Source organism: Dipodomys merriami, unplaced genomic scaffold, assembly GCF_024711535.1.
Source record: "Dipodomys merriami isolate MVZ:Mamm:240054 unplaced genomic scaffold, mDipMer1.0.p SCAF_35, whole genome shotgun sequence".
NCBI lineage: Eukaryota > Metazoa > Chordata > Mammalia > Rodentia > Heteromyidae > Dipodomys > Dipodomys merriami.
Window position 1 is genome coordinate 4,888,836 of NW_027205048.1, and position 144,179 is coordinate 5,033,014.

The 144,179-nt window shown below is 42.9% G+C and overlaps 1 protein-coding gene across 5 annotated transcripts; it reads right to left on the reverse strand.

Annotated features, from left to right (window-relative positions):
• Positions 1 to 47,696: 47,696 nt before the first annotated feature.
• Gpam (glycerol-3-phosphate acyltransferase, mitochondrial) lies at positions 47,697 to 117,581 on the reverse strand. 5 transcript variants are annotated; one of them, XM_069987983.1, is made up of 22 exons: positions 117,275 to 117,580; positions 112,132 to 112,284; positions 87,817 to 87,947; positions 86,101 to 86,223; positions 82,960 to 83,033; positions 79,674 to 79,787; positions 76,363 to 76,509; positions 75,548 to 75,644; positions 74,529 to 74,665; positions 70,426 to 70,525; positions 69,887 to 70,099; positions 67,931 to 68,044; positions 65,538 to 65,623; positions 64,055 to 64,170; positions 61,296 to 61,366; positions 59,252 to 59,516; positions 58,627 to 58,769; positions 57,142 to 57,219; positions 56,154 to 56,294; positions 53,661 to 53,850; positions 52,410 to 52,468; positions 47,697 to 51,671 (listed from the first exon to the last, which is right to left on the reverse strand). In XM_069987983.1, exons 3-22 carry the CDS (start codon positions 87,916 to 87,918, stop codon positions 51,555 to 51,557), a joined length of 2,487 nt encoding a protein of 828 aa, XP_069844084.1. In that variant the 5' UTR covers positions 87,919 to 87,947; positions 112,132 to 112,284; positions 117,275 to 117,580; the 3' UTR covers positions 47,697 to 51,554. The 5 variants fall into 5 exon arrangements, with proteins under 5 accessions (XP_069844084.1, XP_069844083.1, XP_069844086.1 ...); XM_069987982.1 differs by lacking the exon at positions 112,132 to 112,284; XM_069987985.1 differs by lacking the exons at positions 112,132 to 112,284; positions 117,275 to 117,580 and adding an exon at positions 95,420 to 95,554.
• Between the last annotated feature and the right edge of the window lie 26,598 nt (positions 117,582 to 144,179).

The following is a 144,179-nucleotide window of genomic DNA, read 5'->3' on the forward strand; positions in this document are numbered from 1 at the left end:
TCTCCGTTTTGTGTTTGTTGCATTGGAATTAAATCAGCTTGCTCCTTTCGTTCGACTGAATGAGCCATACATATTCTCTCGTCTCTCTCCCAATTTATATTTATATTTGGTTAATGTAAAAACATTCTACATCTCCATACCACCTCCTTCTGCTTTCCTCTCCTATGTTCTCTGTCTTTCTTTTAACAGCTGTATTGCTCAAACCCATTTATATGATTCTACACCTATTTTGACATTCCATGATTTCTCATGGTCCTCAGAGATACTGGTTCAACTTCCAAACATGTTTCTTTATCAATCAAATAGATCAAAAGATAGTTGTTCTCTGTGGGAACAATTTTATACATACACACATACAATCTCTCACAAAATTTTCATTTTGCTTTCACCACCAGTCATTATGAAAATAATAGCCAGACTTGACTGGGAGCTTCCAGCTTCATATTATATTACCTCCTTTCTATGCAGCATCTCATTTAAATCCTCACATCTTTTTAACACCATTTCACTGATGACGAGCTTGAACATGGAGAGGTAAAGTAACACAGCCAGCAGGGGGAAATTACATTGAATATGACTATCTCCCCTTCTGAAAGCATTTGCTAAGAAGATCAAGTCAGGAAATTGAGATCTATGATGGAACATGCACTTAGCCTAAGTTCTATCCACAGCACCAAAAATAAAAGTACAAAGGAATATTTTATTTGTGGTAATGGTGGCAATGGTTCCATAAATGCTTTAAAAGTGACTTACAAAGTGTATATATGGCCTGAAGGATGTTCCCTGTGCTCTCTGGACCCAATAAAGAGGGAATGAAAGAGTAGGAAGGTCCTCTTAAGCATAGCAGACCAAACACTATTACTACTTGTGCTTTCTATAAAAAAAAAAAATGGAAATGGAGAGTTTTAAGATCTAACAAGACAACTAGAAGGGACAGAAAATAACAATAAAAGTTAGAAATCAAGAAGAAATTGGGAGGAGGGAGAAACTAAAGCCAAGATGGAAAAGCCGGAAGGAAGCACTCTTATTCTGTGACATATCAGAAAGGCTCAGTGACTTGAAGTACGAAGTGCCTCTGAACATGAGGACACACACAGATGGAGCTGAAGATATAGAAGGTGAGGGGTGATTAGACTCCCAGGTTTCCAACCTGCCCTAGACCACACTGGCAAGAAGCACCTCTGTGCTACTCCAGCAGACCACTGAAGGCCTCTGAACTCAGCGACTCTAGCGCCCTCTCTGCTTGAGTGTTGCATTGAACATAGGAAGCTTAGAAGGGAAACCCTGAATGTCTGACGCCCCTTCTCACTCCCATTCAGAAATTCCCCATCAAATGTATGCTCTCAAATCTGGAAAGTATATCTATTTTCTCTGGGGAAGATAAAAAGTCCAAGAAAAAATGAACTCCTGATAGTAAAACAGCTAAAGTTTCCCATCACATCAGCCTCCTCCAGGCCTCCAAAGCAAAGCCCATGCTGCAAAGTCGGCCTGTCACTTTTGTAGACATCAACTCAAGAAAAGCTGAGAAGAAAGCCAAGGGCCCTCACAAAGTTGAGAAATGTGTCTAACATGAAAGATAGAATTCAAAACAACAAACAGAAAATGAAGCTGGAAGAAAATAGAATATGAGGGAGAAGAAAAAAATCCAAAGAAAGCTGTAATTAATGTCCTCCAAGTGATAACAAATGACAAGGAAATCAGGATACAAGAACATGATGTTATTTTTTCAAAAAGGAACATGAAACTATCTTAAAAACTTAAGTTAATATTGAAAGCAGAAATGAAAATGCCAATGAAGAAAGGAGAGATGAGGAAATTCTTTATGAAATAAAGCCAACAGAAAAACGAATGGGAAATGTAGGCATATAAAAAAGTTAGTATCAGACCCGGCAGGCAAAGCTATAGGAGCTGATCAATATAGGAACAATGAAAGGAAGGAAATCGTCAAAAATGTACTTAAAGAAAAGTTCCAAGCCGGGTGCTGGTGGCTCACATCTGTATTCGGGAGGCTGAGTTCTGAGGATCGTGGCTTGAAGCCAGCCAGAGGATAGTCTATGAGCCTCTTATCTCCAGTTAACCACCAGAAAACCAGAAGTAGAGCTGTGGTTCAAAGTGGTAGATCACAAGCCTTGAGCAAAAGAGCTCAGGGACAGTGCCCAGGCCCTGAGTTCCAGCCCCATGGCTGGCATTTAAAAAAAAAAAAAAAAGTTCCAGAGTTAGAGAAATTAAGTTCCAGGTTTGAAAAGCTCACAAAGTACAGTTAAACATAAAAGACTCAAACCCATTGCAATGGTTTTTAAAATACTGGGAATGAGGTGTGGAAACTAACCACTTCCAGAGAGGAAAAGTAGCTTAACAACAGGAGGGAGAACTCTTCATATTACTCTGTAGTGGCACGGAGATACTCCGGAGGGAAGTAGAAAGTGACTTTAAAACCCTAATGGATACTCAGGAGGCTGAGGTCTGAGCATCAGGTTCAAAACCAGCTCAGGAACACAAATCTGCAAGACTCTTATCTCCAATTAGCCCACAAAAAATGGGAAGTTGAGGTATGGCTCAAGTGTAGAGCATCTGCTGTAAGTGGAAACAGATGAGCAAGAGAGCAAGGCCCTGAGTTCAAGCCACAGTACTGGCTTTAAACTCTTAAGGGAAAATTATTTTCTGCCTACAATTTATACATGTGAGACTATTGACCAAAAGTGAAGGAAGAGTCATACATCTTTGTCATCTTGTCAAGGAGCTTGGCCTGGCGGCATGCGGCCTAGAAACCTTAAATACACCAGGACATCTGCCCCTTCAGGGACCATCCCAATAGTGAGCAAGGCAGCCACTGTTGTAGTAGTCAGGTTAACTACTTATCCAGGAGCCTGAATGAGCTTTGTCATTAGCTTCCTGCACTATCTCCTACCTTCCCCTCCCCACCTAAACTTGCCTACAAATACTCTGTACAAACCTATAGTTGTCACTCTGACTTTTGGATGTTGGAGGGAAATCCTCTGGGCCCACCGGCATAAAACTAACTTGAGTTACTCCAACCTCTCCGAGTGTTTTGCTTGCTCTGTAGTCTACTCATATTTCTATAACAATAAGTTTCCAACAGTGTATGTACCATGCAGCCTTTCCCAGCAAGCTACAGGAAGACAATCTGGACTCAAGAAAACAAAGAGTAATTTGGGAGTGGATTCTATGGGATTCTTTAAATACAAGATCATGTCATCTGCAAAGAGGGAGAGTTTTACTTCTTCTTTCCCTATTTGGATCCCTTTTATGTCTGCATCTTGTCTTATTGCTGTAGCTAGGCATTCTAATACTAGATTGAAGAGAAGTGGAGAGAGTGGACATCCTTGTTTTGTTCCTGAGTTAAGAGGAAATGGCTTTAGTTTTTCACCATTAACTATAATGCTGGCTGTAGGTTTGTCATATACAGCCTTTATTGCATTGAGGAATGTTCCATGGATTCCTAATTTTTTCCAAAACCTTCATCATTAAGGGGTGTTGGGTCTTGTCGAATGCTTTTTCTGCATCTATTGAGATAACCATGTGGTTCTTATCCTTGCTCCTGTTGATGTGATGAATAATATTAATTGATTTGCATATATTGAACCAGCTTTGCATCCCTGAAATGAATCCTGTTTGATCATGGTGTATGATTTTTTGGATGAATTGTTGAAGTCGATTGGCCAAAATTTTGTTGAGAAGTTTTACATCAATGTTCATCAAAGAAATGGGTCTATAGCTCTCTTTCTTTGATGAGTCCCTGCTTGGTTTTGGGATGAGGGTTATGATGGCTTCAGAAAGGTTGGACAAATGGGATTGCATGAAGTTGCAGAGCTTCTGCATGGCAAAGGACATAGCTAGCAATATCAATAGAAAGCCTATGGATTGGGAGAAGATCTTCACTAGCCATACAACGGACAAGGGTCTCATATCTAAAATATACTTGGAACTCAAAAAATTAAATCCCCCAACAACAAATCCTCAAAGAAACAACTGCCCAATAAATAAGTGGGCTAAAGACTTAAAGAGAAACTTCTCTGAAGAAGAAAGAAGGATGGCCAATAGACACATGAAGAAATGCTCAACCTCCCTAGCCATAAAAGAAATGCAAATCAAAACAACATTGAGATACCATCTCATTCCAGTTAGAATGGCTAAAATCAAGAACTCTAATAACAACAGATGCTGGAGGGGATGTGGACAGAAGGGAACCTTAGTGCATTGTTGGTGGGAGTGTAAACTTGTTCAACCACTTTGGAAAGTAGTATGGAGGTTTCTCAAAAGACTCCACATAGGCCGGGCGCTGGTGGCTCACGCCTGTAATCCTAGCTACTCAGGAGGCTGAGATCTGAGGATCGCGGTTCAAAGCCAGCCCTGGCAAGAGATACCTTGAGACTCCTATCTCCAATAAACCACCAGAAAACTGGAAGTGGTGCTGTAGCTCAAGTGGTAGAGTGTTCACTTTGAGCTGAAGAGCTGAGGGACAGCACCCAGGCCCAGAGTTCAAGCCCCATGACCGACAAAAAAAAAAAAAAAAAAAAGACTCCACATAGAGCTCCCCTATGACCCAGCAATCCCATTTTTGGGCATTTACCCAAATGTTTACAAACAAGACCACACTAAAGCTACCAGCACAACTATGTTTATTGCAGCATTATTTACCATAGCTAAGATCGGGAACCAACCCAGATGCCCCTCAGAAGATGAATGGATCAAGAAAATGTGGTATATATACACAATGGAATTCTATGCCTCCATCAGAAAGAATGCCCCATTTGTTAGGAAATCGAAAGACCTGGAAAAAATTATATTAAGTGAAGTAAGCCAGGCCCAAAGAAACATAGGTCCCATTGTTTCCCTTATTTGCAATATCTAGTATATGTATGAGTCAAGCAGAAAAGGTCAGATAAGGTGATGTTAGGAAAATGAACCCTAAGATATGTATTTAAATGTTTTTTTCTTTCATGCATTTGTTTCGAACGCATTTATAAAATTATTTCTTTGTTGCTTTGTATGTCCGTCCCCCACAGTATAACCCCTGCTTTCACTGTATTTGATGTCGGTATAATTTGTGGAGGGGAAGGGGAAAAACAAGTCGTTTAAATAAGGATACAGGTGGACCTGTTGCAACAATGAGAAGTACAAGTTGTCATGTCGAAAACAAACTTTACAACTTTGGTGGGGGAGGATTGGGTGGGGGGTGGGGGAAGGCTGGGAAGGGATGGGAAGGGGAAACAAAGGAGAAGGCTACAATGCTTGATAAGAAATGTACTCACTATCTTGCCCATGTAATTGTAACCCCTCTAAACAGTATTTTCACAATAAAAAATAAAAAATAAAAATAAATAAAGAAAACAAAGAAACAAACAGGAAGACTTGCAAACTAGGGAAAGGGGGTCCAAGAGAGGAAACAGATGAGCACCATGATGAAGTTTTAACAACAGACCCTCTTACAGACAGACACCACATGTGTGTGTAAACAGACATACATACATACATACATGTAAGTTCTCAGTTGTCACTCTGTATTCATGGAGATGTTTAATTTTAAATATTTAATGACTGAGCCAGGCACCAGTGGCTCACACCTGCAATACTGACTATTTAGAATGCTGAGATCTGAGGACTGAGGTTCAACACCAGCCTGGGCAGAAAAGTCTGAGACTTATCTCCATTTAACCAGAAAAACAGCTAGAAGTAGAGGAATGACTCAAATGGTAGAGCACCAGCATGGAGATAAAAGCCAAGCAAGAGCATGAAGCCACCATATAAGAAGATGCTTATCCAAATGAACTCCAGGAAATTGAAACAAGAGGTTGTTTTTCATTGTTGTTTGTTTTATTTTTAGTGTACTGTTTGCAGTTATTTTTTTCTCCTTTGGTTTGTTCTATGTCGTCACTGTTTTTTTGTTTTTTTTTTCTGTACCCTTTTGTCTTGTATGTAAGTTTATCTGATTTGGGGAATGGAAAGGGAATACAGAAACAATGGAACAAAGGGTGAACCAATGTAACTGATTCTCACTAGACACTATATTGGAAATGAACTTTACAACTTAAGAGACGGGGAGTGGGGGCGGGAGTGGGAGAAAATGAAGGAGTGGGTAACACTGTTCAAAGAGAAATGTACTCATTACCTTACTTGTGCTGCTGTAACCTCTCTGTACATCACCTTTACAATAAATATTTTTTGGGTCCGTCCTGGGTCTTGAACTCTGGTCCTGGGCGCTGTCCCTGAGCATTTCAGCTCAAGGCTAGCACTCTACCACTTGAGCCAGAGCACCACTTCTGGTTTTCTGAGTGGTTTACTGGAGATAATAGTTTCTCAGATTTCCTGCCTGGGCTGGCTTTTGAACTGCAATCCTCAGATCTCAGCCTTGAGTATTATAGGATTATAGGCGTGAGCACCCGGCGCCTGGCTTACAATACTTTTTTTTTAAGAGCATGAAGCCTTGAGTCCAAGCTCTAGTACTGGTACTAGAACTGGCACACACACACACACACACACACACACACACACACACACACACATATATATACACATGCACACACACAAATTAACTACTGAGAGATGTCATAGAAAGGAAATGGCTAGGGAAGGTAAGAAAGCTTGATTGCTATCTTCTATAGCTAGAAGATAAAATAATTCTATCGCTAGAAGATAAAATAAAATAGCTCAAACATAAAAATATGTATGTATAGAATTTTCCAACATGCAAATGAATGGCAGAGAAACCAATGAAGAACTAAACATCTTAATTACTTTTGAGAATGAATATCAGAAGTGAAAGGTGGTAACCAATTGCCCCCTTTTCTTATAAATCTTAGAAGATTAAACTAGTTTATCTGTGGTAATTGGAGTTTTAGGACATCTATTTTATAATATGAGTTCATTCTGAGTCCCAAATGTCTTACAGAAATCCTTCTTGCTAGAATAGGACCTGACTCCTCTCCTGCTTACTGTAAAACACCTCACCCTTGTTCCCATTCACCCCAGGGCAGGATGTCTCCTCCCCAATATTTCTGGATCCCAACCTGGCTCCTACACAATGGGACTCCTATTTGAGAGAGGCATGGACTAGGGTTGTGTCCTGACAGTAAGTAAAGCCAGTTAGCTACGGAGATTAGCAAAGAAAATCCACAATTAAGAACATTAATTAAGTTACTAATTTAAAAATTGAAATCAAAACCTCTTTCTTCATCTCACTCAGCCCTCCATGCTGAAACCTTGCAGAAATGCTTTGACCACCAGTAACGAGGAAGCATTTGCAGCACCACAATAGGTCATGTCCTGGGTAATCTTATTTTAAATGGAAATTTGTCTGTGGTACATTGTTTGATGATAGAAAACAGACACAATCCCCACTTGAAGTTTCCTGCCTTTGTTAGGTTTTTAACATTCTCTCTCTCTCTCTCTCTCTCTCTCTCTCTCTCTCTCTCACACACACACACACACACACACACACACACACACACACACACACACATAAAGATACATACATGCAAAGAAATAGATAGGCAGGCATGCAGACAGACAGACAGATAGATGGACAGACTAGATAGATAGATAGATAGATAGATAGATAGATAGATAGATAGATAGATAGATAGATAGATAGATAGATAGATAGATAGATAGATAGATAGATAGATAGATGAGTCCATTAATTAGCTTGATAAAATATTCCTTTGTACCCCCTGGATATTACTTATCAATTAAGAACCTGAATTGCCTTCTGTGGTCACAACCTGAGTCCCTATCACCCTAAAGCTCTCCCTCTCCCTCTGACGGCCCTCAGTGCAGGTTTGCTGACCTCCAGATAAAGTGCTCCATTACTCTACACATCTGAGCTGGCTCCACTTCACTTAGCAAAGTCAACCTTGGATAGCGCCAACATGGAAAGCAAAACCAGAGCTTCTCCTCTCCACTACAAATCCCCTCCTTCCCCTGATGGGCAGGTTGCTTGCTGTGGCTGTGTGGCTGGCTTTGCGGGGGGGGGGGGGGGGGCCTGCGGGAAAGGAGGAGGAGTGGGAGGGGTAGGTATGTGTGTTCTCACAGAGCACGCAGCATCCACCACTGTAATGAAGACACAGTAGACAGGGAAATGTCTGCCTTGATTATATTCTCTTTTGCAGCTACAGGATGTGTTTGATTGCCAGGCTCAAAGTACAGAGACTTAGAATAACAGGCACCATGGATTGTCCTCCTCAGGGAGCCCCCAGCACAGCCCCAGAGACCATGATACCCTAGACATTCCCACTCCTTTTGAGACAGCAGAAACAAGGGACGCTGTACTGTGACCTTTAAGAAAATGGAGTCTCTGGTTCCAGCAATCTCTTGATCTAACTTCAAGTCAAATGTAGCTTCTTGTAGTATAATTCCCAACTTAGAAAAAAAGGTACTGCATGGCACACACCTTGAACATGATCCCTATGTTCTAATGCCTATCATACGATTGTGTGAGCATCTAGCATTTTAGTACAAATCGTTTCTCACCCTCCACTCCACTCCCCCTAGCCAGCTGCCTTTCCCAAGATAAATTACAGGGCCTCAGAACACATTTCATTAGTCTGTAAAGGCTAATTAAATCACCCAATGTTTCCGAGGTTCGATGGACTTCAAAACCGTTATTGACCTGTACTAAATGAGCCAAAATATTAGCATTCTTTGAAGAATTTATTCCAACCACGCAAGGCTTACTAAGCAGAGTCCCATGGAAGATTCACTCAATATGGGGCTGGGGTGTTTTAACAGGGACAGGCTTAGGATCCACACAGCCAGGGAATGCTTCTCAGAGGTGTTCCCTGGCTGAGTGCACTGTGGTTAACACTCAGAAGGTTCCAAGATGGCAGGCCTAAGACTTCTCTGCTTTGAAGGAAACCCCCTGTGCTCCACAAAGAAAGAAAACTCCAACCCAAAGAAAAATGCAACTGAAGTCACCCAGAATGGCACAGAGCTCTCAGCATGACAAGAAGAGAACAGTTCATCCCGATTGAAGGAATCTGTCACATAGATACCACCATGAAGAAGAGCTTAGAGAATGATTGATTACACACTGCTCCCCAAGGCTCAGATGTGAAGAGAGTGAGACAGGCCAGGATTTGGAGGTAGCAAAGGCTCAGGGACACCAGTGGGCTTGACCAGCAGTGGGTGGCTCGGGGCATGTCCAGAATGAGGTCAGGAAGAGACAGTCTGCTCTGTCTGTCTGTCTGTCTGTCTGTCTGTCTGTCTGTCTGTCTGTCTGTCTGTCTGTCTGTCTGTCTCTCTCTCTCTCTCTCTCTCTCTCTCTCTCTCTCTCTCTCTCTCTCTCTCTCTCTCTCTCTCTCTCTCTCTTTCTCTCTCTCAGGCTCAGATTTCCATGGGAGTAAAGTAGCTAGGCTAAAAGCACTGTCTCTGTGGTTTTATAATGAGGGAAAGCATAGTCGAACACAAGAGATCCTTTAATACTAAGATAAGAATTCTGTGTTTCTGAAGTTGATAGACAGCCTCCACAGCTTTGCCAGTTGAGTGGTGGCCTGGCCTGGCTTGTTTAGTTGTAGGAAGCAGTCCTGTAAAAGATGCACCAGACAAAGGCCAGGAAGTAGCAGCAGAAGCCCAGAAAACAAGGTTAGAGCCCTTGATTCTGGCCCTGATGCAAAGTCAAGCAAACTACCCTTCCTTTCTCTAACTACGGCAAGTGACTAGGTTTCTTGCTCTCTCTCGAATGGATAATGATGAGTCTATCTCTTCTGTTGTTTGGGGGTTTCTTAATTTTTTTAATTATGGTTAAATAGTTGTACAAAGGAGGTATCATTGAACAAAGTAGTTTATGAACATAATGTTTCTTGATCAGTGTCATCCCTTTCAACAGCCTCATCCACCTTCCACCCACCCTTGCCCTGACTTTTCTTAATTTTGTGGTGTATACAATGAATTTGTTCTCTCCTATTTCCTCTGCTTCGTTCTTCTACCCCTCCCCACTTGGTCCCATTGAATGCACCCATTTTCTGGCTCTTATTTTCTTGAGCTTTGATCTATTCTTTCTAAAAGGTTATACTATTTGAGCTCTCCATAAAGTCTATTATACTTCAGTTAGTTCACTTGTAACCACTTGCCTACTGCCCAGCACGTTCACTTACAGATTTATAGGTACATTCTATCTACCATAAATGAAGGAAAGCACACAACCTTTGTTTCTCTAAGCCTGGCTTACTTCATTTATATAGCTTTTTCCAAGTCTTCCCACTTCCTTAGGAAGAGTACAGTATCATTCATTCCCACGGATAAGTAAAATTCCTTTGTGTATTTATACCACATTTTTTTGATCCATTCATCCACTTAGGGACATTTTGGATGATTCCGTATCTTGGCTATGATGAATACTGCTGCTACAATGAACATGCTGGTGGCTGTACTGTACCCTTGCTTGTGTTCTATTGGATAAATGCTCAGGAATAGAACTACTGGTCATAGGGTAGCTCTTATGTTTAGTTTTTTTGAGGAACCTCCACACTACTTTTCAGAGCCGTTGAACAAGCTTACATTCCCACCAACAGTGTATTAGGGTTCCCTTTTTGTTTTATTCTCACCAGTATTTGTTGTTTGTTTTCTTGTTAGTAGACATTCTAACTGGGGTGAGGCAGTATTTCAATGTTGTCCTGATTCACATTTACTCTTTACAAATTAAAGTGTAAGTCATCTAACTTGCCATTAGATGAGTAGGCTGAGGGCTCTGGATGTCCCATTTATTCATATGCACTTATTTATTCATTCATTCATTCATTCATTTATATTTTGGGATCCTCAAATTTCTAGTTCTCTGACTTATTTTTCTATCCTGAGATTCCCAATCAACATGCTGTGTTCATTGGCAATTTCAACTGTAAATCATAGCTGATCAAGTAAATCATAGCTGATCAAGTGTGGGAGAATTTGCCAAGTGCCAGTGGTTTCTGCTTGTAATTCCTAGCTTCTCAAAAGGCTGAGATCCAGAGGATCATGATTCAAAGCCAGCTCAAGCCGACAAGTCTGCTATAGTCCAATTCCAATTAACCAGCAAAAAGCAGGGCTTCAGACTTGGCTCAAATTGTACAGTGCCAGCCAAGCAAGCAAGCCAAATAGATGTGAGGCTCTGAGTTCAAACTCTAGACTGCCAAATTAAAAAAAACTCATGGAAAGATTTATTAGCACTCATGGAAGCAATACAACTCATAAATTGAAGTTAACAGTTTCAACAGAAGAAAAAACTCAATACTACTGGAACATTCTAGGTATGTGTGAGTTTTCTTGACCCTGCTCACCTATCTCTGCATTGCCTGGTATACCAGTTGTATCTTTTCACTTCTAGCAACCTATTTCTTCTATTTTGTTTTGTTTTGTATTGTTTGAGTCAGAGGTACACTATATAACCCAGACTGGCTTTGAACTCAGATCCACTTGCTTAAGCCTCCTGAATGATAGAATTACAGGTGCACGCCATGACAATGGCACTGGTGGTCTATTCAGAAAACATAGCTAGCTGTCAGGAAACCCAGCTTAGCAAAGCCAATGTGAGGAGAGAGAAGTTTCTTCCCTGTGTTCTTTCAGTCTCAAGGAAAGACTCCAAGTGGGATTACCAAGTTTCCCTGACCATTTCCTACAAAGATCACTAATGATTGTCACTAACCAAGCCTGGCTCTTAGCACAGCCCCTGTGGACCAAAAGCAAGGTCTGTTTCCAGAAGAAGGCATCTGAGAAAACCTTTATATAAATAAAATAGAGTAGCTGCCATCGTCTATTAAACCCACCTGTGTGGGGAAATCCTCAGGAAATCACTATCATCCACTCTTCCAGTTCAGAGCACCATCTTTCCCCATAGGACAAGGTTGAAAATGTGTGTTGGCCACTAAATCTGGTATGTTCTCTCATGAGTTGCTGAAGGATATGCAGGCAATGGCATAGTTCTCACTCCATGTTTCCTACTAACACTTTAATGTAGCTCATCTGAGCCATGCTCTGATGAGAGAAATGCATATTATGTTCCATTCTCATGCGTGGATATGGAGCTCCAGCCAGGAGGGTTGTGTAAGCCTTATCCAAATCATTTGATACATATTGGAACACACTGTGTGCAGGCCTGTTTCCTTGTGTAGGCATTTTGCATGGGCCATATTGTTTACATCCAAATGCCTTTAGGGGAAAAAATGGTTCCCTACTCATGTGCATAGAGGTTTGCTGTCTGTGTGTCAGGTCTTGGTGATATAAAACCTTTATAGAAAACCTTTCCTCAGAGCTGATGTATACAAGGCCCAGTCTACAAGTTCAGACTTACCTGGGAAACAAGCTTGATTCCAGGTGAGATGAACTTAGGCAACTCTGGCATCCTACCACCCACTTTCCAGGTGCTCTGGCTCCCCCTTTGAGTCCCTGCTGAAGGAATGGTGGCTCTACCTCTCGTTCCAAAGACCAGATTCCTCCATCAAAAAAGCTAGCCAAGCTCTCCCACCTCAACCTCTGCCTTGGCCCTCAATCCTAAAGGACAAAGCTCTTACCCACTCCCAATAGCCCTCTCCCAGAGTTCCAGCAGTTGTTAATTCCTGTGGCAGAGACCCGCTGACCTCCACTAGGGCCATCTTCCTTGGTCTCCAAATCTTACCTTCTCAACTCTCTATCACCCCACTCCATCCTAACACACCAGCGTTTATTTGCAGACTTTCACCCACAAAACACCTTGGTGCTGCTTCTACTCAGGTACAGGTCCTGCCGGACACCAACCTGACTCAGCCTGCTATGCTAAGCAATGCGCACCATGACAGTTATGACACTAAGTCAACGTCTCAAAACCCAGTGTAGCACGCCAAGGGATGAAGGCTGAAGAAACAGGAAATACCTTTGGCAAAATGACAATCAGCCTGGACACTATAGCTACTTCATGCATTCCCATCTAGGCAGGGTGAGACAAACTAAGGTGACCACAATGAATGGAAATAAATTATGTAGGAAAATAATTATAACAATCATCTTGTTGTTCCACATAACACAAGCAATGAAAACATGATGACTAATCCAGCCATTTGTGACTACTACAGAGTTGTTTGTGGAGCTAGGACTAGCTAGAAAACAGACTAATGATTTGACCTATCTTCAAAATTTGTCCAGGTACAATGGAAGGAAATACCCAACTCCCATAGGCATAGAATTTAGGCCTAAACTCATCGCAATGGTTGTAACAGTGGCTCTCAAAGTACAGTCTTTGGAATAGTACCAACAGCCTCAGATAGAAACTTGCTAGAAATATAGATTCTCAGATATTCCTCCTCCCTGAAGAATTGGAAGCCATATGTTTTAAGAAGCCTTACGGAGATCACTAATTCCCATAAAGGTGACTGCATTGGAAGTGTTAAAAAAAAATCCAGATGCTCATATCCCATTTCTGAGATTCTGATTGTGTCTGGTCTAGATAGGGATGGTATTTAAGCAATTGCCAAGGGGATGCTGATAGCTACTGTTGAGAAGCACTGCTTAGGATGTTCAGAATTTTGCAGTTTACTGTATTCACTTTCTCTCCCATTCTGTCCTGGTTCCCTGCACATAAGAACCTTCATCAGTTCTTGATCTCCATGTTTCAGTCCCTGCAGAATGAGCTGGCCAATCCTGGCAAAGGTACCACCTCATTTTGAAAGGCTCCATAAATTATCAAGCTTCTCATTATTCACGTCACTTTCTGTTAGTTATAGTTGTTGGTGTCATCATCAAATCAGATTGAGAGATTTTTGCAGGCTTGCTGTGAAATGTTATCTAGATATCTGCAGTTTTTGCCAAGATCCGAGTTAGGCAATGTCACATCTGCTATCTGGAAGGACTGTAGTCAGCAAGTTGAGCAAATCCCAGAGCTACAAGAGGGGTGAGAGGAATCGAAGGAGCCTGAGATTGAAAGTTGGCTCAAGTTACCTACCATGTTCCTGTTCTTCATGGAGGACCACCTGAAAACTACATGTTGTCCAAAGCTGTGTCTGGAAAAGGAGTGGACCGGGGGTATTATACAGGCAGTAGGCTGTGCCTTACAAACCCCTGTAAAATAGTGCTCTGCAACCTTCAAGAACTGAGGATGCATTTAATGCAAAAATACTGCCCAGAGCACCATCCGACAGCAATGATTCTTTTTGTGATGTTGGATTGAGAAAATCTACACAAAGATAACTATGTTGAATTCACTGCACTTAGAAATGTATTCGAGCTGGAGGAATGGTTCAGCAGTATAAATGTCTGCCTAACAAGCATGAAGCCCAGAGTCAAAACACCAATCTCACCACAAAGGAAAAAAGAAAAGAAATGAATATATATTTCCCTTATCACTTTATGTATAAATGTAAACATATTTGTATATTTACAAAATATTTATATATTTACCTAAATAATGTCCTCTATTATTTGATGTGCTGATTTGCTGCATTTCCAACATAAAAAGGCTCACTGCAGCATGACTTAAGATAATTTAATCCATGGATGCTCTTTCATCCAGGAAGTCCTCTTTGACTTCTTGAGGCTGGGGGGAGTTGATCTTCCCACAGGGTCTCTCAAAGGCCAATCACAGTACCTCCCCTGTGACATCACTGCAATTGATACTGCTCTTTCTCCCCACCAGATTGCAAGGTTCAGGAAAGCAGTGACCACTTCTAATTCACTACTGGGCAAAGGGCTCTATGTACATCCCCTCCTGTTCAGAAACCTTGGGCATCTCTACATGATGTTCCAAAAACTGCTTGTTCTGAAAGCTAGGGGACAGGTTCCTCCATGACTCAAGACAAACCTGTGTTGTTATTTGAACAACCACTTCCTCTGTGTGGAAATATTCATTTCTTTATCCAAGCATGTACTGATTGCTATGAGACCAGAGGATCAATTCCTTTACAACTCAGGGTACATTAGGGAGTTATGGGCTCTAAGTAAAAGTCAAAAGTACTCTGATATGAGGAAACTTAATGCAAGAGTTTTCTTATGCCTTCCATCTTCTCAAAAGGCCTTTTGTTGTTTGCTTCCTGTTGTCTTTTAAGTGCATTTTCATGGTTGGTGTTGCCAGATTCATGACCTTCTCCTAAGAGACACAACATGGTTTAAAAAGTAGTTAGTGGTTTCTGGACATCTGTAAACTAGTACTTGGTGATGCTATCTCAGAGGAGCGATGCAGAATGCAGATAAGTGCCTAGAAAAGAGCATGAGATAGGCAACCCACCCATTTCCTCAAACAGTGGACTTATTTTTTTGTCGGTCATGGGGCCTGAACTCTGAGCCTGGGCACTGTCCCTCAGCTCTTCAGCTCAAGGCTAGTGTTCTACTACTAGAGCCACAACACCACTTGGTTTTTTTCTGTTTATGTGGTCCTAAGGAATCAAACCCAGGGCCTCATGCATGCAAGGAAAGCACTCTACCACTGTGCCACCTTCCCAACCCCTCAAACAGTGGACTTTATTTCTACATTACCAGAAGAGACAAAACAGCCCACATGTTTGCCATCAAATTGGATTTACAGAGCTCTTATTGTAAACCCAAGACTATATGAGGTACTATAACTTTACTCTAAGAGGGTTTATATAATCTTTTAATGACAAGATGTATAGACCCAAACCTCTAGATCCCCCAAATTCAATTCTCAGCCCTACAGATGAGCAAACATATTACAATCATCAACAAACCTAACCCACCTTTGGAACCGATGACTCAGAGTACTGGCTCATCTACAAACAATTGAAGTATTGGGCTTGTGGTGGGGGTACCAAATTGTTTTGACAAAAGGGTTTAGGGGTGCTGAGCCCCAGTACAAGGAAGCTAAGAAGGGCTGCAGGCCTGATTCCCAAAGTACCATCACTTATAGCCACATCCGGATGCAGACACACAGCAGAACAATGATCAGTTTTTGCATCTAGGGGCATCAAACAGCAAGATAATAACACCAGATATTTACATATTTCCTGCTCCTGGACTGTCAGAGGCTCTTGACATTTTTTTAAGTTTATGGACAAAAATCTGCCTAATGCATTAGGGCACATAACCACTGGTCTCGCCATCCTTGTAGTAGAGACAATGGAGTTCCAACAAAAGCCAGATATGAAACTAGCTCTCGTGTTTTTACCCAGCACCATATTCTTCCCTGTCTTTGCCTCTATTTCTTAGTTAGTTGTTTGATGTGGTGAATGTTCCAGTCATTGTCACAGTGCCCATTGGAGGTAGGCTGAGCTTGGTTGAGCAATGTCGTTGTCAATGGACACCGACAGAAGTAAACTGTACCACTTTACCCGAGGTGGCTAAAGTCATTGCCTACACCACTACTATGTTAACCTAGGTAGCCATGGGATGACGAACATTCATGGCTGATGAAATGCAGGAACATGGAATCACAAATCCAAATCCCTGGATGAATGACAGACCCCACCTTTTCTGCATCAGACTCTGCAAGTGTGGAGCAAACTTGTGTTGGGCTAAACCACTGGGGTGCGGGGGCTTGTCACCTCGGCATCACTCGTCTTATCTGATCAGATGTCATCGATCAGCCATCCCCAGCCCATCCTGCCTTGCTGGCAATGGCCCAGTATTGTTCCTGGTTTACCTTCTGTTTGTTTATCTGCTCAGAGCAAATCCTTCTCCAACCCAAAGAACATGAGTCATGCATCCATGTTGGCCAGCCATAATCCTTGCCACAGATGGGTGTAGGCCAATTTATAGAAGTCTAGACTTGGCATGATAAAAAAAATCTGAAGAACTTCAGGAAATGTTTCTTAAAGATAATCCTGAGCTTGACCCATTGTAACAGTGAGATGTACAAGACACTATGTTGAAACCAAACTTTACAACTTTGGGAGGTGGGGAGGGAAGGGATGGTAGGGGATAAACAAAGGAAGGGGTAACAATGCTTAATAGGAAATGGCTTCATTACCTTGCTCATGTAACTGTAATCCCTCTGTACAGTACCTTTACAATAAAAATATATCATTAATAAAAAAGATAATCCTGAGCTGTCAGGGGAGCATAAGGCCAAAGATGACAACCAAAATAGTGAACATGGCAAGGGAAGAAATACAGAAAGAATGTGAGTTCTAGAAATCATTGAGCCGTCGATTAACCAGCTCTAGCACCACTCTCTCCCTTTTAAATTATCATTATCACTATGTGTTAGTTGTGGAGCTTGAACTTGGGGCCTGGACATGGTCCCTGCGCTCTTTTGCTCAAGGCTAATGATCTCCTACTTTGAGCCACAGCACCACTTTTAGTCTTCAGGTGATTTATTGAAGATAAAAGTATCACGGACTTTCCTACCTGGGCTGGCTTCAAACTATGATTCTCGGATGTCAGCCTCCTGAATAGCTAGGATTGTAGGCATGAGCCACCAGTGCTTAGCTCTTTTTAATTATTTGACATGTGAGAAGTACCTGCCATTTAGTAGGCAATTTTCAACACCAGATGCACAATCTGGGGAACATTTGAAATATACCAGTGCCTCAGTTTAACTCTAGAGAATGCTGGTTTAATCTCTCTCCTGTGGAGCCTTGATATTATTTCTTTTAATCTCTCAAGCAATTCTAACATACAGTCAAGAGAACTGACTGCTGAGGGAGTACACTATTCCTTTCTGGTACCCAATGTCCCTGCAAATACCAAACAGAATTCAGAGTACAAATACATTCTCCCGTAATTGGCAAACACTAACTCTATAAAGCAGAGAGCAGGGGCTCCAATATATCTCTAGAGGTACATATTTACTCATGAAGTAAACACTGAGTTGTGAATGGGAAAAAGGTCTTGTGGAACAACCACCATCATCAGCCCTTCTCCCCGATTCCAGTGTGCCTTTGGATCTCAGGGTGGCAGTCTTCCACCACGTGTATCCTGGCCCTTCTCTGCAACTTCAGTGCTCAGCCCTTCAGCCCATTCCAGGCCCTGGGAGGATCTAAGGGCAGAGTCTGGACTTAAACTTTTCTGTATCTGGTAGAGAGAAGTTCTCCAATATTGCTATTATCTTACACTGCTTGAACATCAATCTGCTCTTCCTTTACCGAGAAGCCATCAATTCCATAAAACAAAATTATTACTTTGTTTTATGCTGAAGGCTCAGATTCTGTACAGCAAGTGAAAGCAGAGCCCATGCTACAGAGCGTCAGCAGCCCCAAGGCAGAATACCTGCCTCCACCTTGGCCATTGCTCAAGGGCCCTCTGCTTCAAGGAACAGACAACCTCACCGAACACTACATGTCTCTTGCCCTCTTCTTTGTACCCTGGAACGCAGAGAAAAGCCCCAGCTCTGAACACCTTCCACCATCTTCCCCCTATTCCCTTTCCCTCAGAAAGCACAGTCATCAGCCCATTGCTGCTGCCCTCCAGTTAGCTCCACACTACAAACTAAGCCGGGCCTGAGCCTCTTGTGACTCTGTTTTGAAGCAATGAATGGTGCTATCGATCTATTCCCACCTTCTCTGCACAGGCACTGGGCCAAAGCTCCACAAGCCAGGCTCTGGGATAATGTGATCCTGCCCAGAACACAGTCCAGGGAACGGACAGTAGAAGGCTGAGCAAGTCCTGCATGAGCAAATTGCTGATGGAGCAACGGAGACTGCTGAGTGTACAGAACTACTCAGAATTTCTTAAAAGTTTAAGCTAAGTTCAGCTGGGTACTTTATCTAGTCTTGTCTGGTTTTATGGTTGGGGTATTAAATGTCCCTAACAATGTCCATATGTTCCAAGTCTTAGTCTCCAACCTATTGTGACATTGGGAGATGATGGGACCTTTAGGAGCTGGGGCCTGGTAGGAGGAAGTTAGGTCATTGGCAGGGGGGGGGGAACATCCTTGAATGAGTATTGAGACCTTCCTCCTTTGGCTGCCATGAGGTGAGCAGCCGTTTTCACCATGTTTCCTAACCAGGATGAAATAACGAAGCCAAGCTATCATGGGCCAAAAACTCTGAAACTGTGCACTGAAATAAAACCTCCCTCTTAAAAGTTGATTTTCTGAGGAATGTTGTCACTGTGACAAAGCTGTTTTCCATCAACTGTAGGTTGTCAAAGCCTCTGTCTCTGGATGTTGACTCCTGTTGGCTAAGTGGCCTCCATGGGTGTCCGTGAAGCCTCTCATACTCCATCAGTCTAGCTCTGGCTCCTTCATGGGGCAGAAGCAGTGTTCCAAGAGAAAGGGCAAGTACACAAAAACCTTGAGGTCTAACTTTGGAACTGACATACAATCACTTTCTCTACATCCTATTGAGTACAGCAGGTCCAAAGGCTAACCAGATCCGCAAGGACAAAAGTAGAACGCAACCCCTTAATGTGAGAACCAAAAATACATCACAAAGGTCATAGGATCTGTGGAAGCTCTTACTCCACCAAATCTAACAAGTGATACAACTAAATTGGAATCCAGATAGCATTGGTTTGGGTCCTAGATTTTATCCACTGCACATCCAGGTAACTACTCACACACCCAGCTTCCCAGGGCTCATCGTTCTTAATTTTTCCCAAGTGCTTTCCTTCCAAGTGAAAATTCCTGCCTACTGTGCAAACATATGTTCAATGCAGACAATAAGTAATGCCTGAATCAGCCATTCCAAAAACTGGAGCAAACAGAAGAGAGAAATTTCAAAACTGTATATAATCTTACATCAATAACAATATACCCCAACTAAATATCATTTGTGCTAGAACCTCAAGCACCAACACCATTAACACAATCCACAGGTTTCTGTGCTATGGTATACTAAGGTGGCAAAATAGATGTCATTACACAAAACTGCAAGAAGAAATCGTTGAGGAGTGAAGTATTTTCTGAACAGCTACTTTCCCCCTTAGAGAGCTGAGCATGCACCCAGCTGACAGCTCAAAACTCAAGACTGTCATTTCCAAGAGCATTTCACCCCCCAAATTCCATCTTACAAAGACTGTTTCTGTCCTTGAACTCCCAAGACCAGCACACTTCATTTTTCTTCAAATTACCTCCAAACAATTACATTTGTATTACACTCGTGTCCAGCAATACAAATCCCATTTCACCAAATTGTCTGCAATATGAAACATGACTAACTCCATCCCGGTGAGAATTTTTTTTTCTGATGTGTGTAGTGACATCTTTTAAACAGATTCTCACAAATTGAACTTATTACACCGTATGTAAGTACTACTTGGGATGTGCAAAGAAATCCTTAGTGAATATACCCAAGAGGTCTCCAACAGCATGAGTCCCCACTTTATTCTGCATCTCCCCTCTTTGGAGGATGTTAGGGTCCCTGATTTAAGTAAGACACACCCAAGGCAACTGTATGCACATCTGCCCCAATATTTGTGCCCCAAGTGGTCCAAACACCAGTGGGATCCAATGGGATGAGTGTATCTTAGACTTTTCAGTGTTTCAAAGTAAAGGGAAATTCTTCAAGTATTATTTTAAGTAGTTGTACAAAAGAGTTGCCATTCAACAGAGCAGTTTGTGGAATACAGTGCTCTGTGATCAATATAACCTCTTTCAACATTCTTACCCACACCTCCCAACCCACCCCTTCCCTCACTTGCCTTGATTTTTAGGTCATGTGTTAAATTTTGGCCATTTAACAAAGCAATTTATTTTTTATTGTAAAAATACTGTACAGAGGGGTTAAAATTACATGGGCAAGATAATGAGTACATTTCTTATCAAGAATTGTAGTGTCCTCCTTTGTTGCCTCTTTCCATCCCATCCTCCCTTCCTCGCCCCTCCAACCCTCCCCCCCCCACCAAAGTTGAAAAGATCGTTTTTGACATAAGGACTTGTACATCTCATTGTTGCAATGGGTCCGCCTGTATCCCTATTTAAATGGTTTGTTTTTTCCTTTCCCCTCCACAAATTATATCGACATCAAATACAGTGAAAGCAGGGGTTATACCATGGGGGAGGGACATACAAAGCAACAAAGAAATAATCTTATAAATGTGTTAGAAACAATCACACAAAAGAAAAAAATTTGAATACATATCTTAGGGTTCATTTCCCTAACATCAACTTATCTGACCTTTTCTGCTTGACTCAGACATATACTAGATATTGCAAATGAGGGAAACCATGGGACCTATGTTTCTTTGGGCCTGGCTTACTTCACTTAATATAATTTTTTCCAAGTCTTTCCATTTCCTAACAAATGAGGCAATGTCATTCTTTCTGATGGAGGCATAGAATTCCATTGTGTATATATACCACATTTTCTTGATCCATTCATCTACTGAGGGGCCTCTGGGTTGGTTCCATATCTTAGCTATGGTAAATAATGCTGCAATAAACATAGTCGTGCTGGTAGCTTTAGTGTGGTCTTGTTTGTGATCATTTGGGTAAATGCCCAAAAAGTGGGATTGCTGGGTCATAGGGGAGCTCTATGTGGAGTCTTTTGAGGAACCTCCATACTGCTTTCCAAAGTGGTTGAACAAGTTTACACTCCTACCAACAATGCAATAAGGTTCCCTTCTATCCACATCCCCTCCAGCATCTGTTGTTATTAGAGTTCTTTATTTTTTGTTTTTGGGTCCGGTCATGGGGCCTGAACTCTGGGCCTGGGCACCGTCCCTCAGCTCTTCAGCTCAAGGCTAGCACTCTACCACTTGAGCCACAGCGTCACTTCTGGCTTTTTTCTTTTGCTTATGTGGTGCTGAGAAATCGAACCCAGGGCCTCAGGCATGCAAGGCAAGCACTCTGCCACTGAGCCACCTTCCCAGCCCTAGAGTTCTTGATTATAGCCATTCTAACTGGGGTGAGGTGGTATCTCAATGTTGTTTTGATTTGCATTTCTTTTATGGGTAGGGAGGTTGAGCATTTCTTCATGTATCTATTGGCCATTCTTCTTTCCTCTTCAGAGAAGTTACTCTGTAAGTCTTTAGCCCATTTATGTATTGGGCAGTTGTTTCTTTGAAGATTTGTTGTTGGAGGCTTTAATTTTTTTGAGTTCCAGGTATATTTTAGATATGAAACCCTTGTCTGTTGTATGGCTAGTGAAGATCTTCTACCAATCCGTGGGCTTTCTATTGATTTTGCTAGCTATGTCCTTTGCCATGCAGAAGCTCTGCAGTTTCATGCAATCCCATTTGTCCAAACCTTCTTTGATTTGTTGTTTCTGGGTCTCTATTAAGAAAATTTCTGCCTGAGCCAAGGAGACCTAGGGTTTCTCCTATTCCACCCTGTAATATTTTCAGAGTATCTTCTTTGACTCTGAGGTCTTTGATCCATTTGGAGTTTATTCAAGTACAGGGTGATATATAAGGATCTAGCTTTAGTTTTCTACAAGTAGTTAACCAATTTTGCCAGCACCATTTACTGAAGAGGCTGTCTTTCTTCCATTCTATTTTTTTAACTCCCTTATTGAAGATTAGATGGCTATAGGTCTGTAGGTTCATTTCTGGGTTTTCAATTCTATTCCATTGGTCCTGAGGTCTGTTCTTGTGCCAGTACCAAGCTGTTTTGATTACTATGGCTTTATAGTAGAGTTTGAAATTTGGTATTGATATTCCTCCAGCAGTGTTCTTTCTGTTGAGGATTATTTGTGCTATTCTGGGTCTTTTATTGTTCCATATGAATTTTTGGATTACCTCTTCTATTTCCTTGAAGAATGAGGTTGGAATATTGATAGGTATCGCATTGAATTTGTAGCTAGCCTTGGGAAGTACTGCCATTTCCAATCCAGAAGCATGGGAGTTTTTGCCACTTTCTAAGTTCTGTTTTGATTTCCTTTTTCAAGTTTTTAAAGTTTTCGTCATAGAGGTCTTTCACTTCTTTGGTTAAGTTAATTCCTAGGTTTTTTATTTTTTGTGGGGCTATTACAAATGGAGTTGCTTTCCTGATTTCAGCCACACTTTTCTCATTGTTGGCCTACAGAAAAGCCATTGATTTTTGAGGGTTAATTTTATACCCTGCTACTTTGCCAAAGTTTTGAATCAGCTTGAGTAATTTGGGAGTGGAGTCTATGGGATTCTTTAAATACACGATCATGTCATCTGCAAAGAGGGAGAGTTTTTACTTCTTCTTTCCCTATTGGGATCCCCTTTATGTTTGCATATTGTCTTATTGTTGTAGCTAGGCATTCTAATACTAGATTGAAGAAAAGTGGAGAGAGTAGACATCCTTGTCTCATTCCTGAGTTAAGAGGAAATGGCTTTAGTTTTTCACCATTAACTATAATGCTGGCTGTAGGTTTGTCATATACAGCCTTTATTGTATTGAATGTTCCATGGATTCCCAATTTTTCCAGAACCTTCATCATAAAGGGGTGTTGGATCTTGACAAATGTTCGCTCTTTCTGCATCTATTGAGATAACCGTGTGGTTCTTATCCTTGCTCCTGTTATTGTTATGAATTATGTTAATTGATTTGTGTATATTGAACCAGATTTGCATCCCTGAAATGAATCCTGTTTGATCGTGGTATAAGATTTTTTGGATGAATTGTTGAAGTCAATTGGCCAGAATTTTGTTGAGAAGTTTTGCATCAATATTCATCAAAGAAATGGGTCTATAGTTCTCTTTCTTTGATGAGTCCCTGCCTGGTTTTGGGATGAGGGTTATGATGGCTTCATAGTGAACTTTCTCTTTCAATTTCATTGAAGAGTTGGAGGAATATTGATGTGAGCGCTGCTTTGTAGGCCTTGTAAAATTCCGCTGTAAAACCATCTGGTCCTGGGTTTTTCTTAGATGGGAGGTCTCTTATTGTTGTTTCTATTTCAATTCTTGATATGGGCCTGTTAAGATGGTTTAACTCATCTTGGTTTAGTTTCTGCATGTCGATATTTGCTAGGAAAAGGTCCATTTCTGCCAACTTCTCAAACTTATTAGCATAGAGTTTTGAGAAGTATTCCCTTATAATGTTCTGAATTTTGGTTGTTTCTGTGGTAATGTTTCCATTCTCATCTCTGAGTCTATTTATTTGGGTGTGTTCTCTTCTTTTTTTGATAAGATTTGCTAAGGGTCTGTCAATTTTGTTCATTTTTTTTGAAGAACCAACTCTTTGTTTTGTTGATTCTTTCTATGTTTTTTTTTTTTGGATTCTAATTCATTTAATTCTGATTTAATTTTAATTATTTCTTTCCATCTACGGGATTGGGGTTTATCTTGCTGCTGTTTTTCAAGGAGGCTCAGATGTCTCAAATTGTTGGTTTCAGATCTCTCCAATTTGTTGGTGTAGGAACTCAGAGCTATAAACTTGCCCCTGAGTACTGCCTTTGCTGTGTCCCAGAGGAGCTGGTAATTTGTGTGCTCATTTTTGTTGAATATCATGAACATTTGAATTTTGTTTCTAATCTCTTCCATAAACCACTCGTGATTCAGCAGTGTGTTGTTCAGCCTCCTTGTGTTACAGGATTTTCTTTGGTGGCTTTTGGTGTTGAGTTCTAATTTTAGTCCCTTGTGGTCTGAGAGAATGTAAGGTATAACTTCAATGTTTCTGAATTTGGACAAGTTTGCTTTGTGGCCTAAAATGTGGTCTATTTTTAAAATGTTCCATGTGCTGGTGAGAAAAACATGGGTGAAATATTCGGTAGATGTCTGTTAAATCGAGTTGATCTATGCAGTTGTTTAGATCTGCGGTTTCTCTGTTGAGTTTTTGCCAAGTTGATATATCTAGTGGGGAAAGTGGTGTGTTAAAGTTCCCAACAATTAATGTCTTTGGATCTATATGGGATTTGTGGGAAAGTAGCGTTTTTTGGATAAATTTGGGTGCTCCATTGTGGTGAATTGATATTTAGAATTGTAATATCCTCCTGAAGGAGAGATCCTTTAATTAGTATATAGCGACCTTCTTTATCTCTTCTCACTAATTTTAATTTGAAGTCTATTTTATCGGATATTAGGATCGCAACTCCCAACTGTTTATGGGGGGCATTTGCTTGGTAGATTTTGTTCCAGCCTTTCACTTTCAAAATGTGTTTGTTTTTGTGGGCAAGGTGTGACTCCTGAAGGCAGCAGATAGAAGGATCTTGCTTTTTGATCCAACTAGACAGTCTATGTAGCTTAATTGGAGAGTTAAGTCTGTTAAAGTTGAGAGATAGGACTGAGAGGTATTTGGGAGTTCCTGCCATTTTATCCACCTTCTTGGGGGCTGCGGCAACTGGGTTCTTCCTATGTTTCTTGGATTCTCAGTTTGGGTGCGGTTTCTTGGCCTTTATTGTGGTCTTGTTGGTTTTCTATGTGTAGGACATCTTTAGGAATCTTTTTTAGGGCTGGTTTGGTGGAGATACATTGTTTCAATTTTTCTTTGCTATGGAAGGTTTTTATTTGACCTTCAGTTATGAAGGAGAGTTTAGCTGGGTACAGAATTCTTGGTTGATAGTTGTTTGTCTTAGGGCATGGCATACATCATTCCAGGTTCTTCTTGCTTTGATTGTCTCCGCTGAGAAATCTGAGGTGATTCTAATTGGTTTCTCTTTATAGGTGATTGATCTTTTCTCCTTAACAGCTTTAAGGATCTTTTCCTTAGTCTGAATTGTGATCCTGTGTGGATTATAATGTGACAGTGGGATGTCCAATTCTGGTCTGGTCTATTTGGAGTTCTAAAAGCTTCTTGTATCTGAATAGGCCTATCTTTTTGCATGTTTGGGAAGTTCTCTGCTAGAATCCTGTTAAACAAATTTCCTAGACCATTAACTTCTGTCTCTAGGTGCTCCTCGACACCCATTATCCTCAGATTAGGCCTTCTCATGGTGTCTTCCAAGTGTTGAATAGATCTATCGTATTTCTTGGATTTGTCTTGGATGGTTGTATGTTCTTTCTCCATTATTCTAGGCTGTCTTCAATCCCTGAAATTCGATCTTCTGCATGGTCTAACCTACTATCAAGACTTTCTATTTGTTTTTTATTTCTTTTCCTTCTAGTTGGTCAGCTTTGATGGCTTCAAATTCTTTGTTGGAGCTTAACAAAGCAATTTATGAATAAAATGCATCTTGATCTGTGTCATCCCTTGAACATGTTCATCCCCCTTTGAGCCATCCCTTCTCTTAGTTTTCTCAGTTGTGTGTCATATACAATGCGTTCTTGCCTGCATTCTACACATTTCCCCCGTTCATTCTTCTAACCCTCTCTCCTTGGCCCTTCTTTGCAAGTATCCATTTCCAGGTACTTATTTTGTTGGGCTTTGACTCACTTTCTAAAGAATTATACTATTTGTACTCTCCGTAGCCTCTATTATGTTTCTGTAATTAGGGAAGTTTTAACTACAGCAGAACACTTCCCTTAAAGTTTTGTACATCACCCTCTTTGTCCCAAATATAAATTTAAGAAAATATTGCAAGTATTATTGCACTGAGATGAAAGGAAGAGCAAAAAGTTTGGGGCCCATGAGTCAAACCTGTAATCCTAGCTCCAGAAATCAGGGGGATTGTGGTTCAAAGCCTGCCCAGGCACAGAAGTATGTGAAATGTCATCTCAGCCAGTGGAGTAGCTGGGAAACAGAGGTATGCATGTTATCCCAGCTATACAGAGAGAAGAAATAAAAGGATCACAGTCCAAATTAGCCTAGTCAAAAATAAAGGGTTAGTGGTGTGATTCAAATTGTCAAGCAACTGCCCAATAATTACAAGATACTGAGTTCAAACCCTAGTACCAACAAAAGAAGGGAAAGAGAAACAGAAAAAAAATGGAAGGTAACAAAACAAAAGGGAGATTGAAAATGAAAATCCCACATGGCAGACAACATGTCCAGTGGATTGGGATTTCTGTTCTATGAATACTCTCCTCCTTTCTTCCCTGCATTAGAGAGGCCAACTGCTCTCACCCACAAAGCACTGCTTGCTTCTTCCCCACAATTCCCTTGTACAGTGTTCTGGTAACCTCAATTTAGCCCCTTACCATACACACAAAACTCTTCAGCGTATAGCTAAATGCCTAGTCTCTTTTGTTATTATTTTACTTTCAGTTGACATTAATTATGTATATTTATGAGGTCCAATGTGATGTCTGAATTTGTTCTACAATGAGCAATGATGAAACCAGGCTGATTAACAAACCTATCGCCTTTTTGTCAAGAGCATATTTAAAATTTTCTTTAATACATTCTAAATATAGAACAGGTTTTTATTGTAACATTCATTCTATGCAACGAATCACCTAAACTTATTCCCCCTGAAACATTGAACACTTTTGGTCAACATCTCTTTCCCCCATTCACACCCACACCCCTGGTCCCCTGGTCCTGGATTAATAGCTTAGAGATTGACTAGGGTGTCTGTCAGCAAGCCTGCAGCTGGAGCCAGTGACTTCATAGAGAACCACAAACATCACATAGGGAGCCCTACAGTTCCAATTCATGTCCTGACCCATCAGAACCTCTGCAGAAGTCAGCTGAACACCTCCACCTGCTAAGGCTCTCCTTATCATTTGGATGATTAGTCACATTTGGCAATCAGTAGGAAAGTTTAAGAAACCAATCATTGCTCAAAGTAAAATTGGAACCAGAGGCTCTGAGGTGGGAGGGCTCTGGAAGCCACAGAAAAACACTCTCACATAACCTACCACACAGTCTACAGATTTCATTCAGAGGACTCTGGTGGCCCATAAAACCAAGTCATTTTCAACTGCTACTAACCCTATGCCTTTTGTGTGTGTGTGTGTGTGTGTGTGTGTGTGTGTGTGTGTGTGTGTGTGTGTGTGTGTGTGTGTGTGAAAATACCATACAGAGGGTTATAATTACATGGGCAAGATAATGAGTACATTTCTTATCAAGCATTGTGGCTTCCTCTTTTGTTTCCCCTTCCCATCCCTCCCCATATCCCCCTGTTCCCCCTACCCAATCCTCCTCCCCCAACCCAATCCTCCTCCCCCACCAAAGTTGTAAAGTTCGTTTTTCGACATAACGACTTGTACATCTCATTGTTGCAATGGGTCCATCTGTATCCCTATTTAAATGATTTGGTTTTTTCCCTTCCCCTCCACAAATTATAACATCAAATACAGTGAAAGCAGGGGTTATACCATGGGGGAGGGACATACAAAGCAACAAAGAAATATCTTATAAATATGTTAGAAACAATTGCATGAAAGCAAAACATTTGAATACTTATCTTGGGGTTCATTTCCCTAACATCAACTTATCTGACCTTTTCTGCTTGACTCAGACATACACTAGTTATTGCAAATGAGGGAAACCATGGGACCTATGCCTTTTTCGTTTTCCTAATCCTAAATCTGGAATTGCAGTAGGCCCATAGAAGAAAGCCTTCCAGAGAGAACACAACACAATATATTTTGAAAAAAATATCAAGAATTCAACTGTGATCAGCAAGGGTGGTCCATGTCCCCAGCAGTTCCACAGAGGGGAAATGTTTTTGCTATGTGCTCCCATACCACAGTCCCAGTCACTGCAAGCACTCTTAACTTCATGCTAGGTCTCTCCCTACTACCTTATCTATAACAACTAAGACTGATTTGACCCAAAAAAAACTTTGGCAAAGCCAATGAAAATCTCTGCTGCAGCTGGGTGAGGAAGTTCCGCTGGTATCATCAGGTTAGGTCAGTGATGCTGTTCAGCACTGTCTATCACTCATGACTGCTCCTTCTGCGACCAAGAATTACTTACCCCACAGTGTGAGTAGTGCAATGTTGAGAGGCCCTGGCTTAAATCAATGTGCTGCATGGCATTTAATTTACAATTAATGGGTTTGATTTAGTTCCAATCAACAAATAATCCTTTTCCAATAGTAGAGCAGTCTAGGTGACAGAGAAAACTTACTCATTCACTCAACCACTGTCTAAAATGCTAACTATAGAAGGGCATTCTGCTGATAAAAGGGCTTTCAACAAAAAAAGGCATGATCTCCACCCTTGTGAAGCTTATAGCCTTGGAGATAAGCCTTAGAGGGAAAAGCGTCACCTAAATCAGGGTAAAAAGACAACCATAAGATCTCTAAGGGAGTGGATTTTCACTGAGACAGGGATCAAAGAAAGCTTCCCAGAGGAAATGTTGGTTGGCTTACATTCTGAAGGATGAATAGGAGTTCAGTAGCAGAGGAGAGGAGAAAAGAGCATCCAAGCAAAAGAAACAACACATCTATAGGCCATGGAAGGAAGAAGCATGGTACATACAAGGGGCCACGGCTAAGCAAAGAACATGTGAGTGGCGCATGAAGAGGCTTTGACTTAGAAGAGGATGGGTTATTATCTTAATAGCAATAGAATCATCCGAGCCCTTTAAACTGGATGTTTGTGAAGTCTTTAAACAGGATCCACTGACTCACAACCCTGGTTGTGCATAAGAATTATCTAGAGAGTTTTATACACACACACACACACACACACACACACACACACACACACACACACACACACATGTTCAGCCCCTGGTGGAGAAGAAATGAATTGGAATCTTTAAAGCTATTATCCAAATATCTTCTATAGTTTTGGGTTTTATTGGTGGTGGTGGTGGTGATGATGATTTTGGTGCTGGTCCTGGGGCTTGAACTCAGGACCTAGGTGCTGTCTCTGAGCCTCCTTTGCTCAAGGCTAGAACTTTACCACTTGAGCCACAGCTCCACTTCTAGATTTTTTTTCAGTTGTTTATTGGAGATAAGAGTCTCACAGAGTTTCCTGTCCAGGCTGGCTTCAAACTGTAATCCTCAAATTTCCGTTAAGATCACAGGGATGAGCCACTAACACCAAGCTTCTCCTGTATTTTCAAAACACATGTCCTAAACCATCCCAAACCTACAATACACATATACCTCCCTGACTTGGTCAAATATAAACATGCCTGAAGATGAGACAAGAGTTAGAAAGCAGTCACCCAGATTGCACCTGGCACTTTCTGCTGGAGAAATGACTGTAGCTAAAGATTGAGTGAGCTGGGTACCTTTGGTTAACAGTTGCCAGATGTGGATAATAGATCAAACTTGAATTCTTGGCCTTGCAAATAACATTCAGGCCTCTAGAAAACTGTCAATCCCATGCATTTGGAAACCTATAAAACCAACGATCTACTCTATTTGGAAGCTGGAAATGCCGAGGCAGACATCAAAATTGCGTGCTGGAGCCAAACAATGATAAAAGCGAGGAAAAGAAAAATGGAACCAAACTCTATCTGGGCATGCAGAGAGATGTTAGGTTGTTAAGTAGTTTCGAAGGGAATAGGAACGGAATTAGTTGCTGAAGTTTGGAGTTCAGTATTGCCTGGGATTGCAAATAATTTACAAAGGTAGAGGAGGTACCTTAACATAGTCCTCTCAAGCTAAAGGACTTTGTCTTCTGCTGACTTAGCCCATTATGATATAGAATAGGCGATTAAACCAAAATGAATATGACAGAGAAATGATTGCATATCATATTAAAACCTATTCTGAGTACCAACACCAATAATAAAAAAAATTCAAACTAATAGAGAGAGGCGCAGAAGTGGGAAGCATTTCAACAGAAGTTATTATGCCAAACAGTGAGGATAACTCAATAAAACAAAACTAGCTCCATGCCGTTGGCTTTCTATCAGCTGAGAATTCATTTGCTTGCTGTATTCACCTCCTACCACAGAGCACTGATGCTTCCAGACAACTGAGAAATGCAGTATGTCCCCATGGAAGTCATAACTGGGGCTTCTGGTCAAGGCTCACTGGCAAAATTGACGAACAGATGATGGTTAAGTCCTGGGGAGTTAGGAGGTAGGGGAGAGTCAAAGGGCAAAAAAAGCACATTTGGCTTCTTTGGCCAAAGGCAGTTAGTTAAGTCTCCTGTTTCGTTGTTATTGTTGTTATTTGTAACTGAATGTTTTTTTTTTCTGTCTTCTTTTTTGGTAGTGGGAATTGAACCCAGGATGTTGCACTTGATAGACAAGCACTGTGCCACTGAGCTACATCCCAGACCCAAGCCTCTAACTTTAAAGAGAACAGAGCAGACGATAAATCTTTCTGGAAGCTTCTATTTGGAAAGGATCTCAAAGTTCTATACTGAACTAATAGTCTATGATTCTACCACTTCAAGTAGCTTAGATGAAGGAAAATATCTGGGGATGGAGCATATAAAGAGGATACTAAGAAATAGGGACTAGGGGTTGGGAAGGTGGCTCAGTGGTAGAGCACTTGCCTTGCATGCATGAGGCCCTGGGTTCGATTCCCCAGCACCACATAAGCAAAAAGAAAAAAAGCCAGAAGTGGCGCTGTGGTTCAAGTGGTAGAACGCTAGCCTTGAGCTGAAGAGCTGAGGGTCAGCACCCAGGCCCAGAGTTCAGGCCCCACGAACGGACCCAAAAAAACAAAAAACAAAAAAAAAAAAAAAGAAAGAAATAGGGACTATTTTGATTAGAAGAGATTGATTTGTTATTTTTTTTAATTCTAACTCCTTGTAAAATTAAAATAGCAGGAACTCTATTAATTTACTGTTCCATACTTATTCATAAGTCAATGTATTCCAGAGAAATAAATTCTATCCAAATGCCATTCATCTGAGCCTTAGGAAAGATAATATCCTATTAAAGTGATAGCTTATGATACCAGAAGCTAAATCAGAAAGTCTCTTGCAGGCAAGGGGAAAACATAGTGAATATTTCATGAAGTTTGTTTATTATTGTTCTTACCAATCAATCACTTGATTAATAGTGGCTGCTGTACAAGACATTATGAATCTCTTACGTTGACCTACAACATGAATGAGGAAAAAGCCTTGTAATTATAGCTTTCTGCAAGATGAGCATTTGCACCAGAGGCCTAACCTTTACTACATGGTCCTGCATGGTCCTGCAAGCTCACAGATAGATGCACTGACATCTACAGAGAAATATACTACAGTTTCCAGACAATGAAGTATTTCTGTCTTTATCTGATTAAATTTACAACTCCATTTGAAAAATGCATAGCTGGTGGAATCCTTCTGTTTATGTTCTATTTACAGCAAGGGGAAGCAGGTGAGTGGCAGTGAGGGTTCATTTCAAGTCCAACCGAGAAATCTCTATTATCATTCCAGTCAGGAATGACAATGTTTCCCCCAATGCATAGCAAATTAAAGGATGACTTTTCCTTTCCTTTTTTTTTTTAGCTCTAAGACCAGGACTCGAACTCTATACTTGACACTTTTGTTCATTGGCTCGCACTCTACCAACCGAGCCATATCTCCAACCCAAATTGATGACTTTTTAAATAAATGACAGGAATGTAAATCTAGTTTTGTTAAGGGGGGGCGGTAACATTGGAAGAGAAAACATGAAACAGAGTGGGTTGAAGGACTTTATGTACATGTATGAAATTAGAACAATGAATGAAACTTGTTGATATTGTTTCACATGGTGGGGGTGGGGATAAAGAGAGGAAGAGTGAAACTGGATGGAGTACATTATATACATATATAGAAACATCACAACAAAAGCCCCTTGTACAACTAATAATACTAATAAAAATAATGGCGATCTTTTTTGGGGGGGGGCCCAGTCGTGGGGCCTGAACTCTGGGCCTGGGCGCTGTCCCTCAGCTCTTCAGCTCGAGGCTAGCGCTCTACCACTTGAGCCACAGCACCACTTCTGGCATTTTTATTTTTGCTTATGTGGTGCCGAGGAATCGAACCCAGAGCCTCATGCATGCAAGGCAAGCACTTTACCACTGAGCCAGCCCCTGGCTATCATTTTTTATTGAGACAGTTTCAATGTCTAGACGAGAATTCAAGATCTTCCTGCCTTAGCTTCCTGGGTACTGGGATTACAGGCAAGTGATTACAAAACAAGAGCCTATCTTCTTGGTACTACCTGTTTCTTGAACAACCACTTCCATTTTAAAATGTGTAGGCTTTTTGAAATATGTAATTTCATTAGCTGAGATTGCTTTTCCGTATGTCAAGAAACTCAGGACTACTTCCCGCTGGTCTTCCTGAAGAACTGAGATCACAAAAGGACACAACATGACTCTACTTTTGTCACCTTTGGTCCTGAGGCCAAGACAGCCTCCTGGAGCGGCTGCTGTTAGCACCCTATCCATGGGCTGCAGCTTTACTGATTTCCTGAGATTCAAGGAGACCCAGCAGAAAGCTGTGAAATGATCAAGGGCCCACTATTTCTCCAGCTCTCTTCTAGGAACTGAGGTTAAAGAATATCAACCATTGCACTAATATTAATAAGGAGGTGTTATTCCCAAGGGTGGAAATTGCTGGGTATGTTGAGGGTTCCAATCAGAGTGAGCAATGGCGGCTTACATGAATGATTCCATGAACCAGGCACTCTAACTCTTACACGTCAAAGAGAGAAACTGAGGCTTAGAGGGGTTCTATGGGTACTTTGCATCACACAGAGCCTGAAAACTTATGCCAGTATGTGGATTGGGGTTGTCTGCCCTTCAGACTCTTCAGCTACACCACCTAACTCACTTCATCTTGGATGAAACCATAAGTCCATTCTCAGGAGTTCCCACTGGACCTATCATAACTGGAGGAAGTCCCTAACAGGCCTGCGGTGGATCCATTAACACCGGTAGGTGGCTGTTTTTGCTTGATCTGATGATAGGATGGCAGATTCATGACAGGGACATGAGACAGAAGGATGCTAAGAAGACTAGGCATGAAATAATTGCAGTTGATATAGTATAAGAAGCTCTATTTTCACAGTACCTAGAATGGAAAAATCAGGGCAAATCCAATAATACAGAGATAACTGTAACTCCTCTGCACCTTTACAATAATTTAAAAAATAACAGCCAGGCAACGGTAGCTCACACCTGTAATCCTAGCTACGTAGGAGGCTGAGATCTGAGGATCACAGTTCAAAGCCAGCCTGGACAAGGAAAGTGAATGAGACTCTTATTTCCAATAAACCACCAGAAAACAGGAAGTGGCACTGTGGCTCAAGGCGTAGAGTGCTTGCCTTGAGCTGAAGAGCTGAGGGACAGTCCCAAGACCCAGAGTTCAAGCCCCATGACTGACAAAATATTATTATTATTATTAATAATAATAATACAGAGTGTTGAAGAACAGGATTATATCCCTTAGCCCTGGAAAGAGGGAGTGAAGGCATGGAAGGCACCAGACTTCCTTCTGGGAGATGGAATGATGCTATGTACTAGGTCAGAAGGGACAGAAGAGCAGAACTGGAGGGTGGGAGAGGGGAGGTAAGATGTGAAACACCATGTTTCTGTGAAGTATGGGGGTGGGGGGGGAACGCGGGCGGATATAGCCAGTTGGATATAGCAACAAACACACAAAAATCCTTATATCAAAACCCATGAAGATTAAAAAGCCACAGAAAATGACCCCCTTGGTTTCCTGATCTACCAATGTGTACACTGTGAGCCCTAGAAACTCAGTAGCATTTTGAGCCCCAAACACAAAGGAACTTGCAGTCTCCAGTTTCACCACAGGGAGCAGCACTGAGCCCCCTTCTCCTAGACATCCATTGTTCTACTTCCCCAACGCATTAAGCCTCTAATTAGTGGCAGAGGATAATGTTGTTCTACTTGCAAAATAGTCCCAGGAGAGGCCTTGTCCGTTTGCCTTTTACTCTTTTAACAAAGAGGCAGAGTAGGATAAGCAGTTTTCCCTTTGGTAAATTAGTCTTGAACATCTGAGCTCAGACAACACTAAGGAGATCTAAGTCTCTTCTCACCTATCCCTTAATAGAGACCTAAGTATACCAGAGGCAAATGCTACAGGGGTTTCATGCAGACAATCAGTGACCAGCGTTTCCACCTGCCCCTTTCAATTTCTCTTAACATATATGTTGTAGGTTGTAGTCGTATTAATTATAACCATAGGTGATTATTTGCATAGCATCTCTGGAAGGGCCTGGCTCCACTTCCATCAGCTGCAACTGTGCAAAGTTCATTGCATTCTGTAGCTGATGCTTTAATATTCAAGGAAAATAATATTCAATACCTACTATGTGTCCTAGGGATGTGGAGTAGGCTGGGACTGGGTCCCTAACATCAAATTCCTTCTTCAGATATTATCCTCATGGTTAGCTAAAGACATTAATTCCAATTCTGTTTAAATGAAACTCCTGTCTCCCTGCACCAGCCTCTGTAGGGCCCAAGAGAGCTCAGGGAGCAGGAAGCTCCCATAAATCATCACACTAGGCAAAACCTTGGATTCATACAGCACTTGGAGTTGCTCTTACAAATTATATCATGTTCAGGTCTTAAGCAAGAGCCTACCCGATGTCTTCTTGCAGGTCCTCTCCCCTACTGCTCCTCATTCCTCCCTGACAATCCAAAACTTTTAACAAAAAGCAGAGCTGCATCCTCTCTCTGGGTTGGATTTTCTCCCCTTGCTGCTCCCCACAGCAAAGTGCCATCCAGGTTGATGAGCCTAAGGTCCCAGTTAGGTCCCAGCTAGGGAACCCATCAGCCAAGCACCCGGGGCTCAGGCTTCTAATCCTAGCTATTTGGGGGTCTGAAAACAAGAAGACCACAGTTCAAGGCCAGCCTAAGCAGAAATGTGTGCCAAGAATTCACCTCAATAACAGAAGCTGGGCGTGGTAGCGCATACCTGTCATCCCATCTATGGTGGGAAGGCTAAAATAGGCATATCATAGTCCCAGTACATGCTTAGGCAAGAAGTGATACCCTATCTCTAAAATAATAAGAACATAAAGAAGGCTGGAGCTGTGGCTAAGTGGTAGAGTGTTGGTTTAGCAAAAAAAGCATCCTTCTGTTTTTGGCCATAGTGGGTTTTTTTTCCACTTGAAATCATATCTCCCTGTCATTTGGGGAAGAATGAGGTATACTTTTTAGGATCTAGGAATGGTAACTATATATGCATGTCTCATCGTGGTTTAAAAAAGTAGCCTCTGGAGTCAAGTTGCTCAAGTTTAAATCTCAGGTCAACCAGTTGGAAACATTCACTATTTTTCATTTGTTTAATGAGGATAATCAGGACAACCAACACAAAATTAGTAAGAAGAACCAAAAGTGATCATGGATGCAAGACCCTCAACACGGTGCTGGTGGAAAGCAAGACCTCAATGCATACCTATCACCACGAGAGCTCCCTGTCCACGCCACCAAGAACTCACCATGTCCAAATGGCCTCTTGGAATTGGAGAAAGTTGGGACACCTCCCTGCCTTGTGAGGGGGGAAGCTGAGGAGGGCCCTGAGATGTCCAGGAGAGAGATTGCGCCAAGAATGCCACACAGCTGCTGGGAGAAGCATAGGACTCTGCACCTGGGTTGCTGTGCTCAGCACCGCCTGGCTTCCCCTGGAAAGAGCCATCTACTCAGCCCTGACTGCAGCCCCCACTTCTGCCCAGTGTTGACAGCAGCCCCCTGCTTCTGTCCAGCACTGACAGCAGCCCCCTGCTTCTGTCCAGCACTGACAGCAGACCCCCCTGCTTCTGTCCAGCACTGACAGCAGACCCCCCTGCTTCTGTCCAGTGCTGACAGCAGCCCTCCCACTTCTGTCCAGCGCTGACAACAGCCCCTACTTCAGTACAGTGCTGACTGTAGCCCCCACTTCTGCTCAGTGCTGACAACAGACCCCCACTTCTATTCATCACTGACAGCAGCCCCCCACTTCTGCTCAGTACTGACAGCAGCCCCCACTTCTGTTCAGTGCTAGAAGGAGCCATCCCCCACTTCTAGCAACTTATGCTGGTCAATACATAGGACTACTGGGTTCTACTACTGGCCGTGGTTCTCAACGGGGAGGAACTGAAGGTGTCTGGGGGCGTGCTGGGGGCACTAACTTGGGGCTCGTTAGCACTCTCCACCATTACTACATGGCAGAGAGTGGCTCCATTTCCATCAGCTGTGAAGCCACTGAGAGTCTATTTTCCCCGCATGCTCTTCCCCAGCACTGAGGAAGAAGTCCACAGCCCGGCAAGGTTGTGGCATCAGCACCAAGGGTCCAAGGAGAGGACTCACCTGAGGAGAGAGAAGCCCCCCCCCTTTGCACACATCTCCCTCGGGCCCAGCTGCTCAGAGGGGTCACCCATGCCAGGTTCCAGGGCTCCCCACCAAATGCAGAGCAGACAGGCTTAGATGTCAACCACAATCAAGTAGGAGAAAAGACGAGGTATTCAATGTCACTACCTACCCCCGATGGCCTGGCTGCTGCAGACCCTGCAGGCTTCCGCCCAGCCACGCTGGATACCACACCACCACCTCCAGGACCTTCCCACATGCGTGGGACTCAGTCCCGCCACGTCCTGTTCCCTTGTCCCAGCCCAGGACTGCTTAGGAAGATCAGGTCACACCCACTCCAGGGAGCTTTTGAAGTGATAGGAGGTCCTGGCTCCACACCCTCCTTCTTAAAGGGGCCCAAAGGCTTGTCAGGTGCAGATGGTTCAACCCCGCAAAAGGAACTTTCACAAACCCAACTGCAGCCATGGCCTGAGCATTAGCAGCTCTGAGCTAAGTGGACTTCAGATCTCTGCTAGAAAACGCTTCATTTTTCTTCCCCCTACATGCATTCAAGTCCAATAAGACCGTAAAAAGTTCCCCGGAGGTCACAGGGGTCTAAGTCTCCTTTTACAGACTAGGAAACTAAGTCACAGAGAATACCCACACATTAAAACAACAACAACAACAAAAGACCTGACTCTTACCTGTGGGCCACGTGTCAACGCTGGGTGGAGAAACGATGCTGGGGAAATGTGGTCAAGAGTTCATCACCAAACCGTGTGCTATGAATAACGATGTTAGGAGCTTCTACGCCGGCCCAGCAGGGCCCGGGGCTCCCTCCTTTCAGTGGCTCTCCTCTAATTACGGGTAGGTACAGTAATTGGAAACAGGCTATCTCTGATGGGCAGGGTTTCAGGAAATGGAAACCGCTAATAAGATTCTGCCTGGGAAGACTCAGCTTCACCAGGGCATGCAGCTGGGACTCTCTCCCGAGGCCTGCCCCGGAGGAGAAGGAAGACAATTCCAGGAGTAGGAATAGCAGGCTTGGAAGAGGACATGGAGCCAGACACCTCTGGCTCACACCTGTAATCTTAGCTACTCGGGAGGCTGAGATCTGAGGAGCACAGTTCAAAGCAAGCATGGTCAGGAAGGTCCATGAGACTCATCTCCAACTAATCACCAACAAAGTGGTTGAACAAAGAAAAGCTCAGGAACTGTGCTCAGACCCTGAGTTCAAGCCCTAGGACCAACACAGGAAGGAAGAGAAGGAGGAAAGGAGGGAAGAACGGAAGGAGGGAGGAAGGAAGGAAAGAAAGAAGGAAGGAAGGAAGGAAGGAAGGAAGGAAGGAAGGAAGGAAGGAAGGAAGGAAGGAAGGAAGGAAGGAAGGAAATGAAGGAAAGAAGGAAATGAAGGAAAGAAGGGAGGGAGAAGGAGAGGGAAGTAGAGAGAGATTTCCTGTTTGAGATCTAGGTCCTCCATGCTAGGCCAGTGCTAGGGGTTGATGAAACAAGAGGTATATAAACAAAACCCACTAGCAAATGATTAGGTGTAGTTTGAAAGTGATCTTCAATAAATGGAACTAGATACCAGTGACTCTTCTTTCTATTATCCCATGCACTCTTCAAAGCCATTCTCTAAATTAGATACCTCCATTTGGCAGAGGAGGAGACTGAGGTGTAAAATCATTTGAGCTACTTGTCCATATTCGCCCAGGTAGGTGTGGAGAGGATTGGACCCACCCATCTCCAGCCCAGAGGCCTAGCATTCTCTACTCGATGCTATGCCATCTTTGCCTTCCTATTGCAACAGCCTCTGTTCCTAATCGGGACCAGCCTCATTCCGCCAGGCAGGGTAGGCAGATTCACCAGGCTCTATCAAAGCAAAGTGGACCTGGGAAAGAAGACAGAGGTGCCCAGTGGAGACCAATGCCCCCTCTCTGTGGCTTGAGGACAACCAGCCGGGGGCGCTCATCCCAGGAACAACAAGCTGAGGCCGACGTCACAATGCGCATTCTCCGCACAGGGACCCAGGATCCTCATCACTATCGGTACCACCTGGCCCTCTGGGTATCAACAGTGCTACCATTTGCGGCTGAGCTTGAGCTGAAAAGCATCCAGTGAATACCAGTGAGCAAGTTCATAGCTCAGTGGTTCCCCAGATAGATTAGCCAAAGCCTCATGCTCTGCTGCCAGATTTTCCACAAAACCAGCTGCATGTGGCTTCCTAAGGTTGCCTTGTTTAACAGGCCTTGATTTGTAGATCAGCACTTTCCCATCTGGTGCCCACCAGCTGGGCTGAGAGGGAGGGGATGTCTCTCTCCTCCTTATCTTCCTCCTCCTCCTCCTCCCCTTCCTCTTCCTCCTCTTCTTTATCCTCCCTGACTCCTCTTTTTTCTTCCTCCCTCTCTTTTCCTTCTTCTCCTTTTCCTCCTCGTCCTCTTCCTCCTTCTTCTTTCTCTTCTCTACTTCTACATGTTCATTCCCAGCAGTTCAAAACCCCATACCCTCTTTGCCCTCATTTTAAAGCCCAATCTCTCCTGTCCTACATAAACCTACATCACCAAAAGGGAGCTCTGTTCTGCCGGATCCAGCGGGTACAATTCCGTTGGCTGGTTTAGGTCCACCCCTCTTGCCCTGTAAGGTTCCCCAGTGAGTTGGGGAAGATCGGGGCAAGGTTGTGCTTTGCTGTTGTTATGGGTCATGTGCCCTGAGGGACCTTGAGGGCCCACGATCCCTGGAATCATCCCACCCACCTGCCATTCCAGTCTGTGGAGGCGCAAGGCTGTCTGGGGCTTTCTCACCAAGACTCCTCAGGAAGTCGATTCTGGTCCAAGGCTCTGCTTCCTCACTGGAAGGCAAAGGTGGATCCTCTGACCTCAGCCCAGGTCCCAGGAAGCCAGCCCCACCCTGTCTGCAACCTCAGCCTCCCTACCCTGGGCCCTGAGAATCTTCCTCTGATTAGGGTCTTGTCCGAATACCTCCTGTTCCTTATGTAATAATCTGAGTCTGAGTCATCTCTGCCCCTGTAAGATCTAGGCTATTGAAATTCACAAACCAGCAAAATGGTGCCTCAGCTCCTGTCTGCCATCAGCTGGGTTGGCAGGAGACGGGATTTCACTGATAAAAGGAAGGGAAAGGAGCGAAAACAAATGACAGTAATCAGCTAACTCCCTCCTTCCCTCCCTCCCTCCCTCCTTCCCTCCCTCCCTCCCTCCCTCCCTTCCTTCCTTCCTTCCTTCATTCCCTCCCTCCCTCCTTCCTTCCTTCCTTCCTTCCTTCCCTCCCTCCCTCTTTCCTTCCTTCCTTCCCTCCCTCCCTCCTTCCTTCCTTCCTTCCCTCCTTCCTCTCTTTCCTCTCACTTCCTTCCTTTTCTTCCTTTCTTTCTTTTTCTTTTTTGGTAACAGTACTGGGGTTTGAGCTGAGTCCTTGTGCTGTCCCTTAGCTTTTTTACTCAAGTCTGGCACTCTACCACTTGAGTCATGGCTACACTCTGCCTTTTTGGTGGTTAATTAGAGATGAGATGTCAGGGGCTTTTCTACCTGGACTAGCTTCAAACTGTGGTGATCCTCACATCGCAGCCTCCTGAGTAACGGGATTACAGGAGTGAGCCACTGGCACCCCACCAGCTAATATGTGTTAACTATGATCTTGTTACAAGTTAGAGACCAAGGCTCAGAGCTGTGACCTGTGACACATTCTGCTCAAACACTCAGAGCCAAGGTTTGCGGAAGAATTTGATTGAACTGGACCTAAGTGCCAGGGATAGGAGGTGCGAGAGAGGGAGACTTTAGTCAGTGAATTGCCTGTGATTCAGAACTGCTGAGCCTCACCCAGGGAGATGGGACCTGAACCAACTCCCCCAGAAAGTGCAGAAGCGGCAGTCCATCTGCAGACAGGGAAGCAAAGATACGGGAGGACAGGCTTGTGCATTAACTAGCTATGCTTTCAGGTCTGTGACTCCTAAGACTCGCGAGCCTCTTGACATGGCAAGGACCAGGTTCTGGGTTTCTTATTTCAGGAAACAACCCGTGGTCCTGCGCCCCACTAGTCAAGGGGAAATCATATATTTTTTTAATCATTAGCAATGTGTTCATGCAGCAAATCTTATCCAGGAGGCCCACGTGGCTGGGAAGGAAGTAGAGGAGCCTGAGGCCCAGGGGCTGCTGTGACCTGTCCGGTCCAGTGTCTGTGTCTGTGTGTGTAAAGCAAGTAAGCCATGCAGAGAGACCTCCAAATACCAACCCGACCAGGCACACCTCTGCTACTCCCGGGAGAGCACTGGGTGGTATTATCCATTTGCTGGGGTTTTCGTTTCTTCTATTTTTGTGTTAGCAAATGATGGATGGAGTGCCACCCCCTGCGGGGACTGAGGGACGTCACCCTCCAGGACTGGCGTGTATAGTAAAAGACACATGAAGAAAATGGCGCCCTGGCTCTCTCCCGCCTGCCCAGTGTTTACTCACCCTTGATGAGGCCCTCCCCCGCAAAGTGTGCCCAGCACAAGGCTGGGTTTGGAGGCCCCTGACGGTGACATGGACAGCTCCAGGGGAAACAGGGAACGGTTAACCGGGTCACATGCCTCCTCTCTGCCCCCCTCAATCCATCCACATCAGACACCTCTGATGTCCCCAGGACCGACCACAGAGGACTGAAAGACAGCAGATGAGGAAGCAGAGGCCGCAGCACAGGGAGCTCCCAGCACTGACTGCTGAAGCACTTTCAAATGAGAAGGAATTGTCACCCACTGTGATCTTCAGTAAGCGCTGGGCCAGCTCTCTTCAATGCCAGCCTGGGAGAGCATGGATGGGGGAGGGGGAATGGGGAGAAAAGGGGAGGGGCCGGGGAGGGGGCGGGTTAGCTTGGCTCTTGCTGTTTCTCTAGGTAAGATCAGCCCAGGCAGACTTGGGCTTATTAAGCCTGCAGTGCCTCAGTCAGGTGTTGTGGTTGCTGATCACCAAGTCACCTGCCCTCCATGCCTCAGTGGACCCCTCTGGAGCCCCACGCTCCCCACGGCCCTCCTCACCTGCCCATGGAAGTATCCTGTCTGCACCATGCCTTTGCACTGTTGCGTTGTGTCATTCGCCACGGCATGGCACCCAGACTCTGGTGGATGCTGCTCACTGAGGGGCATAAATCACAGCCGAAAGGTCTTTCCTGCCCAGGCCCAGGGCCTTTCCTGGGTCAGTATGGCCATGTTCTGTGCACAGAGCCCGTGGAGACCAGAGTTCGGCTCCTCCAAGCTCAGGACCAAGCACAGAGCTGGCAATGCCCTTCCGCTGAGCCTGCGTGCTGGCTCTGCAGACGGCCGCCCCACCACACACCATCCCCCGCCCTGCACAGCCTGTTAACCTCCGGCCCTCCGCACTGCCTGCACCTGTGCGGTATTGTCACTTGTGTAGACGTGGGGTTCATCTATTCAGCAAGTTTGATAAACACCTATTGTGCGCTAGACACAATATGAAGAGCAGTAACCACAGAACAAATAAGATTGATGCCTGTGCCTGCAGAGAGCTCGTGAGCAGGAAGGAAACAGGCTCGCAGTTTAGTTAAAATCGTATTTAATAAATTACAATTTATACTCAGGAATGGTGGCATCATCCGTAAAGGCAGCAATCGGGAGTTTGAAACCAGCCCAAGGAAAAAGTTAGTGAGACCCCGGCCCCCCGCCCCCACCCCACACCAACAAACAAGCCAGGTGTGGTGGCTTGTGTCCATAATCCTAACTATGCAGGAGGTCATGGGTAGGAGGATCACAGTCCCAGGGTGACCCCAGGCAAGAAGCCAGAGAAGTGGTCTAGGGCAGGGACTTCTATAGTTAGTTTCTTGAGAGAACTCCAGACTGATATCCACGGTGTTTGCACCAGTTTACACTCCCTGCCCTGTGTTATGGGTTCCTTTCCCCGCACCCCACCGGCTTTCCCCTCAGCTTGCTTTCTTGACGGTTGCTGTTCTGACTGGGTTGGATGAAACCTCTGTTTCTCTCTGTGGTTAGGGACATTAGCACGCTTCTTTATGTGTTTATGGGCCATTTGTACTACAGTACTTCTGAGAACTGTTTATTTGCCCACTTAATAATTGGTTTATCTGTCCCTTTGGCATTTAGTGCTTTTGAGTTCTTCCTATATTCTGGATAGTAATCCTCTGTCTCCTGAAAAACAGGCCAAGATTTTTTTTTCCTCCCATTCCTTTGAGGAACGGAAGCCTCCCTAATTTGTGGCAATCCAACAGGGATCATTTCCACTGACTCCTTGTCTGCTCTTGACAAGTAGCCTGAGGGAGAAGCAGGATGACTGCAAGACTGCAGGGCTGGAGAAGCTTCCAGAAGAGGCCAAGAGAGAGCAGAACAGCCAGCAGGCACAGACATGTGCACACAACCCCACACACACGTGTGCACGGCCTTCCCCACAGGCTGTCTTCTGGTTTGCGCTTTCAGAAAGCCAGCACCACCAACACCCCAACCTGAGCGGGATTGGAGCTCATGGTTCACAGGCAAGGCTGCAGGAAACACAGGTGGTGGAGGAACATTCTAGACAGCACCCACAGGAGAGAAACAGGAAGTCACCAGCTTGGAGTTGCTGAAGAGACCGCATGGTTCCTTCAACGAGTCTACTGCCAGGGGGCAGAGGGTGAGGAGACACCAAGCGTGAACACACACTCGTGTGAACACCCTCGGCTGCACGCCATGCTGGGATCCCACTGGCGGCTCAAGTTCACTGAACACCGACCCCTGTCTGGGATTCCTGGGGGTGTTTTGAGGTGGAGCCATGGCAGGGGGATTGGCTGTTGTAAGAGTCGTTACCCTTCGGGACCGCTGCTGCTGCTGAGACGTGGACGGATGAACTTGCTTTGAAAACAATCCAGGAACGGGAAAAGGAGGAAAAGAGCGGGAAGGAAATGCTGGCCCTGGGACGGGAACAGCCATGTTCAGCATGGAAAGGTGGGGCTTGGCTTCAAGGCCTCGCCTCTTCTGCTTCTTTGGAATTTTCCACCATGAACAGGAGTGTGTGTGTGTGTGTGTGTGTGTGTGTGTGTGTGTGCATGCATGTGTGTTAAAGAAAGTAAAACAAAAGATCTGTGTCCAGGAGACACCCAGCTCTGTCCCTGAGCAGCGCCTCCCCCTCTACCCATCCGGAGCATCCTAGACTCTCCTCAGAGGCTGAGACCCACGGTTTGTGAGGTGTAGTTGTTCATTTGTGGTTACTTGGTACTGAACCTGCCTCCCGTGGCCTCTTGTGGGTCACCCTGACAGTCTGGACTTCACCATCCTGCCTGGACATCACCAAGAAAACTCCAGCTGCGCTCAGTGTCCACCCTGCCCTAAAGCCCTGTCAGCACCGTCCACCGAATGAAAGATTGCACTGTAGATTCTCAATTTCAGTGACCCATTGGCAGAAAGAACTCAAACCGTTAGGAAACATAGCTGTGCCTTCTGAGTCTTGCTCCATCTCTGCTTTGCTGGGCAGCTCTAGGAAAGAATCTTAACCTCTCTGAGCCTCTTCTCCTTTATGAGCCACATTCATTGCACACTGAATGATACAGACAGGATGGAAACTTGGTCTGGTTTCACACCCAGCCCCTTGCCCATCCTCATCCTGCAGGAGTGATTATTGCATTCATAGGAACGGCTCCCACGCCTCCTGCCCGCCTTCCCCTTCGGAGGCCCTGCCCGGTCCATCCCCAGCCTCACCTTCTCCATTAGACTCCCTAGAACCTCTGCACAGGCTCTGGACAGCTTTTATCACAAAGCCTCTTGTTGTGAGGAAAACGATTCACCAGTGTCACGTAAAGGCAAATATATTAACATCGTGGACAAGCTCGCTAGGCAGCCAACCCTGTGAGGGATTATTCCGGGCAGGAGACATGGCCACTGGAGTCCAGCAAGTGAAACGTGTGTTCTGGCTGCAGGAATAGAAACTGTATCCGCCAGGAGAGAAAAACACAGTCTGGGCAGTGTGGTTCCATAGAGGGAGTCCAGCAGGTGTATGGCTCATGGTAGTAAGGCCGGGGACACACACACACACACAGATTCTGGTGCAGCCCTGAGCCCAGGTTAGCCATGTTCCAAGAGGAGGTGTTGGAAGCCAAAGTCAAACCCTGCCACAATCTCTGCTGCACCCATCACTCGGCATCCCTGGGTCCCAGGCTGTCTCAGGAAAGGCCAGCATCTGAAGAGGGTCACAGAGGAGGGGTGTGCAGTGGGGGCCCCTGGCTCCTCTTAGCTTAGCGGGGCTGCGGAGTGCGGCAGCTCCAGCCTCATGGGTGCTGGTGTTCTGGCCAGCCAGGCCTGGGGGCCTGGGTGATTTCTCAGTGGACACTGGATGAATCCTCCCCAGTCCCCCCCGCCCCCTCCCGGCCCCAGGCCAGAGGCCTCTCCCCAGGGCTCACCCACCTCACAGCTCTCTGGGCAGGGAGACTGAGGGGCGAGGGTTCCCGCGGATTGCAGGCCGGTGGTGTTTCTGAGTTGCTCTCTGCACCTCTCACTCTCCGAAGCCTGGCCTGGCCCGAGGACTCAGTGCCCCAGAGAAGGCTGCTGGCGCCCCCTGGTGGATGCCGTGGTCATCACAGGCCGCGGGGAGTCGGACTGAGGCTCTTTCTCTTCCTTTTGGAAGGTCCCAGACCAGACCCAGAGCAAAACCACCCAAATGCGGGACCCTCACCCCCATCCGGGTCCGCCTGCCCCCCCCGCACCGCCCCTCCTCGGCGTACCCCCTCTTCTTCCCGTAGATGCCAGGCAAGAAGCTGCATCCTTAGCAAGGCCTTTCCCAGTGTGCTGTGTCGGCTTCATCTTACAGAATGAGTTCAACTTTGCACAGATCTGTCTGGGTGCGATTAAAGGGCAGCCTGGTCTGGGGGAAGTCAGCGTAGGGCCTGGGGGTGCCCGTGGCGAGTGGACCCCAAAGACACATGTCCGGGTGAGGCGGGAGGCGCTCTCTCCCTCCCCGGGGAAGGAAGAAGAACTCTGAAATCATCAACACCCCACTTCGCACAGGCGAAAGGCTATCTGGGGACCCTGGCCCCGTAGGCCCCGAACCCCCCTCTCCCCCTCCCCACCCCCACGCCGTGGCTGCTAGCAGCCTTCCCAGGAGAGGCAACAGCAGGTCCTGTGGCGGAGCTGAGCTGCCCTTTGTGCCGCAGCCCTCTTCCCCATTTCTGGACCGTTCCTTCCCCGAAGGAACCGTCTGTCCGGAGGTGAGAAGCCACGCTGCCAGGGGGCATCCCTGGAAGCCTCCACCCCAGGACCAAGGCCATCCCTTTCCCCGCCCAGGTCTGATCCAGAGCCCTTTGATGAAGCCCCGGCGCCACCTCGTGGACAGATCGGGAAAGCGCGCGTGGCCACGCCCTGCACCGCTGGACTGGGCAGAGCCGGACCCCCGGGCAGCGGTAAGGTTCGTAAAGCAGTCATCATGTGCCGGCTGGGGCCAAAGGCGTCCTGCGTTGCTCATTCCTTCTGGGTGTCCCTATTATATTCCAGATTAGAGATCTCTGTAATATCTCAGTACAGTGGTGGTTCTTTCTGGAACTAGCAAAGCAGCCAGGGCAGCGTTCATATCTCATTCCCAGTCATTAGAAATACTAGAAGATTCTCTCGCCCCTCCTCTCTCGCTTCTCTCCCCTCTGTCTTCGTCTCTCTGTGTTGCTGTCCCAGGGCTACAGGTTTAGTAGAGGTTCACTTGGGGCCTTGGAGAGGAAGGGTATCTCCTGACTGCACAGACATTAACATGTCAGACCACAGTGTGGGAGGAAGAAAGGAGCAGCCAAGGCCTCTTCCATCTGCAGCAAGACACAAGGATGTTTTCCAACCCGGAGGACACAGGGAGACCAACAAAGGAGCCCAGCGGAAGCCTGGGTCCGGCCCTCCAGCGCCCAATGAAGTTGCCATCTCCCGCCTCCCTTCCAACGCACCTGTCTCCCCTTCCAGACATGGACGCAGGTGCTGAAGGTCTTTCCTGAGTCTTTGAAACAATCTGTGCTGAAGATCAAGGTGGAAACCGGCCACACCAACTGAGTAATTTGCTGACACTGTTTTCTAGCGATTCAGCTGGTGCCTGGCACACAGGACAATAAAACATGATCCTGCTGATCATTTCTTGAGTCAGCACTGGTTGGTAGCACATGCACACTCAATGGTAACATGTTGCAGACATTTGGCAGCTTTGACTCTCTCCTCCCGCTCAGCCCTCCCAAAGCTCAGCGCTAGTGAGCCATGGCAAAGCCCCACAGTTCCATCCTCCCTGCGTCCTAAGGCAAAACGCTGCCTGCGACTCCGCCTCTTTCACCATGCATTGGCCAATATCTTTATAAACTTAAATACAGTCTTTATAAACTTAAATATATAAATCCATGACAGAGAAGCTTGGCTGGAGGCATGGTTCAAGTGGTAGAGCGCCAACCTAGCAAGTATAAGGCCCTCAATTCAATCTCCAGTGCCATCAAAAACAAAACAAAACAAAAAGCCAGACACCGGTGGCTCACAGCTGTAATCCTACCTACTGAGGAGGCTGAGATCTGAGGATAGTGGTTCAAAGCCAGCATAGGTGGAGAAGTCTGTGGTCTCCAATTAATCAGTAAAGAACCAGAAGTAGAGCTGTGGTTCAAGTGGTAGAGCACCAGTCCTGAGTAAAAAGAGGCAAGCAAGAGTTCAAGACCCTGTGTTCAAGCACCAGTAGCAGCACAAATAATAAAACTATGACAGAGAAGCACCAGGCTTAGAGGAATCTTCAGAAATGCAAAGAACATTTCCTTTGTAAATACTAAGTAAACAGTAAGCACTAAGTAAATACTAAGTAAAAGGAGGAATTTCTATCTCCAAATGCTTCAGCAAACTTGAAAGATATGAACCAACAAAATAAACTGTACACACCTGTTTGTATCAGGTTATTTTTATACATAGTCATAAGATGCTATGTAAAAATCAAACAAGAACTGTATAATAAATTATGTAGGGTACTTTTAACAACACATCCAAGACATCAAGAATAGTTTCATTTTTTGGTTTATTAAAACAAAACTACATGTCTGTGCTTCTCACAATACATTATCAGGCATAAAAATCAACATTTCCAAGGAAAATTCATTCACAAAAATCACATAGTGTTATTTCACAATACTTTATAATAATTCTTTTTACAACAATCTAACATTTCTCTTTACAACATGCGAATACTTCAACACCTCCCATCAAGACATTTAGCCCTTTTGCTGTTTAGAAATAAGGTCAAGAGTCTCTTTCGAAGTGATCATTAGTCTATTAAACTGAAATGCCAGATGGCAACTCTCAACTATCTTAAAAAAAAAAAAAAAAAAAAAAAAAGGTTGACATCCCACAGTAAGTCTTATAAATTTCAAAGACAGGTCCTATCATTTCAAAATTCTAGATCTACCTACGGATAAAAATCTGCATTCAATTGTGCAACGTTTTCTACTAGATGGGAATAAAAATCTCTATTATTTAACTCCAATTAATTCTGCTTTGGGTAAACATGTTTTTAAAAGCCAGGCTGATGGGTGGCCAGTCTTTCCATCAAAGGAAGGGATTCCTGCCACCTGCACCACCTGTACTACACCTTCAGTGCCTCTCCTTCCCACGGAAGAAACGTGCGGTCCATCCAGTGAGCCATCTGATGGGTCAAACACACACACACACACAAATCCTACCACAGTGCCGTCTACTCATTACTGTTTTGACTAAAGAACCACCTAAGGAAGAATTTCCCAAAATGTTTCCATGAGATACTAAGTGAGTAGGTTCAGAGGTGTCCCAGAGAGGGAAAAGTTCCTGAGGTCAATAGTTTGGGAAACGCTAGGTTAACCGGGCTTTGCAGAGCCCTTACTTCACTGAGGTGGACTTTGCTTCCAGGCGTTTCTGAGTAGAGCTTTCTCTGAAAGTCTGGTACATGTGAGGAAATGCCCTCCCCGCCAGGGCACAGGAAGCCCCAGCCTGAGCTTCTACTCATAGCCATCTGGGTGTTTTCTCTTCCCATTCCCTTGACTGGATATGATATAACACCTTTATGAAAAAAGACATTGTGCTCTCTCTGTTCTCGTTTTTTATTTTACTTTTTCTTAACATTTTAAAGAGTAAAAATTCCTTCTTCCTTTCTGAATTACTTAGGACATTCTCACTTGAAAAAGCAAAGTGAGATTTCATATTGCTTATTACTAGGTTTTTAATTTTTTTATTGTTTTTCACTTTGCTCACAGTCTTCCCCTGAAGGACATGCATTTCCCTTTTGCAGAAATGCAGGAGAGTAAACTGTAACAAAGTATTTACAAGCACCTAGTTGGGTTAACCTTATGAAGAAGCTACCTGCTGTTAAAAAACAACCAGGATGCATCTATTAGCAAAACAGTGCTACCTAGAAGCTTTATTGTGATGACTTAGTATTCAGTAATGAGGCACTGAAGGATGAGTTGTGCAAAACTTAACTCAAGGATCCGCTTATCTAGATGAACACAACTTTGGTTGAAATTTATTTTCTTCCTTAAAAAAGGTTTTCAAAGCACCAGTTAATTACCGAAAAAAAAAAAGCATGCATATTTATCCTCACAGTGAGTCAAGTGGCAAAAGAGCAAGCAGAGTGCATTCCCCAAAGCGTCAGATTGAACTTCTCAAAAACAGAGGAACCAAAAGGGAAAACAAAGCTTGGGCTGGCAAGACAGCTGCGATCTGCACGCAGTGAGACCCAGGGGGAGTCAGTCTCAGCGCTGAACTTCCAGCCAATTAACAGAGTGATTCTTAGTTTACAACTTGGAGTATGGGAAGAGAGAGAGAGAGAGACAGACAGACAGACAAACACAGACAGAGAGAGACTGCGAGAGAGAGACTGCAAGAGAGAGAGAGAGAGAGAGAAGGGGGAGTGGAGTGTCTGATTGCCCAGATAAGGAATGCAGGCAGGGGCAGAGCAGATGCCCGGATGTGCCCAGGAGCAGTGCAGAGGCGTGAGGTACGCTACCCCAGTTAGTGAAAAGGAAGGTTTAGTGGTGACTCTGCCACTCCACACCAGAGCCACTGCCTCTGACAGTGGCGCCTGGGACCAGAGCTCCAACAACAGTCTAGAAAACATGCATTTCCCAAGCCGACTTGGAGAAGCCCAGGGAAGCATGGCGGCAGGGCTCCCACAGGGCACCTCCGATGGCGAAAGGCCAATCCCCAGCTCCAGATGCTCACCCCTCTGGCATGGCGCATGGCGCATGTTTAAAATCCAAGCCCAGGACAGTACTAATTCTATCCTCAACACTTTGATACTAAATTCGAAGAATCTATGCAACATGGACCAGGAAAAAAAAATGCCTTCTGGTTCCACACTATTGGGTAGATAGGACAATAAATTGTTAGAAAAAAATGTAACATTACATGAAGATTAAGAAATCACCATAATCACAAGGAACAAACGATTAGACTCCCTGCTCACACACACAAAAAGTACCTACTCATAAACAGACAAATTTTCACAATTACTTGCTTCTGTGTCATTGGGGTGGGCATATAACACATAGATTTCTGAAGAGATAAAAAGGCTACTTTTCTTTTCCTCAAAGCTAAAAATCTATAAATGTCTCCAACCATTTACCACTCAGCAGCATCAGCACATACACTGCAGAACTCCTGTGAGCAGCAGGCACCCGGACCGGGATGCAGCATACAGTGTGTGCAGTACATGAGTCAGTCAGTGGTCTGCAGCTAGACCACAATAACAGTCTGTCCAGCTGAGCTAATCGACTGAGTACAGTCACTGCCTAGAAAACAGCTGTACCCATGGGAGGCGGATCCTTTCCAACTGAGAGGTGGGAAAAAGTCCAGCTATAAAACAGGAGTCATGTCTAAACACTTGCTGGTCATTGAACTCAATGGCACTTTATCATATGAGCAAAATCATTTGGTACCAATTTTCTGGTGTGTGCACCTTGAATTCTACCAGGCAGAATTCCTTGTCTAAGCACAACATCTCAACTCCTTAACCTAAATGAATACTATCTTTTTTTTGTCAACAACTGAAACACTTTCTGCGTCTGGCCACAAGAGGCAGCACAGCAATACCTGGGTAATGCCTGGGTATGTTGTATTTCAGCTCATTTGCTGAGGGGATGAAGGGGGCTCCCAAGGTACAATCCAGCTACCATGGACGAAGCTAGAACTAAAAAGAAGTGGAGGGGCTGGGCACCCCGTAGCTCACGCCTGTAATCCTAGCTACTCAGGAGGCTGAGATCTGAGGAGCACGGTTCAAAGCCAGCCCCAGCAGGAAAGTCCGTGAAACTCTTATCTCCAATTAACCACCAGAAAACCAGAAGTGGTGCTGTGGCTCACGTGGTAGAGCACTAGCCTTGAGCTGAAGAGCTGAGGGACAGCGCCCAGGCCCAGAGTTCAAACCCTATGACTGACAAAAAAAAAAAAAAAAAAAAGGAAGTGGAGGAATGGCCCAATGTTCTTCAAGGAAGCATTAATTATGAATCAGAAAACAGCATGATGTGTAATTCACAAGAGTCAGATCTCCAAGACAACTATGCATTGGTGTCCATCACAGTAATTAGTCCTTAAAAGTTGTACTTAAAAGGTGAATCTTTAATCAACTCCAAAATAATTTATTGAGGCTTCATCTAGCAATCTACTGATTACGAGCTGCGAAGGGGGGGCTGAGGCCCTGAAGGTCATGTGCAGGCCACTGCGTTGGAGTTGGGAAGAGCACAGGTCCCGAGGGCAGAAGGCACTTTTCTTCCAGGAGGCCCCTCGGGCGGGGCGGGCCTGCCGTGGCCGTGGCACTGCCACTCTCAGACTGCGCCGGAGCCTAAGCGGCACTCATCTCCAGCCCTTCATCCGTAAGAGGTGCCACAAATTACCTACAGCACCACAAAACTCAGAATATATTCTAGAAGTTTTTGCCGGTTGCACTGAGGTAGGAAAGTGCTGCTCAGTTCTAAAACAGATACTTTCTTTTGCTTGGTTTCTTTGAACACCTGAAGAGAAAGTTTAAAGTAAATTAAAGCAGAAAAAACGGGGGGGGGGGACTTTATTTTGTCATCAACCCTTGACGTACAAGGCAGTGAAGGCATACCCAAGTGCAAGCGTGGACGGGGAGGCAAGTGAGCGTGAAGTGGGGGTTGTAGGGGAGGTGGTCTTGACTGAAATCCCTTCATTAACTTCAGAATTGATGTTAGAACAAAGCGCCTCCCACCCCAGTCCCTTTCCAAAGGTCACTGGAGGAAGTGCAGGTATGGCTCAAGTGCCAGCCTTGAGCAAAAAAAGCCAAGAGAGCTGAAGGCCCTGAGTTCAAGGCCCAGTATCAGCCCCCAAATCAAAGGTCACAGTAGCTCTGTAGAGCACATGGCCTGCATGACAGGTGAGGGCAAAGGATCCCTGAAGACAATACTAGCAAAAACACAAGACAAGGGCAAGAAATCTCTGGAATACCATGTGCAGAGGTATTCTGAGATCCATGGATATCTGCCACACAGACACAGCTGGGGTAGGAATGAGAACCAGTGCTCAGGCTATTGAAATAAATCTGCACTGATTGGCCTCATCCCCCACAAACCCCACCCCGACCTTCATTCCTAGACACACTCTCCCACTTAACCCAGGAAAAGCACTTCCCTGGGTTCTTCCCCACAGCAATCAATGGCAGCACAAGTAGACTGGATCTAAAGAGAACAAAACTAGCGCTTACTTGTGTGTCATAAGTACTGGATACCTACCCCAATATCCTTAAACATTTTCACAGCATTCTTCACAAGACAATATGTGGCGCTCTCGGCTGCAGAGAAACAAGGCCTTGTTAATGCCGAGGCCCAGGCCACAAGTCTGGGTGAGGTGTAAGCAAGATGGTGGCATGCTCCACTTCTGTGGCTGACTACTGGGTAACTCTCTCTCAAATGTTGTGTTGCCTTGTCATTTACTAAGGGAAAACAGGGAGAATGGGGGGGGGGGGAGGAAGGGGAGATGGAGGGAGAAGAGGAAGGGAAAGAGCAATACCCAAAGCATTCACCCTGCAAGGGTTGTGAGACTCAAACAAGGAAATATGTTAAACTTCCTTTAAACTCCCTGGGGATGCTCAGGGATTCTCACACCTGTGACCCAGGTCTAGAAGGCAGCAAATAAGACTGTGAACCTGTGAGTGGCTCACATCTGTAATCCTAGCTAGAGTCCGCTTGTGAGTCAAAGACCTGAGGACTAGGGTTTGAAACAAGGTTCAAAAATCTCTAATTAATCAATCACTAAAAAGGCTGGAAATGAAGCTGGGGCTCAAGTGGTAGAGCACCAGCCTTGAGTAAAAACACTAAGGGACAGTGCCAAGGCCCTCCATTCAAGCCCCAATATTGTCTCACACACACACACATACACACACAAACACACATACACACACACACACAAAACAAAACAAAACAAAAAGTAGTATGGCTCAAGTGGTAGAGCACTAGCCTTGAGTGCCAAAGCTAAGTGAGAGCACAAGGCCCTGAGGTCAAGCCCCAGTACTGGCACAAAATGAAAAAGAATTGTAAACCTGAGTCTGTGCACTGACTAGCCAGGACTGGACAGTTTTCTCATGTGTAAAGTAAACAATGGGGTGGATATCTCCAGATCCCTGCTGATTCTGATCCTGATTCTCCTCAGGAATGATATCTACATGAGCACGGGTGTCCAAGCACACACACACAAAAGTGTGGAGTCATACCTTGCAGTGTCCTAAACTGCAACAACCCAAGCAGCCACCACCAGCAGAAGGAATAAAATGTGCAACACTACACAGCAACAGAAAAAAATGAAAGTGCACACAACATGTATGAATCTCACAGACAGTGCGAGGTAAAGAAGGCCAGACATAGAGTGTGTAAGTGTATCATTTAATTCATGTAGCATACCAAGGCAGAGGTCAGGATAAGTTTGCATTTCCTCCAATTTTCTACAAATACCAGTGGATTTATAAAAGAAACACTGATTTGACATACCATACACAGCGATATTCCGTTCTGTCCTGGTTATGAGGAACTTGTGCAGTTTCTGCAGGTACTCGGGCTCGGCGACAGGACCGCTGAAGTTGTGGATGAAGGTGGCGGCAGAGCTGTAGGCCTCCAGCAGGGGCCCAAGAAGCCTCTGCAGGAAGGCGATGAACTGCTGGTGCTCCTTGGACTGACTCACCTGTAAGCACAAGCCCAGGGGGAAGAGTCACAGGAAAGGCTCAGGAGAAGCGAGGGCCAGCGAAAATGACCACATGCACTCTGTGTGCTGACAATCTCTTTAGGAGACAAAGGCCAATGCGGATGTGGGCTCTTAATTTCCATTGTTCCTTTTTATAGTGTTTGAGGCTAATGTGCACAGAACATCGGCTGTCTGACGTAATTATGACACTGTTATCATTGAAAACAACTGGGTTTGTGCCCTCCAGGTTTTGAGTCCTTGACTCAACAGCCAGTCAGTAAGAAGAATAAGCCACTCAAGTGGGCCTAAGGCATGACCACCACCACACCATCAGCTCAGCCCTCACTTGCAACCACATTCTACCTCCCCTACATGTCCGGCACCATGGAGAAGGACAGCCACAGTGAAGACGCTTTGTAGTAGGAGAGGGGGACTCAGTGTGACCCCAAAACACAAAGAAAGGTTCACTGGTGCCTCTGGAGTATGGAAGCAAGACCACTGCCCAATGGTGAAAGCCACACTATCCTGCTAGGGAAGGAGTGGATACCCAAGTGTTGTTTGGAAATAAAACCACTGTCTTGGTGCTTGCTGGACAGATTTCTGGCTGAGGACCCATTCTTCTGCAGAAGTCACTTTTGCTGAGACAATTCTTTATTTTCATGTTTATTGTGACTCCAGTGGTTCTTGGAGTGCATAGTTATAACAATTTGGTGGCTCATCTGGGGTCTTTCCATCTGTGAAAGAAGCCTGGAAGCCCTTTTCCCAAGGGAGATGCGTCCCTCTGCCTTGTTGCAGAGGCCCTGGGGTATTGGGCCATTGGTGTTCTTGGATTGGAAATCCATCAGAGGCCTGAATTCTCTCAGCAACATGGAGAAAGGGAGCTTCAGCGAGTATCACAGCAACATAGCAATTTCATGTACAAACTCAGACAAGAAATGCCACCACCATTGATGGCACAGTATTTCTTGGTGACAGGGAGATTGAGCATCTAGGTTGTGAGACATCTCCAGGGACCAGCTGTACAAGAAACCTCCCCTGTGGAGGGGGATAAGTACAACAGGGGTGCACAGGAAATCTCCAATAAGGGGGCTAAGTGCACAGGAAAGCCTAGGCATGGAAACATGCCTAAAATGGGAATAGAATTCTAGGCCTAGGGAAACAAAAGTGGGGCTAAGGAGGTTCCTTTGGGTATTTCCCTGGGTGTCTATTGGGAAATGTTAAATTCAGCATGCTAATGTATGGTTGAGTTCTCTATCATTGTCTTTCTTAACAGCCTGTCCTTAGTAGAGGTTCTAAATGTTGTTGGCATCTTCCTCAGGTGTATCTACCTATTCATGGCTGAAATATGGGTGCTACTCTACCATGGCATGTTTTTTCTTAGTGTTTATTGTTGCAAATTTCTAAGAGGTTTGTGTTCTCTGTTCTGGGTCTTTGTGTGGTGTGTTATGTGGTTTCTATAGTCAATTCAGAAGTCCTGTGGCTATGGAACTAAGAGGGAACTTCAGGAATTTCTAAGACTGCTTGAGTGAGTCCAATCCTATGACTTTAGGAAACACTACTATTTCAAAGGAAGAGTCTAACCCTTTAAGTTGGACATTAAGGAAATTCCAGACAATAGAGGACTTAGGGCAGTCCTTAGTTACAGCTCCTGCATTTTCTTATCCTCTTTGGAGAAGTTTCATTTCTTTTCCAAAGTGGACAAAGAAACTGCCCTTGAAGTTCTTCCTACAATGAACAATAGCTGGCAGATTAAGGCCAGAGTCTCAGGACAGAGTTAAGGTATTTGTGGATGGTTCCTCCAGGATGACACAGGGAAAAGACATGATGGGTGTTCAGTGGTGGCTGCATTTAAATTAAGGATTATTAACTTGGGGAGATTGCCTAGCAACCGATCAAACGTGTGAGCTGTTTGCACTCAGACTTGAAAGGGGGGAACAATGTATATTGATTATGAATATACATTCGGTATGATATATATCTTTGAGAAATATGGGCTGAGAGGGGATTAATTAAAAGAAACAAATCTTTAAAAAAAATACTGTCTCATGGGGAGGGAAGAGCTCTGTGCCTATGTGCTTCCTGGGAGGGTGGTGAAGGTGCCAGTAGCCTTCCTCTGGGACGGTGCAGCGCTGGCTTGTCTTTCCACTGAGCTCAAATGCTTTGACCGTCATGACTAGGCATAAGCACTCGGGCTTGTCAGTGGTGCTTTAGCTATGAATGAGTCACAAGAAGCCTAGTTTATCGAACTGCAACAAGACCTCACCTCATCACTGTAATGTACCCAGAACTCTTCACCAACGCACCTTCAGGTAGCAATCCCGCTGCTCCTCCCCAAAGTCGCTGTCTTCGTCTTCTTCACCGCTTCTCCAGTTCAAAGGCTGAGGGAGCTTCTTGTCCCACTGCTGCTCTGCAAGACCAGGACTGATATCTTCCTGGTCATCTTGCTATGCCAAGGAGGCGGCCAACAGTAAATACATATGCACGGGCCCACAAACATCACCCAGGGAGACCCCAAAGCGGCCCTCCCCTCTGGCTCTTCTCAACCTTCTCTGAGGGTCATTCCACACACCAATCCAGGTGCTCTCCAAACCCATACCTCAGGAGAAAACAAGGGAGAAACGGGACAGGGAGAGGAGCTACCAGACAAATAAATGTCTTTTCAGATCTTCTAAATAGATGCCTACTTCCTCAGGACTTTCCCTCGTCACTAAATCTACAAGTTAAAACCCTCAGAAAAGAAGACTTGGGATGGACAAGCCCTAAGAACACTGATATACATGGCTGCTCATCCCAGAAGGGGACTTTCGCAGGTCACAGTCAAGATGTATTTTAGACAACACCATTTCTGCAAAGGGAATTAAACAAATTTGCTCTCTCATTCTTGTTTTTCTTCTTTCTTATCTGGACAGAACTACCTGGCAAATGTAACAAATTTGTTTAAATAATGAGTAGAAATATTGGTCTAAATAATTGAAAAGATAAGGAACTCTGGGCTCCAGTGGCTTATGCCAAGCTACTCCAGAGGCTGAGACCTGAGGATCACAGTTCAAAGCCAGTGAGGCAAGAAAGTCCATGAGACACATAACTGCAACAAACTACTTAGACAAAGCTGGAAGGGGAGCTGTGACTCAAATGGTAGAGTGCTAGCCTTGAGCAAAGGAAGTTCAGGGGCATCACCCAGGCCCTGAGTTCAAGCCTCAGGACAGGCTAAAATAAGGGGAGAAGGGGAGAAGAAAAGATAAGGAACATGAACTTAAATACAGGCGAATAAAAGGAGGCTCTTCCTCTTACCTCTGCCACAGTAAGAATTCCATACTGGATAAACCTTCCCACTGTTTCATGGCAAACTTGGTAAAATGTCTGGCAGGGCTGAAAAGAACAGTCATTAAAACATAAATGTCACTGGCCCATACTGCACAAAGAGGCTGCTAAATCCTTCCACTCTACCATCTCATCTACTGTCTTGGTAAATCGTATGATTCTTCATGCCCATTTGATATATACATGCTCATGAACAAAGCACAGGAATGCCCTTTTCCAACAGGCAGTGCACCTGATGCAGCACTACCTGCAGAGGGCACTCCTGAACTAGATTCTGTCTCCCAATGGAGCAAGTTCTTTTGCTTTTTGAAGACGATCTGTCAAAGCTATTAAAGATTGTCCACAAGCCAGTGGCTCATGCCTGTAATCCTAGCTACTCAGGAGGCTGAGATCTAAGGACTGTGGTTCAAAGCCAGCCCAGGCAGGAAAGTCCATGAGACTCTTATCTCCAATAAAACCACAAGAAAACTGGAAGTGGTGCTGTGGCTCAAGAGGTAGAACACTCGCCTTGAGCTGAAGAGCTAAGGGACAGCACCCAAGCCCAGAGTTCAAGCCCAATGACTGACAAAAAAAAAAAAAAAAAAAGATTGTCCACAAAAGCAGTAAGGAGATGTAACATTCCAATAATAAAAAAAAGACCCGTGGAAAGGATGAGGCTTAGGATCCTTATCTGTCCACACGCATTCCCTGACTGCTACAGGTTCCCAGTAGGAAGAGCAATGCACTACACACGAAGCAGATGTGGAGGAGGACATACTCAAAACACACGTGCCTGGAAATGTCCCAAGACATTCATTTAAGGGAAAATAACACTGGAGTTCAAACATAAATCCTACCTGATGATTTTGAGAGTCCAACATCTATTTTTCAAAATATGTGCCTCATTATAAACATCTAAGTGTGAAGATGTGATATAAATCTATACTTGTAGTGAAGGGCTTCAGTGAACTGAGCAGGACTTGAGTGATGATTTTTAAGGTTGCTCTGACTTTTTAAAAAATTATGATTATCTTTAAGTAGTTGTATAAAGGAGTTGCCACTTAACACAGCAGTTTATGAATACAATGCCTCTTGATCAATGTCACTCCTTTCAACATTCACACTGTCTCAACTTTTGTCATCTGCTATTGGATCCTCCATAGGTGAGTGTATCAATTACTAATGAGCTCACTACCCACTGGGGTCTCTTGCACAGTAGCCGCTCAGACTTTTGAGTCTTACCAGAGTAGGTGCTCAGTGTCTTTGGATCTCACCAATGGAGAACCTTGAGCAATCCACCCTATCCTACTCGGTGCCAGGGCACAGAGCCACAGAAATTCCACACTGGTTTTGTGGTCATTGACACCCACAGAAAGCTGGCCAAAAATTCTCTAAGAGATAAACAAAGGTGGGTCACCTCTCCACACAAAGGTTCAGAGAAAAGAGACAAGGTAACACAGAAGAGCCCTCACTCACAAGAGAGATGGTGCCTTCGTTGGAGAGCAGGTAGCACAGGCTGGCTGCCTTCCGCACCAGCTGCTCCTGGCTGATCAGGCTGCCGGGGGTGCTGGCAGACCCTCCTGAGCCCCTCTTACTCAGAATGGCATAAAGGCTGCAGGCTGAGAAAATAAAAACAACATTTAATGAACTTAACAGCACTGGGTCTCTCTATCTAAACAGATGGTTGACGTCAAAAACAATGGTTTGTGTGTGCTACAAATAACAGGGTAGAACCCAACAGGACTCTATTTCGATGATGCCACGGGATCCAGCCCCATCAAAGGTCTTCCTACCAGCTCAGCCCTCTGCATTATCTTAACACGTCCCCTCCACTCTCTTCTCTGCCTTGTGGACCTGCCATCGCAGTTAGATTTTCAGCTCCAAGGTAACAAGACTCCTTACTTGGCTTCCATAGTCAACATGCAACAGGGTAATTCGGTGAACTACATGGCAGCACAGCAGATTTTCATTTGAAAACCAAAACAACAAGGCACTCCCTCAAATAAGAGGCTGTTGTGTAAATCAAAGTAGACTCCACTCTGCGTTCCAGGTCCTTGGACACTGCAAGAAAATATCTGAGAATATCTGGGGGCCTGCTTACCTATGATGGCCTCCATGATAAAGACATGAAGCACCCCATTGCTATAGAAGTTGAGTTCGAAGACGGATGGGACAGTTGTGTTGGGAGTAATAAAAAACTCATCATTCCGGCTTGTGTGTGTGATGGTGACACAGTTTCCCAGAAGCTGTATGGCATGCATGACTACATCTTCTGAGTTTCCTGAGAAACCCAGGTCAAAGTCACGAGCCAGCACTTCCTCCTTCATCACAAAGAAGTCTTCCACCAGTGTAGAGAGATGGATGCCCTAAAGACAAAGAAGGAAATGGTCTCATAACAGCAGAAAACGGACTTTCTAAAGGCCAAGGCCAATGTTTCCCAACAAGCAAGATCCACTTGCCTTGACCTCCCCCACCTCACCACGGATGCCAACAGAAATAGGCCTGGACCACGAAACAGAACAAGTCAGAAAACCAATTCAAAAGCCGCTTCCCCTTTCCCCCTCACAAAGGTCATTTCATGAGAACACACCAGATGCCAAAGAACACTCTAGCCACAGGAGCAAGGGAGATCATAAAGGGAAGGGAAAGTAAAAGTGTTTATTTTTTTAAGCAAGGATTTTCTCCATTTTAAATATTTATCTGACAAGTATTTTGGGGGCCTATCTACTTGCCCTTGTCTGGTGTCAAGAACACAACTGGCCAGGTGGGAATGTAAACTTATTCAACCACTTTGGAAAGCAGTATACAGGTTCCTCAAAAGACTCCACATAGAGCTCCCCTATGACCCAGCAATCCCACTTTTGGGCATTTACCCAAACGATCACAAACAAGGCTATACTAAAGCTACCACCACAATGTTTATCACAGCATTATTTACCATAGCTAAGATATGGAACCACCCAGATGCCCCTCAGTAGATGAATGGATCAAGAAAATGTGATGTATATATATACAAAATGGAATTCTATGCCTCCATCAGAAAGAATGGCATCGCCCCATTTGTTAGGAAATGGAAAGACTTGGAAAAAATTATATTAAGTGAAGTAAGCCAGGCCCAAAGAAACATAGGTCCCATGGTTTCCCTTATTTGCAATTATTAGTGTACATCTAGGACAAGCAGAAAAGATCAAAAGCTATGTACCTATGACCATATAAGATGATGTTAAGCAAAATGAACCCCAAGACAGGGACACAAGTGGTTTTTTATTTCTTGCTATTGTTTTTAACATACTTATAATGTACTATGTGATTTTTTTTTGTTTCTTTGGTATGTTCCTCCCCCACGGTATAACCCGTTTCACTGTATTTGATTTGGATGTGCTGAATCTTGTATATACACTTTTCTAATTTGGGGAGGGGAAGGGAAAAAACAAAATGCTTAAATAGGGATACTGGTTGACCCATTATAACAATGAAATGTAGAAGACACTATGTTGAAAATGAACTTTACAACTTGTAGGGGGTTGGGAGGGAGGAGTTGGGGAGGTGGGGAAGGAAGGGATGGTAGGGGAAAAACAAAAGAGGATATAACAATGCTCGATAGGAAATGTACTCATTACCTTATTCATGTAACTGTAACCCCTCTGTACACTATTCTTACAATAAAAAATGTATTGAAAAAAAAAAAACACAACTGGCCAGGATAAATGTGCTCTCTCACCCTGAACAGCTTAGACAGATTAGCTGGGCTAAAACTCATGGTGAATTCCAAAGTACAAGTCAAATCACTTAGAAATGGTTCTCTCTCAGAATGCCAAGAGAGATGTCATTGAAATATATCCTCTTTATACTAATCATATTAACCAACGAATGTCATATTACTATGCATATGAGTCTTTTCTATGTACCTTTTTAAATTGTGTAATATAATGGGTTTCATTATGACATTTTCATACATGTGTACAATGTACCTCCATCATCTTCCTCCACCAGGTTTAGAAACTCTTTTGGACAGGGTCCTAGGCTAATGTCGCTTTTTACCCCACAGTACTAGCAGAAACAGGAGAAATCTACCCTGGATAAGTAGACAGCTGGCAAAACATCTCGGACTATCTCCTGAACTACCGGTGGCGCTGCGGACATACCTGCCTGTGTCTGTAGAGGAGAAGGCAGGCCACGATGTGGGTGGACATAATGGCACAAGACTTGCTAGCAGCTGGAAGGCAAACACAGAGCTTTATTTGTACTTTCTTTTCATTTAAAACAAGAAGTATTTAAAGCTACAAAAGTCCTGACTACCACAATTTCCATAATTGCATTTGCCACTGGAAACACAACTGGATTTCCCAGTGTTCTGTGCACCAGACCCTTCCCGGAGATCACTGCTCATCATGCCACAGCCTGAGTCAGGTCCACTTCAATCCAGGCCAATGGGATTATGCTATTGAATGACCAAAATATGCCTTTATTGAAAGGCCAAGACATAATAATAATAATAATAATAATAATAATAATAATAATAATAATAATAATAATGTAGTGACTCTACATCACTCTCTTACAGATATCTACCACATCAAAATGAAGGTACAGTAAAAAACCAAAAGAGGATTTGGAGTTAGAATAAAGTGAACTCCAGTCCTAACTTCTACAATAATTTTATGACTTCAGGCAAATTACACAAATTCCTGAGCCTTAGTTTGAAACTTCTATCCAGCCCAGGGGGCCAGCGAGTTCACCATTGTGAGTGTTCAGACTGAGCTCATAAGGGAAGTATATTGGTTTAATTTCTTCTTTGCATCCTAGCCCAGTTAGGTAGAGAGGGAGTAGAAACTCAAGTGAAAACACCAATACTGCATAATCTAACGCTCTGAATATGTATAGAATGATCATCGTATAGATCAATTACGTGAATGACCCAAGAATAATCTCAAATGATGATGTCATTTGTGAGTTTTCTGGGAGATGACAATGAAAACTGACAGCTTCCGTGTGTGAAAAAAAGAAATAAAAGAATGCAGTTACATATTTCATCGTTCTAGCAATGCAAAGTACCATATTTCTAACAATTACAAAGACTTTTTATAAAGAGTTCTTTATAAAAATAAATGTATTATAAGTGAAAAACAGCACAACACAAAGCTATTAAAGTATCTGTAGAGATTAAACAGCAACATCACTTGTTATCTGGGTAATGGATATATTTCACCTTCATTTTCCAGCCCTTCAAGTAACAGGAAGAACTTAGTTAGCATCCAGATCTTAGGCAAAGGAAACACACAATCAACTGTCCTTAAAAATACAATGACGTGGGGCTAGGAAGGTGGCTTAGTGGCGGAGTGCTTGCCTTGCATACATGAGGCCCTGGGTTCAATTCCTCAGCACCACATAAGCAAAAAAGAAAAAAAGCCAGAAGAAGCGCTGTGGCTCAAGTGGTAGAGCGCTAGCCTTGAGCTGAATTGCTGAGGGACAGCGCCCAGGCCCAGAGTTCAGGCCTCACGACCGACAAAATAAAACAACAACCAATGATGTGATCTGGGGATCACAGATGGCTCAGAGACAGAGCATTTGCCTAGCAAGTGTGCATTCATGCATTGAGCTACAGCACTGTGAACAGAAGAGAGAAAGGGAAAAGGGAAGGAGAAGGAAAGAAAGGAGGAAGGGGAGGAGGGAGTGAGAAAGAAGGAAGGAGATTTTTAAAAAGGAGGGAGAGATTAAGAAAGAAAAGAAAGAAGGAAAGGAGGGAGTGAATGAGGGATGGAAGAAAGGAAGAGAGGGAAGAAGGGAGGTTCCCGTGGCTGGGAGTCAAACAGGAAAAGGAACTGCTAGAAGGGAAGGAGCAAGCTGAGGGGAAGGGTCCTCCAGGACAGTGTGGGCAGGAATTGCTCACAGCCTGACCTAGACATGGCTGCAGGAATGTCCAGAAGTTCCCGCAGGGGCTCAGCACCAAGACAGCATGGTGCTGCTGTCTGGGATTCTAAAGCACCCTCTACAACAGTTCCCAGTGATGCACTATTTATGGCTGGGGCATAATGCCTTCAGTTCATATTCTTCAGGGCCACTCCAACTTAGGTATTTATACACAACTATTCCATGGAGAGGAGCAGAAGCTATCTGAGTGCAGAATCACTAGGGACCCATTTGTATTCCCCATAGCTCAAACCAAGCTTCAGGATTAATAGTCGCTCAATGTTTACTGAATAAGATACCCAAGGGGTTGGAGGAGAAAGAGATCTTCAACTATAAACCTAGATGATATACCACACATAATTCAAGACACCTATTCAGCCTGGCACCAGAAGCTCCCACATGTCTGTAATCTTATCTACTCAGGAGGCTGAGATCTGAGTATCATGGTTTGAAGCCAGCCCAGGCAGAAAAGTATCTGTAAGACTATTATATCCAATAAACTACTCAAAAAAGTCCAAAGTGGCACTGTGCTCAAGTGGTAAAGTAGTTGCCTTGAGCACAAAGCAGCTCAGGGAAAGCACCTGTCCCTAAGTTCAAGCCCAAAGACCACCACCAACAAAAACAAATATTCAGGGTGGGGGCATGGCCCAAATAGTACAGCACTTGCCTAGCAAGTGAGAGATACTGTGTTCAAACCACAGCACCACAAAAAGAAAAAGAAAAAAAAAGAATACCCAAGGAACCATAAGCAAAAGGAGCCACACCTCATTTTGACAAAACTATTGTTTTAAGAGCACAGGTACTATCCCATGACACCTACAGCATGAGGCACTACACACTTCAAACCTCTAGTGTTCTTTCCAAAACTTTAACTGTCACCTTCTGGAGATTAAGTAATAGACCTAGTAGAAGAAATTACCCCCAGTAACCTGCAGCGTTTCCACTGTGCCACATGGATTCTGAGCTGAAGAATTCAGTTTGGAATTGTACTCACTGAAGAGAATGTGTTCCGCCAGATTTGCAATCAGCCTTCGTCGAAAGGATTCATCGGCTGCATTCCGAGACTCATTACTAGACGTGTCTACACCTTCATCAGCAGCATCATTAGGTCTGAAATGATTGTAAAATCATCACCCCTGTATCCCCAATCTTTTACAAGGCAAATGACATGGGATTAAGTCTACAAATATATAGATACTTCAAATTCCTACAGACTTCTCACTTACACCACAAATAGGTTGTTACTATGGATTGTTTCCCATCATAACATACTTTATTAGATTTTATATACTGTCCTGAACTAAATATGTTATTTAGTTATGACTACATATGTTATTTGGTTGTTGGCACATTGCTTCCAAAGATGATTAGCAGAAAAAAAATGAAGAAAATAGATGTCACATTTTCAAACACATCTGCAAATAATGCTTCCACCTATTAAAGGAAGAGCTTCTTATACAATTCAATTTGAATTCTGAAAATTCAAATAGCACAAAATCTTACATGTTTCATTTATACATGACATATATAACCTAAGTTACTACAAAGAATTTAGTTCAAACATTCGAAAACATAAATCAAAACTTCCATATAATTCACAAATCAAAACTATTTTATATGCAAATCATCAAAAAACCCAAATACACATTTTCACAACCGTTAGCAGATCAAAGGAAAAGTTAGTCCCATGAGGAAATGAGCAAGAATAATATTCTATTTATTAGCACATATACAATATTGCAGCTTTCTCTACATATGCATATAACGTATTTCAATCACATGCATATCTATTACTCTTTCTATTCCCTTCCTTTCGTTTATAATTTTTTGCAATAGATAATGGGCTCCATTAGGCTATTTTCTTTCTTTCCTTCCTTTCCTTCCTTCCTTCCTTCCTTCCTTCCTTCCTTCCTTCCTTCCTTCCTTCCTTCCTTCCTTTCTTTCTTTCTTTCTTTCTTTTTTTGTTGTTCATGGAGCTTGAACTCTGGGCCTGGGTGCTGTCCCTCAGCTCTTCAGCTCAAGGCAAGTGCTCTACCACTTGAGTCACAGCACCACTCCGGTTTTCTGGTGGTCTATTGGAGATAAGAGTTTCACAGACTTTCCTGCTAGGACTGGCTTTGAACCACGATCCTCAGATCTCAGCCTCCTGAGTAGTTAGGATTATAGGCGTGAGCCACCGGTACCCTGCTTAGGCTATTTTCATGCATGCAAATAATATACATCAATAATTTTAAACCCCTCCCCTTAGCTTCTCCCCCTTCCCACTGACTGGTTCCACCCCCTCCTTTTACATTTATGTCATACATATTTACATCTAGATTCTGTATATGAGAGGAAACATAGCATATTTGTTTTTTTGAGTTTGCCTTATTTTGAAAAGACATGTCCTTTTAATATTAACCTATTTTTATATGCAAAATAAGAAGTAATAGTTATTTGATAGCTTAGTTAATATAAAAAATTTATGCAAATCTTACCTTGAAGGAAGTATCACTGGTAACAATGCTTGCTCCAAAGAATGGGGAGCAGACACAGGTTTCTGACTTTGGCTTTCTAAATACTCCTGGAAAAAAAAAAAAAAGACAAGAACATGAGGAATACTCTTGTTGTCTTACTTTCCTATCAACATATAACATGTATTTTGACTTTCAAAGGTTAAAAGTAACCAAATGCCATTGGCTGGTGCCTGTAATCCTAGCTACTAGGAGGCTGAGATCTGAGGATTGTGGTTCAAAGCCAGCCAGATCAGGAAAGTCTGTAATACTCTTATCACCAGTTAACTACCCATAAGCCAGAAGTGCAGTTGTGGCTCAAGTAGTAGAGTGCTAGCCATGAGCAAAAAATCTCAGAGACAGCACCCACACCCTAAGTTATAGCCCCAAAACTCACACACACACACACACACACACACACACACACATCACACACATCACACACATCACACACACACACACACACACACACACACATCACACACATCACACAATGGTTAAAGGGAGATATTTAGAAAACAGGTCATGGTAAAAAGTTTAGAAATACTTTCTATATCTAAAGCATGTCCAAAATAAGTCATAAACAGTTAGGGAGCCTGGAGTTTAGGAATGGAACATATAAAGAATAGATGATTAGTAAATAAAATAAATCATATTAAGTGAAGTAAGCCAGGCCCATGGTTTCCCTTATTTGCAATAACTAGTATATGTCTGAGACAAGCAGAAACGGTCAGATAACTTGATGTTAAGTGAAATGAACCCCAAGGTAAGGACTCAGTGGTTTTTCTTTCTTGCTATTGTTTCTAACATATTTATAAGGTGATTTCTTTGTTGCTTTGTATGTCCCTCCCCCACGGTATAACTGCTGTTTTCACTGTATTTGATGTTGGTATAATTTGGGGAGGGGAAGGGCAAAAACATTGTTTAAATAGGGATATAGGTGGGTCCATTGCAACAATGAAATGTACAAGGTACTATGTCAAAAAACGAACTTTACAACTTTGGTGTGTGTGGGGGGGTGTTGGTAAGGGGAAACAAAGGAGGAGGCAACAATGTTTGATAAGAAATGTACTCATTACCTTGCTCATGTAATTGTAACCCTTTGTTTGGTATTTTCACAATAAAAAAAACTTACTAATAACCTGACTTTTGTTTGGAAACTATATTACTCCAAAATTAGTAACACTGATAACTGAGACAACCACATTTGGAGGAAATCTGGCAATCTGAGGCCCGTAATACTTAATAAAAGCGCAATACCAAAGTGAATTGTTCTCTATTCTCCAATAGAGAAGCTGTGTGATCATTTAAAAAAATAAAAGACCAAGAACAAGTAAGAAATGGTACAGTTCCTCCACGGTTAAAACGCAGAAGGCCAGAAAGAATCCATGTAGCAGTAGAATCTTCTTTTCCATTTGTAGGAGAGGGGATTGAACACAGGCCCTACTAGTTAGGCAAGGGTTCTACCATTTCAGCTAAACCTCCTGCTATAGTGTAAAGCCTTTTTCTTAGCTCATATTCTTGTAAAAGTAGATGTAGAACAGGAGAGTCAGGACCTCTGCTCCTGCATCAGTTTCTTACCTATACCTTTCTCTGTTCTCTCTCCTTTATTCAATTTGAAAATCAAAGGAATTTAAGATGGCGGGATCTCAGGGAACTGGCAGTCCCAGGCTTTTAATGAGATTGGAATTCCCCTTGGGGTTTTAGAATACTGGATCCTGCTTTAGCATACAGCATCATCCTATCCATTTTATCTGGATTTTAGGGGGAGTGTTTTAAGTATTTTTTAAAAATTCCCCCTAAATGCAATACCTATTAAACTTTAAAACATAATACAGGACACCAACATGTATCATAAAGTACTATGCAAGAGTCTCATGATTTTTTTTTTCTTTTGTTAATTGTGGGGCTTGAATTCAGAGCCTGGGCAACTGTCCCTGAGCCTCCTTGTATTCAAGGCTAGAACTGAGCCACAGTGCCACTTCTGGTTTTTGAGTGGTTAACTGGAAATAAAGAGTGTCACAGGAACTTTTCTGTCTAGAGTTGCCTCAAACCGCAATCCTCAGATCTCAGCATCCTGAGAAGCTAGGATTACAGGTGTGAGCCATCTATGCCCAGCGGATTTTTTTTTCCTTTTTTAATAGCAGTAAATAGCTTGGCATCTCCCAAAGATAGTCATCTCACCTCTGTGTCACTAGGCACACTTTGACTAAAAAGTTCAGGTGAGGTCACTTTTCTCATAGTGTTGCTTTTCAAGAAAGGAAAGGGATGTCACAGTCAGCAAACATTGGATTAGAGCTGGAACAAGCCCTCAGGGGTTTTTTTTTTTTTGCCTCCAGACAATGCTTTGACCATAGTTGATACCAACAGGCTCTCACCTTTAAGGAAAATGGTTGTGCGAAGTCCACTCTGACATAGCCATAGTTTTTCCGTAACATCCTAATAACACCTCGTGCTACACTCCACAGGCTCTCATTCTTCTTGGGTTTGCCCTAAATTCCAGAGGTGAAAAAATAACATAGTAAGAACTAAGCCAGGTACAGCCATTCTGCTTTCCAAAGGATAGGAGCACAAGATTAAAAGAAGAAAACAAGTTACCCATTAACTAATACCTATGAGAAAATGTTTAGTGTTTACAGAAGCTAAAAGATGTAATGAGTTAGAGAGTCAATATTTACTACTATTCCATTTAGTTCCCATAATTCACACAAGTATAGCTACAAAGTAATGAAGGACAAAATGCCATAACACCCTAAAAACCATTCTGTGAGCAGTCCAAGGGGCTACCTATCTGAAGTCTGTGGATTACCAAGCCTAAATACCTAACTTCAAAGCACTAAATGTCATTATTAACCTCACAGTGTCCACAGAGCTGATGATTTGCTCAGAAAGAATTTATCAAGTATTTGTTGTACATAGAAGGGGAATCGTGAAAGACACCCTTGCATACACAGTCAGGATATTCAAGGACATATCAAGAACACACTGACCACATAGGAAGAATGCCACTCATCTGGTAATCCAAGTCCATCCCTTAAAGTATAAAACCTACAGTGGTCATGTGTCCTTGAATGCCTCACTTATTTAAAGCGGCAAGTTTGAAACAAGTACACTAATTCAGGACCAAACTTGATTCCTCACATTGTTGGTAGGTGTGGTAAGGTAGAAGAACCAAAATGTATGAAAGTTCAACTTACATACTCTATGACCTATCACTTCTACCCCTAGGTAGATGTCAAAATGAATATATAGGGTACCAAGGATCAACTGTGACTTATTCATGTATTGGAATACTGAGTGGCTTTGAGAATTAACTAATTACATACAGCAACAGAGAAGAATCTCAAAAATACCTGTGTGAACAGAAGGAACTAGATCCCAAAAGAGCAAGCACTATTCATCCCATTTATATAACGCTTAGTAACAAGCAAAACTAATATATTCTGTAAGAAGTCAGATAACTGGTTATTCAGAAGGGACTGATAACAGGAGGGGCCCAAGGGAAACTTGTGGAATCTTGACGTGTTTCCCTCATTTGAATGCTGATTACATAGATATATGCACTTGTAAATAACTCAGTGTGCATATTTATCACTTATGCATTCTTTGGGGTAAAAAGTTCATTGCAGCCAGATGATGGTGGTTCATGCCTAGCTACTAAGGAGGCTGAGATCCAGAAGTTCATGTGTTGAGGCCAGCCCCAAAAGAAAAGTCCAAGTGATTTCATTTCTGAAATAGTCAGCAAAGAACTGGACTAGATGTGTGATTCAAGGTGCAAGCTAAATGTGAGCCCAGAGTTCAAACTCTGGGACTGGAAAAAACAGTTTACCAGTGAGCTGGAGATATTGCTCAAGTAGTAAGATACATGTCTACACTGTATAACAAGTGCAAGGCCCTGAGTTTAAATCCCACTACTACCATTATCCTCCCCCCAAAAAAATTAACTGAAAATAAATACTGCCACCCCTCAAATTAATTTGTTGTTCTTTTGTTCACATGAGCCTGCCGGTTCTTCAGGCTTAACTGAAATAAATGCACACATAATCAGCCGGCCCTTCGGAGAGGGGCCAGAAGCCTCCACTTCCCAGTCCTATGACCAAGGCCAATACATAATTGTTCATAGGAAAATACCACACAAGAAGTCTCTGCCTAGTGGATGTCGGAGAGGGAGGCGACCACCATGTCTCCCCAGCCATGTTTCACAACTGCTCTCCAGTTAGACAAGACTAAGAGATACTCTTAGTTAATCCTATAAGCAAAACCAAATGCTAATCATTAGATCTAAAAGAAAACCTGTAAAACAAAACTGAATTTGGCATAGGCACTTCCCTTACCAGTTGTTCACCATTATAGTGACCTTCAATTATGCGATCGTAGGAGATGCCAACCGGTATCACCAAGATGTCGGGGATGGTGTTGGTGGAAAGAGTGTCTACCACCACTGACAACAGTCCTGCCCGGGCACAGGAGGTTTTCCCACTCCGGGAGCGTGTGCCTTCCAGAAAAATCTCCAAGAACTGTTGCTGCCGGAGTAGCTCAACTATATGCTGGAGTATGAGAGAAAGCAACACATGAACTTAGCCACTCAACTTAGATGAAGTTGGAAAAAATTTTCAGGCAAAACTCAGAAAAAAATAGAAACTATAACTTCACTAACGACAAAATACTTCACCTGCACAAATAGCATTAAAGAAGCTTTAACAACACTGTATTTTGGAAAATTCAAAAAAAAAAGTTCATACTTACACCTAAGCCATCATCATTCAAAAGATTCTGAGAACAGTTTTATAAACACTTCAACCCAATCAAATCTTTGTCCTTCCACTTGCTAGCTAACGTAATGGCTTTAAGAATAATTAGAAATCATACACACCCCATGAAGCAAAGCTCTATAGAGAATATCTTTCCGTCCATCTGGTGTTTCATCTAGCCTCCGTCGTATGAAAAAGCCCCCAAGCTTATGGATCAAGGTACTATAAATTCAAAAATGCACTTATTATTTATAAGGAAAAAAAAGACAAATTCCAAGTTACTTCACAACAGTTGCCATTTGTATAAAAACGATCTGTGTTGCCTGAGAGCTGACAGGGAAAACGCAGACATTTATTTTCACGTTATTGACACGTCTCACCCGTTTACATTCCATCAATCTGGAGCCTGTAGGAAATCAGTATGTATACTAAAGTTCTAGTACAGCAGTGCCAAGCCAGAGGATTAGCCCTGGTGTGCTACCCAGAAGAGAACAGGGCACAAATTGTGCAAGGATGATTATTAAAATGCTGTCCACAATCTCAAGATATGGACATTGTCCCATTTCCAGACACACTGAAACTTTCAAATTTGTCTGTAACAAATTTACAGAATGAAGAAAAGTTCCTTGGGGAAAATATTCTCAAATAATTATTACTTAAAGAAGCCAAGGAGAATTCACTAACTTGAAACTGGGTGAAAATAATCTTCATGTACACAGGAATCTAAAAATCCTGATCACAAACCATGTCTATTTTAATAGCATTGATCAACTGTGATAAGAAGTTGCAATTTTCTAAGCCAGGTTTTCCAAACTCACAGCATCTTCCTATTCTCTCAAATGGAATAATTCTTTTCAAATAGATATAGAAATAAATATTTTTATGTATATTGCTATAGAGAAATAATATTTTAAATAATATTTTGAATATTTGTGTGTGTGTGTGTGTGTGTGTGTGTGTGTGTTTGTGTGAGCCTGGGCACTGTCCCTCAGCTCTTTAGCTCAAGTCTAGCAACTCTACTACTTGAGCCACAGCGCCACTTCCAGATTTCTGGTGGTTTATTGGAGATAAGAGTCTCACAGACTTTTCCTGCCTGGGATGGCTTTGAACCATGAATCTCAGATCTCAGCCTCCTGAGTAACTAGGATTACAGGCATAAGCCACCGACAGCCAGCTATATTACTGTATTTTTGGTATCCTCCATAGTCTACATAAAGACTGAGTATCACTTTGAATTCATCCTGCAATGTAAGTTCATAATGAGCTGGGGGCTTGGTGGCTCATGCCTATAATCCTAGCTACTCAGGAGGCTAAGATCTGAGGATTACAGTTCAAAGCCAGCCTAGGCAAGAAAGTCTATGAGACTTGTATCTCCAATTAACCAGTTAAAAAGCAGGAAGTAGAGCTATGGATCAAGTGCTACAGTGCCAGCCTTCAGTGAAAAGCTAAGCAAGAGTGCGAGGCCCTGAGTTCAAGCCCCAAGACCAGCATGCATACACACGCATGCATGCACACATACACACATTCATAATCATGTACCCCAGAAGCAGTTTATGACTATGTGGGTAGGAGTGTGACAAAACAAGGCTGCAGAGAAATAGGCTGGTGATTTATGACAATTATCTATGTCTAAAGAAGGAAGGCTAAGTAGTAACTGACTCAAAGTTCATGAAAGGGCTGAACTGTGAGAAAGTATGAGTAAAATGGGAATGTGGTTGCTCTAATGACAAGAAGAGGCCAGCCTTCTCTGTGACCCCATGGGAACAGTCTTCCTCCTGTGGGACTGTCCACCAGCAACTTTATGATGCCCTTCACATTTCAGATTCCTTGACCTCAGGACAGGATGCGCCCGGGAGTAAAAACAGCTATTCTACTACCCAGAAACCAGGCCTGCACTGTAGGGTCCAATCACAGTATATTGAAGCTAAATGTTTATTTGTCAGCATGCCCCATGGTAAGCTACTTGACAGAGAAAAATACATGTGCTCACTCTCATCCAAAGTGCACCTGGAATCTGGATAAGTATCAATGACTGCATGAATAGACGGCTATGCCTCTGCTGATCACATGGGGCTGGTTAGCTATCGAAGTCCAACACTGAGCCAATGGGCTGGGAACCTGCTCCTGGGCTGGGGATGCTGAAGCCCAGACTGCCACTCTGTACTGCTCTCACCCGCTAGGCCACTTCCCTTCCTGTTTCCATCCAAATGAGTCTCCTCTGCTTCACCTTCTACTCACAGAGCTGACCTTACAGCTACTTTTTTCTCAAACCACCTCAACCCAGTCCTCACCGGCTACCAAGTGGTGATCAGACACACTGTTGACCCTGTTTAGCGAATAGAAAACACCTGTGTCTCTCCTAATACTCTGCTGAACCTGAATCTGGGTTAGTACCAAGTCTTACACATTCACAAAGTACTAAATAGTTTTCAACTTACTAAATACTTTTCAAATCTTCCTATGCCTTTCTCCCAATGAGTACTACTGCACTTCTCATTGAAGCCCTCATTATCTTTTACCCAAACTATTAGAATCAGAATTGAGCTGGGTACCAGTGGCTCACACCTGTAATCCTATCTATTCAAGAGGCTGAGATCTGAGGATCATGGTTCGAAGCCAGCCCAGGTAGAAAAATCCCTAACACTCTTGTATCCAACTAATCAACAAAAAGTTGGAACTGGAAGTATGGTTCAAGTGGTAGAACTCATTTCTTGACTGAAAAAACAAAGCAAATAAACCAGTGACAGTGTGAGGACCCAAGTTCAACCCTCAGTACCAGCAAAAATAAAATAAAATAAACCAGAATCCATTGAACTTCTAATCTAATGTCACCTTTCAAAGCACAGCACCTGCCATTTTTCAAGTAAAGGACAGACACCATACTCTTGGCTGAGAACTTCTTTTAACCCATCTCTTACTACAGGTGCAGCTACCAGCCTCTGATCTCTCCCACCTATCTGTCTATCACCTCCCAATCCCATCACACCCCATGGCTTCATTTTCCACAGAATGCACTGCTTTCTCCTGAAAACTCTAACACACACCATTCATGTTACATTGTACTTCCCACATTTCTAGCTCTAACAAAGAATGAGTTTAAAGTGATAGGTTAATCTTACCGAAAGCGAATATTGTTCCTATAAAGTAATGGCTACCCATCACTACCCAAACAACACTCAGGCCCTACTTCCAAGCCTGATACACTAATCACTATGTGACCTTTTACCCACTTCTAAATATTACTCATCACACTTGAGTATGGTTAGTTCACTAAGTATCCCACAGGAAATACATAAACACTGGAGATAGATAATGGTTTTCTTTTTGGACTATTCCAGTTTTACACACTCCACAATCACTACTTTTATAACACTGTTTACAATAACATGTATCAAAACATATAACAAATACAGTGACAAAAGGAGATAAAGCACAGGGGGAAAAACACAGAAGAAAAAAGAAATTATATAGTACATTAAAAATAACAACAACAAAGAAAAACCTTTTGTGTCCATGTATTGGGAATTCATTTCACTTACCATCATCTTATATGGTCACATGTACATAGCTATTAGCTATTCTGCTCATCTGCTAAGATTATCCTAGACATATACTAATTATTGCAAATAAGGGAAACTATGAAACCTATGTTTCTTTGGCTCTGGCTTACTTCACTTAATATGATTTTTTCCAAGTCCTTCCAGTTCCTTACAAATGGGGCGGTATCATTCTTTCTGATGGAAGCATAGAATTCCATTGTATATACATACTACATTTTCTTGATCCATTCATCTACTGAGGGGCATCTGGGTTGTTTCCATATCTTAGCTATGATGAATAATGTCGCAATAAACATAGTTGTGCTGGTAGTTTTAGTATGGCCTTCTTTATGGTTAGAGAAGAGAAGGGAAAGGGAACAAAAAAATGGTGAGACAAAGGACAAAGGGGGAATCTATGAAATAGCAATACTCACGAGATAGTATGTTGGAAATGATCTGTACAACCTGGGTGGGGGCGTGTTGGAGGGAGGGAAAGTGGGAGGAAAATGAGGGAGAGTAACAACTTAGACAAGAAATGTACTTACTACCTTACGTATATAACTGTAACAACTCTGTACATCACCTTGACAATAAAATTAAAATTAAAAAAATACATAACAATAGCAACAACAAAAGTCAGAATAGCTTTAAATTTTCAATCAACTGTCCAACTGAGCCAATCTTACCTGAAGATGGGAATGTTTAGGTTATTGCCCGAAGCGATGTAGGGCGCTTTGATGTTGTGGCAGAAGAGAATGAAGGTGAGCAGCAGGTAGTCAATATGGGACCGGTGCACAGGCAGGAACAGAAGCGGCAGACTTGTCTAATAGAAAGAAAAATGTCAAATTTCAAATTCAAACATTAAGTCCTAGCCCTCTTTCCAACCATGCTTTGTTTAGGATCACTAATCAGTAACTCACTCTTTGAAAACATTTTACGATAATAATTCTTCTTTACATTGAATACTTATGCAGCTAAATATAAGAGCAACTATAACAACAAAAATCAATTGGGGGAAGAAGAAAAGTAATCAAGGGTTCAAGTTGACTGCAGACATCTTCTAAGAGGTAACCCTAATCATGAGGGGGAAACAAAGAACATAGAATATTTTTTTCTTCTTTTTGTGCTGGTACTGGGGCTTAAATTCAAGACCTCATGCGCTCACTCATGCTCAATGTTGGCACTCTACCACTTGGATCCATACCTCTAGTTGCAGCTTTTTGCTGGTTAAGATACAAGTTTTTTTAGATTTATTTTCCCCAGGCTGCTTTCAAATTGAGATCCTCAGAGCTCAGCCTCCTGAATAGCTAGGAATATAGATGTAGGCCACTAGTGCCCACAAAGCACAGGCTTTTTGAACCAGGCCTGGGTAAACTACTTAATATCTGTGATTTAGAACAGCTTCTTAATCTGCCTATATCTCTGTTTCTTGTGCATAAAATAGAAATTTGTGCCATCTGGTTCCCAATAGCTTATAAAAGTGATTCTGAGCATTATCCTCAGGCTGCCTTGGCCCCATCTCTCCCCCAACTGGCAAGGATTGGAGTGTTGCTGGCCACTGCAGTATCACAATAAGGGGAAGTCTTCCAAGTGGATTGAAACAGAAAACGACACACGGGGAGCATTTCTAAAAGAACTCCATAAACTCTCTACAATTGGTCCATACACATGGGCAAAGAAACAGCAGGTTCACAGAAATGCTTGCCTCGGTTGCAGCTTTAACCATCTCAAGTTGACCCTTGTGAATCTGAATGTTCCAGAAGAAGCTGTTGAATAGTTTTAGCAGCACCCACCCCGTCAATCTGAAAGAAATATTTTGTAAAAATTAGATCTATACACATATAAGTATCCATCTGTATAGGGGTGACTTTGTTTCCTTCAGTTTCCGAGCCAACAACCTAAGAGTACTTGAAAATGACCTCATGTGTGTGCATGGACATCTGTGTATCTGAACTGAAGAATTAGTGGACTAACTTTAAAGACCTATTCCTTATAGAAGTACCCACTTATTATAGACTAAGATCCAATTTCACCCCAATAACGCTTTGTACTTCAAAGACAAATGACCAAGCTAATATTCAGTGAGCAGAATGATCCCTGTAATACACACAAACCACTCCCTTATGACACATCAGCACAGTTTAAGGCAGCTTGAAGCCTACACGGTGTTACTTCTCACAGAGATTGAGTACACATCTAAAAGGTGAACAAAAGTAGCAGTGTTCCTCACTAGACACTATTGAAAATGAACTATATAACTTGTGGGTGGGATGGGAGGGAAAAACTGAGAGAAAGCAAAGGAAGGGGTGACAATGTCCAAAAAGAAATGTGCTCTTCACCTGACTTACGTAACTGTAACCCCTTTGTATATCACCTAGCCATAAAAAAAATTTTTTTTAAAGGAATTGAACTGAACACAGAAATGCAAGGCAGTATCTTCTTCCATGAGCACAAAACTAGGGAGGGAAATGCAAAGTCTATCCCTGTTTGGTTGCAAGCTTCTGCTTTGTCTTTTCATACCTGATCATCCCTGGTGACACAGTGGCGACCATTTCTTGAAGGATCTTCTTGGCTTTCTTCTTCACTTTCTGGAGGGCTTTGGACTGCTGCTGGGCAGAACCATCCGAATTCAACTCAGCAGCCACTTCAGCAATTGCCTCTTGTACTCTGAATTGAACATGGAAAGACATACAATGTAACTAGTTCTATGCTATATTCCCCAGCTAGAAATCACACAACAAAATGTTCACAATGTATGTTCTCTTTAATAAGCCATAACAGAAGAAGAAAAAAGCTCAACTTAGAAGTACTTTCCCTGGCTCTCTATTAATAATATGCCAGGCTTCATAATCCTAAATCAATAAATCCCCCAGCAATCTTTTTTTTTAATTTTTATTTTTTTATTGTGAAAATACTGTACAGAGGGGTTACAATTACATGGGCAAGATAATGGGTACATTTAATCACCCCCAGCAATCTTAAAAGCAGACTTAAATTCAGACACAGTGGCTGACAGAGAGCTATGAGGAATAAAAATGTGACTCTAAGAAAACAGAAAAAGAAAAGTTATCCTTTTAGGCAAACTATTCAGAGGCATGAAAAAACCCACTGTCAAAGTGATGTGTGATTTGTCTTTTGAAATCCTAACTTAATATTTACTTATACTGTCCCCCTATTAGAAGAACCACATGCAAAAATCTCTGGGAAATATCAAAGTGGGGAATTAAATATTTCAAGATTTTTTTCCTAAATTGAACCACTAATTTTAAAAAAGCATAGTTCAAAATCAAAACAGCAATAAGAAATGAGTTAAAGGGAAAAATCTAATGCAGTTTAACTCTTTCACTTGACTTAGTAAAGAAAACATGAGGTTAAATGTTCATAAGCCACATCTAACATCCCAGTTACTACTCAAAATAATGGGACAGCTGAAACATATATAAAGGGTTTTTAGTTTTGTTTTGTAGTTTTAAAAACAATCTTTAAAAATTAATATGTGCATTACAGGAAACACACACACTAGAAACAAAGAGTAAGTTATCCAAGACTGCAATTCTTTCTAGCTGGAATTCTTTCTAGGTCCTACATGTTCACATAAAAATTCATTTTAGATCACTAGGATCATACAGAATGTGTCATGCTTTTCTATACACGGTGACGATTTGCCAATTTAAAATCCCAAAGTCCATGAATACTGTGCAAACCAAGAATCCCCTACAGCAATCTTATAAATAAACAAATTGTAATGTTTTCCTTCAGGACATATTTTTCGCTGAGGACATAACATGACACCAGGACTCTGTATAGAAGTAGTGGTAGAGCCGGGTGGCAGTGGCTCACACTTGTAATGCTAGCTACTCAGGAGGCTGAGATCTGAGGATCGAGATTCAAAGCCAGCCCGGGCAGGAAAGCTGGAGAAACTCTTATCTCCAACAAACCACCAGAAAATCAGAAGTGGCACTGTGGCTCAAGTGGTAGAGTGCTAGCCTTGAGCTGAAGAGGTGAGGGACAGCACCCAGGCCCAGAGTTCAACCCATGACTGACAAAATAAATAAATAAATAAGTAGTTATAGTAACAGTTAAGATACTGCTTTTCCTTAGTGCTGAATTTCAAATGAGACAAAAAACAACAGAAAACACTGATGCACCATTTCTAAAAGGAAGTTTATTAACAAATATGAACTACTAAAATATTAGCAAGAAGATGCTACACCCAGAAGATGGACACACTAATGACTTCCCAAACATACTGAAGGTTAGCAAACAGAGAACACAAGAGTTTCAAATAATTACTTTCATCTACCATTGCTACTGAGTTCAGAAACTCTCCACAATTCATTAATATTAAAGGAACAGCTCCAAGGACAAGGAGGTACCCAGGCTATTCCTTGAATAGCATTTAGTCCACCTGGTAGGAACATTTTCAGAAGATTGAATGAAATCATCTCTATTATCAACTCTTCGCTTGCTTATTCAATAAAGACTAGAGCCAGCACTTTTGAAGCTTTATTTACAACCCCGCAATGGTTAAAAACAACCAGGTCTCAATCCACCTGTCTTCTGCTCTCTAAATTGAGCAATACCACTAAAATAGTCCATATCAAAAAGACAGAACAGAATAACCTTCATCCACACTCCCATGCTCCGGATGATGTACTCTGAGCCCCTACTAGGGCTCAGAAAACCATACCACAAAAATAGGGGGGTTAGCATACTGTGTGCCTTCAAATTAAAAGTAACTGGAAGGCCTTGGGAGCTGCCTGAGAACCAAGGACTTCTGAACATTCTGTTGTATCTCTGAACCCAAAGCACAGGGAGTGGCTCTCTGGAATTCCCTTATCTGCCTGGGGAAACTTCTTCCAAAAGAAATGTGATTGTCTTAACTCTCCCAGAGAACCTCATTCAGTAGGTTGAGTGCCTGGGAAGAGAGGAGAATGAAAGTCTTCACCACATCCAGACAGGCTTCACTTCTCTTCTGGGGGCAGCTCCCACACACTGCCCGAGAGATGGGAGTCTCACTGGGACACTGTTCACAGAGCTCTGCCTTTGCCCTGCCTCCCAGAGCACAGAAGACCTTTGTCCCTCAGCTACTGTCTCTTCTCCTGACTCACTCATCATCTCCTGAAAACCACTGACTAAACTTCAAAATTACCTATGTCCCTTCACTTCCCTCTCTTCCATAGAGAAGTCTCATTGGAGTTACTGGATAATGATCACTCTTGTGATGCCTGGGGTATGTCAATAAATTCACAAGCCTATTACTTCTGCTACTCTCTTAGGCGTCAGTTTGTTGAAACTTTGGAGGGCAGAGAGAAAGTATCCCCTGCCCCTCTACCCTTTTTCCTTCCTACACATGGGCTAGGTCAACATCCGATGTTGACAAGCAAATGCCTCTAAGAATAAAGACAACCTCTACTCTTTTAGATTTCTAACAATGATTTCCACAGCATGAATTTACCCCTAGGTACTAAATAACTATTTGACACCAACAAACTCAATTCCTTTTGGACTATAAAACTGAAAATGTGATGTCATCAATAGCTACAAAACAGAAACCTTACTACTACAGAACCCTGGAAGCATGTGGATCTCTGAACTCTAGCTCATGATTCGCTTTTCACCTACTGAAAATCCATCCAGACCAGAATCCATAAAACAGGACGGCTTTTCTTGCAGGGTTCTGTTTACCTCCTGCCACAACCTCGCCCCACACCCATGCCCATCCTTTGCAGCTGAACATTTCATGTTCGGAAGTGCAAACACTTCAGGAGACCAAAGATTCCACGCATCCCCGCCCCTCCGCACCTTGCCGACAGTGTCCCTATCCTCACCTGCTGCTGTTTAGGACATTTTCTGTGATATTGGTGGCAAACATGCCCTTATGGACATCCCGCTCTTGAATGAACAGGATGTATGAAAGACGTCTGGCAAGCCAGCCGCGGTGCCTAGAATGTAAATATAAATGAATTAGCAACAAAGCCCTAGGTGTCCCTTGAGGAACACCTAGACTATCACAACAAGAACAACCCTTGGAGGTCAACCATTTGAGACTTAGGCTCTCCTCTAGCAAATTCGCTTTGGTACTATAAGATGCTATGCAGCAATTCAATGTGCAATGTCTTTCATGCACTCTCAAGTAAAATTAAAACTCATAATTTATGCATTAATACTTGAATAATCTTACTTTGTTGAATAATAACCCTAATTTTTAAAAAAGTAAAAATCTGTTAAAGCTAGGCATTGGTGGCTCATGCCTATAATCCTAGCTGAGTGGGCTGAGATCTGAAGATCACAATTTGAAGCCAGACCAGGCAGGAAAGACTCTGATCTCCAACTAATCACCAGAAAACTAGAGTGGAGCCATGGCTCAAAATGCTAGAGTGCTATCCTTAAGCAAATAAAGCTCAGGGACAGAGGCCAGGCCCTTAGTAAGCGCCATGACTGACAAAAAGAAAAAGAAAAAAATCTTGACACTTAATACCACTAATTAGGCAAATATGTCAAATGTGAAATAGCCTAAACACACATATATGTATATATGTATGTGGTATGTGTATATACATATATATATGGCTTATAGAAAGATTTGGTACTTTTCCCCTAACATAAATGATATATGACTGCTTTTTATTATTATTACTACATATTTCTTCTAAGATAATCACTGATTCCAAATTGAATCAACAAAGGCTGATCAGACAAAAGAAATCAAGCAATAACCAGCCTATGAAATGACCTAAATACTTGAACTGAGTTCAATAACCCAGTTTGTTTTCCAACAAACATTCTATATAACTGAGGGACAAGAAATATTCCTCACAGTGACTGTGGCTATTTGCTAGTTAGATGGGGGTCTGGGTAGCTACATTTCAGAATAAAAATGCTACAAGTCTGCATTACATAATGATTTGCCACTCTTTGCAATGATTATGTAATCCTGCACAGTCACTCTCTCTGCAGTGATACAGACAGAGGGACATTTCAAGCAGAAACAAAGTCTCTCTAAAAGGACCTGGAAAACTTACACTGGGGATATAATTTGGTGAGAATCACCATTCCTTACCTCTACTCTTATTTTTTTCCCTTCCTCCTTTCTTTTGTCTCAATCTTCTGAAAAGTTAGCTAAATATGCAGCATTCTTTCTAAAGTCTTCCTTCAGTGGAAGGAATCAGTGGTTAAGATACAAAGTCCAGCTCTGTATGAAATTCCCTTGAAACCGACCAAAAGCACTGTGCATATGACTGAAAGCAGTGTGTGTGTCAATGTAAACACTGTGTGTATGTGTGTGTGTGTGTGTGTGTGTGTGTGTGTGTGATTGAAAGCACTGCATGTGTGTGACTGCAAACACTGTGTGTGTCAAAGTGTGGAAGAATGAGTAAGTGCATGAAAGTGTAGAGCACTTATAACAGTATGTGAGAGAAAGTGTGTTGGCATGGAAGTGGTAAGGGTATGTTTGTTTGTAAAGATATTTAGACCTTGTTTCATATGACTCATAAGCCGAATAACTGTGGAGCAGCTTCCTGCACTGAACAATACAACCAATGCTATTTTTCTTAACTACTCTGCTTGGGGACAACAGCAAAAGTTTTGGTTTCATATGTAAAATATTTATTTAAATAAGCCAAATAGTACTGTATCCCTTTATTTAGGTTATCAACCATATCAACCAAGAAAAATACTTCAATGGCCCAAGTCTCTCCTTTAAATTCCAGAGAGACAGAGACAGAAAGACAGAGAGAGACAAGAGGTGGAGGAGGAAGAGAAATAGGTGGAGGATGAAGGGAGGAGGAGAGAAGAGGGTGAAGGAGAAGTGAGAAGAAGAAGAGAAGGAGGAGAAAGGAGAGGAGAAGGAGGGAGAGGAAAAGGAAGAAAGAAGAAGAAGGAGGAGGAGGAGGAGGAGGAGAAGGAAAAGAAGGAGATGGAGGAGGAGAAGAGGGGGAGGTGAGGAAGGAGGAGGAAGAGCACAAGGAGAAGGTAGATGAAGAATAGGAGGAGAAAAGAGCAGCCTGAGGATAGGAAAAAAATACATCCTTTATATCCCTTGAATTAAACTTTTAGTCCGTGTGTGTGTGTGTGTGTGTGTGTGTGTGTGTGTGTGTGTGTGTGTGTGTGTGTACATCCTCATTTAGAATCTCTTCCTCTAGTAATATCAGAAAGGCTTCTACATCCCTTTCCCTTGAATTAAACTTTTAGTGTGTGTGTGTGTGTGTGTGTGTGTGTGTGTGTGTGTGTGTGTGTGTGTGTGTGTGTGTGTGTGTGTGTGTGTGTGTGTGTGTGTGTGTGTGTGTGTGTGTGTGTGTGTGTGTGTGTGTGTGTGTGTGTGTGTGTGTGTGTGTGTACATCCTCATTTAGAATCTCTTCCTCTAGTAATATCAGAAAGGCTTCAAATCTCTTCCTCTAGTAATATCAGAAAGGCTTCAAATGTCCATACTTGACTTGTTAGGCCAATTTGCATTCTCATCACCTGAGCCTACCACTCCCTACTTCAGGCATCTTTTCGCACAATTCCAAGGCCTGGTAGAAGTTCTGATTCCTGCTTCTCTTGCCTAAAACACACAGCCTTCTAATTCTTTATCCTCTCACTTAGATTCTATAAAACAAAGGCCCTTCTCTCTCTCTCTCCCTCTCTGACACCTACCAATCCATCTCCATATGTCTGGAATTTAGAAATAAAAATTCTGAAAAATCTTAGCTACATAAGCTAAAGAACATTTGCTCAGTAGAGGAAAACATTTTTTAATATTCTATAGGTCAGGCAAAAATTTTAATCATGTACACTTTCTATGGAGTATGAAACAGTCAAAATAGATCATAAAACATTCAAAACTACATCTCTCCTTAAATATTTACCAAGGTTTAGCAAAAGTTGGCGTTATGAATAAGTTAAGTACACTCCAAGTACAATGACATGCCCCGGGGATATTTGTTGGTACAGCACAGGCTAATAGTGTTAGATCTTTTTGGTGTCTATCCTGCTTCTAATTTTTACATAAGACTTCTAGGTAGAAGCTCATATTCTATTTATTCTCAAAACTAGACTTATCTTAAAGTATGCTCATTGACATTACAGAATTTTTATTTTGTGATTTAGTAGAAGTATAAAAAGTTTCTTTTTACCTGGTATGAGTTTCGTTGATATAAATAACATTCCGCAAACCCAAAGATGGAATGCTAGGGTTAAAAAATTTTTCCTGTGTAAAACAAAACAAAACAAAATAAGTGAATAGACAAGTGGATTGCTGGTAAAGAATTCCCATTCCTATTTCTAGATGACTTTTAATATCCAAACATAAAATTGGACATTGCTTTGAAAATCTACCATGATAAAGAAAAACAGGTTTATTCAAAAGTCCTCTGACTATTTCAAAGGTCACAAAGTCAATTTTTTCATAGTATATCTCTACATTTAAAAAAACTCACAGTTAATTGCTTTTTAATACACATATATGCAGATATAAAATCAAAACATAACATGTTAAAACATACACACATCCTCATAAACACATACTGAAGTGAACACAGGGCATGCCCACCCTACCCTCCGTATCAGATGCATACTGTCCTAATATGCAGGTTAGCGTACAGTAAATCATCCAAATAGCTCAAAGTACTTTATTAATACTCATTAATATTAACATTCATTTCCATATCACGTGGTGATATAAGACTGTCCGTACAAGGTAGTAATGAAGGTGGGAAAACATTCCCAGTATCTCAGGTAAGCAAAGCCCTGTCCGCTACATCACCCTTGGTCTCACCCCGCCTCTTCATTGGGTTTCAGAGGCCAGTCTTTAGATCAGGGCATCCAGATAAGCAGGGGTTATATTTGTCAAAATTAGTTTGCTTGGTTTTGCTTTTTTTAATTTTTGCCAGTCCTGAGGCTTGAACTCAGGGCCTGTCCCTGAGCTTCTTTTGCTCAAGGCTAGCACTCTACCACTCGAGCCACAGCACCATTTCTGGCTTTTTCTGTTTATGTGGACTGAGGTATTGAATCCAGGGCTTCACGCACGATAGGCGAGCACTTTACCACTAAGCCACCTTCCCAGCCACAACAGCAGTTTTTAATGTCAGACAGCCAAAGGGTTTTGGCCTCTTCCCTTTCTGTCTCACTCTTTACCTTTACCCCCAAAGAACTAGAATTAGCTTAAATCATTCACAAGGACAGTCACAGATCTGTCACAAGTCACAAGTACTATGCAAAGTACCTCATGGTTATGATTAGATCACTAAATCTCCTGATATAACACAGTAAGATCATGGTCCCCATTAAGGCTGGTTAGAAGTTCAGAAGATTTCAAATATAAACTTGTTAGATCTGAAAAGATCCAAAAAACTCTTCAATTGAGAAAAACACAATTTTCCTCAATTCAGTCTAAGATCTTGCTCCCAAAGAATGTGGTCTACCTATTCCCCTGTATGACTGTTCACATAATGAAAAAAATGTACATGCATAGGTTATTATCTCTATAGATGATCTTCAAAGATAATCTAGAGACAATTCAGTTGGAAAGAGGAAGTTAGAAAAGGTATATGACTCACAAGTAAATGCTAATTTAAAAAGACATACTGTACCCTCAAAAAAGATGTAAAAGCCAGGTACCAGTGGCTCACGCCTGTAATCCTAGCTACTCAGGAGGCTGAGACCTGAGGATAGTAGTTCAAAGCCAGCCCAAGCAGGAAGTCTATGAGACTCCTATCTCCAATTTATCACCAGAAAAAACAGAAGTGGCACTGTGGCTCAAGTGGTAAAGTACTGGCCTTGAGCTGAAGAGCTCAGAAACAGAGCCCAAGATCAGAGTTCAAGCCCCATGACCAAAAAAAAAAAAAAAAAAAAAAGATGTTAAAAAATACTTAAGTAAAATTTCTTTAGAGAAGAAATTCCTTTAGAGATTTCTTTACAAGCAGGATTTCAGAGTAATTATAGCAAATGTCAAAAACAGTACAGTATTTCCATTCCACACAAGTTATTTTAAATGAACATGCCATGGAAGGAGATCAAGTTCAGCTTGATCAATTACCATACTGATGCAAAAATGAATGATCTGTTGTACTATCTCTAGCCACTCAACCCTCACTAGCCCCAAATAATTCTTTATATTGCTTTCTGATTTCAGAACACGTTGTAACACTGTGGTTACTATACTGTTTTGAATACTCATTTAAAATTAGAATTAGATGAAATGCCAGATCTAAAAAGGTCTGACCTTCTATTTAAATCTTTATTTCCCCTCTCCTCTGAAAAGGAACTGGCTTTACTCCTGGACCAGAAATTTCCATGATCTTTCAGTATTACCACATTCTTGCAGCATGGCCCTTTAGTTTAAAACAAATACTTCTAATAAATTCTTGATCAGACCTAAACATTGAGCACAAACTGCTTGAGACTTACAAAAATCTCTCTGATGTTAGGAAATCACTTTACATGAAACTTGGAATTCTATTTCCTATTAGGCCAACCCCCAGTAGTGAACTATTCATATAGATTAGAATGAACACATATTAGTAACAGGCACTTAAATGGCAGAATTCCTGCCTCATAATAACTGGCCCATCCCAGAGTGAGCTTAACAACCAAATATAACCTTTTAAAAGGTAACTATAATGCCTGAACAGTGACAAACAACATTCTACACCTTGTGCCAAATTATCCCTCACCACCTGCCATCAGAAGTACACTGCTCACCCACCTCAGCTCTTCCCAAGTACTGCAGTCACTAGCTCCCTTCCACCAAAACACAAGCAACAAATATAAACATATTCTTTCTTAAATCTTCACCCTAACATCTTAGTGACCATTTTTTACTATCACAGTCAGAAGACATTCCTGAGCAAGAGAAACACAGCCAAAGCCAACAGAAAAGCCACAGCTTGAACTCTGTCTCCCAGCATCTCTCATCTTGCCAGGATGCTAACATTAAGGCTAAAAGCCAAAGTCTGGAAGGTACGTGAAGGTTCCTTCTAGCTCTCTGGAAGAGTTAACTCTAGGTAAGATCTACTCTCTCCATAAAATCATACTAAAGCCACAAAGGAACCAAGATGTTGCCTACATTTATGATGAAACCAATATGGGGGGAGAGGGGAGGAAAGAAAAATCAAGTCAACATCTCTACTTGGAATAGTTGGTGTATAAATGTGGGTCTCAGTTCTAAGAACAAACCACGTCCACTAACACCAAACCACAAAAATGCACACAAAGCTAGAAACCTATGTCACATATTTTGCTGTTTCTTAAAGGCCACCAAACAGGAATATTCTTACCCAGCTCTGAGGAGTGCAGGAATAACAGCATCTTCCAACAAATGGTCTTTTCCGGCTCATGAGGCTTTCTTTCCATTTTAACGTTGCAGATCTGAAGAAGGTGGGTCTAAAACCACAGTCACCCTAATGAAGATTTAGGAAAAATAGAGTCTAAATGGAAAGAGAATTATACTTATCTGCTTGCTCTCTAAAACTTAGATTTCATTATGTTAACCAAAATAAGCCAAGCAAAGAAAGACAAATACCACATGCCCTCACACATAGGTAAAAGGCAAAAAAGTTGGCCCAGGAGAATTAGAGTAGAATAATGGCTGTTGGCTAGGCAAGTTGGTAAGTAAAGAAAGTTTGGAGAATGGGTACAATTATATAGGAACATTGCATTCTTGTGGTCCAGGGCACTGTAAAATTAAACTCAAGGCGTCTAGTACTGGAGTAATGTCAACAGATTTTTTTTCTTTTTAGATTTTGTTGTTGTTGTGTTTGTTTTCCAGATAAGGTCTTGAGCTTTTGCCTGGGCTGGTCTCAAAACTGTGATCCTCCTATCCCTACCTCCCAAATAGCTTGGATTATATAGGAATGCACGACCACACAATGATAACTTATTATACATTCCTCAATCACTAGAAGAGAGCATTTTTGAGTATTTCTTTGTTTTGTTTTGTTTTGGTCATGGGGCTTGAACTCTGGGCCTGAGCGCTTTCACTCAGCTCTTCAGCTCAAGGCTAGTGCTCTACCACTTCTGGTGCCACTTCTGGTCTTCTCTGGTGGTTTATTGGAGATAAGAGTTTCATGGACTTACTGCCCGGGCTGGCTTTGAACCATGATCTTCAGATCTCAGCCTCCTGAGTAGCTAGGATTACAGGCATGAGCCACGGGCACCCGGAGCATTTTTGAATATTTCTAAGACAAGGAAATAATCATTGTTCGAATTGATGGATTAATCCTGATTGGATACTTGCACATTTATTACATATGTTGAAGTGAGACACTGTAGCCCCATGAGTACGAACAATTATCATATTAAAATGGTTAAATGCCTTACAGCTTAAAATATTTTACTTTAATGAAAAAGAAGATAAACATAGTAACATTCCTTTATTATATCAAGTGGCAGCAAAGGCTAGCATTTAAATTATAGCCATGTTGCTACATTAGGGCAAAACCCTGCTCTGTTATTCTAAAAGTTTTCTCTGAACTTTGAGCTCATTAGTTGCTCAAATCCTATTGATATAAATCATTTTTTAAAAAAATAGAATGCCATATTATATGAAAATAAGGAAAACAGTACAACACAGAACATGTTTTTTACACTAGATTCATACAAATTTTTCTCATATTTAATTTTTAAAGTCTATTTCCATTATTCATGCTTATTAAATAAAAATTATAGAGAGTAGCTACCCAGAGAAAAGGAAAATAATCTCTTTATAGATAATTACATGACCCAAAACAACTACTAGGGTCCCTACCTCCAGGCAAAAGTGTTTTTGCTTTTTAACATAATCTCTGTACTTCAAATTTTGTATCCAATTTTTCTTCCCAATTATAACAATACCATAAAAATGTCTATAATTGTTACATTTTATAATCTCGCTTCTAACCATTGAAGGCAATTTCTGCAACAAATAATCTCTATTTCATATTATGTTGCTGTGATAACACTGAAATGAACATTGCTGAGCTAAATTAGGCTTTTAACTTGTCTCTCAAACTTACCCATTCCTCACTTGCATGTTTACATCGACTGAGGCTGTATTCTGAAGAATTGGGCAGATAAGAAACATCTATTGTGCCAAGGGTCAGTGCAGACTCATCCATGTCCCAGAATGTAACTCCCAAATCATGTGCTGTAAGAAATATATACCACTTAATGAGGAATCCAGAAAGTTAATATTGCAATTCTAGATTTTGACTTGTATATTAATTGTTCCCCAGTAGGCTAACAAATGAATTGGTAGATTTCTACTCGATTGAGTTACACTGTAAAAACTGCCTTTGATGGGTTGGCATGAACTCAGTGAAACTACCCAGACTGGAGAGATGGGGAGTGTCATATTTGTACCTTGAATACTAACGTTACAATTCATGTGTCCTTAGATTTCTTCAACAAAACACCTGTGAATACTCCTTTGCAAATGTGTAATTAGGTATAATAATTATAATATAATTGTGCCCAGAATACAACAAATAATTATCTCATTGATATTAATAACTAAATAATTCTCAGAGAATGAAGAAATACATTTATTTAACTCAACAAAGTACATGCATACACACAACTTTTAAGATTATGAGCTGGGAATTTTCATGCATGCACACTTAGGCAGCATAAACTGGACAAAAGTAATTAAGGTATCTCCATAAAATGAATTAAGCTTCTTAGTTTTCATAACATGCTGTAAAAGCAATGGTCTTTGTACAAGACATCCTCAGAGCTATACAAGAGAAGCACATCATTTACAAACGTCTCTGGCTTTTAAGTTTTCAATCTTTTCAATAAGTCTCTTCTTAGCCTAAGGGAAAATATTCACTGGAAGCAAACTCTAAAATAGATATTAATGCACAATATTAAAACTTTCTGTCTCCTCTAGTTTAGCTTTGGGCAATTTCTCACCTGGATTAATTACTTAAAATCCTTAAAAAAATCACCTCCATGTAGCAGAGCTCTGCGAAGGTATATTCTAATTTCTTTTCAATTACCATATGGAGTTGCTACAGTAACTATGAACCTCAGTCTAACTCTTCTGTCCTTGACCTATTACCCATAAGTAACAATGTATCACCACAGGCCCTAGGAAGAAGAGTAAAGCTGTGCACATGGAACAAAAATTCTGCGTTAGCACACAACAGTGTGAACACAAGCTGCCTCCTGTTATGGGGGGGGGGGGGAGGGAGTAAGGAGGTAGCTGGGAAGCAAAAGAGAGACAGGAGAGACAGGTGCCAATAGGAAGTCCATGCCTTGCTCCTCCTCCCTCCCCAAAGAGTTTAGGAAGGAGAAAGGGGGGGGAAGGGAAGGAGAAGGAAGGGGGAGGGGGAAGGGAAGGAGGAGGAAGGGGGGGAGGGAGGAAAGAAGAAGAAGAAGAAGAAGAAGAAGAAGAAGAAGAAGAAGAAGAAGAAGAAGAAGAAGAAGAAGAAGAAGAAGAAGAAGAAGAAGAAGAAGAAGAAGAAGAAGAAGAAGAGGAAGAAGAAGAAGAAGAAGAAGAAGAAGAAGGAGAAGAGGAGGAGGAGGAGGAAGAGGAGGAGGAGGAGGAGGCGACAGTGGCGGCAGTGGCAAAGAAGACAAGAAGAAGGAGAAGAAGGAGGAGGAGGAGGAGGAGGAGGAGGAGGAGGAGGAGGAGGAGGAGGAGGAGGAGGAGAAGAAGAAGAAGAAGAAGAAGAAGAAGAAGAAGAAGAAGAAGAAGAAGAAGAAGAAGAAGAAGAGGAGGAGGAGGAGGAGGAGGAGGAGGAGGAAGAAGAGGAGGAAGGAGAAGAGGAAGATAGACAGAGGACCAGCTTTTAAGTTTTTTAGGGTCCAGTCATGGGGCCTGAACTCTGGGCCTGGGCGCTGTCCCTCAGCTCTTCAGCTCAAGGCTAGCGCTCTACCACTTGAGCCACAGCGCCACTTCCGGCCTTTTTCTTTTTGCTTATATGGTGCTGAGGAATCGAACCCAGGGCCTCAGGCATGCAAGGCAAGCACTCTACCACTGAGCCACCTTCCCAGCCCCCAGCTTTTAAGTTTAAACACACACACACACACACACACACACACACACACACACACACACACACACACACACACACACACACACACACACACACACACACACACACACACACACACACACACACTCTGAATCTCGGCACGTTGGACTCCTATGCCTCGGTTTCCCCCTCTGGAAAATGGGCAGAATGCTCCGCATCCTCCTCGGGCTGCACTAGGAGTGGCTAACTCGTACCCAGCACGTGACACGGGTGCCGGCCCGGTCTCACCAACATGGTCCCCCCCTGATCATCCCCAGCTCGGTCTCACCAACGTGGTGCCCCCCCCGATCATCCCCAGCCCGGTCTCACCAACGTGGTGCCCCCCCCATCATCCCCAGCCCGGTCTCACCAACGTGGTCCCCCGGCCCCCCGATCATCCCCAGCCCGGTCTCACCAACATGGTCCCCCCGCCCCCCGATCATCCCCAGCCCGGTCTCACCAACATGGTCCCCCCCCATCATCCCCAGCCCGGTCTCACCAACATGGTCCCCCCCCATCATCCCCAGCCCGGTCTCACCAACATGGTGCCCCCCCCATCATCCCCAGCCCGGTCTCACCAACATGGTCCCCCCCCCCATCATCCCCAGCCCGGTCTCACCAACGTGGTGCCCCCCTCCCCATCATCCCCAGCCGGCTGCTCTCGGCGCGCTGCACCCGCTCCGGCGAGGCTCCGGCCCAAGCCCGCGGCAGGTGTCCCGCCCGGCTGGGCTTTGACCTGCCTGTCCCGCCCGGCTGCGCCCGGCCCCTCCTCGGCTTCCCAGGAGCTGCAGGGAGGGGAGGAGCCGGGGAATCGCACCGCGGGGATCCGGCCAGGCACCGGGGCGAGGGGGCGACCACGCACCTGTCCGAGCGCTGCAGCGCCCCGGCGGAGCGGCCTCCCGCACCCGCCCCGCCCCGAAGCTCCGCCCGCAGCTCCGGCCTCCGCGGCAGCTGCCCCGACTTCAAGCAAGTGCTTGCTGCAATGTCGCTCCCCGATGATGCAACCGGCTCCAGGAATGACGTAGCCAGAGCTGCTAGTGACAGGCCAGGGGCGGGCCAGGGCTGAGAGTGAGGGGCGGGTCCTGGGCTTGTGTGGGGCGGGCCAGGGGCGGGGCCAGGGGCGGGGCCAGGTGGCCTTGTGCAACGTGGTAGATCTGAGTGTGTGTGTGTGTGTGTGTGTGTGTGTGTGTGTGTGTGAGAGAGAGAGAGAGAGAGAGAGAGAGAGAGAGAGAGAGAAATCTGGGGCGAAGGGTTTAATCGGGATTTGTATTTCCTGGCTGGAAGGGGGTGTATGGTGCTGTCTGGGGACTGGTATCTCCTCCGGGTCTGTCTGTGTATAATATGGAAATTTGTACCTCTTCCAAGCTCAGCTGGGGCGAGGAGTCTGATCATACATGATCTGCCCTTTGATGACGTTTGTAAGGGGATGCAAAATTGATTAGGATGAGGGCTGCCGAGATAGTGAATATCTTGTATGATTTCGATTTCTATAAGAGGAGCCCAGCCTCTATGGAAAATGTGGGATAGAACAAGAAAAACAAAGAGCCAAAGATACAAAGCCTCAGTTAGGCAGGAGAAATGATTTTGGTTTTTTTCTTTCCTTTGAAATATTGTACATATAGTACCTGATGTATACTGTACACTTAGTAAATAATAATACATTGTATTCTGAGATACTGAAATGTACATTTCAAATGTTCTCACCACAAAAAAATCATGGTTTTTGAGGTAATGGTGTGTTAATTAATCACTTCACCTCATATTCATAAATCAAATTACTCATACTTTGTAACAGATTTGTCATTTTATAAGTAAAGCATATTTTTCAAACGGCTTAAAGTCTGTGCCAAAATTTGTCTCCCTTTAGCCATTTGAACAGAACACTGTGCAAGAAGAGACTCTTTGGCAATATTAATCATGCCACCGACAAAGCCAATGGCACATTTGCAATTTAAAAGGGAAATGATAACCTTTTGCTTGCACTCAGGCCACAAGCATCAAAGATGAACTAGGAACTGAGAAAACAAAGATGACTAAGACAATCTCTGTCCTCAAGCCTCTGCCAACAGCCCTTGTCCCCATTGCATGAATTAGCTCCCATCCTCTGCTCAAATCTTTGCCTGCCTCCACACAATTAAAACCCATCCAAAGCTCTCTAGAGTACACATGTCTCAGTTTGAAACACAAGTCTGACACACAGGCTCCCATTTTTCTCACTCCTCTCCAGCAGGAGGCACTACCCCTCTGATTGTTCTGGGACAAGCCACAGTCACTCATACTTCTAACTTCGCTCATGTCATTCTCTCCCCAGATTGTAAAGCTCACAAACTAGTTCCCCAAGTCTTCCCTCCTATCTCTAGGCCTCAATTATCACACTTTCCTGTGAAATTTCACAGATAAGCTATGGCATCACATCATGAGTCTTTCTCAATCTGTGTCAGACTTTCACAGGATTACAAACTCATCTGCCAGGGACTTGTTTCAATCTAATTATCATTTCATTCCTTGATATAGTAAAGAGCTCAACAAATACTCCAGCTGAGAAACAGCAAGAATTTCTTTTCTTGGACTTGCTACTTCTGTGTATGGGGGATACTTCTTCTTCTGAAAAATTCCAAACAATAAAAGTGAATATTCCTATTTTTTTTTAAGAGATTGACCTTCTTGAAGTCAAAGTCCCTGTCTTTACCTTAGCAACAAGCCCATACCTAGTTCTAAATTACTATATATTGAGAAGAATAAAATAGATTACAATTCCAAACATTCCAAGGTATTTGTGCACAATTACTGGCTCCTAACAAAGAAAAAAAGATGGAGAGAAAAAAAATACAGAAAAAGCCTTAGGGTTTGAATCACTGCTACAGGGCCAGTAAAGAAATGGAGAAAAGTGAGGATCATAGAAATTTTTAAAAAGTAAGCTAGAGGGGAAAATTGTCTTACCATAAAAGTCACATACAACTCTTCATTAACACTCACTGCACAAGGTTATGCCCCTGTAAATGTGGACTGATTGCATGCCAGGTATTTCATGTTGCTTAATGAAATGGTTTTGGAAACAGATGACACCTTGGTATTCTAAGTGACACCCTCGGAATCTAAACAATAATTTCTAGCCAGCCAGTCTAGCCAACCAAAATGGAGCAGCAGGACTCAATTTACTGTCCGGCTTAAAGAAACTGAAAACAAACAGACAACTATAAAACAATGGCTTCCAAACATTAGATCATGTAGCTTGTCAAGACAGGAGTCCCAGGGAAAGGAAACAAATGAGCCCTATAATTCTCTGAGTTTATCACCTAGAGTGGCCACACTGTAGCACAGAGAAAAACATAGAAATCTTCTGAGTTGAGGAGCTAAAACTGGAAGACCAGGAAGGCCAATACAGCTGGACTTGGAAATGAAGTTACAGAAATTAGGAAACCACACAGAGAGAGAAGGAAACATGGAGATCTTCAAAAGATTTCCATCCGCTCTCCAGCAAATGAGTGTAGATATATGAGGAACCTGCCCAGATCAGGGCAGAGCAGCTTATAAAGAGAAGAAGCAACAATTTAATTCTTTGTTTTTACAAATCACAGCAGAAAGATATTCCATGATCTTATATAAATGACCATGAACAGTGCCCAATCCTGGCACTTAGAGTGCAAAGATGTAAGACTAGAAAATTGTGATTTGTGTCACAAATGATCTCACAAAAGGGGCAGGGCAAATTAGCCTTACAGAAAGTTCTACTGTGGTCCAAAATTAACAAACCTTCAAAAGCCATCCTCCTAGAGGATCAACCTATTCCTAAGAGCAAAGAATCCAAGAACCAAGCACAAGAATGCGTATAGATAATCAAAACAATCAACATCTAAAGATAAAATTCCTAATGGTACTGAATCAAAATTGTAGATGTATTAAAAAATGCAGGAAAAAAAAATAATCACCCAGGGGCTGGGAAGGTGGCTCAGTGGTAGAGCGCTTGCCTTGCATGCATGAGGCCCAGGGTTCAATTCCTCAGCACCACATAAGAAAAAAGAAAAAAGCCAGCAGTGGCATTGTGGCTCAAGTGGTAGAGTGCTAGCCTTGAGCTGAAGAGCTGAGGGGCAGCGCCCAGGCCCAGAGTTCAGGCCCCACCACTGGACCCAAAAAAAAAAAAAAAATCACCCATACTGAGAAAGTAGAGGGAGGCCTAGGAAATCTATTGTTTGGAAGAGTCCTAGAAATAATAAATGATAGAAGTAGACAAGGACATGCTAAGCACCAACATGGAAAATCTTTTAAACATTAAAAAAAATCCAAACCATCTAGTGATTATTAAATCATAGTCATTTTATATGTGCATATACACATGCAGATGATTCACAACAGATTAAAAAGGAGAGCAAAGAATGTTAAAATACATTACAAACTACCCAAAATGAAATTGTGAGAGAGGAAAAAGACTAAAAATAAAAATAAACAAAGTATTAATAAACTTAGTATACATGCAATTGATGTCCTTGAAGGAATAAAAAAGGAAGACAAGGACTCATTTTTACACACACATACTCACACACACACACAATGAAATAATTCATTAGCAGAGGGCTCCCATAGAAAATAGCCTCATAGAAAATACCACTGTGGTCCTACTTAACTCTTAAGAGACAGTCCCTGAGGAAATAAAATTGTTAAAGGGAAAATGTTAAAGTACTTCAAGCATCAAAAAAATGCTACTAGTTTGAGGGATTAATCTATATAAAGGAATTAAGATCTTTAGAAAACATACATAAGAAGAAAAATAATTTTTTTTCTTTTTTGTCGGTCATGGGGCCTGAATTCTGGGCCTGGGCACTGTCCCTCAGCTCTTCAGCTCAAGGCTAGCGCTCTACCACTTGAGCCAGAACACCACTTCTGGCTTTTTCTGCTTATGCGGTGCTGAGGAATCAAACCCTGGGACTCATGCATGCAAGGCAAGTGCTCTACCACTAAGCCACCTTCCCAGCCCTAATTTTCTTATTTTTAAATCCTTTCAAAAGCTAACTGGCAACCTATAACAAAGTTTAAACCATATTTTATAGGGATTGCAACATATGTAGAAATAAGAGATGTGGTAATAAAACCATGTCTAGAAAGAACAGACAGAAAGTAGCAGAGGAAGGTCTAAATCCAAGCCTTTTCGCTTGGTAACTTCTTGCCAATCAATCACAGTGCTTTCCTTGCAGTCCATCTTCAGTAGACCTCTTCAGTCTGATCCACACTCCTTGATCAAAAACCCACCTGACCACATTTGTTCCTGCAGCTACAGTTCCACCTGCGTATCATAGCATTTCTCCACAAGAATATTACGAGAACACTGTTGACTGGCTTGCGAACATCCAATGATAAAGAACCTATGACAATTTATTTGATCTAAAAACAGTACTTAAAAGTTTTAAATGCTATACTTGATATGATTTATTCCCACAGGCTGTACTCCTCATCTTCTTTATTCTCCACTATGATCCTTTTGCTTATTTATTTAATCCATATTTACAAAACCTCTACTTCACACCAGGCACTCTGCTACAGATACAATCTTGATCTACACAGCTCAACCCTTCCACACTTACAGCTTACAATCTGGAATACTTACTCAACTCCTGCTTAATAATTGTTTCCAGAACGATTCAAAGGTGAATGTAAAATTCTTTGGTCTGTAGCTTCTAGAATTCACTGAGCTGACTTGGAGCAGCACTGAGAGACATTCAACTGTCCAACATCTAGTTTCTCTCTCTGATTTTGTTCAGGGCAATTCCTTGCCCAGCACTGAGTGAAGAATGAAATCAAGTATAGCAGCCAATCATGATAATCTTGTTCTCTAAATCATAACTTCCCTGCAGCCAAGCCAATCCATGTTCCAGCACAGAGCCATGTGACCTCGGGCAACCCTGAGTATTTGTAGAGCTCTTCTTTCCAAATAAAAGGGAGCAGACACAGAAGGTGCTGCTCATTTATTCCCACTTAGTGTGCAGCATGTCTATTCCCATGCCCCTAAGTCAAACACCTCTGGATTTCATCAAATCCACACCTATTTATATCACTACCATCATGACTTCTGTGAGTGTTGAGCAAATGCATTTCTGAATCCTATTTAATTTTGAGCACAGATCTTGACACTACAATGACTCAAATAAATAGAGATAGACATAGAGAGAGGAAAAAATAGATAAGAGTTTAGAAATAGTATCATGCTGAGGGCAGGTAATGGAAAGGAACTTAGACTGTTTTTTTTTGTTGTTGTTTTTGTTTTTACAAAAAATGACATTAGGCCAAAAGAGGATGACCTCTCAGACACATTCAACACACCAAAGGCACAATAAGGGCTTTATTGGAATGTAAATGTAAATGTAAATAGTAAATTAAGCTTCAAATAGGAAAAGGATGATTAAGAAAATTAGGTTTGGTGTTCACTGAAAATGTATACCCACTATAAGTATATATATATATAATCAATATTGTATAGAGAGAGATGTGTACAATCTATACATAAAGAATTAATTGATTTATAGAATCAATATTGTATATAGAGAGATGTGTACAATCTATACATAAAGAATTAATTGATTTATAGAATCAATATTCAATTTTTCACAATTCAAAGCAGCAAATAATATGTATCGGCTTTCTTCTAGAGAAAGCAAGACTCTCCCAAATGGTGTACCATGAAAACTGGGCTCTGCCTACAACATCCAAACAATTTACTTGGCCCTGAGTTATGGTACCCATGCTAAAATATCTGTGATATTTTCTCTTACATATCTACTTGCTTCAGGTCTTAAAGTAGACAGAACTGTGGCTTATTACAGTGAAAATTTCCTGGGTCTGGGGACAAGACACACTGAGACCTCATCCTAGAGAGGAGATGTGAGGACATAGCCCAATAAAATGAAGACGAGGAAATTTCCCCCAATACCGAAGCTAGTTATAATGAGGCATAACATACAAAGAATTCACCAAGCCCATATTCAACTCATATGTACACTGAGGATGGAGGGGTCTGTAAGGCAAAGCTGTTGGAACAGCAGTCACTAAGAAGGGCTATCAGATACACTTGAGCCAAGCACCAGATGGTCAGATTCTTGGGAGACCTGCCCTGATATTATCTAAAAGGACAGGGTACTGGGCAAGGTTTAACTCCTCAGGAAAGAAGCCCAGCAGGAATTATCTAGGTTCCAGGTTTTCAGCCTCCAGCTGTGCCTCAAAGCAGGGTAAGAGTGTTTGAGAAGTGCTGAGGCCTAGGGCGAACAGGAGGATAATTGTTTTTAGTGAGCCTGTATGCTTTTAGAAAAAAAAAAGTAAAGAAACTATGCTTGGCATCAATAACTCATGCTTGTAATCCTAGCTACTCAGGAGGCTGAGATCTGAGGATCACCTCAGATGAAGTCCATGAGACTCTTATCTCCAATTAAACAGCAAAAAGCTGAAAGTGGAGCTGTGGTCCAAGTGGTAGAGCACTACCCTTGACCAGAAACATTCAGGGACAATGCCCAGGCTCTGAGTTCAAGCCTAAGGAGTGGCACCAACAATAAAGCAACTATTTGCTCATTCTTAAGAAACGAAAGATGTTTCTCCCTTTTTCAAAGCCGTAGCTGGGCTCCCGGGTTTTAAGTCCCAAGGGCCCCAAGCCTTTGAGAAAGAATTTGTATTTGCCTTCACAGCCTTTGGTGATAAAAATCCAACAACTGAGAAGCTGCTTCACTGGGGTCAGTAGCCAAGAAGACAAGACATCAATGGAATTGGGCTGGATTGTGTGAGGAGAGGATGTTTTTGAAGGAGCTAGAGGTAACATAGTCCAGGTGCTTACAAAGGTACAAGGCTGAGGGGTCTGACTGGGGTTCAGGCATGAAGTTCTCCTATTGGATTCAGGGCTGGGGCTGCAGTAGGTCCTCAAAGGAGGATGAAATGGGACCAGTGTGAAAAGTGAGAATCCAGAGTCTTTGGAATCTCAGGGAAGGTGCCAAGTGTTGTGTGTGTCATGGAGAGAATGGAGCCTCATATACCACACAGGGCCCAGGCAAGGACAAAAACCAGCTTGAACTGAGCCAGGATCTCTGCATAACACAAGCTTCAGGTAAAGAACAGGCTCAAAAATGTTCATTAGGGGATTAGGGTATGTTTTTCTGAGCCGTTTAAAGACCAACCTTCATCCATCCAACCTATGTTGACTGAGAGCCTTTTTTTTTTTTTTTGGAGCCATGCATCTTGCTATGTGCTGAAGATGTATAGATGAAAATGCTCTCAGGTGCTAATGGCTCATGCCTACAATCCTATTTATTCAGGAGGCTCAGATCTGAGGATCATAGTTCAAGGCCAGCCCAGGCAAGGCAATTAATCAGTCAAAAGCCAGAAGCCAAAATATGTCTCCAGTGATAAAACACTGGCCATGATTGAAAAGGCCTAGTGAGAACATGAGTCTGAGTTCAAGCCTTAGTACCAACACATACAACGCTCTCCCTCCCCAATCACCACACATACACATACCCAAAAGATGAAGATTTCCCCAATGAATCCTACTCCTTGTGAAATTAACAGTGCAGTGGTATATGGCTTTAGGAATGGACAGGAGGAAGAAAGACAATAAACAAGTAAACAAAGAAAGAAAATGGCACTGAGGAATTTAAACTGCATTAGTCACAGAGGTGAGTAACCTTCAAATGATCATAAAGGGCCTCAAAATGGAAGGATAGGGAGCTACACTGAGCCAAGAGCTCGGAGAAAACCCATCCAGGAGACATCTAGAATGCCAAAGCCCAGTGGGAGGGCAGAACTTGGCAGAGAGTGAGAACTAAGCCAAGGCCAGTATTGCAGGAGAGACATAAACAGAAAGCGGTAGGCAGCAAGCATGAAAAGCCAGAAGGGACCAGATAAAGCTGTAAGATGTTTGGAAACATAATGATAAGTTGTTACATGTGTCATAAATACCATAGAGGAATTTATGCACCTTTACCTAGTAAGGGTAGGTAAGGATGAATGATGTACAAACACACGTCTGTAGGCTTGGTTCCGTACAAAACACGTCTGTAGGTTTGGTTAGTCTTGAAGATGGGGAGGCACCTGGGAGCTCCGCAGGGGCCTGCCTGGGGCAAACTGGCAGTAGAGGATCTTGGTAGGAAGTAAATCTATTGTGTGAGTGCCCCTTTATCCAGCGCTAAGGACCAAGCATGGCCTTAAGCAAGCCTTTCTGTCAGTCTTGAAACTGCCAGGAAAACACAGTCCCACGCCAGACAACTCAGGACTGAAAGGGCTTAACAAGGTCCTGGAAGACCTGTAAGGGCAAATGTGGGGGGTGGTGAAGCAACTCAGGGATTAGTAACAACACAAGATTACTCCCCTCCCTAGGGCTGGAGAGACAGAGCCAACTGGGACAAAGGAGAAGAGCTGCCCAGGAGGAGCCTAAAACCAATGAGCCACCACCTGAGCAAGAGGGGTAAACACCCTGGCATACCCACTTTCTGCTTTCCTACCACCTTTCTGCCCTTCCTGTTGGCTGGAACAAGCTGTAGAAGAAGCCCTGAGACATAAATCTACAGTGCTACCAAGCTGGAGAATGGAACAGGGAAGGATGGTGAATATCTAAAGGGACCTGAGGCACCCAAGCTTCCTAAATAATCTCATGGGCTAGGACAATTAATACCTCCATTTTCCAAAGGGGAACCTGAGTGCACCAGGAAAGGTCACATGAACCTAGACAATTGCAGACTTGATAGTTCTAGCTGATTACAGAGCACAGGCAAATAAATGCTTAGTCATGCATTCAGCCTAGCTATAGAAATGAAGGCATCTTATTTCTGGAAGAAGAAAGCTAACATGGACTAGAGGTATGTTCAGAGTATCTTTTCTACTGTTCTATCGCCTGATATGAGTCTATTGGGTACTGACAGCATGTTGAGCAAGTCGCCCAAGCTCTGATTGTAAGAAGCAAGGCCTTCCCTTGATTTGACAGCCCATGCCCACCTGCATCTCTCTACCTATCAACATGGCTTTTCATGACATCTTAAATCCCTCTTCATTCTCACCTTATGCTCTTTCCTTAGCAGACTAGGAATCTAGGAGTCATTCTGGCTTTCTTCCCATACCCAATCCAACACCAGCTCCCAGTAATCGCACCTCCTAAATTGTTCTAAAGCTTTTGCCCACCTTTCTTCCTGGCTATCTGTACTCTCCTTATACAAACCACAGCCATCCTGGGCAGAGGTCAGGGGTGGGGGTGGAGGCTCATATAATGATTTAGTGCCAGGATTCTTCATGTCTGGTTTTCCACCCACTGCCCTTCTAAACGTCCCTCCTACACATCAGCCAGAATGAGCATGTGAAACACAACAAGGACTATTCCTAAACTCATTTCTTCTCCTCATTCAACAACCTAACGGAGTACAGTCCTTTCAATTATTCCTTATAACATCAAGACAAATACTGAAGTTGTGTGTGTGTGTGTGTGTGTGTGTGTGTGTGTGTGTGTGTGTGTGTGTGTGTGTGTGTGTGTGTTGGTACTAGGGCTTGAACTCAGGGCCTCATGCTTTCACTTGACTTTTCTGCTCAAGGCTGGTGTATTACCACTTGAGCCACAGCTCCACTTCTAGCTTTTGGCCAGTTGATTGAAAAGAACAGTCTTGGAGTCTTTTGAAGAACCTCCATACTGCTTTCCAAAGTGGTTGAACAAGTTTACACTCCCACCAGCAATGCAGTAGGATGCCCTTCTGGCCACATATTAAGTGAAGTAAGCCAGGCCCAAAGATCCCATGGTTTCTCTTATTTGCAACAACTAGTATATGTGTAGGACAAGCAGAAAAGGCCAAAAGCTATGTGCATATGACTATATAAGATGATGTTAAGTGAAATAAACCCTAAGATAGGGACACAAATACCTTTTTTCTTTCTTGTTATTGTTTCTAATGTATTTATAAGGTACCATGTGATTTTTTTTGTTTTTTTTTTTTGTATGTTCCTCCCCCATGGTATAACCCCTATTTTCACTGTATTTGATGTTGGAGCATCTTGTATATATATTTCTCTAATTGGGGGAGGGGAAGGAAAAAAACAAAATGCTTAAATAAGGATATAGGTTGACCCATTATAACAATGAGATGTATAAAACACTATGTTGAAAACGAACTTTAAAACCTTGGCAGGAGTTGGGGGGGGTAGTTGTGGAGGTGGGAGGGAAAACAAACAAAGGAGGAGGCAACAATGCTCAATAGGAAATGTACTCATTACCTTGCTCATGTAACTGTAACCCCTCTGTACAACATTATTACAATAAAAATGTACAAAAAATAGAAAGAACAGTCTTGGGGTTTTTGTTTTTGTTTTTGTTTTTTTGCCTGGGCTGGCTTTAACTTTGATCCTCAGATCTCAGTCTCTTGAGTAGCTAAGATTACAGGTATGAGCTACCAGTGACCAGTTCAAACACTAAAGTCTTAAACATGGCCTCTGCTATCTGGTGTGGTTTGTCCTCATTGACCACTGCTTCTACTCACCTTATTTCTCTCTAAAAGGAGCCACCCTGGCTTTCTTTCAATTCCTTGCTCATGGGAATCCCTTTGATTGCTTTGTTTCCCTACACATGTGCGCGCGCGCGCGCGCACACACACACACACACACACACACACACACACATCTCACTTCTTTTCTCTAACTCACTCTTCCTAATGCAGCTCAAATCTTACCACTTCATTAAGACCTTTACTGATCACTCAGATTGAGTCCCTGGTCACACACTTCTCTCCCAGGGGATCTATCATGGTTGTAATGAAATAGTTGTGAAATTAACCATTTCATATTTGCCTCATATGTGTCATTCTTGAAGCCTCCCATTCCCATCCATTTCATTCATTCCTAGCATGGAGCAATGCCTTGTACAAACCAGGTGTACAGCTATTTGGCAAATATCTACACACAAGACATGATTGAATGTAATAAAAGAGACTGTGAATGGCTCTCAGAACTGTCATCTTGTATGGACAAGTGCACAACTGTAGAAATAGAAGTGTTCAAGGAGGGGATGTATAAACTGTAACATTTTGAGCAGTCAATACTTTGTGAGTCTCTGGGAAGTAATGTACACAAGCTTGATAGAGAAGTAGGCTCAGATTTCCCATCTGTTCCCTAACCCTATTTCCTTAGTCAGAACTGTTAAGTGAAAACAAAGGCCAAGGTCCTCAGTTGTGACCAGCAGCACAGGGTGGGGGAGTAGTCCACGGTAAAAGAGAATGCCACAGAGCTAAGCCAAGCAGAAGCTGGGAGTAAACACATCTTCCCAGTACACCCAAAGGAAAGAACTGGAAAATATACTTCAAAGGAAGTGCTAGACATGCTTGCTTTTCTCTTTCCTCCCAGAATTAGACTTCATCAAAAAGGACAGAATTTTCATGAAGAGGAGAAACAGAATTACTTTACATTTAGATTATTTTCTAATGAGTCCAAAGCAAATAGAACCTCACTCATTTATCTAATTGGGAGGAAGATGAATCAAAATTCAACAGAGGCTCACTTTCGAACTACTTCTAAAGGAATTTAATTTGGTTATTTTCAAGGGCATATAAAGGCTCATAGTTTTCTCTCTTTAGGAAACTTTATTCTCTTGTGTGTTTCAAATGTACTCTGTAACTAACATCTTTGCCTTTAACTTATGCATTTCCCAAAGGAAATGGCTTCCAAAGTAAAGAATTCATCCATTTCCAATTATCCAAAATAGTTTATATAAAGAGCAAAATCCTAAATATAAAGCCCAAGCACAATTAACTCTGGATTTAGTCAGATGTATCCAGCTGTTGGTCTCCCATAGAGAACTGACAGTATTCTGACAGGCTTTCCATCACACAAAATCCCAGGGTGCAGTACCTGTCTGACTCCACTTTTTTTTCTACTGGTTGAAGGGATCATGGAGTCCAACTCTTCACTTCGGGTGAATTACACCTTCACCCCATTGCCATCACACATTGGTTTTACTTACAAGATAGAAAAAAAAACCCACACCTTCCCCATTTCGTTGATGAAATGTTACTCTTTCCTGAGGCTGTCAGTTCTGTGGGAGGATCCCCACTTCATTTCTATAAATCAAGGGACTTTTGTCAATTGCACACTCGTGACCACTTCAGTAAATGGATGTGTTAAGTAAATATTAATATCAATCATGTTGGTTTTTCTCCAGATTAAGTAAGTCCTTAAAGGACAGGCCATCTTAATTTCTAGGTCACGTGTTCATTAACTGTTGAATAAATACAAATTAGACGAAGAGTGAATTCTATCTGAACACACATCAGTAGATCAAATCCTGGAATGAATGAAAGTTTAACCTCCCAGGGACAAGGTTTAGTTGACCTTCAGCTCTTGAGAGTTGAGACATGCTTTGTATACACAGTGTAAAATTTTAATGATGACAATAGCTACAAAAATCCAATTGCCAACAAAAGGAGGAGGCTGCAATGCTTGGTAAGAAATGTACGCATTATCCTGCCCATGTAATTGTAACCCCTCTGTACAGTATGTTCACAAATAAAATTTAAAAAAAATATGCTAGAAACAATAGCAAGAAAGAAAAAAAAATCCAATTGCCTAGTTTGTTAGTTAACCCCATTTTTTCTTTTTTTCTTTTTTTTTTTTTAGCCAAAGTGACTTTTTTTTTTAGCCAAAGTGACTCTCAGCCAAATCCTAATTAAACAGCACAGTCAGTTGGCTTGCTTCTGCAAGTGACCTGTAAGTTTTTCTTAGTCTCAAACCAGAAGTGAACATATAGGAATCCTATTATTATTTAGGCATGTGCTTCAAGGTTGCAACATGGCTGCTGTTCAGGCATATCCGAAATTACAATTATATCCAGTAATTACATCTCGACAAACTGCCTGATCTAGAGTTGTGGAGGAAGGAGGCATGTAAACTTCATCTGTGGTTTTTAATCTCTTGGTGCCTCATTTTCCTCATCTGTAAAACAAAGATAATCACAATACCCACTTTATAGTGTGGCAAGGATTAGGGGTTAAAATACATAATGTCTTGAGATAGGGCCTGACTCACAGCTATCATGAAAGGTCTTGGGAAAAACGTCTCCCCTAAAAGGGGGATTAGACATTGGAGCCAGGTATGGGTCCACATATCATAATTAATAAGGTCTAATGCACCGAAGGGTGGCAATAGTTTGAAATAATATATTATATACTTAGGAAAGAAGGTTTGCCAGGCACCGGTGGCTCATGCCTGTAATCCTCACTACTCAGGAGGCTGAGATCTGAGGATCATGGTTCAAAGCCAGCCTGAGCAGGAAAGTCCGTGAGACTCTTATCTCCAATAAACCACTAGAAAACCGGGAGTGGCACTGTGGCTCAAGTGGTAGAACACTTGCCTTGAGCTGAAGAGTACAGGGACAGCACCCAGGCCCAGAGTTCAAGCCCCATGACCAACAACAACAACAACAACAAAGAAGGTAAAGAATCCATTAGCTTCATTTAATCATCCTACAATGTATAGGTATGTATGGAAACATTACCTTGTGTACCATAAATATGTTTGATTTATCAATTAAAAAATCAGTGATTGAAAGCAAAGTCCAAAAAATAGCCAAATATATATTTTGTTCTTTTAACAATGTTTGAAGCAAGATAAGACAAAAATGTTACTTCTGTGATGTTGTTTTGTGTGTGTGTGTGTGTGTGTGTGTGTGTGTGTGTGTGTGTGTTGCTGAGGATCAAACAACCCAGATTCTTTACCTATGCTGGACAAGAGTGCTCCTGTATGCAATAAGCTATATCCCCAGCCCTACTTCTCCTGTGGTGGTTTGAATATAGTTTGCCTGCCTGGACTGGTGCAGAAAATTAATCAGCAAAGTCATATATGTCAGTGGTGGAATCTTAAGCCAAGGATGATGCTTAGGGGTGGGACCCTTGGAAAGTAATTTGATTGAGAAGGTAATTACAATGCAGTCTTCCCTATGTTGGATTCTTTAATTACAGGAACAAGGAGAGAGACCATAGATTCATAGGCATGTGCTCTCTGTCCGTTGCCAGGTGATATCCTATGCTACCACAGGTCTACGTTCTCAAGAAGGCCATTAGCAGATGAAGTCTCTAGGCCCTGACCTCTGGGACAGAGCTAAATTGACCTCTTTTCTTTATAAAGTTAGTCTGCCTCAGGTATAATGTTATAATGACAAAGGGTTGATTAAGGTGTACTTCCAATAAAGGGTTTTGAAAGTAATGAAGATGATAGAAGAGGAGGGAAAAAAGAGGAGTCATCCAAATGGATTAAGATAGGTAAACCAAAGGCATAGTGTTACCCTTAAGTAAGCTGAGTATGTAGGACTGCCTTGCAACCGTGGCTAGTGTGAGACTATTATTAGTAATTGTGGGGAGACTTAGAGTAACTGATAGTATCTAAGACTTCTTTTAAGTCTCAAACAGGAGAAAAAAATACTATCACTAAGATTCCCTCTCTGTGCAGGGACTGAGACAGAAAAGAAATGCTAATTATAGGAACCAGAGCTATGAATTCTGAGTGACCCCAGGGATTCAAAATACTGTTTATCTATTGGTCTTCTGTTGCTGCAAATTTATTAGAGGTTTTCAGATTACATTAACTGATTTTCACCTTAAGTGCTCTACGTGGAGAAACAAATAAAAGCTCTTGGTAAGGAACGATTTCAAGAGGTAATGACATGCTGGGTGAGTTAGGGGCACTGTGAGGAGAAAAATCCCAGGAAAAGAGGGCCCAGTCCAGGGGGTGGTGTGAAAGGCTTGCCACGCCCAGAGCTGCAACCTCAGCAAGGTCTGAGGGCCCCTGTCGTTCCTGCTTCCAGTGGTGACCAATGCCAGCCAAGACAGGAAGAAAGAATAACACTACCTCCAACAGAGAGAGAGCAGAGGAGCTGGGTGCCAGTGGCTCAGACTTGTCATCCTCACTCCTCAGGAGGCTGGGATTCAGAGGACCATGACTCAAAGCCAGCCCAGACAGAGAAGTCCATGAGACTCCATATCCAAAATAAACAGCCACAAACCAAGCTTGAGGTATGACTCAAGTGGTGGAGTACCCTCCAAGCAAATAAACAAACAAATACGAGGTCTTGAGTTCCAATCCCAGTACTGGGTTGAAAAAGTTCTAAAATGAGGCTGTGGATCTGGCTTCATTTCTCTCCTATTATGGTCTCAGATTATCCCTGTTCTGAGTTGCACCCTGCCTGAGGCCTTAAACTTCGACCTGCTTCCACCCCTGTCTGCCTTACCTCCCTCAGTGTCTCTGTCCTCAAAGACATCTCCCTGTTCCGGGACCATTCCAAGTCCAGCCCTGGCTCTGGCACTTTATGTTTCTGGTCTTGTCTGCCAGAAACATTCCTTCTCAAGATAGGTGCATGGCTGATTCATTCTTATTTTTAGCTTTTAGCTCCATTAGCAACTTTCTGTCCCTTGCCTTGTCATTTTCTTCTACCTCATTTTATGTTATTTATAGTACTTATCATTGCCTGAATATACCCGGTTGGTTTCTCTTCCTGGTCATTGTCTCTCCTTCCAATTAGAACTCCATGAGGGAAAGAACTTCCTGTCTCCATCATTGTAACTCTTCCTTTTTCCCAGGTTTCAAATAGATGTTTTCTGGACAGAGAAATGAATGTTCATCGTGGCTATAATTCATTGAGGATTTACTCTGTGCAAGTTTAAAGCTATAGGTTTATTTGTTTTCATTTGTTTTGTCGTTGTTTTGTTTTTTAACTATGATCTCACTCATTATCCCCATGGTCTAGATTGATGTCTTAGAGAGGTTGTACAACTTGCCAATTCCATAGCTCACAGGAAACCAAGACATACTCCCACATCAGTGGCTCATGCCACCAGTAATCCTAGCTACTCAAATGACTGAGAACAGAGGATGGTGAGTCAAAGCAGCTTGGGCAAGATAAGACTCATCTCCAAATAATCACCAAAAAGCTACGTGGCTCAAGTGGTAAGAGTGCCAGCCTCTAATGTAAAGCTAAGAAAAAGTACCCAGACACTGAGTTCATACAAGTATACTCACACACACGTTCGCGTGTGTGCATACACACACACACACATATAGACACAAGAAACCAAGACCTGATTTGAATCAATGTGTGTTTGTCTCATACAAAAGTCAGTACATTGAGCCATACCTGTCATCCTAGCTACTCAGGAGGCTGAGATCTGAGGATCACAGTTCAAAGCCAGCCCAGGCAGGAAAGTCTGTGAGACTCTTATCTCTTAACAACCAGAAAACTGGAAGTGGCACTGTGGCTCAAGTGATAGAGCACTAGCCTTGAGCTGAAGAGCACAAGGACAGCACCCAAGCCCAGAATTCAAACCCCATGACTAACAACAACAACAAAAAAGTCAGAACATTATTTTCAGTATAGGGTCAGAAAGTAAATACTTTAGGCTTTATGGACAATATTGTCTCTGCCACAAGTGCTCTGTCCAGTTGCTGAGTGAGAAAGACCACAGAAAGTACATAGTTGATCCATGGGATTGTGTTAGTATGATTTTATTTACCACACGGGTGATTGGCAGGTCTGGGTCCAGGCACCCAGATGACCAGTCCTTCCTTAAGTGCTCATTTTCTATCTAGGGGGTGGAAAGAAGGGGTGAGGCAGAGTTAAAGACGACCTTAAAATACATGTTCTATGAGCAGGGCATGCCTTCAAATAAGGAAGATAGCAAGTAGTAACTGCTGAGTTAAAAAGGCAAAACAGAAGATGAATTCTCATGGGATTTGGGACTCTATTGATCTAATATTGTGTTTGTTTGTTTTGGAGAGAGAGAGAGACAGAGAGACAGACACAGAGAGAGAGACAGAGAGAGAATACTGGAACTTGAACTCAGGGCCTGGGCACTGTCGCTTAGCATTTTTTCTTTTTTTGCTTATGTGGTGCTGAGGAATCGAACTTAGGGCCTCATGCATGCAAGGCAAGCACTCTACCACTGAGCCACCTTCCCAGCCCCTCCCTTAGCATTTTTGCCCAAGGCTATCATTCTACCTCTAGAGTCACAGCTCTACAGCTGAGGTTCTTTTGTTTTGTTTTTGTTTTCTGGGGTTTTTTCTTGTTGTTTGCTGGTTGTATTTGTTTTCTTGTGGTTACCTAGAGATAAGAGTCTTCTGGCCTTTCCTTCCTGGGCTGGCTTTGAATCATGATTCTCAGATCTCAGCCTCCTGAGTGGCTAGGATTACAGGCATGAGCCATCACAGCTGGCTGCATGTGACTCTTAAATCCTAAGCACAGCTATTGGAAATACATTGAAGACTGCAGTGCTCAGGGTTTGACTGGAGAGATAAACATAGTTCCAAACTTCTTCATCCTGAACTCTTATCCCCTTGCCATGAAGTCAGGCCTCCATGGTTCATGCTGGCATCACAGTTGCTGTGGACATCAACACCGAGAACCTGGGAGAGATGATACTCCTTGGTGCTGTCAGTCTCCCAGGAACACACGTAGGAGTTATGAGTTCACCTGTCCTCGGTCCTGTACCATCACAGTGGTGCCCAAACAAGGGTATCTGTGGGCCTCTGGTTTCCAGAGAGTCCTTTTCTTTGAGGGCGAGAGGCAACCTCCTCAAAGATGGGCCAAGTCAACCATCTGGTGATACAAGGGACCCAGGACCCTACTTCAAAGAAGGACTAGGGCAGCTCTGGCTTGACCAGATATGGGGGAGATGGAGGAAGGAAGTGACTTTGGAAGAGATAGCAAAACAAATCATGTTCAGAGATTTGATTCTCTCTGAGGTAGGAAGGAAGATGGGGGGACTAGTTTAATGTCACTGGATTTCAATGCAGTTTCAATTGCTTTCCTATATTCTGAGCACTAGTCTCGTCACTAATGTGTTAATGTTTTACAGAGGGGAGGCTATGTGACTAGCAAGAATCTAAATAGGAATGCTACGTTTTTTCCATTCTGCTCTGGGCTGCTGCAGACTGGAATTCACATTTGCACAAAGGAGAGGGCATTTTGTAATGTGTGTAAAGATATATAAGCATATATGTAAGAATGTATTTACCTATATGTAAATATGTAAAAGCATATTGTGTGCATTTACATGTATGTATACAAATACAAATGATATACATACATAGCTATTTAAGCCACAATGCCAAATAGAGTTCTGACACACTGTAGAAGCTCAATAAAATAGTATGCATTTACAGCTCTCAATGTACTTTCTCAAATTAAAGTAGATTGATCCTACAGTTCTTGATGAAAACGATCATTTTGTCACCCAGGGGACATTTGGAAATATCTAGAACTATTTGGGAATCATCGCAAAGGAGGAGAAGGATCCTCCTGATCTCCTGGGTTGAGGCTGGGATATTGTCAAGCATCCTGCAATGCAGAATCTCATGATAAAGAACTATTTGAAATCTGGGGATATGGGTTCATGAGGCAAAGCCCTTGCCTATCATGCAAAAAGTCCTGGGTCCAATCCTCAGGATTGCAGAAAAATAAAAGGAGAATCTATCTGAACTAACATGTCCATAGTACAGGAGGCCAGAGATTCTGATCTGATCTACCACATTTTACACTCATCTGTAAAAACCAAGGGCCAGGACCACACTACTGGTTGCTGGCCACTCAACATAAGAGATCCCTCCTACTTGCCCAGTGCTCTGACCACAGCCTCAAGCTACTGATCAGCCAGAAGGCTGTATGTTGTAAGAAGAATGAGTTCAGCAGGAAAGATTGAGCCTAAGCAAACCACACACAGTTATGTAAGCTCAAGTGGACCACACCTGTTGCTCTTCAGCCAGGACAAGTTTCAGAGGATTAAGACACCATGACTTACAAGGCAGAATTTTCCCGTAGACATCGATTTTTGCTACCTACCAGCTGACACTCCCACTCTGCCAACTAAACACAGAACTCAACTCAAAGAATGGCAACTTAAAAATACGAGCAAGGATGAATCATAGTAGGTCAAGGTAGAAATTGCCAGAAATGGATTCGTCATTTGCACTACCATGATCATCAACTTTTGACCTCATATGTGCCAAGAGATATATTGGGTCAGAGAGAGAAGGTAGTATCTACCAGTAGCAGGTATAAGACCCCTAAGCAGGAACTTTTCCTTTGCAGTTACTACACCACACAAAGGGAAGATTGTCAACGAGAGTAAAACAAAACCTGCATTATGGGTGAGTAACTGAGCTCAGCAAGACTTCCTTTTCTTTTCCTTGGCAGTACTGGGGTTTGTACTTGGGACCTACACACATTAGGCTGGTGCTCTACTGTTAAGCCATGCTGCTAGCCCTTGCTTATAGTGGGTTTTTCTGAGACAGAGTTTTGCAGTCAGTCAGTCTGTAATTACCTATTTTAGGCTTCCTGTTGTTGCTAGGGTGACAGGCACATACCCTTTTGTCAGCTTTCCTCTGTGGAATGGAGTCTCGTGGACTTTTCCACCCAGGCTAACTTGGAAGCCTGATCATGATCCCCCAGCATTTTCAGCATCCTTAATAGCTAGGATGACAGGCATGAGCACCAGCAATTGGCAAGACTTGCTTATTTTAAACAACTTCTAACACAGAAACATCTAACTATAGCCCAAGAACTTAAACGTTACCACTTAGATAATTTGGATTTGGCTTTCCTGGTAAACCTTTTCTTTTATTCATGAAGGTCTGTGGGAACCTGGCTAATATCCTGGACCATGTTTAAGACACCAGGATAGCCAGATGCATTCGAGACTTCATGTAGCCAGGGAAGATGCCAGGACCTGAGGCTCCGGGAGCTCAGCAAGTAACTACAGAATGCTACATTTTGGCCACCCCTCAGTCAGGGTACAGGCATCTTTTGAAGTATTTTGTGAACTGTATCTAAATGGAAGCTGGTGACCTGGATTAAACACAGCTCCGAAGATCAACTTTTATCTTAAAACATCAATGAAAAATTCAACAGCCTGATAACACTGCGTAAGGACTAATGGCTTTTATTTCCATTGCAGTTGCTTTCAGAGACAGATAATTCCCTTTTAGATTTTCATGAGTTTGGCCCAGAAAACAGATACTTGACTCATTAAACATACAGGAGCTGGAGAGGCCAAGAATACAGTAGATTCTATATAAGGAGGTGACTTCCACAGCCATCAAAATATCTTAAAGAAATGAATAGAATTTAAATTTATCAATCCCGCCACTCCATTTACAGACCCATAAGTCAGAAACTCTGAAACCCATCACAAGGGCCTGCTTGGGATTGGACATGGGGCTAAGCCTTGGGGCTAAGTGGCAGCAATACTGCGCAGTAAACCAAGGGTAAGCCAGTCACTGTATTAAACCAAATATAAGCTGTCAATTGACAAATGCGATTGTTTCATCAAGGAAAGAATGTTTTACCATCCTAACCAGGGATGACTCTCCAAACAAAGGGCTGTATTAAAAACTTGCAATTTATATGTATATAAATGGCACAGAGAAACCCATCAAAAAAAAACTTTACAAGATAGTGGGGAGGAGAGAGATGGTTAAAGAAGAATAATATCATTGGGGCAAATTTGGTCAAAGTACATTATATGCCCATTGTTAACAATCATAATGAAACCCCCTTGTAAGTTTGGTTTATGCTAGGGATTTTTTTCTTTCTCTTTGTGTGTGTGTCTGTGTGTCTGTGTCTGTGTGTGTATGTGTGTGTGTGTGTGTGTGTGTGTGTATGTGCCAGTACTGGGGCTTGAACATAGGGTCTCATGCTCTTACTTTGCTTTCATACTCAAGACTGGTCCTCTACCACTTGAGTAACACCTCCACTTCTGCTTTCTTGCTGGTTAATTAGAGATAAGAATCTCTTGGATTTGTCTGCTCAGGCTGGCTTCAAACCTTGATTCTCAGCTCTCAGTCTTCAGAGAGCTACCAGGCTAGTTCAGAAAACAACAACAACAACAAAAATGCCTTTCTAACCTACAGCTTTATCCTTAGGTCTAACATATAGCACACATCTACAGTCTAGACCATGGCACCATAAATGTTAAGGAGCCAGTGTTGTTGAATGGAGAAGAATTAGGTTTGAGACTGATGCAGATGAGCAAATATGGCCGGGCAAGGGTGGGGAGGGAGGAGAAGAAGCCCTGAGGGAGAGGGAGGCCCTGAACTATGAGCACAGTACAGTTCTCCAGGGCCACTGTGTAATGTTACACTCCATTACCTGTCTAATTGCCCGGCCCTCCCACTAGGCTGTGAGTTCCTTGAGAGCATTAACTGTTCCTGGTTGCTAGGGCTAATGAGAGGAGGAGCCAGGATGGTGTATGGTAAGGGGGCATGGAGAGGACACCAGGGACACACTCTGCTGCCTGGACCCAAGCCACTGAGCATCAGAGGACGGCTCCTCACCTTCTTAACCGTGTGTGAGTGCCTTCCCGCGGGCCTGCCCTGAGCTTCATCCCACGAGATAATTACATACACCCCAAGGGGAGTGTCATGAGGTCAGGTCTCCCAGGAGCCAGGGGAACTCTGGGCAAAGGTGCAGGTCCTCTTCCATGGTCCCTGGAAAGGAAATTGGGGGAGAATCCTGGGAGAACAAGGAGGAGAAGCCATCTTCCTCCTGCTGTCACCTGGTCCTCGGTCTTCCAATGCTAAACCTTAAGCGAGCTCACAGACCCAACGTTTGCCTTTTCCCAGCCCCTTGTAACTCAGGGTCACGTTTTAAAATGGACTTAAAACATAACACAGGGTTTCCATCAGTCCTCAGGATTCTATGCCTAGAACCCCCCCTTTCCCCACCGAGCAAGCCCAGGCCTCAGGGGATGGATGTTCCTATCTTCCACCACTCATTTCAGGGGTTTCTCAGCCCACCCTGGTTCCTGGAAGAACACTGACATCTCATCCACAGCCGCATTCCCTCTGGCCCTGCGTGCGGGGAGAAGGCAAAGCTTCCTGATGAAGGGCGCTGAGGCAGGAGAAGGCTGGGTGGAGAGAGAGGGTGTCTACTAGCTGCTGGCGAACCTAGGAATCCTGATGGGGTATTTGCATGCCTCCTGCCAGTACAAAATCTAGAAGCACCATCTCCCCACTGAAATGCGGAATTTGACTCTACCACGGTGGGATTGGCAAGACGGCAGGATCCAGGAACTGAGGGGGTCATAATGCACTGGGGGGGTGTTTTCCTCTTCTTGCCTGTGGAGATGGGGGTGTCCTTTGATGCGCGAAGTCTCTTCAGAAATGCTCTTGGTCTGATGTTCTATTGCATAGCAACTGGGTTCTTTTCTGATCCCGAGTCCTCCATGCAACTAGGTGTTCTCCAGTCATGCTGCGTCTCACATCATCTTCCCACAATTATTGTCCCCTGGGTAGGGGGTGGGGGTGGGATATCCCTGGCTGAAAGGTCCATGTCTCTAGGAGACGTTACTATATACACCCTGTGCCCAGCAAGAAATAGGCATGGGTTTGACTAACAAAGCTGAAGGTAAGAGCAGAACCTCAGGTAAGGAGAAAACATGGAGACCAGATACGGGAGCCTTCATGGCAAAGGTGGGAGGCAGATAAAAATCGCTGACATCATGATTGGTTCAGGAGTCTGGGGCCATTTCCTTCCTCACTGTGGGCTTAGCTTTCCTACCCACCTCAAGGAGCCCGCTGCCTTTGTCTGAAAAAAATGCTAACCAGCTCTTCTAAGAGCTGTCCATAACACAGAGGCCTCAGAACTCAACAAAAGGCACTTTGTGCGAGAACACGGTGTTCCCGGGGGTGGGGAGGGAGGGTGGCTGAGTGGGCAGCCTGGGGAGCACTCATGGGCAGCCAAGGAACAGACTGTGGCCCCAGCTCCAAACCCTCAGCATCCTGCTCAACTCCCAGCCCTCTGGGTCTCAGAATTTCCCCAGCAGGGAACAAGGCCACATGGATGGAGGAACCCTGCCTGGACAATGACCCAGGCTGCCCCTGTACACAGAGACTGCAGCCACAGGAGGAACATGGTGCCCACCAAGGGAACATCTGAGAAGAGTGACCCCAGGAAAGTGTGTGTCACTTCTAGGAAACCTGGCAAGCCAGGTTTCTCCTCCTGGCCCAGCCTCTCTTCATCTTCCAAGCAGGAAGAACACTGCAATGGGAGTCACTACCTCTCTCTCTCTCTCTCTCTCTCTCTCTCTCTCTCTCTCTCTCTCTCTCTCCTCTCTCTCTCTCTCTCTCCCTCCCTCTCCCTCTCCCTCTCCCTCTCCCTCTCTCTCTCTCTCTCTCTCTCTCTCTCTCTCTCTCTCTCTCTCTCTCTCTCTCTCTCTCTCTCTCTCTCTCTCTCTCTCTTGCTTCACCGTGATCAAAAGGATCACCTAGACACAGCAGGGACAGCCTGGTCTCAGGAATCATTTTGTTCAGCTCCCTCCTCTTGTGCCCTGATTCTGAGTCCCAGAGCAAGCAGGTCTTTGGCCAGGCTGGCACACGGGGCACTGCAGCTTTCCGGTTGAGGTGAGGCACTGGGTGCACAAATACTGTGAATTCACCAAAGAGCCTTTTCTTGACTGGTTCCCAACTCCTTCTAAATCAGATCCTTTGTTCTTCTCATACCCAAAGGGGATGACCTAGTTATTTGTGTGATTTTTTTTTAATGCCTGTTGCCCCATTCAGCTGCAGTTCCACAAGGATTCAGGATCTCTCCCTCTCTCCCCCCCGTGTCTCTCTGTCTCTCTCTCTGTCTCTCTCTCTCTCTCTGTCTCTCCCTGTCTCTCTCTTCCCCTCCTCCACTCTGTCTCCAGTGCTGCACACAGTAGCTATCCCAAGGAGTCTCTATTCTCAAAGTCACCCTGTAAGAGAAGTATTGCATGCATTTTACTAACAGAAAGACTAGAGCTTTAGCTATCTGAAGAAAACATGGAAAAGCAGGATTCAACTAAGACTTTAAGTGACCCCTTTCGCCCTGTTCTATGCCTTTTCTAACAAAATTAACAGCATGACATGCCCTCAAGTTGGGAGCTTTGGCTTAGGCTTTTCTGAATGTTATGTTCTAGAATCAAATGCTCCAAGACCATTCTCAAGAATAGCAGGAATGAGATGAGGAGAAAGAAACCTAGGCCGTTCCTTTTAGGACTGAAGATAGATAAGAGCAGGTCCCCGGCACAATTGTAGGCCTGCAGGCACCAGTGGCCAGAGAAGATACTAGTACTAGGGTTCAGGGGAAGACGATGAGGCTATGGACCAGAGGCGGGGGGCGGGGGGGAGACATCCCATTGGGGAGGCAAATGGAGAGAAGAGGGATATTGAAAACTATCAGTGACTCAGGCAAATGCTTAGATTAGAGTCTAGGGAAAGCCTTGCCAGATAGAAAGAACATGAGTCTGGAGATTAGACCTGACTGAATCTCAGCCTCCACATTTATCAGCGTGAGCAACTTACTTCCTCCTTGGGAAGTAATTCAGTCTTCTGGGAAGAGTAAGTAGATAAACCTGGCTCTGAAGGCTGATGGGGAAAAGCAGATGCAGAGAAAGGACAGATCTCAGAAGTGGTAATGTCTCAGCTCGGGATCTGCTCATGTTTGCATCACAGCCTGATAGCCTGCTAGGATGAATTACCCATAGGCTCAACTGTGAAAGGCTGTCATTCATTCCTTGTTCATGGTCTCGGCCCTCAGGATGGAATGAAAGCCCAAGCTCTGAGGTCTTCATTTATTGTGCTAAGTTACACATTTTTCTTAAGTTGCAGTTTCCTCAACTGTTAAATGGGTTGGCACCACCACCACCAGCTTGTTGTGGGGATCGAGTTTATCAGGGTAAAGCACTGGGAATGAGTGGCAAGTCAGACACATTCCCTGCCCACCCAGAGCTGTCCATCTAGTGCAGGGGGTGGGCCCAAAATGAGCAAGCACAAGACAGCAAGGGAGTGGTCCCAGAAGGAAAGTCCAGGTTCAGGGAACCCACCCTCACCACAGAGGAAGAGGACAGAATGGACAGAGGCAGTCTCTCCATTTGGCCAGACCTGGAGGAAAGGCATGGGGAGAATGTTCTAAGCAGAAAGGATAAAATGTGATGGCATTTGGCCATGGTAGATCTAAAGTACTAGGAGAACATCCACATGGCGAGATGCAAATGAAGAAGGAGGAAAGGGGGAAGCAGAAAGCAAGACCTAGGCCATCCAGGTGCTGGCAATGGAGGAAATGTTCCCAAATGTTACCACGAGGTAAAACCCTCTGTGACACAGCCTCCTCTCTCCTTTAAAATCAAGAAGGGAGAAGAATTCCCTCTGATGAACTTCTCAGAGCTGGGGCTGAGGGGGCCAGGGAGGAAGCCCAGAAGAGGGAGAAAGAAGAGTCCTCTGTGTTCATCCAGAGAGAACCACATGGAACAAGCCCTGATCTCCTCCCACCACAGCTCACCATCTAGGTTCAACCTAGACATGACTGCTGGATAGAGACAGGAATACACACAGACACCCAGCCTAAGAACAGGAAATGTTGCTGCTGGCCTGGTTATTCCTTAGCCTACAATATGTAAATGGAAAATCTTTGTTAAGAATACCAGAGTCTGGGCTGGGAAGGTGGCTCAGTGGTAGAGCTCTTGCCTTGCATGCCTGAGGCCCTGGGTTCGATTCCTCAGCACCACATAAGCAAAAAGAAAAAAGCCGGAAGTGGCGCTGTGGTTCAAGTGGTAGAGTGCTAGCCTTGAGCTGAAGAGCTGAGGGACAGAGCCCAGGCCCAGAGTTCAGGCCCCACGACCGCCCCCCTCCCAAAAAAAGAATATCAGAGTCCTATCAAATCATTTTTTCCAACTCAACACTGAAATGAAATTGTTTCCACAGTGTACCCTCCCCTCCTCAGCCACCTGCAGCCAGGCCTAATAATCAGAGAAGACAAAGTCAATTTCCATCTTCGTTGTAAGCAGTTAGATCCCTGTTGATCCAACATGAAGCCTAGCCCTTAACCAGAAATTGTGTCCAAATTCTTGGATACAAAGAGAGAAGTCACCGCTGGGTTGGGAATGCAGTGGAGCTCAGAACTAGCATTACGGTTCAAACCCAGACCTCACGCAAAGTGGGAACCAACTCCAAAATGAGGTGCTCTGCCCTGCTCTGCTGTTCTCCCTAGCCAACATCACAAGAATGAGATATAGGGATTCCAACCTCTTGAGAATGCTTTTCCAGAGCGATGTCCTTCTGGCAAGTCAGATTTACCAGCATTCCACACTAAAGCAATTGGATTTGGGGTGGGGGTGTTTTGTTTGTTTGTTTTTTGGTAAGTGTCCAAAACCCTCGCAGGGGAGTTGAGAGTCTGAGATCAGGGTGATGGATTACACAAGAGCCAAAAGGGCCCGTAGGTCTCCGAGAAGGATTTCATGGAATATAAACAAATATAGATGTTAGAGCTGCATTCAAACATCCCTACACATCTCCAAGATCTTCCCAACAGCCTGTTCTAGGTTTGGCATTGTCATACAGTGCCAAGACTGAGAAGGCTCCTCCACCTGGGTTTGCCTCTAATGGGTTCCAATTTGCGTCTCTGGTCCTCCCTCCTCCTACCCCCCATAAGCACCCCAAACCCCGACATATTCAGTACCTGGATCCTGGCCTCGCAGGGTTTGAGGAATTACTTTCAATCCGTTGATTAGCAAAGCTGGAGAATCTGGAGAAGACAGCCTCTGGCTGTGGATGAATTAGAACTCCTCTGAGTGCCAGAGGCCTGAAGACTTTGGAGTACTTGGGCTGTAACCTCAGGGGAAAAAAAAATCCCCCTAACAGCAGCAAACACTCCCAGCAAAGTTTTGAAACACCACAAGAGGAGGAAAGCTCTTTCATCAAATAATAACCAGCTGGAGATAAGGCCTGGTAGGCTGAGGAAAGCCAGCCAATCACATGCTTCGTTCTGAGGGCAAGGACAGGCAGACCCAGGCTTCTGGCGTGAGTTTCCGGGCTTGTTATAATTTAATGATGCAGTGGGTGGTGTCGTTGTGGCATTGGTGGGGGAATTTTCTAACTGGACAGTGAGGCTCTGGGCTCAATAACCTCACTCTCAGTGGAGGGGCCAGGCCCAGGGGCTGTAGCTGAGTATTCTAAGTGGTCATGTGGGTCACTAGGCTCCCAGCCTGACTGTGCTTACTTTGCCAAGACTGTTCTTTCTCACTGCTGCTGGGAAGGGGGGCTTCAGCTAACTAGTGCTGGAAGCAGGAGGATAGTGAGTGTGTTTGACACAAGGTGGGCATCGCAATGTCTGTGATCCTGAGCAGGTTACCATGGAAAACCCTTAGGAACTTTGTGCTTGCATGTTGGAGATGCTTTCTGTGCTACTTATGATTGGTAGAGATTGACATAGTTGCCTTTGGGCTTCTCTGCTTCCTCATCCTTTCCCAAGTTATCATTGTTCTTCGAGGAGAGATGAGATATTATAAGGCAATATTTATTTTAAGGAAGAATCCTCTAAAGCCCCAGGAGCTTCACATCTTGCCAGCCCTAGGAACTGGTTAAGCGGGCTGCACAAGCTAGCTACAGAATTCCCCAGCTCCCCAGCAGGCTCATCCTGGCCTTAAAAAGATGTTATAAAACCCTTAAGTGGTATTGATAAATTAAAGCTAAATATTTAAAGGAACTGAAGGACGAACCATTGTGATATGAATAGTGAGATTCATTCAACAAATAGGCATTTCACTTCTCCTCTATTAGAGATTGTGGTCAATACTGGATGTACCCAGGTAAAGAAGACTCAGCTTGGCTTCTGGCCCTCATGAATGATATCCCAGCACTGGAGGGAGGAGCTAATTAAAGAGGTCCTTAAGGACGAGCACAGGGAGCTTGTCATGAAGGATATGAACAGATCCAAAGAGACAAGGAAAAAAATTCCACCACAATGGACAGGAAGTGAGCTAAGTCAGAAAGTTTAGCACCAGCAGTCACTGTCTCAACAAGCCTTATACAAGACAAGTAAAAGTCAAAGTTGTGTTCTCCACCTTTTTTCAAAAATGATATAAAATAGCTTCATTGAGGTAATTCATCTACCACCCAATTTGCTCAATTCCAAGTATATAATTCAATATGACTTCTGGTACATTCACAGACTTATATACCTCGCCATGAGCACAACCAATTTCTAAAATAAATACTAAGTGAAGGATACCCCTTCACATGAGCATCCACTCACCAACCCCTTCTCCTCACTATCCCTCCCCCCAAGAAAGCTTTGTTCACTCGAAGCAACCACTGATCCACTTTGGGTCTCCTGGATTTGCCTCTTCTGGATATTTCATATCAGTAGAATCATAAAAAGGTGATGTAATAAATGACATTCCCAAGACTCATCTCTTTCCTTTCCACCGCTGAATAATATCCCATTGTAGGAATATACAATTTGTTTATTCACTCCCCTGTTAAGTGGTTTTGAGTTTTTTGCCACTATGAATAATGATATTAGAGACTTTCATGTTCAAGCCTCTCCTTGTTTTTACCCACAAATTTACAAGCACATAGCCAGGATACAAGAAGGAAGCAAAATAGATGAGAGAACTATCCACTGAAGTGCTTCTCTCCAGCCAGAAGGTATAACACCATACTGGTAGTGGAGCCTGATGTTGACACAAATTTTTACAGCACACAAAGCGTAGCTACACATTTGCTCCTCCCCTTAACCAAGGCAAAAGAAAGATATTCTTTTTATTGGCACTTACTTCAAAGAGGAAGTCCTGGGAAAACCTGAAAGCATGAGTTCCTGGCTAAAAGCCCACTCAGCCACAGAACCAGAAGTAAGTCCTATGTTCTTTCTCCTTCAGCTCCTCACAGAAAAGCAGCTGTTTAATCTTCTTGATTTTTGAGTTCAAGGTGGGAAACATTTCAAAAAAAGGAAAAGGCACAAAGGGTAAATGGGCCAGCAAACAGTTGTTATGGTTGGGATTTAAATTATTTTGACAGAACACTCACACAGATGGAATATTTTGTCAGAAGGCCCAGAGCTAGTGAGCCAGCCATTGCCAGTGTAAAAGCAGATATCACCTACTTCTAGACATAGTCTTGTCTGTCTGGCTTGCTGCTTTCCAGCAACTAAAGGAGGACGGTGCCTCTGCTTGGTTGTTGGCTGGATCACTTTGGTAGAAAGACCTCAGGAACAGCGGGGAATTGCAATGGGGAATCAGGAAACGTGAAAATCTGAAGATGCAGGAAAGGGTAGCTATAGGAAGAACCAAAGAGCAGAAGTAAACAGAAAATATGAGTAAAGTTCCATGGAAAGGCTAACCAGGTTTCCAGTTTGACCTGTGGTCAGGAATGTCTCCTTCCAACCCTAGAGAGAGGTCACTTGATCAAGTTGAGGCTAGGTAGAACAGTATAGAAAAACAAATAATCTATCTGGGACTGAAGAGGGGTGATTGGAAGAGAATCCTCTGAGAGTCTCATCGCCTGCCAGTCCCAAAGTCCACAGGCCTGGAAGAGCTCTCCAGAGAGGGGGCCTTGTCAGAAGTAGAAAGAGAAATCTCTCCCAGGAGGGTGACAAGCAACCCAGATGACATGGCTACAGGTCATCTTGCAGGTAGAGAATGGAGGACGGAGCACTTCTCACCTGGGAAGAGACAACAGGGACTTGTGAGAATACCAGAGGACTGGGACCACCAGACACAGACATCACACCATCTTCATTTGACTGCCCTTTTACTTGTTTGGGCTCATGACTTGCCGAATTTAGTATATCTGGCAAGTCACAGTAAAAAAAAAAAATCAAGACAAAACACCTCTTAGGTAAGGTCTCTAAGGGTACAGAATTGTCCCAAGCTTGTCTCAGAGTCATGGGTGGTCCTGGCTATATTGTAAAATCAATTTGTACCTTGGCCTCTGCTCCCTATTCAAAGCACCAGGGTATAGCCGGCATCAAGATTCTGAGCAGGGACAACATAGAACATAGATTCATCTCGGTGGGTGGAAACAGCTCTTGGGACCCACTATGGTCAGGCCATGGATTGATGCCTCTTGGCCCCAGTGTTTTCTTCTCCAAACACCAATAGGTTAGTGTGTGTGTGTGTGTGTGTGTGTGTGTGTGTGTGTGTGTGTGTGTGTGTGTGTGTGTGTGTCCATTTCAGAGAATGAAAGGGCAGAGCTCATAAGTCAATTAACTTACTTGAGCTCATTTATTTAATATGTGGTAGAACTGAGACTTGAACCAAAATCTTTAGGACCCCCCCAAATTCATGACCTTTCCATTTCTGTTTCTTGGTGGAACTTATAAAAAGAGTTTATAGGTTCCTTTCCTTTCTGGGTTTTTTTTTTTTTGGTTGTTTTTGGGTCTTGAACTCTGGGCCTGGGCACTGTCCCTGCGCTCTTCAGCTCAAGACAGATGCTCTACCACTTGAGCCACAGCGCCACTTCTGGTTCCTTTCCTTTCTGTCTTCCAAGCTGCTACTTGTTTCCATTTTCCTTCAGCAACTTTTCTAGCACTACCAGAATCATCCATATATGTTGCTATAGTACCTGTATACCTGTATACATCTAAATACATACACATACATCCTTGTGAGAATACATTGCTGCACATATATATTTGTGTGTGTGTGTGTGTGTGTGTGTGTGTGTATTTGCATTTAGCCAAGTGTGTCTGCCCTCAGAGAAAGGTATGAGTGGCTCCAGTTTTCACTTCCCTTAGACTGTCTATCCTCATATAGTTAGTTGGCTTGTGGTGTGTGTCTAATTCTGTCAGCCCCCCCACACACAAAAATCAGCTTTGTGACCAGGGAAATTACTAATTGCAAGCATTTCTGAAAACATTTTTTCCTGGGATGGGTATTTTGCCCTGGAGGAGAATTTATGAGCAAGACTCCATTAATGGGGACATCCAACAGAGAGAACCTATTGATGTACATGGCACCACCAAACAAAACTTCTCTATCATTGGGGCTGGCTCCACATGGCCTAAGGAGCGACCACACAGTCATACGCACACACTGTCAACCACATCTGGGAACTGGCCACTAGATCACAAATTCACGGGCATCTGAGCACCAGGAAAGTTTGTGGTGAGAAAAGCAGCAGTGTAGACCAGGGCAAATGGAGGGTTACAAAGGCATCTCCTCCCTCTAGTCAAATAACTGCTGTGAGAAAATGTAAGGTCTAGCTTCAAATATAAGATCTCTAGCTTCAAGGAAGATTGGAACTGTGGTTAAATGTGAAATAATTTTCTCCCAACTTGGCAACTGTTCAAAGAAATAAAATACTTCTCAGGCCTGATGGTCCACACAGATTTTCAAGATAAAGTCTGCCTGTAGGCAGCCAATTTATGTCCTCTAATGGGGACAAGATAAGCATTTGCAGACATCTATTCACCAACACTGCAACCAAAGGTTCTAGATGAACTGGGAGAATCAGACCTCCAGTGAGGCATGTGGGTATCTCTCTCTCTCTCCCTCACTTCTTGTTCGCTTAGACTAGTCATAAAAATATGGCCAGAGAGCCCTGCATCAAAAACCTCCATGTACGTGACACACTAAGGGTTGCCCAAGAAACTCTAGAGGCAGAGCCCCAAATATGCATTTTAGCACGACCCCTTCTCCTCCGTACACCAGAACTGGAGACTTAAATTGACTCTACCCAAAAGGCTTTGGGGGTTAAGATAAAGAAGCATTTTAGTATATTCTAAAACTCTGGAAAAATCACTGAGAATGACACTACTCCATTTTGTTTTTAAAAAGACGGCTCCATTCCAAGTGCCAAAGACTCATGCCTGTAATCCTAGCTACTCAGGAGGCTGAGATCTGAACATCATGGTTCAAAGCCAGCCTGGACAGGAGGGTCTGTGAGACTCTTATCTCCAATTAACCACCCGAAATCCAGTGGTGGAGTTCTGGCTCAAGTGGTAGAACACCAGTTTTGAGTGGAAAAGCTAAGGAACAGTGCCTAGGCTCTGAGTTCAAACTCCAATATCCCCTCCCCCTGACAAACACACATAAAGGATGGCTCAAATTCATCACTATATATCCCAGAAGAATGTTTCTCAACTTGTGGTCCTGGCCCTGCCTTCATCAGAATTACTGTAGTGTACTGTTGAAACAGATTTTATAGGCCCCTTTCACTCACGATTCCTTATATATGCTGTAATCATAGTAGGAAATACAATTACACCTAGATTTTAGGCTAAGTACTTGATATAAAACACAGCTAAAGACCTGCAGAATAGAAAAAAAAACGTTCCATGAGTTCATGGTTGTTAAATTTGGTTGATAAATATATTATATGATTCATTATATGATCATTATATGATTCATTGCTATATATTTTTTCATTTTTTTCTATATGCAATTTTCCATCTTTTTCATAATGACTAGGAATAGAGGACTTCCTACTGTGGTATCCATCATGAATTACAGAGCATATCAAATACCTGGGTGCTGAATGAATGGCTCTACCTATTGTTTGTGCCTCCCATGAATATGATCAGGATATCCAAAGTCACCCTAAACCATTACTGCAGAAGAGTTGAGCACTCAGGATGTGTGTCTTTGCTGAGTGACCCTATCATAGAATTCAAGGAGGCTTTCCAGCTGCTTGGCCAAATATAACCAGGAGGTGATGGGAACCCTGAACCAGAGCCTCACCAATACCCACTGCTGAGATGCTCAAAGAACCCCAAGGGCAATGAGATCAATGTGAGGGTGTTCTTACAAAGACTACCTTCAAGGCCTTCAGGTGTCGAACAAGAAAAGGAACAAAAGTGGTGATGATGTTGTGGACACACTGCGTGAGAAGGTGACAGAGGGAAAAGCAGATTCAGGTGGCAGATCATGCGGACAGCAGTGACTGTCGAACTACGAAGAGCCGGTCCACATCATGCTGAACAGCTGAGGAATTTCCCAGCATGCCCCACGTCCATGCCATGCCCTGCATGAGAGTTCTGTGTGGCCCTTGAGGTTTCCTGGGTCCCCCTGTCACTGCATCGTTTCCCTGTGGTCTCTCTCAGATGTCTGTTCACCAAATAAATGTACTCTCTCTGCTACCTAACCCGCCACCCCCCCCCCAAAATAAGTCACATAAGAATCCACACACATCTCTGTAGATCTGAGTGCTTTAAAAACAAACTACTTTGTATCTTTAAAGGCTTTCAATATTGTAAGTGTATTTATAGTTACAATAAGGTCACTGCACTGGACATTGCGCCTTGTACTTTGTAGGCGCTGAAAGGATACCTACCGGGCAGAGGAAACCCGTGGGCACTGGGAAGGAGGAAATGGTGTGCAGAACACCCTGCACACATGCCTATTCAAACATTGCCTGGGAACAACTCACGCTGTCCTCCCTGGGTCTCTCTTTGAACTTCTTGGACGCATTGTTCCCAGCATCTCAGACTTCTCCATCTGCCTCCTCTTTCTTATTGCTTTTGCCATTAACTAACACGTTTAGTCAGGCATGCATATCTGGCCTTTCCAAACTAGGTCCTCTGTTCCCTGGGGATGTGAACAATGGCACTCCGGCCTCTGTAGCCTCAGAGTCCTTGTGCCACAGAGCCTGGCCCGGGGTATGTGCACAAATAATGCACACCATGGCAGCCTCAGAGGAGCCCTGCCCAAGTCTTGCTCAGAAAACCTGCTACAGGAACATAATGGAACATAATGTGGCCCCTTTGAGCCCACTTTTCACTCCTGCCAAGGCCACATTGCTCCCAGGCTATTTTTGCTCAGTGGCTGCCCTTTCAGTGACACATGGCCCTGTACTGTGGTCCAAGACTTGCTTGCACCTACTCCCTCACCCCTGACTATGCACAAAAAACCCTAGTAAATCTCCTAACTTTTCTTTAGTATCTGCTGCTTCTCAGAGAACCCAGAGTTGAACAAATTGATGTGCTTTCACATTACTAATAACCCAGGCCTTCCATGTCTTGTTTCTTACAGATAAAATAAATTCAATTGATCTCTGCCATTACACTTAACAATCTGGTGTGAAATTCTGGTCCCAAGACAAATTAAGGGCACATTATGCCAAACATTGCTTTATTTTTATGTTTGGTTTGGTTTGGTTCTGTGTGTACACCAACCTGACTATATTTCAACAAAATTTTATTTAAATAAAAATGAAGATGAGGACTAGATCTATGTTTGGAGGGGTGTAATTTTCTGACGCTTACCCTAGAGTCATGGTATTTTATGGTTAGACTAGATCATAGTTATCATGAGGTTCTGGGAACTCAGATCCTATTTCCTATATTTGTGGCAGGCCTGACTAATGGATCAGGAAGAATCTTCCGTAGAGTCAAAGTTGGTTCCAGTACCCCTTCACACAGGGCCACCAATCAAGCTCATTGGGCTGGATAGCAATGTCTCTCACTTCCCATGATCTTGTTCAATTCCTATACCTCAGAAAACTGAGGCAGAAATTCAGTAACAATAAATCCAAAAGTATTTGGAAATGCATAAAGCATATCAACTCAAGATATGCTGACTTAAAGCCAGTTGTTTAAAATATAATTTTAACAAAAAGACCATGGTTATTTCCTGTAGCAAGAACATCTGGACCCAAAGTGCTTTGTTTTTCTTCATCTCCTGGAAGGTAGAAATTTGTTCTTTTAGCATGTACAAGTAAAGGTTTCCTGTGATTTTCTGCTGGCGGGAAGTAGATCTGTCTCCTTGGCTCTTGGCTGAGTCCAGGAGGCAAAGGTATGCATTCCCACCTGTGCTGGACAACAGAGGCTGGGAGAAGACAGTTTGTGATTCACTCCAAAGATATTCTACACTCAAAGCAAAGATACCCAGTTCCTCTGACCAGATCTTCCTTTTGCATTTTGGAAAGGCAATACTGACATTTCCCCTCTCTTCTCAACTTGTTCATTAGAAAGATCAAAGCTTTCTGCAAAATATGCAGATACTCAGAATTGAGACTGTACTCTGCCACCCCTAGGAAGCCAAGTGCCCAGATAAATATTAAACTTCTGAGTCTTTGCCAACTGGGGGTCCACTCTCTCATCTCTGGGCAAAAAACTTAGTATTTCAGCCAGCAGCACACATCTTCAGAAGAATTCACCTGGTTAGGGCTGTCTTCATGGTTCCACATAGGTGTCCACCTTGGTGCCTGAAAAGATGTCTCTCAGAAATCCCTTCCAGCCCTGGATGAACACTGCTCTAGAACAAAGGCCAGCTCCAGCCTGGGACATAGCATGTGCTGCATTTCTACAACATGGTGTTATCCACATTCCTCACTGTACACATAGGCACAACCTTGCTCACAAGTTCAGAATCCAAGAGACTAAACCTGCACTGGCCAAGGCTTCCAAATGACCATGCCTACAAACCGTGAGAAGGAAGAATAGAGAATAGAGCTCCAAGCCAATATAAGTCTGAAAGTCCTAGTAACCACAGACTGCTATTCAAATCCGTATGGTTCTGAGCCACCTGCTTTATTTCACCCTAGGTATTTTCATCAGGCAATTTCCTTTCCTAGAATTTTTCTACCAGAATGTGTTGAACAGAATGTTCTAGATTACAATGCTACAGAGCAGGTCACGATCTCTTTCCATAAGTGAAGCCTTTTCTGACTCTATATTCTTGCCAATTCCTTCCCCCTCCTCATCCTCGGCCAGCATCACTGTTCTCTGTACATTTCTTCATTTTCTTCTGTAACAGGAAGCATTGTGAATCACTCTGCAAAACACTACAGCTGGTCATTGTTTATTATCTCTCAGCCTGTACTAAGAGGTCAGCTTCTTAACTGCAAGAATTTTTACATTTGTCTTGCTCATTGCAGTGTCCCTATCATTTAAAAGGATGCCTGGCACAATAAACATTCATTAAATCCATTTAGTTAATAAACAGAGTAAGCACCTCTAAGAGGTCCAGTTTCTGGAGCCTAGCACAGGCCCCATCTTCTCCAGGCTCCAATGCGCTGAGACTCACACCATGGCTCGGCTCCCTCAGCCCTCACTCATTTGTGTAAGACATTTGCGTTGAGCTCCTACTATGTGCCACATTAGGCCCCGGCTGACAGGAAAACCAAAGGCCTCACTCCACAAAATCTTACAATGTGGTTTAGCATAGGAAAAACAGCTCATTTAAGTTTCCAATTATGTCCTGATGATAGGATTTGTTTTCCTCTCCCAGGAAGGGAAAGAGGCTTATACTGCCTGAGGACCTACTATGTTCCCAACATGTGACAAGTAATGGGAAGGGTCCCGGGTGGGCAGAGAGCACAGAGGGCAAGACTCAGAGGCTGAAGAGGAGCAGGAGCATTGTCCATAGGAAAACAAAAGAATGTTGAAAGAGATGAGAATGAGCACTGGGCCTCATGTAAAGCAGCCCCGTTGCACACTTGAACCCTGTGGCCCCAGGTATTTCATTCTCCTTTGAGAACATTACAATGCCACCAATAGGCAGTGGTAGTACACAGGAACTCTTCATCTCTCATGGGCAAACATCAGTTGCTAAGCAATACGGGGGTCAGCAGACCATGCTGACACCTCAGTACAGAAACCAATTATGATGTTTGTAGTAGTATTTCCACTACACTTGAACTTGGACTTCATAGGCAAGATCATAGGAGTGATGACAAGCATACAAGAGTCCACTGATTTCCTTGGTCTATTCCTTCCATCTAGCCCTAGAACCATCTCCCAGTGATACTCTCCTCTGCTTTCCCTCCCTGCCAGGCTCACCTCCTCATGGAGCCCAACCATTGGCTGTCCCCAGGCCCACCTCCTCATGGAGCCCAGACATTGGCTGTCCTCATTCTTCTCTTGCTCAGGTGACTTTATGCAATTATCATGAAACCCAAAGTCCATGAGGTTCCTGTAGTCACTAAAAGGCCTTGACTTCTAGCCCTTTGGCCTCTCCTAGGCAAAAGCCAACAAGCTGGCTTCTTGGCAACTCCTCCCCCATCATGCTGGTCCCCATCACTGAAGATGGATTGAGCCACAAAAAGACATGAACCTAAGACACCCATTGAGCAACTGGCTTTCATCTGGTGACTGCAGATAACAAAGCAGAGGTCAATCATCCCTGCCTCCAACCACAACCACCACCCAAATGCTGTCAAGGATAACTGCCTGGCAAGGACCTGATGGCTTTTGGAATCACAAATAGGCCAAATCAATTTGTTCTGAAGACTCATTGGGTAACCAGGCACTTTTTATCTGCCAGATCATGAGGCTCCCTGCTGACCTATAGCTTAGCCAGATAGATAGGAGGACCAGTCTCCCTCAATTATAAGGATCTGACTGATCACATCCCACTTGCAATCATGATGGGAACACATGAGCCTTATCACTTTCAAATCTTTCCAAACATATTCTTTCAAAAATGTCAGTATATCACCAGAGTGAGCTACATTGTTAATAACAGTAATATAAGTGACAGATGACAGAAAGCTGGAAAGCTGATTTTTTTCAATCAAAGTCCTTCAGTGTCATTTTGACAGCTTTGCTTAACAAGTTGAAAAACAAATGTTTTGCTTTTGGAGATTCTTTTTTTTATTGTGAAAATACTGTACAGAGGGGTTACAATTACATGGGCAAGATCATGAGTACATTTCTTATCAAGCATTGTAGCCTCCTCCTTTGTTTCCCCTTCCCATCTCTTCCCATCCCTTCCCATCCTCCCCCTGCCCTCCCACCCAATCCTACTTCCCCCCCACCAAAGTTGTAAAGTTCGTTTTTCCACATATCGATTTTTACATCTCATTGTTGAAATGGATCCACCTGTATCCCTATTTAAACCATTTGTTTTTTCCCATCCCCTCCACAAATTATACCAACATCAAATAAAGTGAAAGCAGGGGTTATACCATGGAGGAGGGACCATACAAAGCAACAAAGAAATAATCTTATAAATATGTTAGAAACAATCACCTGAAAGAAAAAACCATTTGAATCCTTATCTTGGGGTTCATTTCGCCTAACATCAACTTATCTGACCTTTTCTGTTTGTCTCAGACATATACTAGTTATTGCAAATAAGGGAAACCATGGGACCTAAGTTTCTTTGGGCCTGGCTTACTTCACTTAATATAATTTTTTCCAAGTCTTTCCATTTCCTAACAAATGGGGCAATGTCATCTTTCTGATGGATGCATAGAATTCCATTGTGTATATATACCACATTTTCTTGATCCATTCATCTACTGAGGGGCATCTGGGTTGGTTCCATATCTTAGCTATGGTAAATAATGCTGCAATAAACATAGTTGTGCTGGTAGCTTTAGTGTGGCCTTGTTTGTGATCATTTGGGTAAAAGCCCAAAAAGTGGAATTGCTGGGTCATAGGGGAGCTCTATGTGGAGTCTTTTGAGGAACCTCCATACTGCTTTCCAAAGTGGTTGAACAAGTTTACACTCCCACCAACAATGCAGTATGGAGATTCTTTAAAGACATCCAAATCCAGAGTCTCAGAAATCCTAATCCAACTGGGCGCTAGTGGCTCAGCCTGTAATCCTAGCTATTCAGGAGGCTGAGATCTGAGGATTGTGGTTCAAAGTCAGCCTAGGCAAGAAAGCCCATGAGACTCTTACCTCCAAGCAAGCACCAAAAAGCCAGAAGCAGAGCTTTGGCTCAAGTGGTAGAGTGCTAGCCTTGAGCAAAAAAGTTCAGTGACAGTGCCCAGGCCCTGAGTTCAAGTCCTAGAACTGGCACAAAAAGAAAGAATGACAGTAGAAAGGAAGGAAGGAAGGAAGGAAGGAAGGAAGGAAGGAAGGAAGGAAGGAAGGAAGGAAGGAAGAAGGAAAGAAAGAAAGAAAGAAAGAAAGAAAGAAAGAAAGAAAGAAAGAAAGAAAGAAAGAAAGAAAGAAAAGGAAGGAAGGAAGGAAGGAAGGAAAAGAAAGAAAGAAAGAAAGAAAGAAAGAAAGAAAGAAAGAAAGAAAGAAAGAAAGAAAGAAAGAACGAAAGAAAGAAAGAAAGAAAGAGAGAAAGAGAATCATTATCCACAGTTATAAACAAAAAAATCAAATCTCTAACATTAATTGGGCATCTACATTTCACAAGGCTCTGTGGTGTGGTTTGATATACACAAGTACCCAGCTCAGTCTTTGATTTACAGATGTTGAGTTGGCCATTGTATTAGTCTATTTTCTGTTACTATAATAAAACACTTGAGTTGGGTATTATATAAAAAATAATTTTTTAGCTATCATTTGTGATGCTAAAAGTCTAATATGAAGGAATCCCACCTGTGAGGGAATTAGTCTCTGGTGAGGATCCCCTGGTTCCTTACAGCACGGCAGGGAAGGGAACCAGCCTCTTGCAAGAAGGACCACGTGAGGGATGATCTCCCTGTGTAACAACAATCTCTCAAAAACTAACTATGCAAGAACAGCATTAAGCCCCATTCTGAGGGCAGCACCCTGGTGACCTAATTACCTAGTACTGGGCATTTCCTCTTAATCATTCTATTAACTCAATACCACTACACCAGGGGCCAAGCTTTCAGCACAAACATGTATCCAAGCCTTACCATTCACTAATGGAGGATTGAGGACAGAGAAGTTTTATGGTCCACGTACTAAGAGGTGAGTGGAACCGAGCCAGATGTTGCAAACCCCAATGAAAATGAATGTCTGAAATGGGTACCATGCTGGATTTATATATATCATTGTGAACATGGCCTCCAAAAGTTCAGATGTGAGATTTGATCATTGGTAAGATACATGGAAGACTAGAGGACAAATATGACAGATGCTGGATTTGATTAAATGTCCTGCATCTATCTACAATTCGTTTTGGGAGTACACAGCTGCAAGAAACAGAAAATGCCTGAAGCTTAACTTAAGCAACTATAGACATATTCTATTCATTCACCAAGAATTCTAGAGGTTGACAGCCCTTAACAGGAGAGGTTGCTATGGAAACCATCCTAAGTGTCTCTCTTCCTATACTGTCCTTTGTTCTTATGTTTGCAAACTTGCTACAACATTCTGGACAATGTGTCCATATCCCAAGAAAAAATAAAAGAGAAGTGTAAAGCCTTCGCTTTTTGAGTTGCTGTGTTTTTATGAAAGGTGGCTTCATCAGTCACACTGGCCAGAATTAACCACATGGCTATGGGCAGTCACAAGGGACAGAATACCTGCACATTGCAGGCTCCATTTAAAAGAAAAAGAAAAAGAAAAAGGAAGACAGTGATGGAAACAGGTTTCACAAGACCCAATGCATCTGCCAAACGCCACATAACAATCTGCAATAAATGTCTACTTGACTTACTATGGCTGCATTCCAAGTCTATTTCTCTAGCCTCACTGAACATGCAACAAGGCCCTGTGTTTTTTGTTTGTTTGTTTTTAATCAATCATACTACAGTCTCAAGAATATATCTTAAGGAATAATTATATGCACATCTTGTAGTGACTGTTTCTGAGTGGTAAAATTATAGGCACTTTTTTTAGTTTTGTGCTAACTCTTGTTTTGCTTTATAATGTTCTATATTAGAAGTCCATTATTTTATAGTAAGTAAGCAAAAAATGTTTTTTTGCAGAATGTTCATGCTTGGTGTGTTTGGTAGTGTATACCTGCAATCCCAGTACTCAGGAGGCTGAGACAGTAGGACCAAGAGTTGGTTACAAAGGGGGACCCTGGTTCAAAAGCAAAGTTTTTTTTGACTGTTTATGCTATAACATCATGGACCAGCAGTGTATATGGGATCTTCCCAACTTATATAAAGAGATGCAATAAAGCAAAGCCTGAGGAGCTGTTTTTGGCCTTCCCAGTGATGATTCTACACAGACTATGGAAGAGAGACTGTCCTCATTTTCTTTCCTTTTGATGTTTAAAAGTTGATCACAATTTTCAAAAGAAACAACAAATAGCTTTTGTAGGTAAAGCCGTGCTCAGCTCTGAGAGAGAAGAACAGTCCTTGGGAATAAAGCAAATATTGCACTTCCCCCCACTTCCCTCCTGCCAGGCAGTTTCTGCTGAGAAACACTAAACCCCCTTAACATTCTTAAGAGGATTGTCAAGTCCAAGGCCAGAGTCCTACATAGAGGGCTGTTTGTTCCTTCTGTAGAGTCAGCTGTGAAATGCCGCTCATTGTTCCGGCAAATATGGCCGCTGGAAGGGGCCCTTTCGTGCCTCGTTTCTTCCCAGGGGACTGGGAACAGAAAGACAAGATGGTTCCTTTACCTTTCAGTGGCCCCATCTACATTTTCACAAATCCAGCAACCATTTTCTTTGTTTTGTTTCTCTTCCTTTGTTTTTGTTCTTTTCTTTCTCTCTTTTCATGTTCCCTACTTCCTATCCAGTAATCATTCTACCTTCTCCCAGAAAGCAAGAGGCCATCTATAATTCTAAACTTGCTGAACCAATAACTACCCTGCCAAAGGCCCTAGTCACAGAAGACAGCAGATGCCCTGTGAAGAGTTTGCATCAGCGGCAGAGCAGCACTGAAAGACTTACACAGGAGCAAGAAGGAGGTCTTACCAGCTGCAAAGCCTGCTCCAGATTCTCTGCAAACTGGAATGCACACAAGTCAAGATGTGGTTATGGGAACCCAAGGCCCTGGACTCAGGGAAATGGTACCTCCATTTTACCTAAAAGGGTAGCTTGTAGGCTACTTAGAAGATGAAATTCCTTAAAACTAATTACAACTATAGTGGTGCGGGTAAAGAAGGGAAGGGAGGAAGGAGCCCAGTGCCTCCCATGAGTCCCTGGGGCCCCAGTGATGAGGGAGAACAGAACAGTCAAGCCTGGCTTGGCTGTGCTTCCAGACCTGAAGCATACCCAGGAAGTGGGCAGTGCCTGAAGCTATACCAGATGAAATGCATATCCCTATGGGGAACCCAACCCAGCAGACATGCAGTTCTTCATTCTGCACTAGGTCTTAGGCAACTTGTATGCAAAACCCTTTTCAGTCCAGAGTGTCTCAGCGGAGTGTCTGAGCAGGTGTCACCTTACCTCATGCTCCACCACCTCTCACTGGCTCACAAGTCCAGCCAGACCCAGCTCCTCACTGGTAACTCCTCAGGCAGGCTCCTGTCTCTAGAACATTGTGCTTCTTGAGCTTTCTGTGCCAAACAACTCCACCACAGGAACTGAAGTGGTTCACTTTTCAACTCTTTCAAGTCAGTGCTCAGTTTCTCACTCTTCTCTTACAACTCAAAAGCAAACACAAAGCCAACCAAAGTCCATTGAAAATGGACAACAGACTTGAGTAGACATTTCTCCAAAATTGACACAGAACTTATAAGGAATCACCTTATACTTGTTAGCATGATATAATAAAAACCAGGCAATAATGGCAGCAAGAATGTGGAGAGACTGTGAGACTGTAAAATACAATACCTACTGTGGGAAACAGCACAGACAGTCCTCAAAAAATAGAAAAGAGAATTACCTTGTGGCCCAGACAACTCAATTCTGCATGTATATCCTAAGGAGCTAAAATTAAGATGTTGAAGACATAATTTTACTCCCATGTTCTTTGTAGCATTGCTTACAATAGCCAAGATAATGAAACAATCTAAATGTCTTATCAACAGATGAAGAAAATGTGATATAAATATAGAAAGATATCCATAGCCCAGATGCCCCTCAGTGGACAAATAGAACATGAAAATATGATATATATAACATATATATCATACATATAATATATAATAATAATATGATATATAATGGAATTCTATGCTTCCATCGGAAAGAATGTCATTGCCCTATTCATAAGGAATGGAAAGACTTGGAAAAATTATATTAAGCAAAGTAAGCCAGAAACAGAGAAACATAGATTGCATTGTTTCCCTCATTTGTAATAATTAGAATGTGCCTATAAATCTACAAATAAACACAATGGATAATAAAAGGCAAAACACATTTCACATGGACATGACAAATTAAACAGAACTCTAAACATTCAGGCTGAGAAGGTGGCTCAGTGGTAGAGCGCTTGCCTTGCATGCATGAGGCCCTGGGTTCGATTCCTCAGCACTACATAAGCAAAAAGAAAAAAGCCAGAAGTGGCTCTGTGGCTCAAGTGGTAGAGCGCTAGCCTTGAGCTGAAGAGCTGAGGGACAGTGCCCAGGCCCAGAGTTCAGGCCCCACGACCGGACCCACCCCCAAAAAAAAGAAAAAAAAAAGAACTCTAAACATTCACACAGTGAGACCAAAGGAGGATATTTTTAGGAAAGGATCACAAGGGCTCAAGCAATGTGCGAATGATCATATAAAATGATACTTATTGAAATGAACTCCAAGAAGTGGAGACAAGAGGTATTTTTACTTTATTTTTCATGGGGTTTCTTTCATTTCTATTTTTCCCCTTTTGTCACCATATTTGATTTCTGTACTTCTTGTCTTGTATGTAAATTTAGCTGATTTGGGGAAGAAGAGGAGAAGCACAGAAATGGAGGGGAAAAAAACTAATTCAGCAGTGATACTAGACACTGTGTTGGAAAGGAATTATACAACTAGGTAGGGAATAATCTGGAAGAAAATGAAAGAAGGAGTGACACTGTTCAAAAGAAATGTACTCAATACAGGGCTTATGTATCTGTAACCCTTCTATACATCATCTTTACAATTTTAAAAAGCCATGTTAAAAAGTTAAAAAAATAAAATTTTCAAACTCCTAGAGACAAAGTATGGACTGCTAGAAAGTGAGGGGAAAGGTAATAGGGAGCTATTGTTCACTGTTCAATGGGTATACAATTTCAGATATCCAAGACAAGTAAGTTCTAGAGGTGTGCTATATAATGTTATGCCTATAGTTAACAACACACATCATGCACTTAAAACTTTAAGAGACTGTATATCTTGTGGGCAGGGAAGGAGGGGGAACTAGAAGAAAGCACAGGAAGGGGTGACATTGTCCAATGAAGACATGTACTCATTCTGATTTATGAAATGGTAACCCCTCTGTACAACACCCAGCAATAACATTATATTTTTAAAATATTTGAGAGGAGAAAGTGTATGTTATATGTGTATCAATCTTCACTTCTCAGTGAGGTCTATTCTGAGTAGCAATCCTTAGCCCTGAAACCTCCTATCATCTTTGACTGCTTTGATCTTCTCCCTGGTTCTTATCACCACTATATTTTTGGTCATTTGCCATGGTCTGTCTCCCTTCATTAAGAGAGCCCGACAGAGCAAAGTAGGCACTCTACAAAAACGTGTTGAATGAATGTTCTTTGTGTCACTTACCACAGCACACTGTGTCTAGGTTGGACTTTATTCCTCTGACATATTAAGACATATCTCCCATCCCAAGTTTAACTTAGGCTTTGAAACTAGGCAGCATCTTTCAAAACTAATAACATTCTAGTGGTAAAGTTCAATCCATGTGGCAATGCATTCTTTGTTCACGTGAATACCAACTTTTCCAGTCTACCTGATCTTCTTCCTGGAGATTCAGAAAGATAACCTGCTCTTCCAGTGTGACCATCCTCTGAGCGGAGCTGGAGTCTAATGTGTTTTCAGTGACCCCCTGAGCCTCTCACTTGAGTGATGAACTCAAAAATGATTCCTTGTCCCCCAGACAGCCATTCAGATCCACGAAGGAGCATGGAATGGTGTATTTCTTTTTTCAGAACAGCTTAAACTACACAGTGAGTTTAATGGCCAGTCCGGGCTAGATAGCAAGACACTGTCTATAATACATATATGCAAACAAACATACATATATACAAACAAACTTGGACATAATAGAGTCTTATAAACATCTGCAGAGTATAAACTCTTGGCTTTCTAATCTCAGGTGTGTCCAAAGCCAGCCCCTTAGCTCAAGCATGGAATGGTATATTAATGGAAGGGGCCAGGCTACAAAATCAGAGAGCTAAATTCCAATCTAAACCCTTTTCCTTTGTAAGCATGAGTTGTTTGAGTGAGTCCTCTACGCTATGAGTCTCAATTTCTTTATTTAAAAAAAGAAAATTAGGATGGGTAGGGTAAGGAAAGATGGAGGGAAACAATGAAAGGAATGACGTTAACCAAGATGCATTGTACTCATAAACTGATGTTTGTATTAAAAGCATTTGGTACAACCACTTAATGATAATTTTTAAACAGTTAAAATATGTTTGTTTTAAAGGAAATCTTATCTAGGTTTTTCCATGTGCCTTCTTTGTGTATTTGTGTCATTCCTAGCAACACTTTTGCTCACCTGCCTGCTCAACCTCCTGGGCACCCGCTTTGCTCCAAACTCCTGCAATTTTCATCAATGTTCCCATCCTGGGGCCTTGAAGTTGCCATCTCTGTATCAATGCCTCCAAGCTTCCAGGGGACAAAGGATACTTTGAGGGCAGCTGCAGGATTTGTTATTGTGTTCCCCATATTATGGGGAACAAACACATGCCATAACATGGTGTTTGGTGAAAAGCCTTTCTCATAAAAGCTGAGGAAGAGATGGCATTGACCCTCAATGCCACAGGAATTGTAATTTTAAAAAAGCACTGTACTCAATTAACATCTGTGTTAGTCCTGAAAGGAATGGGCTGAGACATTGAAGGGTTGAACGGTTGTAAGTACCTAGTTTGTGAAATGTTGGAGGGCTGGAAGTGTGTTTGATTGGTTCAAAGTCTAATGTCTAGGCCATACACCCTTCCCTGCAGGCTCATGACCATGGACAAACTGCAAGCACAATATTCCCCAAAGTGTATATGCAAATCTTCTGAGAATATTCTGCTGTGCATTTGTCTACACAATGGCTTTCACCAGAGTTCTGAATGGTTACCTCCCACTCCCTAAGGGCACAAGGGAAGTTCTCTTACTCCTACCCGCCACAAATGCTGAGTGGGGACCTGGGTGCCAGCTGGCCTGTGGGTGAAAGGAGGAAGAAAAGAAGGGTCTAGACACAGACTGTTAAAATGGAGTCCACCTACTCTTAGTCTCAGAGTTGACCCAAACAGTCCAATCCTTCTTCAAGTTAAAGCCAACATTCTCAAAGGTCACATCTGGAATGTGGCAATGTTATCATCTTGAACTAACAATTTTGAATTCTTTTCTGTTTTGGGGTTTTTTTTTTGCCAGTCATGTGACCTGAACTCTGGGCCTGGGAGCCGCTGTCCCTCAGCTCTTCAGCTCAAGGCTAGCGCTCTATCACTTGAGCCACATTGCCACTTCTGGCTTTGTCTGCTTATGTGGTGCTGAGGAATTGAACCCAGGGCCTCATGCACACAAGGCAAACACTCTACCACTGAGCCACCCTCCCAGCCTGATTTTGAATTCTTGATTTCAGACTTTCTACTAATCTGAGCGGGCTTGGTAAGTCACTGACAACAAAGTCCTCTGTCACAACCAGATGACAGATGACTTTCTCATGGGAGAAAATCTTTTTAAATGTATGAGAAATTAAATTATGATAATAATGCATACAAGTGAGAGAAACAACATGTTCCAGAAAATTCTTTATAGTACTAAACCCTCCATCATTCTGTGCCTATATAGTCCTCCTTCCTTCCCATGTGTCCCCTTCCAGATAGATAGATAAATAGATAGATAGATAGATAGATAGATAGATAGATAGATAGATAGATAGATAGATAGATAGACAGACAGACAGACAGACAGATAGATAGATAATACATACAAACATACATGCATACATACATAGATGGGTAAATGATAGACAGACAAACATAGATAGGAAACCTTCCATTATTCCATGAGCCCTTGGTAACTGTGGGTCATAAACTCTTATGACTCACCTCCCACAAGTCATGAGTGTATTCAGTTCAAAAGAACCACAATTTAGTCAGAGATTTCCTTGGCTTTAGAGTCAGGCTGATTGGAAAGCAAATCTCATCCCTGCTTATTGACTGTGTGACGTTGAGAAGTTAAATGACTTCTCTGATCCTCCATTTCTTCTGAAAAAGTAAGATACTTGTTATCTGACTTGTTATCTAACTAGGTTAGAAGGGGTAATACAGCCTGGTCCCAAGCCCATCTTCATGAATTTTGGTGTTCTTTTTCTGCTGGTTTCTCAGGATTTCAGACTTCTGATCCTTGACCTCAGAAGGGCAGCTTAGATCTATGTTGATAGAATCTGTATTTGCCCAACTACCTGTGAGAGAGTCTTGAGTAAGATGGAGAAAAGTGACAGAAATTAATTAGCAAGATGAGGTTGATATTACAATAACTGGCAAAAACAATGCATGAAAACCTCGCCACCTGAGAATACTTCTCTGAAAGACAAAAATGTTTGGCTCACCTCCCCTAGTAGCACAAAGGGAGGACTAGGGGAGCGGCCTTGCCGGCCTTCCAGACCACATCCAGAGACTTAAGCACTACCAACCCTGGCTTCTCAAACCCAGAAGCAGGTGTCCTTGTAGGAATGCGGCGTGAGAGAGATGCAGAGACAGGAGCTAGTTCACTGTAGTAAGATATTAGTTGTACTTTTTAAATGGCAATATAAGATCTTACTGATAGGTTTTTTTTCCGTTTTCGGTTGTAGGGGCGGAACTCTGGGCCTAGGCACTGTCCTTCAGCTCTTCAGCTCAAGGCTAGCGCTCTACCACTTGAGCCACAGCACCACTTCCAGCTTTTTTTCTGCTTACATGGTACTGAGGAGCAGAACCCAGGGCCTCATGCATGCAAGGCAAGCGCTCTACCACTGAGCCAACTTCCCAGGCCCCTGATTGCTTTTATTAAAACACACAGCAAAAGATTATGGTGACACAATTTTATAGGTTTTTAAAACCAGAGTGAAACAGGCATAACCTAATTTACATACTCCACAATGAGGTAGAGTATGTAAATGGGGTGAGGGCAGGATGGGCTCCCTAAAATCTCATGTGGTAGGTATCTGTATCAGCTTCTCCAAACAAGACTGCCAGAGTTACCAGAAACAAGTAGCTAAATGAAAACATACAACTGGGGAGAAAATTCCAAGATCACCTTGAGAAGAATTAGCTCAAGCAGTAAGCAAGTCAGAGCCAGCCAACAAAGTGCTCCCTGGCGCCAGGCTTCAGGCTGCGTGGTCCTGGAGAAACATTTCCATTTTGTGCCTAGATCGAGAGGCCCTCACGGACATCCCATGGGTGGAGGCAGGCGCCCTTGTGATGTTGTGGGCAGATAAGATGGGCCAGTCATGCTTTCATTGTGCAAAAGAAACCAAGAGGCCAAATCCTCCCACAGAAAGAAAGGTCACATTCAATCAAACATCAAGGATGGCAGGATTGTTATTTCTGGGCACTGCTTGTATTTTGAAAGCAGTTCATTTTATTGCATAAAATTGTAGAAGAGAAAAAATATATAAACCAGGGGTAATGAACACCCACATTCTCCTCTCCAGGAAATTACTAAATACTTATCATTTGGGTATACCTGAGAGGGAAGGTAGACAAAAGGAAGGAGAAGGAGAAGGAGAAGGAGAAGGAGAAGGAGAAGGAGAAGGAGAAGGAGAAGGAGAAGGAGAAGGAGAAGGAGAAGGAGAAGGAGAAGGAGAAGGAGGAAGGGAGAGTAGCAAAGGAAGGGAGGTAAGGAAGAAGTATGTGCATGTACACCTAAACTTGAGACCACATTATCTATCTACATTGTTGTCTACTCTGTTGTTCTACCAAACTTAAATAGTGAGCATATTTTCATGTCCATCTTCTAAAAACTGTGAATGACATGGCTTAATCTATCTTATCACAATGCATTCTGTATATATAATAAATAATAACATGTATTGCAACTATGGAGTTATATATACATTTCAACAGGGATAGATGTATATATAATTGATCTAACCAATATTGGGAATTTATTTCCAGTTTTCACTATTAGCTAATGCTTATTTTATGGAATACCGTTTCAGATTTTTTTTTAATTGTGAGAATAGCATACAGAGAAGTTACAATTACATGGGCAAGATAACAAGTACATTTCTTTTTTTTTTATTTAATTTTATTTTATTTGAGAACATACTGTACAGAGGGGTTACAATTACATGGGCAGGATAATGCATACATTTCTTACCAAGCATTGCAGCCTCCTCCTTTGTTTACCCTTCACCTCCCTTCCCAGCCTCCCCCCTCCCCCCCCACACCGACATTGTAAAGCTGGTTTTGACATGACATTGTACTTCTCATTGTTGCAACAGGTCCACCTGAATCCTTAAACGACTTGTTTGTCCCCATCTCCTCCACATGTTATACTGACATCAAATATAGTGAAAGCGGGGGTTACACTGTAGGGGAGGGACATACAAAGCAACAAAGAAATAATCTTATAAATGCGTTAGAAACACATGCATGAAAGAAACGAAAACATTAAAATACATATTTAAGGGTTCGTTTTCCTAACATCACATTTTCTGCTTGACTCATACCTATACTAGATATTGCAAATAAGGGAAACCATGGGACCTATGTTTCTTTGGGCCTGGCTTACTTCACTTAATATAATTTTTTCCAAACCTTTCCATTTCCTAACAAATGGGGAAATGTCATTCTTTCTGATGGAGGCATAGAATTCCATTGTGTATATATACCACATTTTCTTGATCCATTCATCTACTGAGGGGCATCTGGGTTGGTTCCATATCTCAGCTATGGTAAATAATGCTGCAATAAACATAGTTGTGCTGGTAGCTTTAGTGTGGCCTTGTTTGTGATCATTTGGGTAAATGCCCAAAAGTGGGATTGCTGGGTCATAGGGGAGATCTATGTGAAGTCTTTTGAGGAACCTCCATACTGCTTTCCAAAGTGGTTGAACAAGTTTACATTCCCACCAACAATGAAGTAAGGTACAAGTACATTTCTTATCAAACATGTTGCCTCCTCCTTTGTTTCCCCTTCCCATCATTTCCCAAACTCCTCCCCTCCCCACATCCGATCCTCCCCCCACCCACCACCAAAGTTGTAAAGTTCGTTTTTTCAACATAATGACTTGTACATCTCATTGTTGCAATGGGTCCATCTGTATCCCTAGTTAAAAGATTTGTTTTTTCCTTCCCCTCCACAAATTATACCAACATCAAATACAGTGAAAGCAGGGGTTATACCGTGGGGGAGGGACATACAAAGTAACAAAGAAATCATCTTATAAATATGTTAGAAACACTTGCATGAAAGGAAAAAACAAAAAAAATTTGAATACTTATCTTGGGGTTCATACCCCTAACATTAACTTATCTGACCTTTTCTGCTTGACTCAGACATATACTAGTTATTGCAAATAAGGGAAACCATGGGACCTATGTTTCTTTGGGTCTGGCTTACTTCACTTAATATAATTTTTTCCAAGTCTTTCCATTTCCTAACAAATGAGGCAATGTCATTCTTTCTGATGGAGGCATAGAATTCCATTGTGTATATATACCACATTTTCTTGATCCATTCATCTGCTGAGGGGCATCTGGGTTGGTTCCATATCTTAGCTATGGTAAATAATGCTGCAATAAACATAGTCGTGCTGGTAGCTTTAGTGTGGCCTTGTTTGTGATCATTTGGGTAAATGCCCAAAAAGTGGGATTGCTGGGTCATAGGGGAGCTCTATGTGGAGTCTTTTGAGGAACCTCCATACTGCTTTCCAAAGTGGTTGAACAAGTTTACACTCCCACCAACAATGCAGTAAGGTTCCCTTCTGTCCACATCCCCTCCATCATCTGCTGTTATTAGAGTTCTTGATTATAGCCATTCTAACTGGCGTGAGGTGGTATCTCAATGTTGTTTTGATTTGCATTTCTTTTATGGCTAGAAAGGTTGAGCATTTCTTCATGTGTCTAAATGGCCATCCTTCTTTCCTCTTCAGAGAAGTTTCTCTGTAAGTCTTTAGCCCACTTATTTATTGGGCAGTTGTTTCTTTGAAGATTTCTTGTTGGAGGATTTAATTTTTTAAGTTCCAGGTATATTTTAGATATGAGACCCTTGTCTGTTGTATGGCTAGTGAAGATCTTCTCCCAATCCGTGGGCTTTCTATTAATCTTGCTAGCTATGTCCTTTGCCATGCAGAAGCTCTGCAATTTCATGCAATCCCATTTGTCCAACCTTTCTTTGATTTGTTGTGTTTCTGGGTCTCTATTAAGAAAATTTCGGCCTGTGCCAAGGAGACCTAGGGTTTCTCCTATGCCATCCTGTAATGTTTTCAGAGTGTCTGCTTTGACTCTGAGCTCTTTGGGGTGATATATAAGGATCTAGCTTTAGTTTTCTACAAGTAGTTAACCAACTTGGCCAGCACCATTTACTGCAGAGGCTGTCTTTCTTCCATTCTATTTTTTAGCTCCTTTATCAAAGTAAATTTAAGTTCATGATAATGCCAAAGATAGGTCTTGTCATCATTCTCATTTTACAGATGGGCATATTGAGGCAGAGAGCAATTAAGTTAATGTGCCTGAAGTCACAGACCTAAGAGCTGATGCAGCCAGAACTTTGAGTCCAAGTGTTCTCTTTACCAATGAAATCTGACTCTTATTTCTGCACCAGTAAAAAGGTCTGGAAACTACACATGCTGCTTAGCCCATTTCATTGCTAAGGAAGATGTACAGAGGTGAAAGATGGAGGAAATTGATCTGGATTTATCTGAGCCCCAAATCTAGCTCTCCCACTCAAGTGAACTGCACTTAAGGTCTTCCTCTGAAAAAAATGAGGATGCTAGGACTTCTCTAGATTGAGGAATAGATAAGCAAGCGCTTTAAACAATGTCCCACAACCACTCATATCTAGAAGTGACGTCTTCTAGAAAGTCAGTTTTTCCACTTTAGCTCCCAAATTCACCTTAGTAATACAGTAGCAATCAATGACATCTTTTTACAAAGGATGGGGAGCATTAAGAAATGAATGCAGGCAGCATCCCATAATCCCAGGAAGTCCATTGCATTCCACCACTTACTGGTTGGGATATGACTGAGAATTTATCTAAAAGCTTCCGGCTAGACTTGGCCATCGGTTTCTTCCTTCTAGGTCAGGTGTTATTAGAGATGAGTCCTCTTGACCTCCATGAGCTTGAACAGACCCACAAAGGAGACATGGCTCATCCAGTCCTTACAGAGGGTTTGCAAGGGCTAAGGAGGCCAGGCACATACCCTCACCCATTCCAGGACAGGGGAATGATGCTAGGGACAAGCAGGGGCAAGTCACCATTTCATAGGTCTCTGGAAATCTTAGCCATAGTCTGCTTAAAGAAAGGAATGTAGCTGGGCATCAATGGCTCATGCCTATAATCCTAGCTAAATACTTTGGGGTCTAAGATCTGAGGATCACAGTTTGAAGCCAGACCAGGCAAGAAATTCTGTGAGACTCTTATCTTCAATGAACCACCACAAGGCTGAAGTGGAGCTGTGGCTCGGGTGGTAGAATGCCAGCCTTGAGCAAAAAAAAAGCTCAGGGACAATATTCAGGATTGGGGCGTGCACGCGCATGCGCGCGCGCGCGCGCGCGCGCACACACACACACACACACACACACACACACACACACACACACAGAGGCATGTACAATTTTATCCCTAGCCAATAAAGGAAAAGTTAAGAGTATTTTCCTTGGATGTCTTAACACTCTGAATTGGCCAATCTCCTCTAGGAGGCAGGGATATATGCAGATTGCGTCTCATGCTGTAGGCATGCTGTAGTTCCATCTATGGGAGTTTCCCTGGCAGAAAAAGCCTGAATTGCCAAAACAATTCCCACCTCCCCATAAGTTCTGTGAAAATGTACCAGAGGCTCTAAAATCAGCCAAGAGGAATTGATCAGCTTGGTTCCATCAACTGCTTCTGCACCACTTCATCCTTCCACTGTGTGTGTGAAAATCTGTTAGAGTCCCATTTTTCTTTTGTGTGTGTGAATGTGTGTTTTGTTGGGTTTTTTTTGTTGTTTTTAATTTATTTTTATTTTAAAGGTGATGCACAGAGGGGTTATAGTTCCCTAAGTCAGGTAATGATTACATTTATTTTTGAACAGTATTACCTCTTCCCTGTTTTCTCTTAGTTTTCCCTTATAACTCCCCTCCCTCACAAGTTGTATAGTTCATTTTCAACAGTGTCTAGGGAGTATCACTGCTGCATTTGTTTATGCTTTGTCCCACCATTTCTGTGCTTCCCTTACCCTTCCAAATACAGATAAACTTATATACCAGACAAAAGGTACAGAAATCAAAAACAATGATAAAGAAGAAAAAAGGAAAAACTAAAAGACACAATAACAAAAAGTCTTGTTTCCATTTCTTGAAACTCATTTCAATAAACATCATTTCATATGATCCTCTATACATAGCTATTGAGTCTTTGTGATCCTTTCCTAAGAATGTCCTCCTTTGGTCTTACTTTGTTAATGTTTATAGTCCTGTTTAATTTATCATGTCCAAGTGTAATTTTTTGTCTTTTACCATCCAGTGTGCTTACTCGTAGATTTATAGGTATAATCTAATTACTACAAATGAGGTAAACCATGCAATCTATGTTTCTTCAGTTCTGGCTTTCTTCACTTTATATAATTTTTTCCAAGTCTTTCCATTTCCTTATGAATGGTGCAATATCATTCTTTCTGATGGAATAATAGAATACCATTGTGTATATATACCACATTTTTTTGATCCATTCATCCACTGAGGGGCATCTGGGTTGATTCCATATTTTCGCTATGGTAAACAATGCTTCAATGAACATGGTTGTGCTGGTAACTTTAGTGT

What these genes read in the sequence shown, in the direction of transcription:
- Gpam (XM_069987982.1), bottom strand. Translation starts at nt 87,918, where the DNA reads ATGGATGAGTCTGCACTGACCCTTGGCACAATAGATGTTTCTTATCTG. An exon ending in TGGTTAAAGCTGCAACCGAG is followed by an intron (nt 74,666 to 75,547) that starts GCAAGCATTTCT and finishes TCTTTCTATTAG; the next exon opens with ACAAGTCTGCCGCTTCTGTT. An exon ending in AAATGTTTAAGGATATTGGG is followed by an intron (nt 51,672 to 52,409) that starts GTAGGTATCCAG and finishes CTTTCTCTTCAG; the next exon opens with GTGTTCAAAGAAACCAAGCA.